At 46.8% G+C, this 103,651-nt stretch overlaps 3 protein-coding genes across 3 annotated transcripts; 1 reads left to right on the plus strand and 2 right to left on the minus strand.

The window, feature by feature from the left end:
- Window positions 1–16,415: 16,415 nt before the first annotated feature.
- On the minus strand, window positions 16,416–32,485 carry SDSL (serine dehydratase like). The gene is made up of 8 exons (XM_082202921.1): window positions 32,301–32,485; window positions 27,957–28,145; window positions 26,857–26,896; window positions 24,573–24,712; window positions 23,763–23,851; window positions 21,083–21,310; window positions 19,058–19,182; window positions 16,416–16,857 (listed from the first exon to the last, which is right to left on the minus strand). Exons 2-8 carry the CDS (start codon window positions 28,134–28,136, stop codon window positions 16,664–16,666), a joined length of 996 nt encoding a protein of 331 aa, XP_082059047.1. The 5' UTR covers window positions 28,137–28,145; window positions 32,301–32,485; the 3' UTR covers window positions 16,416–16,663.
- Window positions 32,486–37,823: 5,338 nt separating this feature from the next.
- LOC309521679 (uncharacterized protein) lies at window positions 37,824–66,758 on the plus strand. Its single transcript, XM_082204389.1, has 17 exons — window positions 37,824–37,981; window positions 40,312–40,643; window positions 43,466–43,627; window positions 46,623–46,662; window positions 48,205–48,341; window positions 48,450–48,541; window positions 50,349–50,576; window positions 51,522–51,646; window positions 52,904–53,207; window positions 54,136–54,208; window positions 60,439–60,600; window positions 61,618–61,657; window positions 63,417–63,553; window positions 63,698–63,789; window positions 64,163–64,390; window positions 64,997–65,121; window positions 66,442–66,758. The coding sequence occupies exons 3-17, from the start codon at window positions 43,475–43,477 to the stop codon at window positions 66,735–66,737; spliced, it is 2,232 nt and encodes a 743-aa protein (XP_082060515.1). The 5' UTR covers window positions 37,824–37,981; window positions 40,312–40,643; window positions 43,466–43,474; the 3' UTR covers window positions 66,738–66,758.
- A 4,228-nt stretch (window positions 66,759–70,986) lies between these two features.
- Window positions 70,987–96,726, minus strand: PLBD2 (phospholipase B domain containing 2). The gene is made up of 12 exons (XM_082202905.1): window positions 96,291–96,726; window positions 93,923–94,016; window positions 93,147–93,305; window positions 91,696–91,796; window positions 86,528–86,742; window positions 84,893–84,987; window positions 83,071–83,231; window positions 81,822–81,917; window positions 80,525–80,596; window positions 78,454–78,606; window positions 75,191–75,353; window positions 70,987–73,254 (listed from the first exon to the last, which is right to left on the minus strand). The coding sequence occupies exons 1-12, from the start codon at window positions 96,503–96,505 to the stop codon at window positions 73,087–73,089; spliced, it is 1,692 nt and encodes a 563-aa protein (XP_082059031.1). The 5' UTR covers window positions 96,506–96,726; the 3' UTR covers window positions 70,987–73,086.
- Window positions 96,727–103,651: the final 6,925 nt, after the last annotated feature.

Below are 103,651 nucleotides of genomic sequence, written 5' to 3' on the forward strand. Positions count from 1 at the left end.
AAAGTACTTGCATGGCGTCAATAGGCAGAGAGTTCCAAAGGCTCAGTGCTGCAACACCGTGGGGCGGGGGGAGATCAATTTCTTACAAACCTGAAAAGGGGTATTACAGTGCCTGTTCTGCAGATCGAAGCAATTGAGAAGACATGTATGGGGTTAGGTGATCTTGCAGGTAAACTGGTCCCGAGCTGTTAGGAGCTTTGTACAGTCATAGTAGCAAACTGGCTGCCTCTACTGCCTCTGGTCCTTCCTGGAGTTAATATACAGCCGTCATGACTAGTGGCAACCGATAGCCTTATCTTCCATGAGGTTGCCTGATCCCCATAAGACCAAAGGCACCTAGTCAAGCATTCTGTTCTCACAGCGGCCAAGCCCACAAGCATCACCTGTGTGTAACAGAACTCTCACCACTTATGATTCCCTCAGACAGGTAAGATAAGCTGGTGTCCATCACCACGTCCTCTTGCAGCACTGCATCTGTAGTTAAACTACGTGCCTTCCTGTCAACACCTGGTTGGCCGCTGTGAGAGCAGGGTGCTGGCTGAGATGCTTGGTTATCAACTAGGATGAGTGGAAGGTCCATAGCTCAGTGGCAGAACATCTGCTTTGAATGCAGAAGGTCCCAACGGAAAGGGCTTGTGGGGAGGTTGGAAGCATACGACAAAGGCACACATTTTGGAAACCTCTGTCTTAGGTCTGAGCAGGGGTTGTGGCCCCACTAGGGTTGAGCCAATGTGTTTTTCTGGCTGAGATGGAGCAACAGTTGGCTTGCAGAAAATGGCTTTAAAGGAACATTGCTATTTCAGATCAGTAGGTAAAGGAAACAGAACCCATTTCATTGTGCTGCCTGACTTCTCTTTGCACGAGGCCAGAGATATGACCTCTGCAAAACAACAACAATAACAACAACAACAACAACAACAACAATCCTGAAGTGGAGCCTGAGATGAATATTTGCTGTAAGGTATGGTACATATCAGGGGACGCGGGTGATGCTGTGGGTTAAACCACAGAGCCTAGGATTTACCGATCAGAAGGTCAGCAGTTCGAATCCCAGCGACAGGGTGAGCTCCCGTTGCTCGGTCCCTGCTCCTGCCAACCTAGCAGTTCAAAAACACCTCAAAGTGCAAGTAGATAAATAGGTACCGCTCCGGCAGGAAGGTAAACGGCGTTTCCATGCGCTGTTCTGAATCGCCAGAAGCGGCTTAGTCATGCTGGCCACATGACCCGGAAGCTGTACACTGGCTCCCTTGGCCAGTAAAGCGAGATGAGCGCCGCAACCCCAGAGTCGGCTACGACTGGACCTAACAGTCAGGGGTCCCTTTACCTTTATGGTACATATCTATTATGGAAATGGGGGATCCCAGCCCCATTGAGCTGGATCGGGCCCTTGAAACTCTCACCTGGCCACACCTTCTCTCGCCAGGCCACACCCCCTCACCAGTCCTGCTTCACAACTTCAATGAGTGTTATTTTTTGCCTGACTGGCCCAAGCCCACAGCCAGTGAGCTTCATGGCTGAGTGGAGGGATGTGAACCCTGGTCTCTCCCAGGCCTTAAATCCGTGCTCTAACCACTACACCACACAGCCTCTCCTGTTTTTAAATGTTAGAAGCTGCCTTGAATCCCAACTTGGGAGAAAGGCAGGATTTTAAATATATATATCAAATAAATGACTACATAAATCCCCAGCTAGGTGTGGCAAGGAGAAATCCAGAATCAGAAGCTGACGCAGGAGAGGAGAGAGGCCAAGAGGCAGAGTTAAGTCAGGCTGTTAAAGAAGTCAGGGTGTCTCCCCCTCCTGTTGCAACAAGCTCCTCTCTGCCCTGGTTTCCTAGGACTAGGGGAGGTATGAAGTGAGAGGAGCAAAGACAGGCATGCCGGCATAGTCTCAGATTGCTTGGGAAGGGTCTGGGAGAGAAACAGACGTAGGTAGCTATGGGAAGGTGGGGACCTTCAGCCTCATGGGGCAAGACCTACCGAGAGAGTTGCTGGGCTCAATAGGCCTGACACAACTGAGAGACCTTGTTTCTTCTAATAAAGAGTTAACTTCACATCCTCTGTGTGATTTATTGCTGGCTTGCTCCTGACACTAGGGCTGAGAGGGATGATTTCCCTTAAATTCTGGGCAGCTGCTGTCAGTCAGTGTAGGCAATACTGAGATATCAAGGATCTGGCCCTGTGTAATGCAGTTTCCTTTATTCCTGGGGCAGGGAATCTTCTAGGAATGATGTGCTGATCTTCCTCCTTTTTTCCAGAGAGAAAAATGAGACCTAGGGTGGACAGCAGCCTCCAACTCATATTGAAAATGCATGACCATTCCAGAGTGCTAACCCCTCAGTTTCCTCTCTTACAGTAAAAAGAAATAAACAGACAAAATTGCTTTTCCCTAAGTGGATTATCGGACAACCAGTCTCCTGACTGGAATGTTAACTTCCCAACCCACTCTGTGGCATTGTAAACCACTGGGTTTATGAAAACCTGGCTGCTGTTTTGAATATTAACTCTGTCCCTATGAAAAAATGCTTTTTACTGGGCCTAAGCCATCAGTCTAGCTCAGTCAGCGCTGTCCAGTTCTGTCAGGGAACTGACATCGGAGCGAGAGGCGAAGGGGAGGCTCCCAGATTATGCTGGCGAAGGACCCAGCAGCAGGGGGAGAAACAGCTCAGTAGAGGGGGGAGCCAATCAGCGCAACACCAGGGATAAAGGGAGGCAGACGGGGGGAATTGGAGAGAGGGCTCCAGGACTCTTCACTGGACATCAGTGAGGAGAGCCCAGGTCCTCCGCTACCCACGCCTTCCCTGCGCAGAAGACTCCCGCGCAGTGAGAGGAGGAGGAGACTGGGTGTCAAACAACTTTTATGTTGGAAGAGGTTCAAGAAACGCCCACTGACGGATTCTGCCAGTGACTGAGGCAGCCACCATGAGAAGGGGCTGCGCAGTCAGAAAGTTTTAACAAGGCAAATTAACCGAGAAAGGCACCAGTTTACGCACGAGTAACTCATACCCATTACAAGTTCAAATGGAAGACAGCATGGTGTAGTGGCCAGAGCAACCTTCTGCTACAGCTGTGATGGGCTGAACTGAGTTGTAGTCCAAAATATCTGGAGGATACTAGGCTATGAAAGGCTGGGTTCACCAACCTTGATTCTGCTACTCCACCCCAAGAAAGTGAGAACAGGCCAGTACACAAGCTTCACTTTTCTATGTGGTGTCTGTGTAAAAGTCAGATCCAGTAGAATTAATCAGGGTCTTGGAAAGCACATAGAGCTGAAAGAGGAAGTGGGAAAGAGCGGCACTCTTTCAACTTCCTTCTTCTGCTCAATGGACCTTTCAAAGGTTAACTATCCTGACCACCTCACCACCAAGTGGGCAGTGAGCAGGGAGGAGGACTGAAGACTTTGTGGGCACCAAGGGAAGACCTCAAGTGTGCCTTGAGAGTCACAAGTGCCATGCTGGGAAATGCCCTGAGGTAGAATCATAGAATTGTAAAGTTGGAAGAGTTCCTAAGGATCATTTAATCCAACTCCTTGCAATGCAGGAATATGCAGCCATCCCATACAAGGATCGAACATGTATGAAGGAAAAGAATACAAATTTAATTAATAATAATAATGACAATTCTGGCAAACCCTGGGTTGCAGTGTTGGTCGAAAACTGAGGAAACCAAGACTTGTTTATTGTGAAGCTGCAGATTCTGAAGACATGTAGGCTAAACATATAGTTACCCTTGAGTAGTTCCATTTCAGGTTACAGGCAGAGGACTGAGAGTCTGCAGTCCCTTCTTCCCTATGCGATAGTTTAGTGGTATGGGGTCAGTGGAGGGTGTCAAATACCTGCTACTATTTCTGCAGCAGGGTCCCTTTCTCCAGCATCTTAGAGCCACCCAATAAGCAAGGAAGCGGGGGTTTTTAGCCACTGAGAAAAAATCTTCCCACCCTTTGTGCTGACTGGTGCCAATCAGGTTGAAAGGAGATGAGCCAGCCATTGAGGATCGGCTCCTACGGTCACTCTGGAGAAGGTACACTGGAAGAACACTGAGTTGTTCTGTATGCTCCAAAGCTAAGCATTTAGGAACACTGAACAGCACAAGGCGCTTCGGTTTCAAGAGAATGGTATGCAAGTTCTGTTTTGTACAATGGAACGTCATGGAAAACACAATTTAAGTCCCTTCAATATAAGATATTGGAGCACTCTGAATAATTTGCCCATGTACGCCTTCTCGGTAGTGGCGCCTGCCATGTGGAACGCTCTCCCATCAGATGTCAAGGAAATAAACAACTATCTGAGTTTTAGAAGACACCTGAAGGCAGCCCTGTTTAAGAAAGTTTTTAATGTTTAATATTTTATCGCTATTATTATTATTATTTTATTATTATTACTATTATTCTGTTGGGAGCTGCCCAGAGTGGCTGGGGAAACCCAGCCAATGAGAGGGGTATAAATTAATTATTATTAATAATAATAATATTCCACACGTAGAAAATAGAAGATCTAGCTGAAAGGCAACACCTCAGTATCTGCGCTGAACATTGCAACGCATCCATTATTATTATTATTATTATTATTATTATTATTATTATTAAATAATTATTGTATCATCTTAGAATATTGTAATATATTAGAAGCAGATGTTTGCTGTGACTATCATGAAGGCTGCACTTCTGAAATTGCTTCTACACCACTAACCCCCACATCAAAAAGTACCCTGCCATTTGAAAGCTAGCAATTCAGGGGTTAAAGTTCCTGTGCCTAGCTGCCCTCCTGACACCCTAGTTTTCCATATACAATGAGTTTTTGACACAGGGGTGGAGGGAAGCAATCAAACCTGGAATCTCGTCCCCGTCCCCCTCCTGCATTCTGAAATGGTACAGTCCCAAAAGACTTTGTCACATGCTTTCACCCGATCATGAAGATCTGGGCTGCTCAGCCTGAGCTTTCCCCCCTTGGCAACTCTTTCCCTTTTCTAAGTCTGGTGTTGCTTTATTCTTTCGAAGGTGAAGGGGTGGCGGAAGGCAGAAAGTAATCAGTTTTGAGACTTAAGATAAAAAATGGTCCAGACTATGTTCGGCTGACTGCTCTATAATTAATGGAGTTCGAGTAATAGGGTTCAGCAGCCCCCAACACTTCTTGGGAGTGCCTTTTTCTTTTTTAGGAACTGGGGGTGGAATTGCCCAGAGTTTTGATTTATGAGATTCCATCTTCCTGAAAACATCTCCTGGGGTGGTTTGGCCACTGCAATTCATCAAGAACCAAAGAAAAAGAAAAGGAAAACCCAAAAAGGCAGGTGGAAAATGTCCCTGGATGGGATTTTGCCGTTTTTCCAAGATCACCCATAGAAAGGCTATTGTCAGCACATGGAGACTGCCACCTGTGCCTTTGGCCAGTGGCGTAGCGTGGGGGGTGCAGGCCGCACCGGGCACAACATCTGGGGGGGCGCTCGCTCGCACACACAGCTCCCTGCCCGAGTATCCACGGGTTGGGGGCACAAATTACTTGCCTTGCCCTGGGTGCTGACAACCCATGCTACGCCACTGCCTTTAGCTTTCCTGGGAGGGGATTGGCTGGCCCATCGATCCTTTCTTGGTTCACAATACAGGGTGCTAACTTCTTCCCCATTGGAGCAGACCCGTAGCTTTTAAGGGTGCTCCTGGATCCCGGGATACTTCGAAAAACAATGCTAGCTCAGAGCAGCTCCTTCTCCTTTCAGGCTGAGGCTGAGGCAATATCTCCTGCATGTTCCTTGCGGCCACTTTCATTGTCTCGGATTGACCACTACAATGCACTTCAAGTAGGGCTGCCCTTGGAGACTGCTTAGAAGCTGCCGCCACTATGGAATGAAGGAAGAACATACAGGGCAAGGTTATATTTCACCACAAAAGCAGTGGCCTGCGCTGGTTGACAGTTTGCTTCCAGGCCCAATTCAAGGTGGTGGTTTTAGTCTTTAAAGTGGGGAGGGGTTTCATTTGTGGGTAATTTGACAAGGGCCACCCATTGGCCCTAAATGGGCAGGGAACCCTCCTTTTCTCTCTCTGATACACGTTCTCCCTCCCTGCCACTTGCATGACATTAAGACAAAGGCCTGCATGCGCCCATAGGTTGCTCACACCTGCTTTATAACCTCAGAGACCACCTCTCCCTTTATTTAGCATCTTCCCCCTGGTCTGGCACATCTAACTATCAATTAGTGTTTATTATTGCCTTTATATCTCACCCTCTCCTCCAAGGACACGGCCTTCACCTGCCAGCGTTGCCATATTTCAAAAAGTGAACATCAGGACATGAAAGTTGTTGAGCATTCTTTTCTTTTTTTCTATTTTTGGGGGGCCAAAGTTGTTGAGATGTGTTTTTTTGGGTGGGGTGAGATGTGATTTTTTTTTGAGATGTGTTTTTTTGGGTGGGGTAAACCCAGACAGCATCTTAAAAAGCAGCACCATCACCTTGCCAACAAAGGTCCTTATAGTTAGAGCCATGGTTTTCCCAGTAGTGATGTATGGAAGTGAGAGCTGGACCATAAAGAAGGCTGATCCCCGAAGAATTGATGCTTTTGAATTCTGGTGCTGGAGAAGACTCTTGAGAGTCCCATGGACTGCAAGAAGATCAAACCTATCCATTCTTAACGAAATCAGCCCTGAGTGCTCACTGGAAGGACAGATCCTGAAGCTGAGGCTTCAATACTTTGGCCACCTCATGAGAAGAGAAGACTCCCTGGAAAAGACCCTGATGTTGGGAAAGATGGAGGGCACAAGGAGAAGGGGACGACAGAGGACCAGATGGTTGGACAGTGTTCTTGAAGCTACGAACATGAGTTTGAGCAAGCTGGGGGTGGCAGTGGAAGACAGGGGTGCCTGGCGTGCTCTGGTCCATGGGGTCACGAAGAGTCGGACACAACGAAACGACTAAACAACAACAACAACGTTGTTGAGCTTTTTCTAGTTTTGCCCGAAGTTGTTGAGATTTCTTTTCAAACCCCCCCCCCCCATTTTTTGCCGTTTTTGATATATTTTAGGAATATCGGGGAAAAGCAACACGGCCAACATGGCTTGCCATACATCTGGATTTTCCAGGACATTTCCCACCCATTTCTGATCAGACACTACTTCCAGGGTTGGTCAGGCTGATAGGCCATGACACACAGTGACCTCCATGACCAAGTGGTGATTTGAACCCTTCTCTCCCTGGTCCTAGTTTAACATGGTAACCATAACAGCACCTCTGATACTCACACTATCTGCAGGCCACACCTTTCCCCTAGCCACGCCCCCTCTCCCCAGGCCACTCCTCCTCCAGCCAGTCCCTGACATTCAATGAATAAGACAAAAATACTGTGCAAAGGTAACATTTACATTTGTTGCTCCACCTACTTTTGCCTCTGGCCCCACCCACTGCTGGCATGTGGTCCATGGAAGGTTGTCCTGGAAGGAATGTGACTCTTGGGCTGAAGAAGGTTCCTTACTAGCAGAAAAAAATTTAGTGGGCATTGTGGGGAGTGATATAAATAGAAAGGAATGTAAGCTTTTTTTATATGCAATAACCGCAGCAAGAATATTATTGGCCCAAAAATGGAAGCAAGAAGAGTTACCGTCGATTGAAGAATGGAGGATGAAGTTAATGGACTATGCAGAACTAGATAAACTAACAGGAAGGATTCGAAACCGGCAGGACCAGAAATTCCCGGAAGACTGGAGTAAATTTACGGACTATTTGAAAAGTATTTGTGAAGATCAGGCGACATTTGTAGGGTTGCAAGAAGTTTTGTGAGGAGTATTATTGGAAGTATTGCAAAAATGGATAAGGGGGAGGATGATTTGTTAAGAGATGTAAAGGCAATATAAAGTTAAGAAATGCATAAGAAGTGGTTAAAACGGTGGATCATCAGAGGTGCTGATGGAAGTCCAAAAAGATTGTATAAGTGATAAGTTTTTGTGGTACATTTTATAATTTATATGTTAAAATCAATAAAAATTATTATATAGAAAAAGAAGAAGGTTCCTTACCTGTGCTTTTTTATTATTATTGCGAACAGTCTTGAGCACTAGAAGAAAGGCGGACTATAATACTGTGTTTCAAACCCAATGTTTAAAATTAGCTGCCAGCCCGTCATCATACAGCTCTAAACAGGGAGTATCTTCCTGGCAAAAGGAAGATTTCTTGCTTTCCGTCGCTGTTCTAAGCAGGAGTGTGGGTTTGGAGTGCTTCCCTTACGACCCAGCGCCGAACGCAACAGCCGGCGGCGGCGGAGGACGGGCCGTAATTAAAAGTAATTATGACAATAATGCATGAAGACAGTAGCAAAGAAACAAGCCCGAGAAGGCGCGCTTGCTAATTAAAGCGCAGAGTTGCAGTCAAAACAATCTGACTGTGGATAAATATTGATGGGGATAAACAATAATAATATTCGCACCAGTGCGTGAGCCAGGGGGCTGGCAGAACCGCTGGGACAGCGCATCAATTTAAATAAATAGAAATAAATGTAAATAGAAATTTCATTAAGTAAATAGGAAGGCGGGCTCATTTGGAAAGCACTGCATGGACCACCTCCGCTACTGTTGTCTCCTGAGTTTTCTTCAACTCAGTTCCCTCAACTTATCCATCCAAATTCTCCCTGGCAGAGAATTTGGTCCTTTTGCCCCTTGATCTTTGACATCACCAAGAGCCACCCTTCTTATCTGCATCTGGTAGCAGATCCATTGTCGCTGTTTACATAATATTCACCTAGGGCTGTGTGCTGGCACTCTGGCTGAATCCCAGACCCTGAACTGAAATGGGCCAATTTGGTTTGACTTAAAGCAGGTTGAAAGGGACGTGGGTGGCACTGTGGGTTAAACCACAGAGCCTAGGACTTGCCGATCAGAAGGTCGGCGGTTCGAATCCCCGTGACGGGGTGAGCTCCCGTTGCTCGGTCCCTGCTCCTGCCAACCTAGCAGTTCGAAAGCACGTCAAAGTGCAAGTAGATAAATAGGTACCACTCCAGCGGGAAGGTAAACGGTGTTTCTGTGCACTGCTCTGGTTCACCAGAAGCAGCTTAGTCATGCTGGCCACATGACCTGGAAGCTGTACGCTGGCTCCCACAGCCAATAAAGTGAGATGAGCGCCGCAACCCCAGAGTCGGCCACACCTGGACCTAATGGTCAGGGGCCCCTTTACCTTTAAAGCAGGTTGGAGCAGACCTGATTTGCCATGAGTTGGCTTGGAGCTACCTGGGGGCAACATGGGGCTGGCAAAACAGTGGGCAGAAGAGAGCAGGGGAGAAGGAGATGCAGTCAGGAAACCTGTGTGAGTCTCCTGTTTCTCTCCACCTCCCACCCACAGGTTTTATTAGAATTTTAAACCTTAATTAAAGACTGTGCAAGGCTCCCAGTTCAGTTTGGGGCTCTGATTTAGGTCAGGGTTACCCTGGATGATCCTGGATCAGAGTGCGGTGGATCAGGGCTTGAACTGGATTGGGGGAGCAGTAGGCAAAATGAAACAACAAAATTCAAACTTCCCTGAATTTTGAAATCCAGTTCTCTAACAAAGTAATGTGTACAAAATTGCATAGACTGTAACTAGGGCAATTGTTCTCTCTCTTTTTTTTCTATCTCTCTGGGTCGCAGAAGAAAAGTTTCTTGTGCCACACCGATTTTTTTTTATTGATAAGCAATATATCAGAAAACCAAACGAAACAACAACTATCAGTGCTGGCTGATAGTGCACAGAACACAACTACTTTATAATATGCTCATGGGACTTCCGGAAAGTATACAACAACGAAGAGCATGAATCGTTCCCAAAATGTAATTATAAGCGAGCCTCTTACACATGTACCTTAAGTATCTATAAAAACTCAAAGGGAGGCGTGAATTTGCTTTTCCCAGTTAATCTCATTTATATTACGTCTAACTGGAGACAGACACACTCTCATCTCCTCATTAACACAAGAAGCCTTTCTCTTTTCTGCTCTTTCGTATTTGTCAGAGCTTAAAATCCCTTTTGACAACAATATGTCATGGAAAACTGCAGGAGAACAGCCAATGCTCTTGAAGAGAGGTGTGAATACTGTTTCTGGTTGTGTGTGTGTGTATACAAATACACACACCGTATTTTTTCGTGTATAGCACGCCCCTGTGTATAAGACGCCTCCTATTTTGGGGGACTCAGATTTAAGAAAATGGGGGGAGATTGCCCAGAGTTGTTGAGCTTTTTTGGGGGGGGGTGCCGAAAAATGCTCACATGCATGACCAATGCTGTCACTCGCACATGTCGCAAAACCAGCCTGTCATCTGTCCCCTCGCCGGCAGAAGCCACCAATCACCCGGCCACCTGACGCAGCGACAGCCAATTAACACCAGCCCTTGCCGCCACAAACAATAACATGGCCAATAGCCACTGACAATCTCCGGCTTGCAGCAGCAACCAATCCCACGTCCTCCCTATGTCCTATCCATGTATAAGACGACCCCCAATTTTTAACTTAATTTTTAAAATAAAAAATCCTCATCTAATACTATATTATACTACACTGAAATGTTTATATGTTTCTTTCACTGTCCTTGAATCTTCCAGCTACACTTGCTCTCCTCTCCTGCCACACCAGTGTAGCGCATCACACCCTTTGAGAACAAAGTGTGCACATGAACGCAAATATTAGGGAAAACAGACATTTTAGCTATTCCTGAAGACGCACCCCTTTTGACACTTGAAATGTATATTTTTGGTCCCATCTTATTTCTGTCATTGTAAGTTGCTTTAAACACACACATATAAATGCACATTGCTCTTCACCCTAACAGACCCCAACAAGTGTCCCTATTTTCCAGGGACGTCCCTGGTTTACAGAAGCCATCCCAATTTCTGATTTGATCCAGGAATGTCCCACTTTTCCTTAGGATGTTCCTATTTTCATTGGAGAAATGTTGGAGGGTATGGAGAAATCCAACCCTCAAGTCATCTGAAGGCAATCCTGTATAGGGACAGGGTTTTTTTTAATGTTTAATGTATTATTATGTTTTAATGTACAGTGATACCTTGGGTTACAAACTTAATTTGTTCCGTAGGTCTGTTCTTAACCCAAAACCGTTCTTAACCTGAGGCGCGTTTTTGCTAATGGGGCCTCCTGCTGCTGCCACACGGCCGGCACACGATTTCCATTCTCATCCTGAGGCAAAGTTTGCAACCCAGAGCAACTACTTCCGGGTTAGCGGAGTTTGTAACCCGAAGCGCTTGTAACCCGAGGTACCACTGTATGTTGGAAGCTGCCCAGAGTGGCTGGGGAAACCCAGTCAGAGGGGTGGGGTATAAACAGTAAATTATCATTATGGAATGGGACATCCCTGTTTTCATTAGAGAAATGCTGAACTCAGCACTTGAGAGGATCTGTAAGGGAAGGAAGGAGTCTTTCAGATATTAGGGACCTGAGTGGTTTGGGGCTTTAAACACTAACAATGTGAGCAGCTTGAACTAGGGCTGCATCTAGACACATCAAAGAAGCGTGTTGCAAACTTTGTATGAGAAATCAGGTTGGCAAAAATGGAACTCCACAGCGCCATCTGGTGTCACAGTGTTATAATACATATACAATGCATATAAAGTGTTTTTTCTTTGCCAATGTAGCTGAGGCCTGGGGCTGGGAACAAACTGGCAGCTGTGTTTTAATCATTTTGTAATTATTGTTGTAATTACTGGGACCTTAGGGTGAAGGGTGAGTTGCTGCTGTTGCGGCTGTTATCCTTGTTATCGTTATTTTAGGGGGCAATTGCCTTGCAAAAAGAAAAGTACATATTTGGCAACATCACACATACAAACGCAGCTTATCAGGAGAAATTTGCACTAAAAGCTTGATGTATTTCCACGAGGCCTTTTTTAAAAAATATAAATAAATAAATTTGAAACCTAAGGTGCAAATGCGGAGAACTGAATCTAAGGCTGGGGAAATAAGAGGCGGAGAGAAATCGAAAAGGACTGATTGACCCCTGGATGCGGCACGTTTTTCTCCCTTGTTGCACGCAAACACACACAGATGCACTTTGTGTGCTTTTCCCTGCTAGCCTGTGTGAAAATGACATCTGCCTGGCCAAGCGTGGCGCAACGAGGAACAACACCCGCCCGCCACCCCACGAGCTCTGCACCGAATGCAACAGGACGCAGCTGCTGCGCGGAGATCAGTTTCACACCCCTACACAATGGAGGGCTTGCAAACAGGTGAGAGTGAGCAAGCTGTGATTCATCCAGGGGAGGCAAAGATCTGGAAGGCAAGGGGGGCGGGGGAAGAGGAGCCGACGGAGCTTTCCTTGGAACAATGGGGAGCCCTGATCCTTCAACCCGAGAGGCTCTTCAGGGGTTCCTAATAAGAGGCACCTTATAGCAAAATCGTGCAGGTGTAGGGGTGAATTAAGGGGCGCGGGTGGTGCTGTGGGTTAAACCAAAGAGCCTAGGACTTGCCAATCAGAAGGTCGGCGGTTCGAATCCCTGCGACGGGGTGAGCTCCCATTGCTCGGTCCCTGCTCCTGCCAAGCTAGCAGTTCAAAAGCATGTCAAAGTGCAAGTAGATAAATAGGTACCACTCCGGCGGGAAGGTAAACGGTGTATCCATGCGCTGCTCTGGTTCGCCAGAAGCGGCTTAGTCATGCTGGCCACATGACCCAGAAGCTGTACGCCGGCTCCCTCGGCCAATAAAGCAAGATGAGCGCCACAACCCCAGAGTCAGTCACGACAGGACCTAATGGTCAGGGGTCCCTTTACCTTTAGGGGTGAATTCCCCCATGAAAGACAGGGAGGGAAAGAATTAATCAACACAGAAACCCAGGGAGATGGCTTTTCCTGAGTTGCTCCATCTGGCTCAGTGCTGTCTACACTGACTGACAGAGTCAGTTTCAGGCAGGGAGTCTTAGTTCTACCTGGAGATGCCGGGAATGGGAACTTCTGCATGCAAAGCAGAGAAGCTCTGACACTAAGCTTCCTTTGGAAGCTGCCTTATACAGAGCCAGACCACTGATTCATCTAGCTCAGTATTGTCTACTCTGACCAGCAGGAGCTCTCCAGGTTTTTCAGACAGGAGATGCTGCGGATTGAATTTGGGAATTTCTGCATGCAAAGCAGATTCTCTGCCAATGTGCCGCAGCCCGTCCCTTAAGGGAAGCCCTTGAAATAGCAAGCTAGCATAGCCAGGGAATTATTAGAATCACAGAATTGTAGAGTTGGGAGGGACCCTGTGCATCGTCTAGTCCAACCCCTTGCAACACAGGGCTATGTAGCTGCCCCATACGAGGCTCAAACATGTAACTGTGGCATTTTCAAGCAGAAAGTTAGCACATCTGCCTGGATGAAAATCCCTCTCTCTCTAATGTGTTGCAGCAGAGAAAGTAGTGCTAAGATGTTTTGCTGCCTGAGTCACACAATACAGAAATTCGCTGGACTGGAAGCTGACTCGGACTCCAGCACTGGCAATGGGAGATCATCATCCACCTCTATGCCTGAGGGCAGCAGGCTAGCTTAGGAGGTCCAAGGCACACACAATGGAAGAGAATGGGCAATGGGTTGAGGAGGAGCAGACGACTGCAGTCCCCTGCCCACCAGGATATGCTGCCTGAGGCTAATGCCTCATTTTGCCTAATAGTTGAGCCGGCCCTGATGAGGATAGTGGTAGTAGCAGTTTGGGTTATTGGGTTGTTATTTTTATTTTTATTATATATTTTGTGCTTTCTAATTTTGATTTTGTTCTGTGAACTGTTCTGAGACCTCCAGGTATAAAGGTAAAGGGACCCCTGACCATTAGGTCCAGTCATGGCCGACTCTGGGGTTGCGGCGCTCATCTCGCTTTATTGGCCGTGGGAGCCGGCGTACAGCTTCCAGGTCATGTGGCCAGCATGACTAAGCCGCTTCTGGCGAACCAAAGCAGCGCATGGAAATGCCGTTTACCTTCCCGCTGGAGCAGTACCTATTTATCTACTTGCACTTTGACGTGCTTTCGAACTGCTAGGTTGGCAGGAGCAGGGACCAAGCAACGGGAGCTCACCCCGTCACGGGGATTCGAACCGCCGACCTTCTGATCGGCAAGTCCTAGGCTCTGTGGTTTAGACCACAGCGCCACCCACGTCCCCCTCCAGGTATAGGGTGGTATATAAATTCTAACAACAACAGCAGCAGCAGCAACAACAACAACAACAATTTGCAGGGAGCTTTGCCACACTCATGGAGTCTGAAGGGATCCAGAATGCCAGTGCTTCATTTTGCTGCATGTGGAGAGTGGATCTATACCCTCTTCAAACCATGCAAAAAGAAATTGTTACACCCCCCAAAAAAAGTCACATGCAGGACAAATTAGAAGTAGCTGGTTTTTATTTGCAGCAATGGTTTCTACAACATCTGGTCACCTTCTTCATCCTCACCCCAACCCTGCGAGGTAAGTCACTGGAATCATATACTTATGAAATACAGTGGTACCTCGGGTTACAGACGCTTCAGGTTACAGACTCTGCTAACCCAGAAATAGTACCTCGGGTTAAGAACTTTGCTTCAGGATGAGAACAGAAATCGCATGGTGGCAGTGGGAGGCCCCATTAGCTAAAGTGGTGCTTCAGGTTAAGAACAGTTTCAGGTTAAGAACGGACCTCCGGAACGAATTAAGTACAGTACTTAACCTGAGGTACCATTGTAATTGTCGAGATGGAAGGGAGCCCTGCGGTGAGCTGGTCCACACACACACACCAGCCCAATGCAGGGTCTGTGACGCAAGAAGCCACAACAGCAACTCTAACAGATTGCTTCCCAGCCTCTGGAGCATGGATAGGCAAACTAAGGCCCAGGGGCCGGATCCAACCCAATCGTCGTCCAAATCTGGCCCACAGACGATCCAGGAATCAGCATGTTTTTATATGTGCAGAATGTGTCCTTTTATTTAAAATGCATCTCTAGGTTATTTGTGGGGCCTGCCTGGTGTTTTTACATGAGTAGAATATGTGCTTTTATTTAAAATGCGTCTCTGGGTTATTTGTGGGGCATAGGAATTCGTTCATATTTTTTTTCCCCTTGCTGAAAAAGTTTGCTGACCCCTGACTAAGACGATCTGAAGAAATCCCACCTCTTAAGATATTCTGAAGAATACTCTGTGGGGCAGGTTAAGGTTTGCAACGTAAATTATGAACCTCAGACTTTTGAGGAAATCCCGCAGCTGCCGCCACAACAGAAGGAGCTGTGGTTTGCTGCAGTGGAACAAGAAATGCAATCTCTGGCTGATCACAAGTTTTTCTCACTTGTTGATTTGCCTGAAGGGCAAATCCCCCCCCAAAAAAATAGTCCAGCCCCCCACAAGGTCTGAGGGACAGTGGCCCACTGCTGAAAAAGTTTGCTGACCCCTGCTCTTGAGGCAGGCTGTTATACTGCTTCACACTTCCCACTGTTAAAGAAGCCCTCTCCCAACGTTTAGCCAATATCTGCCATTTTGAGTCATTCGTGGGCATTTTCAGGAAGATTTATGGTGGGGTAGGTAGTGGGGGACTTAGAACACTGAAAGAGGGGAGCTGACTGGTTTCTCACCTACACAGAGAATTGAGAAGAATGGTGCTTGTACATTTTGCCTCTCAAGAGTCTGCACTAAAGGTAAATGTAAAAGGTAAAGGAGCCCAGGGCAGTTAAGTCCACTCAAAGGCGACTATGGGGTTGCGGCCATAGCTGTCAACTTTCAGATTTGAAAATAAGGGATCAGCAGCCTTGAAAATAAGGGATCAGCCACCCCACCTTTCCTGGGGACAGTCTACGGGATATCTAACAATCCAGGATAACAGCAGGAAGCAGCGGGAAATGGTGCTGGAATAAGGGAATTTCCCACAAAAAAAGGGAAGGTTGACAGCTATGGTTGTGGCACTCATCTCGCTTCAGGCCAAGGCAGCCGGCTTTTGTCCACAAACGGTTTTCCAGGTCATGCGGCCAGCATGACGAAACTGCTACTGGCACACAGAGGACTGTGACGAGTGCCAGAGCACACGGAAACGCCGTTTACCTTCCCGCCGCAGCGGTACCTATTTATCTACTTGCACTGGTGTGCTTTCAAGCTGCTAGGTTGGCAGGAGCTGGGACAGAGCAATGGGAGCTCACCCTGTCACAGGGATTCGAACCACCGACCTTCCTATCAGCAAGCCCAAGAGGCTTGTCTGCACTATACATATAAAAGGCAGGACCATACTGCTTTAAACAGTCAGGGCTTCCCCGCCCTTAAAGAATAATGGGAACTGTAGTTCGTTAAGGATGCCAATAATTGTGAGAAGACCTCTATTGCTTTGTGTGGTTGTACAAACAAATCCTGCTTCACAGGGAACTCTAGAGATTGTAGCTCTGGGAGAGGGAACACCACCACCCAATATACTTGGCATGGGTGGAAAATGCATTTGAGCACTAATAATGCCTTTTGCCTGCCTGGATGGATGGAGGATAGAAGTGTGTGTGTGTGTGTGTGTGTGTGTGTGTGTGTGTGTGTGTAGAAAATAGCCCCCTGTGCAAAGGGAAAGTTTGCATCCCTTGCTCTCCCCGATTTTGACTCTGCCACCACCACTGCCACGTGGCCCCTGGGAGGCTGCCCAGAAGGAAAGGTGGCCCTCAGGCTGGAAAAGCTTCCCCACTCCTGCTCTAAGCACACTAAAAAATATCCTGGCCAGTGATATGTTCATTTGCCACCATGTCATGAGCTGCCCTCCTTCACTCCATCCCCAGCTTGTTCTTCAAGGCCCGGAGCTCCTTGGCGTGGATGGCACTCCCACCGCAGACAATAACGACAATGGAGTCCAGTTGACGGCTCAGCCGCCCCTCTTCCTGCAGCTGCTGGAGGTAGCCTGAGTAGAGGAAAGCCAGGGTGGCGGCACAGGCAGGCTCCACCAACATGCGCTCGTCATCTGGAAAGGGGTGAGAAATAAGGGAGCAAGTAAAAATGATGTATTATAATAATAATTTATTATTTATACCCCGCCCATCTGGCTGGGCTTCCCCAGCCACTCTGGGCGGCTTCCAAAAGAATATTAAAATACTATAATACATCAAACATTAAAAGCTTCCCGAAACAGGGCTGCCTTCAGATGTCTTCTAAAAGCCTGGTAGTTGTTGTTCTCTTTGACATCTGGTGGGAGGGCGTTCCACAGGGCGGGCGCCACTACCGAGAAGGCCCTCTGCCTGGTTCCCTGTAACTTGGCTTCTCGCAGTGAGGGAACCGCCAGAAGGCCCTCGGTGCTGGACTTCAGTGTCCGGGTAGAACGATGGGGGTGGAGATGCTCCTTTAGGTATACAGGACCGAGGCTGTTTAGGGCTTTAAAGGTCAGCACCAACACTTTGAATTGTGCTCGGAAACGTACTGGGAGCCAATGTAGGTCTTTCAAGACCGGTGTTATGTGGTCTCTGCGGCCGCTCCCAGTCACCAGTCTAGCTGGTATTTAAGGTAAAGGTACCCCTGCCCGTACGGGCCAGTCGTGTCCGACTCTAGGGTTGTGCGCCCATCTCACTTAAGAGGCCAGGAGCCAGCGCTGTCCAGAGACACTTCCAGGTCACGTGGCCAGCGTGATGAAGCTGCTCTGGCGAGCCAGCACCAGCACAGCACACGGAAACGCCGTTTACCCTCCCGCTATAAAGCAGTACCTATTTATCTACTTGCACTTTGATGTGCTTTCGAACTGCTAGGTGAGCAGGAGCTGGGACCGAAAGACGGGAGCTCACCCCGCCGTGGGGATTCAACCGCCGACCATACGATCGGCAAGTCCTAGGCACTGAGGTTTAACCCACAGCGCCACCCGCGTCCCTTCGTTGGTATTTAACTCCCAGTAAATCAGCAAAAAAATGTATAAAACAAGGTCAAGTGTATGCTGGTAGAGTAAGGAAAAAGAAGGCACCTTTTAGCATATGTGGTGGAAATGTAAGAATTTTGGGAAATGATATACAGTGGTACCTCGGGATGCGAACGGGATCTGTTCTGGAGCTCATTTTGAGTGTCTGCGCATGCGCAAGCAGCGAAACCCGGAAGTAACGTGCTCTGTTACTTCTGGGTTGCCGCGGAGCGCAACTCAAATGCACTCAACCCGAAGCACATTCAACTCGAGTTATGACTGTATAATGAGTTGGAAAAAATGTTTAAAATAACCTTTTCTATTAAAAAAACCCCCCGAAGGAATACTAGGTGCCGAAATCCCACGGGAGCAGAAAAGACTATTTATGTATGTGACCACAGCTGCGTGGATGTTATTGGCCCAGAGATGGAAAGAAGATAAACTCCCTTCCAGAGAAGAATGGCAGATGAAGTGAATGGACTATGCCGAAATGGCTAAAATGACCGGAAGAATCAGAAACCAGGAAGACCAAAATTTTAATAAGGAATGGGGAAATTTTATTATTTATCTTAAAAACCATTGTAAACAGTTAAAATCGTTAGTAGGATTGGAATGACGCTTGCAGTTTAATGGACTTTTGGACAAAATGGAGGTAAAAGATTTGGATTATCATAAAAGATGCAGGAGGAAATGATTAACAATAGGACTCACAAAGGAGAGGAAGGAAGTCCAGGAGATTCTTTGGAATCTTGTTTTTATGTTGTATGTTGAATATGTGACTGTAAAATTTTAATCTGAAAAACCAAATAAATAGCAGCAGCAGCTCCTGACCAGCTGCCCTGATCCCAAATCCCAGAAGGATCTGTTAATTGGTTTTATTTATTGTTATATCCACTCATTCTGTTCTGAATAATGCCTTTTTGTAGGGAAAGGTTGGGGGGCACTGGGGATGAGTTTATGAAAGCAAAGGGACAGTGGCCCCAAAAGGTTTGAGAACCTATGAATTATCTCTATGATCTCTACTGACAGATTGTCTGATGCGGTATAAAATGAGAGCTCCTACAAGCCACTAGAGGGAGCTGTCTGCCTACCAGTTGCCTGCCTTCACCACAGCTCTATGCTTCCAGTGTTTCAGGGTTAACATTGTATTAAATGTGGAGCATGCAAGTGTGGTCAGTGATTTAAAAATAAAATAAAGTTAATATTAATTGTTTGGGATGGCAACTTTCATGAGAACCACAGCGGGGGGAAATCACTGTCTGTGACACCCTTGAAAACTCACCCAAGAACTGCTCGATGGCTTTCACCGCTTCCACATCATCTAGCACATGAGAGATGATGCAACACTCGCGGGCACAATCCAGAGCCCTCTGTGCCACTGTCTTGGCTCCCAGGCACATGGCCACACTGCAAAATGGACAGTAAAGAGCAAGGTAAGTTTGCACCCATGCCCAGGGAAGGCGGGAGGGTAGGAGTCATGAGTTAATCGGGGGGGGGGGAGAGACTCTATGAATTGAAAGTGGAGACACAATATGTACTTTCCTTTGTTTATTTGTTTGTACGTATTGTATCACAAAAAACCTTAAATAAAAATTTCCCAGGCCCTGAGATCGTCTTCTGAAGCCCGTCCTCGTGTGTCACCTCCATGAGTGGTCCAGAGTGTGGCAACACGAGAACGGGGCCTTTTCTGCAGTGGCTCCCCTTCTGGGGAATGCTCTCCCCAGGGAGGTCTGCCTGGCGCCTTCATTATACAACTTTAGGTGCCTGCCAGGCAAAAATGTTCCTCTTTGGTTGATTGGCATCCAACATCCTTTAAAAATGTGTTGGTGAGGGGTTATTGGGTTGTTTTTCTTTCTGTTTTGATTATGTGTTCCGTGTTTTTATGTTGTGAGTTTATGTTGTAACCACCCTGAGACCTACAGGTATGAGTGGTATACAAATCATAGCCATCATCACCATCGTCACCATCATCTGTGATGTGACAGACCAGCTCCACTGGGGCTCCAATCCCCTCAGCTGCCAGCTGAGGGCAGGCATTCCATCAGGCTGCCTCAGTGGGAGATGTGGGAAGTGGGGCTCATCCTATCAGCTTCACTAAAAGACCAGCTGCAACAGGTACCTCCTGCCCCTGAACTGCACCAGGTGCTCATTATAACAGGGGTTAGCAAACTTTTTCAGCAGGGGGCCGGTCCACTGTCCCTCAGACCATGTGGGGGGCCGGATTATATTTTGAAAAAACAATAATGAACGAATTCCTATGCCCCACAAATAACCCAGAGATGCATTTTAAATATAAAGCACACATTCTACTCATGTAAAAACACGCTGATTCCCGGACCATCCATGGGCCAGATTGAGAAGGCGATTGGGCTGGATCCGGTCCCCAGGCCTTAGTTTGCCTACCCATGCATTATAACAACTGTTGCCCAGGTTTGATTCCAGCCCCCTCTCCACACACCCTGCCCCTTCCCCCTTGTGTGATGTGGGTTGTTGTTCTTTTAATTGTAAGCTCGTGGGCAGAGAGAGCTGTCTCATTTTAACTGATTGTCACATAGCTCATTTGGTAGAGCACAAGACTCTTAAACTCAAGATCATGGGTTCAAGCCCCACATTGGACAAAAGATTCCTGCATTTCAGGGGGTTGGACTAGATGACCCATGCGGTCCCTTCCAACTTTACAGCTCTGTGATTCTACATTCTGGGAGACTTTTTGGCTGAAAAGTTGGGTATGGATGCTGGAAACAAACGAACGACCCTTTTCCAGGATGGAACTCTAGACAGTATAACAAGGGTTACCAGGAGGTCTCCATTGAGGCACTGAAGAGACCCAGGTCCTGCTTTGCTTCAGCAAGGCAGCTTATTGGAACCAGCCTACATTTTGTACCACAGCTAGAAAAATAGGAGGAGGAAGATTAGCTTAGATAGCTCAGTTGGTTAGAGCATGGTGTTGAGAATGCCAAGGTTGCAGGTTCGATCCCCGTACGGGACAGCTGCATATTCCTGCATTGCAGGGAGCTAGACTAGATGATCCTCAGGGCCCCTTCCAACTCTCACATTCTATGAAGTGAGACAGGGAAGTCCCTTTAATGGCAAACTCAGGTGGGGAGTGCTAACAGGTGAACCCAAAACAGGGACCCTGGGGGACAAGAAGGAAGCACCAGCATGCTCAGGATAACCCTGAAGTTTTCAGGAGTCCAAACTTTTTTTCTTTAAGGGAGGAGAAGAAAGAATGAGAACATTTTGTTTCGACACCAAAGCTCTTTCCTTCAAGCTGGGGTTGCTGCCATCTCCAGTGCACACAACTCACCTGGTTATGTCAGGCAGAGTGACGAGCCGCCCTGCTTTGAGGGCTGCGTTGTAGCTGTCAGCACCTCTTGTCTCCACGGCGATGACGGGCACATCCTGCCAGCCCACCTCTTGCAGACCAGACACCACCCCACAGAGCAGCCCACCTCCGCCCACAGCGAGCACAATAGCTCCTGGCTTGGAATCCAGGGAGTCCTTCAGCTCCTTGATAATAGTGCTATGGCCCTTCCTGTGTGGAGAAGAGACATCTTTGAGAGATTGACATTTGTGGGAAGGATGCTCTGATCCATGGATGGCCCAAGACATTTTGCTGCTGGAGGCAAGGAGAAGAGGGCGTCGTTCAGGCAGAAGCTGACTAGACTAGTAGCTTAATCTTACTTGGCGATGGGACAGCTAAGAACAGAAGAGGAGCCTACTGGATAAGGCCAATGACCCATCTTGTCCAGCATCCTGTTCTCAGAGTGGCCAACCAGATGTCTATGAGAATCCCACAAGACAGTTTTGAGCACAAGAATACTCTCTTCTCCTGTGGTTTCAAGCAACTGAAATTCAGAAGCATTACTTTCTCTGACAGTAGAGACAAAGCATACCACCATCACTAACACCCATTTATAGCCTTCTCCATTAACTGGTCCAATCCTCTTTTAAAGCCATCCAAGTTTATGGCAATCACTGCCTCTGTGTGACCCAGCTCCATAGCTTAACTATGCTCTACATAAAGAAGTACTGTCCTGAATTTTCCAACATTCACTTTCATTGGATGTTCAGGAGTTCTGGTGTTATGAGACAGGCAGAAAAATTCTCTGTCCACTTTCTATCTTCTAACATGTTGCATCTTACTTGCCTTTCCTTCAAAATAAAAAGTCCTAAAGGCTTCACAGGGGACATGCTGCATCCCTGAGGACAGAAACGTATTTAAGGGAGTGCAGTGGAATCCACATGGCACACATAGTTCCATCCTCTGACACATTGTCACTGCTCCCTGTCCCCCAGTATCTACCGCCCGAGGCAGGTTATAAAAATCTTCCTGGTGTTCCAGGACAGTGCTGAGACAACTTGTATCTTGTACCTCAGCTTAAGGATCGCTATCCATGGTCCTGAAACTCGCCCCAAGGTCCCTCTCCAAGGTGCTGATCACAACAAAATATAGCATTTAGGGGAAATGAAGAATGAATGAGCTCAAACAGCAAGGACATAAAGCACGACCCTTTCTACTCATTTGTTCCTCATTTGTTTTGGAACCAATGGAAATTGGACCAACTGGGCGCCAGCAGTAGGTGGAAAGGGCACAACTCTATGTCCCCAACAAGGACTCTTCAGTTAGATGGGTGTGGAGAGCCCCATCTACTTGGTAGAGAGCCCAGTACACAACAACCTCTTATGGATTCTAAGGTGGAAATTCTGCAAAACACATTATTGGTGAGGTCAGTTTCAGGTACACAAGGTACACATACAAAACGGGTAAGAACCAGTTTAGGAAGAACCTATCTGACAGAGTGAAAATCAAGTCCAAATAAGGGACAAGGAGGGCTCTTCATGCAAAGCAAAAAAACTTGGGTTGCACAAGTGTTTTTAAGGACTATGGTTGGATGAAGAGATTATGACAGGGGTCAGCAAACATTTTCAGCAGGGGGCAGGTCCACTGTCCCTCAGACCTTGTGGGGGGCCGGACTATATTTTGGGGGGGGGGACACAAACGAATTCCTATGCCCCACAAATAACCCAGAGATGCATTTTAAATAAAAACACACATTCTACTCATGTAAAAACACCACGCAGGCCCCACAAATAACCCAGAGATGCATTTTAAATAATAGGACATATTCCACTCATGTAAAAACACGCTGATTCCCAGACCGTCCGCGGGCCAGATTTAGAAGGTGATTGGGCCGGATCCGACCCATGGGCCTTAGTTTGCCTACCCATGGATTATGAGGTGCCAGGGTGGCAGGAGGGGATTGGCTAGAGAATAAACAGCCAATATGATGTATTTATTCCTATAGTAGAGTGTGTGCTAATGGCACTGCTCTCACAGACTCCTTTGGACTCTGTCCAGAAATGTGTTACAGTTGTGCCTTGGTTCTCAAACACCTTGGAACTCAAACAACTTTGAACCCAAACACTGGAAACCCAGAAGTAAGTGTTCTGGTTTGTGAACTTTCTTCGGAAGCCGAACATGCTCCTTTTTGAGTGTTACGGTTCTGTTTTGAGTGCCACACTTCCGTTTTGAGTGTTACACTGAAGTCTGTTTTTGCTATTCATTTTGCATTTGCGTTTGCGTTTTTGTGGTTCTTTTTTGTTTTGTTTTTGTGACTGTCTGGAACCCAGTTGAGCTACTGATTGATGGACTGATTGATTGTGTGACTGCAGTACATTGTTTATTGCTTTCGTTTTATGGATCAATGGTCTCATTAAATAGTAAAATTCATGTTAAATTGCTGTTTTAGGTTGTTTTTAAAAGTCTGGAACGGATTAATCCATTTTGCATTACTTTCTACAGGAAAGCGTGCTTGGTTTTGGAAAGCTTTGGTTTTGGAACGGACTTCCGGAACAGATTAAGTTTGAGAACCAAGGGACCACTGTACTGAATAAAGTCTGTCTAATAAGGAATCTGGCATGAGCCTCTTTATTGGGCCCCCAAAGGGGATTTTCTCCCAAAATTTACTTCCCAAGGACCTTACCACACCAATGGGTGGTCAAAAGGGTGGATCTTGACCCAGCCGTCAGCTTCAGCAAGCTTCTTGGCTCTTTCTTCAGTATCGTCCCACACCTGCCGGAACAATAATAATAATAATAATTTATTTTTTATACCCCGCCCATCGGCTGAGTTTCCCCAGCCACTCTGGGCGGCTTCCAATCAAGTGTTAAAAACAACTCAGCATTAAATATTAAAAACTTCCCTAAACAGGGCTGCCTTCAGATGTCTTTTAAAAAGAAGATAGCTGATTATTTCCTTCACATCTGATGGGAGGGCGTTTCCACAGGGCTGGCGCCATTGCTGAGAAGGCCCTCTGTCTGGTTCCCTGTAACCTCACTTCTCGCAATGAGGGAATCGCCAGAAGGCCCTCGGTGCTGGACCTCAGTGTCTGGGCTGAACGATGGGGGTGGAGACGCTCCTTTAGGTATACAGGACCGAGGCTGTTTAGGGCTTTAAAGGTCAGCACCAACACTTTGAATTGTGCTCGGAAACGTACTGGGAGCCAATGCAGATCTCTCAAGACCAGAGCAAGAAACAGGAAGACCTCCACTGAAATGTGAGGAGACCTTGATTGCCCAATTCAGCACCAGCTGAATGAGGGGACCCATGGCAATTGTCCTGGAGGGCTTCTTCCTTCACTGGGTCCCCCTGCCACCCAGGTTAGGCATCAGGGATGGGCCCTCCCAGTGTGCTTGGGCACTGGCAACTGCCCAAGTGTGCCCAGCGGTGGCACCAGGTCTGCTCCAACCTTACCCGTGATTCAGAAGCATTCGGCACTTGTTCCTCCACTCACCTTCCCAAAGATCTCCACCTCTGCACCAAACCTCTTTAGTTTATTCACCGTTGACAGTGGAGTACTTCCATGGACGATGATGGTGGCAGGTATGCCAAGTTTTTGGGCAGCATACGCTGCAGCAAGTCCAGCGTTGCCACCTGCAAGGAATGAGTGGCAGCAGGGAAGAGGAAAACATTTCCACCAGAGTTGAAGTACAGTTTTGGTGCAACACAGGGCACCTTCAATACTGGCCAGAGGAGAGCGGCCTATGTTGTACCTGAGGACCCCAGACTAGCTTAGGGGGCATGTGGTACACGCACTGCTGCCCACTCCTCACCCCTCATCATGCCAAGGGAGAATATGACCCCATTTTACACTAAGATACCTCTTTTTATTTTTTTATTTTTTGACAAAGTAATAATCATAAATAAATAAAAATAAAAATGTGCGCCATGCCATTGTAACTATCCAACCTCCCAAAATTTCAACACCCCTTGCGATGGTTTGACCGTTTCCATTTTAACAGTGCAAATTCTACAATCGCCTTCCATATCTCCTCAAAATCATTTCTCCTGCGTATTACCTCAACGGCACATGTTAATTTATCATTTAATAGCTATATCCCGCACCTCTTTATATCATTCTTCCATTTTATGTTCTGCTTGCCCCTATCACTTCCTAGCTATCAGAATTAGTGCAGCTGCTGTCAATAAATTTGTAAGCAAGTCCTTCATTGCCTGCGAACCTCCCACCTCAATGTAAATTGATAATAATACTACCTCTGGACTTTCAGTCAGCTTTAACCCAGTGATTTCTGTTATAAGATATCTCTTTGAATAGTGATGGCTTCCCTCAAAGAATTATGGGAACTGTAGTTTTTAAAGAATTGATGAGAGACCCCTATCCCTCGCACAGAGCTGCAATTCCCAGAGTTCTCTGGAAAGAGGGATTGGCTGTTAAACCACTTTGGGAATTGTAGCTCTGGGTGGGGAATATGGGCCTCCTAACGACTCTCAGCACACATACCATCTCGGGACTATTTAATTGCTCATCGTCTAACATTGTGTATGCCATCAAATGCCAACAGTGTCCTTCAGCTCTCTATATTGGACAAACAGGCCAAACCTTACGCCAAAGAATAAACGGACATAAATCTGACATCAAGAATCACAAAACAGAGAAACCAGTAGGAGAACACTTCAATCTCCCAGGACATTCTATACAAGATCTCAAAGTAGCTGTTTTACTACAAAGGAATTTCAGAAATAGACTGGAAAGAGAAGCTGCTGAATTGCAACTCATTACCAAACTTAAAACCATGGAGAGACCTGGTCTGAACAAAGACATTGGATTCTTATCTCATTATACATGACTAAGCCATTTCTCACCTTCTCACCCCTTGCCTTTTCCTGTAAGACCTATTACAGTCGTTAAGAGTCGTCAACAGGCTCATCTCAGCTATCTGCCAATCTCCCATTCCCACCACCCTTCTGAGTAACACCCCTCCCCACCTTCACACTATATAGAAGGGTCTGGCAACTTCTGTTTCAGTGTATCTGAAGAAGTGTGCATGCACACGAAAGCTCATACCAAGAACTAACTTAGTTGGTCTTTAAGGTGCTACTGGAAGGAATTTTTTTATATTCACACTTAACAAACTACAGTTCCAAGGATTCTTTGGGGGAAGCCATGGCTGTTTAATGTGAGGTGATACTGCCTGAAATGTATAGTGCAGATGGGTCAGGGCGATTGGGAGGAATAGCCAGGAGGCTGCCACCATCACCACCACATCTGCATCTGCCACCTGAGTTTGGAGTCATCTCGTTTTGCCTAATGGCAGGGCAGGCCCTCTGAATACACCGTACAAACTGAATCAAGGTCAAGAGGAGTAACTAAGTCACACACAGGGCGTTGTTTGGGCTTTCCTGACAATTACAAGAGAAACATTGGAAGTTGAAAGAAGGACCGTGGACTATGCAGAATTAGATAAATTAACAGGAAGAATTCGAAACGCTAGTAGGTTTGCAAGAAGTTTTGTGAGGTGAATTATTTGAATTATTGCAACAATGGATAAAGAGGATAATTGTTAGTTAAGATAATTAAAGGCAATATGAATTTAAAAAATGCAGAAGAAATGATAAGAATGGTGGATCATCAGAGGTGCTTATGGAAGTCCAAAAAGATTGTATAAGATGTGAAGTTTTGTTGTATGTATGATAATTAATATGTTAAAATTAATAAAAATTATTATAAAAAAGGAAGTTGAAAGAAGGACCGAAAAGGCACATGGATATTTACTTACCTGACGAACAAACCAGGTGTTGGCAGCCCTTTTTGGCAACCTGAAATGAACAGGAGAGGGAGTTCAGTCTGAGAGAGGGGAAGGTGTGAGAAGGCATTGATCTGGAGGAGAATGCCATATGGAAACTTGGAGAGTATTATTAGAAGCACAGGAAGCTCCCTATTTAGATGAAATGACAACAGCAATTCCTGCACTGCAGAGGGTTGGACTAGATGACCCTTGGGTCCCTTACACAGTTTCTGTGATTCTAGGGCTGAGCCCAGTTTCTCCTCCTGGGTGACTTAAACGACCTTGCCCTGGTTTCTTTTTCCCCCTTTCCCCCCTTTTTTTATTCCCCTGGTTTCTGAATGTTGCCATTTCTGAGCCAAAAATGTGTCCTTTTATTTTATTTTATTTTGGCATGTTCTATTTGTGTCGTGCAGATAGGACATTGTGTTACTGTGATAATATACATCAGGTTGGAAGATAAGCTTGCAAATGAGCACAGTGTGCCGCGTGTTATTAAGCCCTGTAACAGTGTTGCCTGAGCAGATATGGGTCAGAGTTTGTTATCCTGGACCATTACAGGGTTGGATCCCCATATTTGTGACTCTCTTACGTAGTTTATTATTTATTTCTGCACTTATTTAGTACCTTTTTATCCCCCCTTCCTGTGGCATGTGGTTCTCTACCTGCCAGCACACACTCCCCCACTTTATCCTGTTTAGGGAAACTTTTAATGTTTGATGCATTATTGTATTTTAATATTTTGTTGGAAGCCCCCCAGAGTGGCTGGGGAAGCCCAACCAGATGGGTGGGGTATAAATAAATTATTATTATTATTATTATTATTATTATTATTATTATTATTATTATTATCCTCACAACAACCCGGGAAGGATAGGTTAGGCTGAGTTGTTCACCCAAGGAGCTTCATGGCTGTGTGAGAATTTGAACCCTGGTCTCCTAGCTTGTAGCCAAACACTCTAACCACTACACCACATTGCCTTGTTGGTTGATTATTTTTTTTAAGATCAGCTGTTTTGTATTGGGGAGCTGCCCATAGTCAAAGCTGCTATTCTTCCACAAAGGAACTTCCAGGGTACTTGGCAGACACTCACCTGTTGGCAAAAGTAGCCAATGCCCCGGATTTTGAAGGAACCCGCGGGTTGGACATTCTCCATCTTCATATAGACTTTGGTGCCCGCAGCTTCGGAAAGGGCAATGCTCTCCAGGACAGGCGTCACAACGTGGAATGGTTTTCCATCCCTGCCACCAAAATGGTCCCCTGTTGCTATCATGGAGATAGCCTAAAACACAGAAGTGGAGAGATGGAGGTTAGCTGGAATGCTTGGTGCTGGAAATAAAGGAGCTAGTGCATTGGCTCCAGGTACGTTTCCAAGCACAATTCAAAATGTTGGTGCTGACCATTAAAGCCCTAAACGGCCTCAGTCCAGAATACCTGAAGGAGCATCTCCACCCCCATCGTTCAGCCCAGACACTGAGGTCCAGCTCCAAGGGCCTTCTGGCGGTTCCTTCACTGCGAGAAGCGAAGTTACAGGGAACCAGGCAGAGGGCCTTCTCAGTGGTGGCGCCTGCCCTGTGGAACGCCCTCCCATCAGATGTCAAGGAAATATACAACTATCTGACTTTTAGAAGACATCTGAAGGCAGCCCTGTTTAGGGAAGTTTGTAATGCTTTATATTTTATCATGTTTTTAATTTTACCGTGTTTTTAATAGTCTGTTGGGAGCCGCCCAGAGTAGCTGGGGAAACCCAGCCAGATGGGCGGAATATACTGTATTTTTCGCTCTATAGGATGCTCCCGACCATAGGACGCACCTAGTTTTAGAGGGGGAGAACAAGGGGAAAAAATTCTCTCCCTCTCTGCGCAGCACCCCTTCAGCGAAGCGGCAGGAGAAACGGAGCCCCTTCCCTTTCTCCTCCCGCTTCGCTGAAGGGGCACTGCACAGAGAGGGAAAGCTGCGCAGCGCCTCTCCAGCGAAGCGAAGCCAGGAGAGCAAGAGGGATCGGTGCGCACCGACAGCGGCGTAGCGTGAGTTGTCAGCACCCGGGGCAACGCAAGTAATTTGCGCCCCCTAACCCGGGGCAAGGCAAGTAATTTGCGCCCCCCAACCCCTAACCTGCGAGTTGCCGCTGGCGCTGGCGCCCAAACGACGCCGCTTGCCCGGAGGAGGAGGGGGGCAGAGAGCTGAGGAAAATGCAACAGCCCAGCACTGCAGCAGCACCGGCGGAGGCGGGGCTGTGAGGAGGGGCTGCCTGGCGCGTCCTCCGCGGCGAGCGCTGAGAGCCGCTGCCTGCCAGGCGCCTTCAGCCCGGACGCGCGCACAGCTCGTCGGTTCCGCGAGACATGCGGCTCCGCTACAGCCTGCGCCCGAGGCTCTTCGGCGACTCCGGAGGCAGCGAGCGCGCCCCCCCCAGATGTTGCGCCCGGTGCGGCCGGCACCCCTGGCACCCCCCACGCTACGCCACTGCGCACCGACCCCTCTCGCTCTCCAGGCTTCAGCAAAAGCAACGCGAAGCCTCGGGAGCGCTCCCACTGCGCTTCGGAGGCTTTGCGTTGCTTTCACTGAAACCATGGAGCCTGCATTCGCTCCATAAGATGCACACACTGTTAAGTTGTGGGTGAACATATCAGACGACACAGCGATTCTTCAAACAGCTCTTGTTTATTCACAGGCCAGGACAGAACTGAACTGAAGGGTTCAGTCAGCCTGCATATATATAGAGCTCCAGTACAATGTAACTGTAACAATTTTCTAACTATCCAATCACTGAACGTCACTTTGGATCCCTTATTTGCATAACTATCTACAGTATCCCCCTGCTGGCCCAGGGTGAGAACTTCAGTACATAACACACACATTTCCCCTTAATTTTTGGAGGAGAAAAAGTGCATCTTATAGAGCAAAAAATACGGTAAATAATAAGTTGTTGTTTGCCAAACACAGTTGACTGTGTGACGATCTCCACCAAGGGAGAGCTCACCACACCACTGGTGAATTGGACTCATTGTTGAAACTGCTCTGGCCTTCAAACGTAAGATCAAAGGAAGATCCCTCCTGGATCAGGCCAGTGCCCACCTAGTCCAGCATTCTGTTCTCACAGTGGCTACCCAGATGCCTCTTGGGAAGTCTGCAAGCAAGACCTGATCACAAGAGCTCTCTCCCCTCCTGTGGCTTCTGACAACTGATATTCAGAAGCGTTACTGCCTGCAGCTGTGAAGCCAGAGCAAAACCATAGCAGCCGGGCTAAGAACTGTGAATAGATCTGCAAGCCCTTATTAAGGTCTGGTCTTTACGCACTGAGAGAGTCACAGCTGTGTCAGCCTGTGCAACCAACAACCCAAGAAGAAATCTTGGAAAGCCAATGGCCTGGTTCAGTATAAGACACCTTCGGATTGTCCTAGCCAGAATTCCAATGCACTCCTTCCCAATATTGATTTATTTACTGTATTTTAAAAACTGAATTTAAATTAAAACAACAAAACAATGCCTGTTATTTGCAAATTCAAAAGATCTAGATTACTAAAGGCAGGAAAGTAACCTAGGTCACATCCATGCAATACATTTAAAGCACTCTTTAATAGTCATGGTTCCCCACCACCACCCAAGAATTCTGGGAACTCTAGTTTGTTACAGGTGCTGACCTCACAGACCTTACAGTTCCCAAGACCTGCAACAAACTACAGTTCCCAGGATTCTCTGTGACTGTTAAAGTAGCCTAATAGTGCTTTAAATATATGGCATAGATCAGGTCTCCTTAGATAGCGATGAAAGTAGCAGTGGCAATAAATCTTTCCCAAAAGACTTCTGGGACTCCAGAGGTATTAAATTGCCACTTTGTCTAACACTAAATGTTATAAAAGGCTCCCAGGTTGCCATAAGGTTCTCATATCCTGCACCTCCTCCAAGCACCTTGCTGCAAAAGCTTCTCAGCTGCTGCAATGAACCACTTTTGCCCACCAGCCTTCCATTGTCAACGGAGATGAAAGATCGCGATGGGAAAGTTCCCAGGTTCAATCCCAAGCATCTCCAGGAGAGACCCTCTTCCTGAAACCCTGGAGAACCACTGCCAGTCAGTGCAGGCAATACTGAGCTAGCTGGACCAACGGTCAGGATCTGCATAGGGCAGCTTCCTGTGTTCCGGCACTCTGCAAGCACACCATCCGATGCAAATTTGGAAGGGGCCACCAATTTGGACAGCTTTAAAAGAGGATGCTGGTGGCGCTGTGGTCTAAACCACAGAGCCTAAGGCTTGCCAATCAGAAGGTCGGCCATTCGAATCCCTACGACAGGGTGAGCTCCCGTTGCTCGGTCCCAGCTCCTGCCCACCTAGTAGTTCGAAAGCAGGTCAAGTGCAAGTAGATAAATACAGTGGTACCTCAGGTTAAGAACTTAATTCGTTCCGGAGGTCTGTTCTTAACCTGAAACTGTTCTTAACCCATTTAGCTAATGGTGCCTCCTGCTGCCGTGCTGCACCACCACCGAGCGATTTCTGTTCTCATCCTGAAGCAAAGTTCTTAACCTGAGGTACTATTTCTGGGTTAGCGGAGTCTGTAACCTGAAGCGTCTGTAACCTGAAGCGTCTGTAACCCGAGGTACCACTGTACATCACACCACAGAGGGGAAGTCTTGTGACCAGATAGATGCCCTGTGTGTCTGAGTGATGAGTCTGTTGCCCTGGTGGGGCTAACTATTGATGGAAGACATCAAGCTGGTCTACCCTGGCTGATCTCCCTCCTAAGGGTTCCCTACCTTTAAACCAGCCTTGGACCACAGTCCTTCTAACAAAGGACTCTTGCAAGCCGAGGACGGGCCTCTAAAAAGCCAGACAGGTCACCACCTAATGTTAGACTCATACTGCGTACAAGCCATACGTTTCAAGCACATTACTTGCCCCTCCAAAGAATCCTGGGAACCGTAGCTTGCCCCAAAGAGAGCTACAATTCCCCCAAGGCCCCAAGAAACTACAGTTCCCAAGATTCTTTGGGGGAAGTCATGGGCTTTAAAATTTACAGTTCATATGCAGCCTGGAACTCCTATCCTCACCTGGCATCCTGGACATAGCTGTCAACTTTTCCCTTTTTTAAGGGAAATTCCCTTATTCTGAATAGGATTCCTCGCAAGAAAAGGGAAAAGTTGACAGCTATGATCCTGGACCTTGGGGAACATAATTCCTTCCACAGCATTTAGTATCTGCCTGGCACTCCCTTTTCAAGCCAAACAACATTTCCCTGCAAATCTTTTGTTTTCCTACTAAGGAAATGAGTTCTCCATTTCTCTAAAATCAGCTGTTTTAAAATTCTGGCCACATCAGTGCACAAATAACAGGAAGCAGGGGCTATTCTTCCCTCACCCACTGCCCAGCTAGGAAATTCAGCCCATGAGGATCCCCTGTCCCCACATCCATCCCAAGTGGCCACGTCCACCACTGAAGAGGTACCTCACAATCTGGACTCCCCAGGAAACAATGAGCTTCTCTCTCCCGTTCCAGAGGAGTTTCTCTCTCGGAGAAAGTTCCTGCCACCCTCAGCTGTGCGAGCAAAGTTTATTTGGAGGAGGGAACCAGGAAAAGTGCCAAGGGGCAGTGCTCAAGGAACCTTAGCAACCGGCTCTCGTCAGTCCTGAGTTGCAAAGTTGCAGAGTTGCAGAGTTTCTCTTCATAAGGCTGGGAATGATGACTGTTAGGATGGGGGTGGGGAGAGCTTTATTGACACCCCCCCCCCAGCTTTCTTCAAAAAAGGGCAACATTGAACATCGCCATCTCTTGCCTGGCCTTCAAGAATTTGCACTGCTCATTTCATTTATCACACTTGCCACTGTGAGTCTTGATCCCAGCCCCTTTGGAAAGCACTTTGAGCCTTGGAATCTGAGCAGATCTGGGGCTAGTGAGAGCCTTTTTAATATTTAACATACACACACACCTACAATGTCGCAGTCCATCCACAGAAACTGCAAGTCATCCATTTGAAGTCCCAGGAATCATTAATAAGAATATTTTCTGGGGTGGGTGAGTGCTGTTTAGTTAATAAGAACATGCAGTGATACAAATATGATATATCAGTGATATAGTGATATAACCCACTGTGGTCTAAACCACTGAGCCTCTTGGACATGCCAATCGGAAGGTCAGCAGTTTGAATCCCCACGATGGGCTAAGCTCCTGTTGCTCTGTCCCAGCTCCTGCCAACCTAGCAGTTCAAAAGCATGCCAGTGCAACTAGATAAAAAGGTACCGCTGCGGCGGGAAAGTAAATGGCATTTGTGTGCTCTGGCTTCTGCCATGGCGTTCTGTTGCACCAGAAGCAGTTTAGTCAGATGGGCAGAGTAGAAATAAATTAGTTAGTTAGTTAGTTAGTTAGTTAGTTAGTTAGTTAGTTAGTCCTGTTGGTCACATGATCCAGAAAGCTGTCTGTGGACAAACACCGGCTCCCTCAGCCTGAAGCGAGATGAGCGCTGCAACTCCATAGTCGCCTTTGATTGGACTTAACCGTCCAGGGGTCTGTTACCTTTTATCTTTACCTGCTGTGATACAAGTGTTAGTTGCACCCTGCTTGGACTACTGTGATGTGCTCTGGGTGAGGCTACTTTTGAAAAATGGGACTTCAAAGTGCCATGTGGTGCTTGCAGATGCTTTAAAATGCTCAAGCTGATTTTGGAGGCGTTGAAGTTCCTGAGGTTTCAGTTTTATTGCCCATCAGTTGATAGAGCCAGCTCCTGCCAGTGCCCAACCAGGAGTGCACTTTAAGGCTCCTGGCTCTCTCCTGGCCCCACGCCTGACATCACCTATGACAAGCAGGTGGGCATGATCTGGGCCAGAAGATCTCCATCCCTGCTCTGAACAAATGCATCCATCTAGCAAATGTGCATGAAGAGAAGAAAGTGGGCTATCAGCCCAGCCTGAGACATTTGGCAAGGGACACACACACACACACACACACACATACACACACACACGGGTCAGCCAAGTGGCAGGCTGTTGTGTAATGTCACGTTCCGCTCTGATTGCCCATGTGATGCACTCTCTTAGGCAATCCATCCAAAAGCAATTATGCGGCTTTTGGACTTGTCCGTGTTGCCGTCTCATTAAGCCTTTTCAAAGGGAAAGAACCGGGAGAAATCTTTCCCGGAATCACAGGCACAGGACTCAATCATTTGCATTCTGTTTCCGGACTTAGTACAGTAGCAATATTGATTATGCGTCTCTCTCTCTCTCTCTCTCTCTCTCTCTCTCTCTCTGCTTGTCTCCCGGGTCTTAGATGAGGCAGCTATGGAGTGGAGGGAAGCAAGCTCAAAGAGGTCAGCTGAGTCATGAAAAGGGGCTCGGAAAAGGGGAGCCCAACGATCAGGGGGTGCAAAGACCCTCCACATGAGGAAAGGTAGCAGCATTTGGGACTTTCTACCTAACTTTTAGAAGACATCTGAAGGCAGCCCTGTTTAGGGAAGCTTTTAATGTTTAATAGGTTATTGTATTTTAGTGTTCTGTTGGAAGCTGCCCAGAGTGGCTGGGGAGACCCAGCCAGATGGGTGGGGTATAAATAATAAATTATTATTATTATTATTATTATTATTATTATTATAATTATTATTATTATTTAGAGAAAAGGCGGGGAAGAGGTGGCACGATGTTGTTGTTGTTTAGTCGTTTAGTCGTGTCCGACTCTTCATGACCCCATGGAGCAGAGCACGCCAGGAACTCGTGTCTTCCACTGCCTCCTGCAGTTTTGTCAAACTCATGCTGGTAGCTTTGAGAACACTGTCCAACCATCTCGTCCTCTCTCGTCCCCTTCTCCTTGTGCCCTCCATCTTTCCCAACATCAGGTTCTTTTCCAGGGAGTCTTCTCTTCTCATGAGGTGGCCAAAGTATTGGAGCCTCAGCTTCAGGATCTGTCCTTCCAGTGAGCACTCAGGGCTGATTTCCTTCAGAATGGAGAGGTTTGATCTTCTTGCAGTCCACGAGACTCTCAAGAGTCTCCTCCAGCACCATAATTCAAAAGCATTAATTCTTCGGTGATCAGCCTTCTTTATGGTCCAGCTCTCACTTCCATACATCACTACTGGGAAAACCATAGCTTTAACTATACGGACCTTTGTTGGCAAGGTGATGTCTCTGCTTTTTAAGATGCTGTCTAGGTCTGTCATTGCTTTTCTCCCAAGAAGAAGGTGTCTTTTAATTTTGTGGCTGCTGTCACCATCTGCAGTGATCATGTGGCACGATAGTAGTGCTTAAAATGAGGCATGGTGCAGAGAAATTGGATAGAGGAAGGTTGTTATCCTACAGCACTAGAACTTGTGGGTGTCCAACGAAGTCGAACGTTGGAAGAATCAGGACAGATAAAAGACAGGCCTCCGGCACATAGTTAGACTATGGAACACTTTCCCACAGGAGGCAGGAATGGCCACCAATGTGAGTGGCTTTAAAAGAGGATTGGACAAATTCATGGAGGAGGGGGCTACTGAGGGCTACAAGCTACGATGGCTGTGCTCTGCCTCCATGGTCAGAGACAGCAATGCTCATGAATAACAGACGCTGGAAACCTCAAGAGGAGGGGAGAGGGCTCTTGGACTCAAGCACTGCTCCGGTAACTTTCCCCCAGGCATTTGGTTGGCCACTGTGAGAACAGGATGCTGGACTAGATGGGCCACTGGCCTGATCCAGCAGGGTCTTATTATGTTCAAAAGAGGACCCAAAGGGCCAACAAGCCCCAGCCTTCCAACGGCAAAAGGGGACAACACAAAGGACGCTCATAATTACTTTTGGCCGCTTTTTGGCCATTGCAGGGAACTCTCTTGCATTCTGAGGACAATGTGGAGGGAATGACCCTGCTTCTAAGGGCAATGAAGTCTTTGCTCCAGTGTTGCCAAGTGGAAGAAAGGGTGCCCATTGGCAGTGGCGTAGCGTGGGTTGTCAGCACCCGGGGCAAGGCAAGTAATTTGCGTGGGTTGTCAGCACCCGTGGATCTGCGCCCCCTAACCCGTGGATTTGCCCTAACCCCAGATGTTGCGCCCGGTGCGGCCGGCCCCCCCTGCACCCCCACGCTACGCCACTGCCCATTGGCATCAGCGGTCCATTCTCTTTCTTGCGCCAGGCCCTGTTGGGACTCCTCCCACCGTGTGGCATCACGTGCCCCAGGTGCGTGATGCCACACTCACACTCCAGGCCGCCTCAGTGTTGGGCAGAACCCGGTGCTCCTGCTGGTGCTGTAGGTGTGGCCTCAGGAGAATCCTGAGAGCCACATTTCACTCTTGGGCTTGAGGTTCCCCACCGCTGACATGGGGAGGGGGACCCCCAATGTCAAGTATAAAATTTGGGTGCACTCATAGTCCTGGGCCTCACTGCTGGATGAAGAACTCAAACTCAGATCTCTGTTTCTACCAGATTCTTTAATGCATAGATCTGAGCAACACAAGGTGACTTGCACCAGTAGCTGAGATGTTGATTCAACATGCTACACACACAAACCTCTTCTTTTTGAAGAGAGGGGCAGGCACAAGCTTCCGTGCTGCGAATGGCAGGCGTTTCTGCTCTGGGCAGGAAAATGTGCACTTCTCTGGGAGTGAGCTAGGCCTGTGAGGTTTGTGGGACTGGCCTCAGGGTGGTCAGCAGTGGCCCTTTAGGAGGAACCTGTCTAGAAGTGTCCACCATCCATCCCACCATCGCAGGGGCAGGAGACCTCTCTGAACCTTCCCCAGGTTCCAGCCTGTGACTCTCCCAACCGCTGGCCACCTCTTCCAACTCTGACATTTCCTGAGGCCTCAATTCCACCCCCTCATCTTGCAGGGACCCTCCTGCAAGGTGTCTAATGCCAGCTTCCTGATCTCTTCCTCCTCCTCCCCCCCCCACACCTCAGAATGTGCCCACCCCCTCCATGACATCTCCACAGAACTCGTAATACCCATTATCCTGAGATGCTCAATTGTGTCCAGTGTTTGTGGGGGCAGGAAACCTTCATTGTATCAGTGCTCTTTGTTCCCTTGTGCTTGACCTGGAAGCTGCTGTCGGTACAGAATGCTGCAGTGTGATTGCTGATAAGAGACCCTCTCAGAGTAGAACATTTGTGCTCAGAGGTTACCAATTTGCTCCCTGGCCAAGTTCAAGGTGTTACCTTCTGCATGCATAATGCCCTAGGTTTAATCCCCAGCGACATCTCCCAGTAGGGTTCAGTAGGGTTGGGAATGTTCCCTGTCTGAATCCACGGAAAGCAGCTGCCAATCAGAATAATAATAATAATAATAATAATAATAATAATAATAATAATAGAAGGCTAACATTCTCATTTCCCTTCCTCCTCCACAACAAACACTCTGTGAGGTGAATGGGGCTGAGAGACTTCAAAGTGTGACTAGCTCAAGGTCACCCAGCAGCTGCATGTGGAGGAGTGGAGACGCAAACCCGGTTCACCAGATTATGAGTCTACTGCTCTTAACCACTACACCACACTGTAATTTATTACTTATACCCCACCCATCTGGCCAGACCTTCCCAGCCACTCTGGGCGGCTTCCAACAGGATATTAAAAACAAAATAAAACACCAAACATTATAAAGTTCCCTAAACAGGGATGCCTGCAGATGTCATCTCAAAGTCTTATAGATGTTTATTTTATTGACATCTGATGGGACGGTGTTCCACAGGGAGGACGCCACTACTGGGAAGGCCCTCTGCCTGGTTCGCTGTAACCTCACTTTTCGCAGTTAGGGAACCACCAGAAGGCCCTCAGAGCTGGACCCCAGTGTCTGAGTTAGATGATTGGGGTGGAGACAATACTGAGCAAAATGGACCAATGGTCTGATTCAGTATAGGACAGCTTCCTATATTCCTATGAAAACTGGCTTAGAGGGGTCAAGGGACTCCCTAGGTTGCTGATCTGGCTCCCCTGTGTGTGCCTGGCTCTGTTGTCTTGGTATCAGTGGATGTCACAATCCCTGGAGTTTGACCTTTCACCTCCAGCCAACCAGGAGCCAGGGGATTCTGGAATCTACTTTGCAGTAACAGACACCTGAATCCCAGAGACACTGGGAGTCTCTAGGGGCTCCTGCCTTATTCTCCTAGATGCAGTAAGAACAACCTGTGGGTGATCGTACAGTCCGTTTAGACCTCCAAGGGGACACTGCCCCGTCTCAGGTAATTCAAGTTTACAGCCTTTGCTGATCAACCTAAAGAAAGCCTCCTGGACTTTAGAAATGAATGTCCTAAATTTGGGACAACCACCACCACCGAACACCACAAGCACCCCCAAGTTTACAGCCTTGCCAACACCCAGCAGCTGGCTGTTCCATGATTCCACCAGGGCTGTGCATAGACGTGATTCCACTGGATTATGGAAACCCTATGAAAATCCAGTGTTTTCTGAGAATCTGTGCTTTTCGTTTTAGTTTTAAGGTTCCAGATCTCAAGGAGATGCACAATCATAGACTTGCAGAATTGGAAGGAGAGACCACAAGGGTCATCTAGTCCAACAACCCTCAATGCAGGAATATTTTGCTCAACGTGGGACTTGAACCCACAACACTGAGAGCTCTTTGACAGTGGGGCGGGCAACCTCAGAAGGTGGTGGAACCTCTTTCACTGGAAGCTTTTAAGCAGATGTTGTATGGCCATCTCTCGGGGATTCTTTTGCCGTGATTGGGGGTTGGACTAGATGCCTCTGGAGTCCCTTCCAACTCTACAATTATTTGATCCGATGTCTGACTAATTAAGCACCATGGTTAGCTGAACTAGAGAAGTTGTTCCATGGCCATAGAACAAATGGGTGGGCCTTCTTTCCCTCATCTCCAGCACCTAGTTGCTTGGTGGAAGTGTGAGAGAGTGGAATTGGAAGCAGGCTGGAAGCTGGAGACAAAGACCTGCTTGCTCTGTGCTGGATCCAAACTTGTAATGAACATAGACACAAGATCTGTTGGGGTATTAATGTTGTGAGCCACCTGCCCCACCCCATCCCCACCCCCCACAACATCTTATGCTCAGGTTGTATATAAGTGAAATTAGAACCATATTTCCTAAAGATACCTCGGTCTCTGCTGACCTTCATTCTAAGCAAACGTAACTCTGTATTGAGCTGGAATCTCTCACTGCTTGGAGATCTCATTGCTTGGAGATATCTCATAACAGCCAAGTGTTGTTTCATAGGGGAATCACCAAAACCAAGGAAAACAGGTGACCTAGCTAGTCAGTGGATGGAGCATGAACAGAAGAAGAGGCTTTTCGGGAGAGGGGTTCTTGCTATACCCTGTGAACGAAGAGACCATTCTCCCTGGGGACTGGAACAGATACCACACTTGGTTTATGGATGGGGATGGGGAGTCACAGAGAAAAGGCTGCAGCTCAGTGGGGAAGCATCTTCATTACATGCAGGGGGGTCCCAGGTTCAATCCTCAGCATCTTCTGTCTAAAACCACGGGGAGCTCCTGCTGGTCAGAGTAGACAATACTGAACTAGGTGGATCAGTGGCTTGGCTCCGTATAAGGCAGCTTCCAAAGGAAGGGCCATAGCTTAGTGGTGGAGCAACTGCTTTGCATGTAGCAGCTCCCACCCCCGGCATCTCCAGGTAGAACTGAGACTCCCTGCCTGAAGCCTCTGCCAGTCAGTGTAGACAGCACTGAGCCCGATGGACCAACTCAGGAAAAGCCATCTGCCTGTGTTTCTGTGTTCGTGAATTCTCTCTCTTGCTCCCTTTCATAGTTCACTCTCCCTGCAGAAGCTGCAGCCCTTCATTCTGCTGATCCTACAAAATGCCCCTTCTTAGGAGACTGGAACGTCCCCCTCCCCCGAATCCTGGGAATTGTAGTTGACCCCCTCATAGAGCTACCATCGCCAGCAGCCTTTACAAACTACAGTGGTACCTCGGGTTACAGACGCTTCAGGTTACAGACTCCGCTAACCCAGAAATAGTACCTCAGATTAAGAACTTTGCTTCAGGATGAGAACAGAAATCGTGCTCCAGCGGCACGGCAGCAGCAGGAGGCCCCATTAGCTAAAGAGTGGTGCTTCAGGTTAAGAACAGTTTCAGGTTAAGAACGGACCTCCGGAATGAATTAAGTACTTAACCCGAGGTACCACTGTACAGTGCCCAGGATTCTTTGGGTGTGAGGGAATTTGCTTTCAACGCCTGGTTTGTACACAGCTATCTGCTGGGGTCAATGTGTTTCCCTGCCCCTCACTCCTAACGCTGCCTCATCGTCATTCCAGACCCAGCTTGCCAACCTGGTTTGAGCCGGTTCTGGACCGTTTGAGTGAAGGGGCCCTTTGTCTGAAGCAGCCACCCCAGACTGTCCCCCCAGCCCCTCCTTCCTCCACCAGCTAGCCTTGTCTGTCTCTCATTTGCTCCTCTTCTTTTGGTATTGGAGTGACTGAAATGGGCTTTCCCCCTTTTGCAATGAATCACACACACCCCCTTCCCTGTTTCCCCTCTGGCTGACATCCTTTTAAGCATTGATTCTGCTCCTTTCCCTTAGGTCAGATCTCTGGTTGGAGGAGAGGAAGGGAGATGACCTCAGAGGCGAGGGCAGTGGTTGTGGGGAGTGCACCACGCCTCCCATAAGTGGCCAGCACCAAGCCAAGACCACCGGCTTATAAAGTGGGGCCAAGACAAACCAGCATTCCCCCAATGAGACCAGAGTCGTGAAGATAAGCACAGCACCCAGGCAGCCCACCCCCAGGAGAAGGAGGAGAGCCCCCCTCTGAGTCCACCAGCGGCTTCCTCCAAAACACCACCGCAAGCACACAGCTCTGCCGTCCGACCACTTTGCAAGCCAAGCTCCAAAGCCTCTTCTAAGACCCTCAACAAGTAAGTGCGTCTCATCGTCTGGCTGGAGGTCTGCTAGACAATGTGCATCATGATGTAATGCGCACCTTTAGCCTTCAGATAAGCAAGGTATAGGCCGTTTGCACTGCAAATTTGGATCCTTGGGAGACTTGGATAATTGAGGTTCAGGTAAAGACGGAAAATTCGCTTGCAGGGAGAGTCTGTCTGTTTATATACTGCCCTATACTCGGAGGTCTTAGCAGTGCTGTAGATGGGAAAGTTAAAGCACTGTCTTGGGTTGATTTGGACCACAATGGGGCGCTCGGGAAAGATGGTTATCTATTGGAGAGTCAGTGTGGCATAGTGGTTCAAGTGTCTTGGAGACCAGGGTTCAAATCCCGACTTGGCCATGAAGCTCACTGGGTGATCTGGGGCCAGCCAAATCTACCTCACAGGGTAGTTGTGGGGAAGGGATGAGGAAAGGGAGCACCATGTACACTGCATCCCTTGAGCTCCTTGGAGAATAAATGCAATAAATTAAAAAAAGGTTCCATATAGGGATGGGGGGAGGGACACAAATTCAATTCAGTTTGCATCCAAAGGCAAACATATCTAATTCATTCTTTTTGAAACAATATGCCAGCCGAAATGCAGCCGTCCATGGAAATTCATCACTTCTCTGAATATTGTGATGCGTCTCCAAATGCACATGCTAAAGTGTGCCTATTAATGCACATATTAGAGGAACAATATACAAAATGCATTAGATTAGGGGAGATTTCTCTGCTGAAAAAGATGCATGCATATGAAGTAAAATGGTATACAAATATTTAGATGGGGAAATTAGCACTAAAATGCTGATGAATTTTAAAAGGACTTTTTTAAAAAAATGCAAAGTGTGGAGAGCTGAACTTATGACTGGAAAAATAATAAACCAGGAGGGACAGATTTGCCCATCCCTAGTTCCAGGTTCAGCCTCTTATCATCTCTGGTTAAAAAGGTCAAGTGATGGGAAAGACCACCTGATGCTGCCAGTCAAAGTGGACAATACTGGGTCAAGAGGAGCAAATCCTCTGACCTGATATAAGGCAAACCCTCTGCCCAGGGCTGTCTTCTCAAGCCTAGAATAACTTCCCAGGATTTCAACCAGACGTGTTTCTCAGCCTGGCTATGTAAGTCCGTTTCTGAACTACAGAAGGCAGCTGGGAACTCCCAACGATGACTTCAAGCTATGAGAACGGAAGTACCCCTGGGCCGTGTGCTGAAGTTGCCTTGAATTCTTCTCCATCATGGTCAGGATCCTGTGGCCAAATTGCAACCCGGAAAACTGACTCGCACGGAGCACCCGGAGAGCTGCATGTGTCTGTAGCCTTTTAAATGTGAAAGACAAACAAAATCCACTGTCTGGCAGGGAAGGAAGAAAGAAAGGGGCTGATCACAGCTCCCCGCTCTCCCCAGGCCTGAACAGCTGTGAAGGGTAGAATGTCAGCTTTCTTTAAAGAGCTATGCATGTGTGCAAACCCAGCTGTTAAGATAGGAAACTTCAGGCACATCACCCATTAATATAGTATATGGGTAGGAGGTGATATGGGGAGCAGTAGAGAGCCTTCCCCTTACACCCTGCAGTTTCCCCACCACAACCACCCAAAATGAGCTAGGTAAGGACCCCAGACGGAGGGATGGGCACTGCCAAGGTGAAAGTGAGCAGAACGGGTAGGGAGAAGGGTGCGAAAAAGCAATTCATAGCAGCAGGCTGAGAGTTCAGCTGTCTATCTGCAGGATTGTACACACTTTCTTTAAATTAAAAGTAAAACACCCTATCAAAATTTCGGATGAATTCTGAGACGTATCTAAATTATGCAAATTGATGATATGCACAATGTCCCTTTTGTCATAATCTTCCTCATTCCTGCCCTTAAAAAAAAAAAGATTTTATTAAAGATTTTTCATAAGACGATAAAATAAAGGGGCAGGATTACTGTACTCAGATGTTCAAACATATGTTTTTAGCCACGAGGCCCAGGAACCTGCTTGTTTTCTTTTTTAAAAAAATAATAATGAAACTTCAGTTTCTAAATTCGCAGCACTAAGAGCCAATCACAAAGAGGGACAAGGAGTTGAGCAGTGAAGCTTCATTGCAGTCACAGGACAGCTTACACCATGGGTTGGCAAACTAAGGGCTGCGGGCTGGATCAGGCCCAATTGCCTTCTGGATCTGGCCCACGGAGGGTCCAGGAATCGCCGCATGGATCGACAGCACGTGTGTGTTCTTTCCCTCTCCCTCACACGGCGGCGCCAGCAGTGCCTCCTCCTCCCCCCTCCTCCTGGCTTCTCATCGCCCTGCCTAGAGGAGGAAGGGGGCTGGGCTTTGTTGGTGCCAGCAGCAGCAGCGCTCGAGCAGCCACCATTTTAAGCAGCCCCTTCGCGTGCCGCTTATCGTCCCCCCGCCGCTGCCAGCCACAGGTAAGCAGCCACCAGGGCTCGTGGTGCTCTTGTATCATTTTTCCCCACTCCAAAATATAGTCCAGCCCCCCACAAAGTCTGAGGGACAGTGGACCGGCCCCCTGCTGAAAAGGTTTGCTGACCCCTGGAGTCTTACCCCATCAGCAAGCTTGACTTGCCTGCACTTTTGGGGGAAAATTCTAGCATGAGGACTAGAAACTTGATTGATTTAAATAGAATGAGACTTGAGATTCTAAGATCACAGCACTCACAGCCTTGGCTGTTTGTGAGTGTATCAATGGACTTCAACTACACAGCCATGAAGAAAGAGTCAAAATGAAGTTTTGAGGAAGCAAAACAGTCTTTTCCCCCTTATTCTTCCACTGTGCTTATTCTGTACCTAATCCCCATTCTACCCTCAGCTTTCCGCAATGGCCTCCTCCAAGCCCTTCCACGTGGTCACTCCGCTGCGGGTCAGCCCCCACCTCTCCAAATTGGCTGGTACCAAGGTCTACCTGAAGCTCGAAAACTCCCAACCCACCGGCTCCTTTAAGATACGAGGCATAGGGAACTACTGCAAAGTGGTAAGGAAAGGAGAAGGCTATATGGGGAAGGCTCGTAGCTCAGTGGCAGAGCAGCTGCCTTGAGTGCAGAAGGTCCCAGGTTCAATCCCCAGCCTGTCCAGGTGGGGCTGGTGGCGACCCCTGCCTAAAACCCTAGAGAGCTGCTGCCAGCCAGTGCAGAGAAAACACTGTAGACAGTGTAGACAACAAGCCAGTTGTCTGGCTTACTAGATGGTACATTCCCATGTATGACGAAAAAGAATGGCAAAAGTTTTCACTGATTTTCTCTATTGCCCTAGGATTGGCTGTAGCTCTGGTTAAGGCATCTTTCTGTGTTCCTATGATGGGAACCTTCTGGTGGGAAGTGATATTGCACATAACGGATAGGGAACTCACTGCCACAAGCTTGAAGCCTCCTCCTCAGTCTGGCTGGTGCCATCTTTTTATTTATTTATTTTATTTATTTCTAATTTTTCATTTAGAGCAAATAAACGTTTCGGCAATAATTTAACATTTCAAACCCCATCTTTCCTCCCTCTCTTCCTGCGGTTCCATAAATTTATTTTCATCTTTACCTGCACATCCCAATTATCTTAAGTTATTCTTTTCTTCATCTATTGTCATCTATTGTCATATTGTAAAAAAACTCGATAAACCATTTCTATTCCTTAATAAAAAGTTTGTTGTCTTGATTTCTTATTCTTCCTGTAAGTTTTGCCATTTCTGCATAGTCCATTAATTTCTGTAGCCATTCTTCTCTCATCGGGACTTCTTTTTTCCATTTTTGGGCAAATATCGTTCTTGCAGCTGTTGTTGCATACATAAATAAATTTCTATATTATTTAGGTAACTCTGATTTCATAATCCCTAAAAGGAAAGATTCTGGGTTGTTGTTTTTTACAAATGTTATCTTAAACATCCTTTTCATTTCATTATATATCATTTCCCAGTAAGTTTTAACCTTATTGCATGACCACCACATATGGGAAAAGGTACCTTCTTTCTCCTTACATTTCCAACATTTATTCAATTTTGATTTATACATTTTTGCCAATCTGCTAGGTGTTAAGTACCATCTGTATAACATTTTCATATAATTTTCTCTTAAAGCATAACATACTGTAAATTTAAATCTGTGAATTTTATATCTATATTCCACAATCGTTCCCATGCCTCCATTTCTATGTTATGACCAATATCTATTGCCCAATGTATCATTGAAGATTTCACTTGTTCATCTTTTGTCTCCCATTCCAATAACATCTTATGCATTTGAGGCATCACTTTAACATTACAGTTTCTTTCTCTAACTGAGATACTTGTCCCCCAAATGCTCATTTCATATTTTTTTGAATACTTCATTCAAATGATAATATTGTATCCATGTTGTTACCATTCCTTACTTTCTTTTAATTTGAATTCTCCACCTTCCTCTCTTAACAAATTTCTATAAATTACCCAATTTTCCACCATCCCCTTCTTCTTCACTGCTATGGGTTCCAGTGGCGAAAGCCAAAGTGGTGTTTTTGGCTCAAATACATTTTTATATTTGTCCCATACTCTACACAAAATTTTCCTAATTATATGGTTTGTAAATCCTTTATATACTTTCACCTTTTCATACCACAAATACATGTGCCAGCCAAAATATATTACCATGACCTTCCAAGTTTAAAATATGTGGATTCTTCAGTGACAACCTTTCCTTCAATCAGCACAGACAGGAAGCTTCAGAATATGATCTCATACCTGGCAGGGAAAAACCTCTCTCTTTCACATCTATCAATATTTTATATTTTATTCTTGGTTTTTTCCCCTGGCAAGATATATTTAGAAATATATTTTTGCCATTTATTGAAACAACCTGTCTTGCTGATCACCAGTATTTATTGAAACAAAAAAAACCATCCTTGGTAATACATTCATTTTTATGGTTGACACTGCCCAACAATGAAAGTTTTGTTCTACCTGATATTTGAAAATTTCTTTTCATATCCTCCCAGGTGTTTTAAAATAATTATCTTTGTACAAATTTATATTTTTTGCTGTTAACCATACAACTAGATATCTAACTCCCCTCCCCCCAAATCCTTTGGCCAGATATATCGTGTAATGTGTTCTTCCTCTCATTATTCATATTTTTTACCAGGAGCTCAATTTTATCTTTGTTAATTTTAAGACCTGCTACTTCTCTATATTTTTTAATCTCTTCTAGTGCTTTTGGAATTGTCTCTATTGGTTCTCCTACAGATATCACCGCATCCTCTGCAAATGTTTTAAATTTATATTGCCTTTGTCCTACCCTTATTCCTTTAATTTCTTGGTTACCTCTTATTCTTGGCACCAAAACTTCTAAAAATAATATAAACAATAAAGGTGGCAGTGGGCAGCCTTGTCTAGTTTCTTTGTTTATTTTGCAGTTCTCCATTAACACATTATTTACTATCAATTTTGCTGACTGCTCTATATATATTGCCTTAACTCCTTTTATAAAAATGTCTCCATAGCTAATAAATTCCAACATAAAGTTCCAGGAGACATTATCAAATGCTTTCTCTGCATCTAAAAACATTAAGGCTGCTTGCTTTTCATTTCATTTCTAAATATTCAAAACATCAATTATATTCAGGCAGCTGCCATCTTTGTTTGGGGGAAAGGCTCCTTCTGGGAAGAATCAAATTGGGCACTAAACATGCATGATTCACCCTCCGTCAACTGCCTGACTTAAATGGGGGCTTTAAAAGCTAAGATCTTCATGAAGAACTAACAGAGTTATAGCATGCTTGGGGGGAATCTTAGGGACCTAGTCAGTGCTGGAAGCAGGATGTTGGACTAGATGGGCCTTTGCTCTGATCTAGCAGAGTTCTTTGGGCATTCTGCAAACGTTCATTATGAGGTCAGGAGGGCAGAATCTGGTCCAGACCTGCCTGGAAAGAACCGTGGGTGCGTGGGGTTGTTTTTGCTGTGGGGTTAAGATGGCTTCTGTTCACACATTCATCTTCTTTTGCTTTCACAGATGGCCGAAAAAGGCAGCAAGGAGTTTGTCTCCGCCTCAGGTAATGTAGTTTTCTGTAAACAATGTCAGGGTTCTGCAAGCTAGCTCCAAGTTGGAGAATGGCTAGATGAGACGAGGAATGGAGGAGACCTGATATTGAGTTTGCATATAAAGGGGAATCTCCAAAATTCACTTTCACTTTCCAAAATAATACGAGAACAAAACCAGAGCCGCCCTCTGGCATTTGCACTTTTCTGAATTTTGCTACGCAGTTCTTAAGGAATGGGCATAAAAATGCATGTCTGTGTGTGAGAGAGTGAAAATAACATAGGCAAAAATGCATTAGGCAAAAGTGCCTTGCAAAAAAAAAAAAAATATGAAGCCACAATGGCTGTACTCTAGCTCCACAGTTAGAGGCAGTAATGTGCCTGAATTCCAGTTACTGGAAACCTCAGGTGGGAAGAGGGTTCAATTGCCTGTGCCCTGCTTTTGGGTTTCCCTTTGAGGCATCTGATTGGCCACTGTGAGAACAGGATGCTGGACTGGAAGGGCTACTAGCCTGATTCAGCAGGCTCGTCTTATGTGTACATTAGGGGGGGGGGAATCACACTAAAAGGCTGGTGAATTTTTGCAAGGATTTCAAAAAATGTTTCCACAAGCCAACATGGAAATGCAAAGAACTGAACCCAAGTTTGGAAAAATGAGAGAAACCGAAAGGGACCAATTCGCCCAACTATACAGATGCCAACAACAGCCTTGGGACCAAACTACTGGCAGTCTAAATGCAAAAGTGGTACAGGGAATTATTGGGTTGTTCTTATTTTTATTATGTATTTTGTGTTTTTAGATTATGATTTTATATTGTGAACTGCCCTGAGACCTGTGGGTATAGGGCAGTATAAAAATTTAATTAACAACAACAGTAGTATGGTGGCTTAGAGGCTGAGCTGCAAATCAGAAAGTCCCCAGTTCGGATTTCACCTCTCCCACAAACTAGATGACCTTAGGCAGGACACCCTAGATTATATCCAGAAGTAGTCATACTCCATGGGACGTGGGTGGCGCTGTGGGTTAAACCACTGAGCCTAGGACTGGCTGATCAGAAGGTCGGTGGTTCGAATCCCCGCAACAGGGTGAGCTCCTGTTGCTCGGTCCCTGCTCCTGCCAACCTAGCATTTCGAAAGCACGTCAAAGTGCAAGTAGATAAATAGGTACCGCTCCGGCGGGAAGGTAAACGGTGTTTCCGTGCGCTGCTCTGGTTCACCAGAAGCAGCTTAGTCATGCTGGCCACATGACCCGGAAGCTGTACGCCGGCTCCCTCGGCCAATAAAGTGAGATGAGCGCCGCAACCCCAGAGACAGTCACGACTGGACCTAATGATCAGGGGTCCCTTTACCTTTAGTTATACTCCAAGGAAACACATTGAACTTAATGGACATGACCGACTTCATATTATTATCAATGCAGTTGCTCTGGGTCTCTTTATATTTCTGGGTTTTTTGCTCAAACACACATAAGGTGTTGTACGCCTTGGGTGGCTGAGGAATGGGAACAACCCTCATGAGGTCTAGCATCATGTGATGTCAAATGGGCTTACTTCCAGCTGGGAATGCCGGCCTCGCAACTGCCTACTGTGCCAAACTGTTGGGGATCCCAGCTACCATCTACGTGCCCCAATCCACGCCAGCTTTCACTGTGGAGCGCATGAAAGACGAGGGAGCCACGGTGTGCTTTGGGCAGGTAGGTCTGGGAGTATCACAGCAGAAAAAATGTTGGAAGCCTTAAGAAAACCCAACACCAAATCTTTCTTAGAATCCTAGTCCAATAACATGACTTCCTTTCCTCTAGACGCTGGACGAATGCAAGAACATAGCCCAGGAGATGGTAAAGAGAAACTCTGACTGGACCTTTGTGCCTCCCTTCGGTGACCCTCTCATCAGGTATGTGATGTATGAGTGAGTGAGAGCTAGGGGACATCTGTTTTGGAAGATTCGGGATGGATGAAAAAAAAAGACTTGTTCACACTGTGCTTAAATTATGGAACACCCTCCCTCAGGAAGCAGCAATGGCTGCCAGCATAGATGTCTTAAAAAGGGGATTAGACTTACATATACAGTGGTACCTCAGTTTTCAAATACCTCCATAGTCGAACGTTTCAGAACTCAAAAGCTGAAAACCCAGAAGCAAATGCCTTGGTTTTCGAACACGCCTCAGAAGTCGAACAAGAAACGCGGCTTCCGTTTTGACTTTTCCGTATTGAGGCTTCTGCTTTCAGTTTTTGGGTTTTGAATGTTTCGGAACTTGAACGGACTTCCAGAATGGATTGCGTTCTAGAGCCAAAGTACCACTGAACACTATATAGTTTTGTTACCTTAATTAAATTTTACTGTCATTTCGTTGTTATTGTTTTCCTCTGCTTTCTTTTTGGGTGGTTTTTTTTTTTAAGACCTTATTTTCTTCTCTTTTTCACTTGAATTCACTTCCAAACTATCAATAAAATATAAATATGAAACAGTAAAAAATAAAAAAGGGATCAGGCAAATCCACAGAGGAGGAGCCTATCAGTGGCTCTATGTACTATGCACTCTTCTTCTACGGCCAGAGGCATTAATGCAGGAAACCACAGGAGGGAAGAGTTGCTGCTGAGCTCATGTCCTTTTTGTGGGTTTTTCTCAAGCATCTGGTTGGCTGTTGTGAGAACAAGATGCTGGACTAAATGGGCCATTGGCTTGATCCAGCAAGCTCTTCTCATCTTATATTATTTACCCTGACATTTGACACTTGAAATGTACCGTATTGGCCTGAATATAAGCTGCACCTTTAAAATTGGAGGGGGGGGGAGAGAAAGGAAAAGTACCTGAATATAAGCCACACCCTTCCTCGCTGCTCCTGGCTGCGTACTGGGGGGGGGAGGGGGGAGGAGCCATGCTGCCTTGATGGCAACCTTTCCCCTTCCTTGCTCTCTCCCTTCCCGGCCTTTGGGGGAGAGGATGGGGGCTTATGCACGGGGCAGGCACTGATTTGCCGCGCTCCTGGTCCTTGTTTGCCCCACGTTCCTGGCTGCATACCGTAAGGTTGCAATTATAAACCACACTTTTTGCGGTTGGAATTTGGGGGGAAAGTGAGGCTTATATTCAGGCCAATATGGTATATTTTCAGAACCCACCTTAGATTTTTGTTGTTGTAATTCAAAGATTTAAACATTGTTTTTAATGTGCTTTATATTGTTGTAACCTGCCCAGGCACCTTAGGGTGAAGGGCAGGTAGTAAACTAAAATAAAAAATTTTTTAAATAAGAGAGACACACATCTTTTGTAAATAAGAGGAATATTAAGAAGGGGAAGAGAGGAGATAAGAGCTTTTAAAAACAAGAGACAGAAATCTGCCCTTTCTGCCCTCTACCACTTGGAATGGTGGAGAAATTCAGCTCCATTCAGCTTCGAAACAGTACCAAATTAGCAATTTTGAAGTTATACCTGAACCAAAGTGTGGCCATTTTGGCTACCTGGTGGCCATTTTTCCCACCCCACAATGCCCCGGAATTTCAACTGGGGCCTGGGGGGCGGGGAGCAGAGAATATGGCAGGGATTTCCTGCAACAAAGGAAAAGACCAGATTTCTCCCCCTCATCAATAAAAATGATGAGAAATTTTGAGTGCGCTCTTCTCTCAGCGCCCCCATGCCCCAGCTCTCTCTTTCCCACCCCTGACATTTGGTTTTGATGTTCTGGGTCCCCTCTGCTTTGCAGTGAAGGGCACAAGACCATGGTCGCAGAGATGAAGGAGCAGATGGAGTCCAAACCTGGAGTGATAGTTCTCTCTGTCGGAGGGGGCGGCATGCTCTGTGGGGTGATCCAGGGCCTCCGCGAGGCAGGCTGGGACGACGTACCCATCATCGCCATGGAGACCTGGGGAGCTCACAGCTTCCATGCTGCCTTGAAACAGGGGGAGCTGGTGACACTTCCCAAAATTACCAGGTGAGCACATGGCACTTTTGGTGGCGCTGTGGGTTAAACCACAGAGCCTAGGGCTTGCCGATCAGAAGGTCGGCGGTTCGAATCCCCGCAATGGGGTGAGCTCCCGTTGCTTGGTCCCTGCTCCTGCCAACCTAGCAGTGCAAGTAGATAAATAGGTACCACTCTGGCAGGAAGGTAAACGGCATTTCCATGCGCTGCTCTGGTTCGCCAGAAGTGGCTTAGTCATGCTGGCCACATGACCTGGAAGCTGTATGCCAGCTCCCTCGGCCATTAAAGCGAGATGAGCATCACAACCCCAGAGTCGTCCGTGACTGGACCTAAAGGTCAGGGGTCCCTTTACCTTTTAGGAGGGTAAAAGACTACCCCTTACCTCAGGGCAGGAGCCACTACTGGTAGTGTGACAGCTGATGTGCGCTGGTGCTCATTGGGTCTGGTAGGACGGAAGACAGGGAGCCCAACAGTAGGGGGCGCCATAGCCAATGACAGGCAGAGCCAACCTTCTCCTAGTTTTGTCCCCATCCTCTTCCCTGTGGAGTTTTATAAGCAGCAACGCTGAGACGGAGGAGGAGGCTGATACTCCCTGGGTTGGTTAAAGCAAGCAAGCGAGGGCTGACTGAGGCCAGAGCAAATGACCAATGTAATACTGGGAGCTAGTGCAGCGGTCAGACTTGGACCTGGGGCAGCAGAGTTCAAATTCCCACTTGACCATGAAGCACACTGGGTGAGGCCAGTCACTGGCTGTCAGCCTAACATGCCTCACAGAGTTGTTTGGGGGATTCAGTGATAATAGATGATGATGATGATGATGATGATGATGATAGATAGATAGATAGATAGATAAATAAAAATAATATAGCCTCATTGTCATCACACATTGTTCACCTGAGCCAAATCCAACCAACAAAATCCAGCCCACTGATCTTCCTTTTCCTGTTCTGGGTCCAGCATTGCTACCACGCTTGGGGCAGCTACTGTGGCAGAGGAAGCTTTGAAGCTGGCTCAGGAACACTGCGTCATATCACAGGTCGTCACCGACCCGGAGGCAGTGGCGGGCATTCCGAAGTTTTTGGGTATGTATTCGCAGGACATTCATCCTGTATTAATGCACAGTGAACTCGTTCTCCAAGTCTGGATAGTCAGTGCAGTTGAGTCTGTGATCTATATGAATTGTCTGCTGAATTTGTCTGTTCTGCCTTATACAACAGTGTTTTTGATATGATGGCATTTGTTGACATGTTTGCTAAGGTTTAATGCTACTGCAAAATTAACCTGGGTGTTGGGAGAAGCGGAATGCAAATAATTAAATTGAATCAAATCCATATGTATTCAGCATTATCCACTCACAAGAGGGGAGGCACCAGAAGGTTAAGACGAATCTCTAGGTTCTCAGAAATACAACATTCTTTAATGTGCGGGGCAGGGGGAGATTAGGAGTAACTCCAACAAACTGCCCACTTAGGACTGAACATGCTCAGTGGGCCTGGAATGTTGGTGGGGCACCTCACAGAACTACAATTCCCAGAATTCCCTTGGAAGAAGGGTTGTATGTTAAACCACTCTAGGAACTGGGAGGGGGAAAGTGTCTCCTAACAACCCTCAGCACCCTCAACAAACTACAGCTCCCAGGATTCTTTGGGGGAATCAAAGAATTGTAGAGTTGGAAGGGACCACGAGGATCATCTAGTCCAACCCCAATCAGTGCAGGAATCAAGCATGGGGTTCAAGCCCATGACCCTGAGAATAAGCGTCTCATACTCTATCAATGGAGCTATCCCAAGTCATGACTGTTTAAAGGGAACATAGAAATCTAAGAAGAGGCTGCTGGATCAGGCCAAAGGCCCATCTAGTCCAGCATCCTGTTCTCACAGTGGCCAACCAGATGCTCCAATGGGAAACCAGCAAGCTGATCCCAAGCCCAAGAGCAGTCTCCTCTTCTGTGGCTCCCAGCAACTGGTATTCAGAAGCATTGCTTCCTCTGACCGAGGAGGCAGAGAATAGTCATTGTGGCAAGTAGTCATTGATTTGTTCAATCCTCTTATTTGTCCAATCCTCTTTTGAGGATCAAGTGGTATATTGCACTTCAAACACATGGTGTGAATTATTTCTACTACTGATTATTCGTGCCCTAATGGTGAGAAGGAGAAATAGCTCAGTTGCTTAGAGCATGGTGCTGATAATGCCAAGGTTGCAGGTTCAATTCCCGTAAGGGACAGCTGCATATTCTTGCATTGCAGGGGGTTGGACTAGATGTTCCTCAGGGGCCCTTGCAGCTCTAGGATGCTATGATTCAACATCCAGGGAACTTAAATGACCCTTTTTGCCTGCAGATGCGGAGAAGATCCTGGTGGAGCCAGCGTCCGGGGCGACCTTGGCAGTCATCTACAGCGGGCTGATCAAAACACTGCAAAAGGAGTGCAAACTCCCCCGCAATCTGGAGTCCATGGTCATCATTGTGTGCGGTGGCAACAACATCACCCTGGAGGAACTGGATCGCCTCAAGGATGACCTGTGCATGAACCATAGAATGAAAGAATATGTGGAGTGCAAGGTTGCCCTGGCAAATTGGAACCATGCAAGCAACTCGGGGACATTCACAGCTTCACTCCAAAAATCCTTGGGGGCATGTGGTCATTAAAACTCACGGCTGCTTCACACACCCTGCTGTCCCTGAGCTTTGTGTCACCCCCAGGTGGGAGCAGAAGAGTGGGCAGATGGGAAAACTGGGTTGCGTAGGCCCTGGTGCCTCGGGATTTGGTTGGATCGCACACAAATATCTGAGAGTACTAGATCCCAGGGCTGGTGGGATTGCCAGGGGAAGGTGGGAGGGCTTTGGGTTTCTGTGCAGCTGCCCATTGTGCCAATCACTGAACTTTGAGGCCGTGTATGTTTACTTTTACACTCAAGCGGCAGATAATTTTTATGAAATAAATGTGGTAAAATAAACAAACGATCTGGAGGGGCCCAGACCCAAGGGATAGCTCAGTTGGTAGAGCATGACTCTTAACATCAGGATCCATCAGTTTGTGACCCACACTAGACAAAAAGATTCCTGCGTTACAGCTGGTTGGAGTTGATGATCCTCGTGGTCCCTTCCAACTCTATGATTCTATGATCGATGATCTAGGTTGGCAAATGGGCCATAGCTCAGGGGTATAAGTATCTGCTCTGCATGCAGAAGGTCCCAAGTTTAATCCCTAGTGCCATCTCCCAGTAGGGTTGGGAACGTTCCCTGCATGAATCCCTGGAGAGCTGCTGCCAATCAGTGTAGACAATACTGAGCAAAATGGACCAATGGTCTGATTTAGTACAAGGCAGCTTCCTATATTCCTATGAAAACTGGCTTAGAGGGGTCAAGGGGTCCCTGGGTTGCTGATCTGGCTCCCCTGTGTGTGCCTGGCTCTGTTGCCTTGGTATCAGTGGATGTCACAATCCCTGGAGTTTGACCTTTCCCCTCCAGCCAACCAGAAGCCAGGGGATTCTGGAATCTAGTTTGCAGTAACAGACACCTGAAGCCCAGAGACACTGGGAGTCTCTAGGGGCTCCTGCCTTATTCTCCTAGGTGCACTAAGAACAGCTTCTGGGTCATTGTACTGTCGGTTCAGACCTCCAAGGGAACACTGCCCCCCTCCCAGGTAATTCAAACTTACAGCTTTTGCTAATCAACCTAAAAAAAGCCTCTTGGACTTTAGAAACAAGTTTCCTAAACTTGGGACCACCACCACCGAATACCACAAAGAAGTACCACCAATTCATAAGTGCCCCGAGCCTTGGAAACAGCCAGCTGACTGTTTGATGATTTCTCCAGGACTGTGCACAGATTATGGAAACTCTAAGAAAATCCTTCTTTCTGAGAATCTGTGCTGTTTGTTTTAAGTTCCCAGACCTCAAGGAGGTGCAAAATATGCATATGTCTGGCCGACACCTTCTAAAATCCCAGCAGCTAGAACATCTTGGGCTTAGTGAACTGTTCTCAGTGAGCTGATTCACTGGGAAAGGGAGGAGGGATACAATACAAGGTTTTGTTTCAGATCCCACCTTGTGTTTGTACGCTGTTCCCCGTCCCCACCTCCCAGCATGGGACTTAAGAATGTAAGAAAAGTCCTGCTGGATCAGGCCTGTGGTGTATCTAGTCCAGCATCCTGTTCTCACACTAGCCAGCCAGATGTCCACAAGAAACCTATTGGCGTATGGCATGTACCAAAGGTGTACAGCTCCCCAAGTGTGTAGGTTCGTGGCAGTGCAGTTTTGCTCCAGAAGATATTCATTCAGACTCCCAACTCTTCAGTCAGCTCAGTCCATTACTGACAGGTCCAAAGCATTAAGGCAGTTTCACTATATACAGGCTTCCATTAGATCCCTTGTAGGAGGTGCAGGCTTCAAATGCAAAGCAAGTATGATAGCCATGTTCAAATATATAAAAGGATGTCACATAGAGGAGGGAGAAAGGTTGTTTTCTGCTGCTCCAGAGAAGCGGACACGGAGCAATGGATCCAAACTACAAGAAAGAAGATTCCACCTAAACATTAGGAAGAACTTCCTGACAGTAAGAGCTGTTCGACAGTGGAATTTGCTGCCAAGGAGTGTGGTGGAGTCTCCTTCTTTGGAGGTCTTTAAGCAGAGGCTTGACAACCATATGTCAGGAGTGCTCTGATGGTGTTTCCTGCTTGGCAGGGGGTTGGACTCGATGGCCCTTGTGGTCTCTTCCAACTCTATGATTCTATGATTCTAAGTACAACTCACAGCATACAAACAGCACAGAGTTCAGCATCAATTTGGCAAAGCTTCCTTGCAGCAAAGCAGAGGCAATGTGCAGCCTCCTCTTTATATACCCAAGAATGACCACACCCGTGGCCAGTTGCCAGGTCACAGTGACCTATTTGGCTGGTTGCCAGGTCGCAGTCACCTTCAAACACTAATCATAAGACTTGCAGGTGCAAGATAAGGGAGGCACATGCACCAGATTTTCCTTAACAGCAATTAAAGGAACCTCAACACCCCTTCTTAATTCTAAGAAAAAACATGCACCAGAGCATGTGTGAAGTGTTTATAAAGTATGCTTCACTAATCCCAACTTTTCAACTATTTGTGTCTTTCGAAGCTATTGGTTTTTGTCATTACATCAGCGATGTTCTGGCTTGACTCACAATATACCATAGCTGTCAACTGTTTCCTTTTTTTAAAGGAAATTCCCTTATTCCGAATATGATTCCTCACAAGAAAAGGGAAAAGTTGACAGCTATGCAATATACAAGTTTTGTTAGTCCTTGTTCCACATTGTCCCAACATGTCTGTATTTGATATCCACATGTTTTGTCCTAGACTTGAATTGTTCAGGCGCTGCCATGGAAAGGCAAGCCCAATTGTCCTCCATAAACTGTCACAGGTAGCTTGGATTCTACATTCATATCATTAAGAACCTGCATGAAATAGGGACGCTCATTGCTCAATTCAGACAGAGCAGCATATTCCACTTCGGATTTAGACACAGAAACCAACCCCCATTTCGTGGATTTCCAAACCACCAAAGACTATCCAAATTCTACTACTATTCCAGTAGTAGACCTTCTTGTCTGTACATCATTTCCAAAGTCACAGTAACACGTTAGCTCCTCTGCCCCAGAGGATGACAGTTTTAAACAGTCCTGTGTTACTTTTAAATAGCGAAACACTCTTGTGTGGTTGGCTTTGAAACTAACCTGCTAAGAACACCCACAGCTCTGGAGCCAAGTGAGGATTCCCACTTGACCCACTGTGAACTGTACAAAAAACTGCCAATGGCAGAGTGGCATAGCTCCTGGTGTTCAAACTCCACATTACTCTCTGTTTTTTGAAAGTCTGTCACCAAAGGAGTTTGAAGAGTTTGAACGCCTTTACAATTCTGCATACCAAAACATTCTAACAGTTGCGTAGTTTTCTTTTTCTGGCTTAGTAGAAAAACTCCCATCACTTACTTTCTGTACTTCAACTCCCAAGTAACTCTTTATAGTAGCTCCTAAATCTTTGAGCTGGAACTCTTGTCCCAAGTGCTAGGCAAACTCCTGAATTTGTTTGTTTGTTTGTACCAAATGAGAAAAAAACATGACTTTTATTAGAGGCTTGAAGAAATCCTATTTGAATATATTTAAAAAAAGATAATTTTGATGGGAGATATGGACAGTGTAGCTTCCCTGGAATGGGGTAGAACTATAAGAAGATGTGACACAAAAGCAAGGGAAGCTACCCAAGGCTTTTTTTCTGATGACAGAAAATTTCAATTTAGTTGATATATGGAGAGAAAAACACCCACTGGATAGATAAGTTCCATTTTATTCATCCACAAATAATTTGGTGAGCTGAATGGACTCTGTATGGCCCTCTAGAGATTTGTACATTGAGGTGAAGAAGGTAGAAATATAAAGGAAAGAAAAAGAATTGATAAATTCTTGTAGAAAAGAGATAGTTAAACAGGATATTAAATTATTGCAAACTCAGTTTTCAATGATAATAAATCAAGAAAAAGAGTGGAAAATTAAAGATTTAAAACATAAACAATTTGAGCAAGCTAATAAAAGCAGGGAAAGTATTAGCATGGCAAATAAAAAAAGGCAAGAGAAAGCCTGCATAAATACAATTAACATAGGAGGTAGAGTTGTGGAAAGAAATAAGAGATCAATTCGTGAGGTTTTTTAAAAATATATATAAGCCACCTCTTTTAACCCTGCATTTAAATATGCTGCTGCAATATGCTGCAAGGGTTAAAAGCATTCTCATGCTTTTGCTCCTGGCTGTCAGAGTAAATGTCTCATCTCTCATCATAATCTAAACCCCTTCACTGCATGAATCCTTTTGCAACAAGCCTTACTTTAAACTTTACTTCACCAGATGCTAGGGTTTTTTCTTTTATGGACCCAAAGGTACCCCACAGATTTCTCCCCTTCAGGCAAATCAACAAGTGAGAAAAACTTGTGACCAGCTAGAGATTGCATTTCTTGTTCCACTGCAGCAAACCACAGCTCCTTCTGTTGTGGCGGCAGCTGCGGGATTTCCTCAAAAGTCTAAGGTTCATAATTCACCTGCAAACCTTAACCTGCCCCACAGAGTATTCTTCAGAATATCTTAAGAGGTGGGATTTCCTGGGTAGCCTTTTCAGATCGTCTTAGTCAGGGGTCAGCAAACTTTTTCAGCAAGGGGCCAGTCCACTGTCCCTCAGACCTTGTGGGGGGCCAGACTATATTTTGGAAAAAAAAATATGAACGAATTCCTATGCCCCACAAATAACCCAGAGACGCATTTTAAATAAAAGCACATATTCTACTCATGTAAAAACACCAGACAGGCCCCACAAATAACCCAGAGATGCATTTAAAATAAAAGGACACATTCTGCTCATGTAAAAACATGCAGATTCCCGGACTGTCCGTGGGCCGGATTTAGAAGGTGATTGGGCCGGATCCAGCGCCCGGGCCTTAGTTTGCCTACCCATTGTCTTAGTTATGTAACTGCCTGTCCCTCTCTTCCTCCCCTTCAGCTTTGGCAGAAAGAGTCTCCTGTTTCACAGGGACTTTGCAGTTGGTTGCCGTGGTAACGGCTGGGCCTGTGGTTCTGGGACTGGCTCAATGAGAGGCAAAACTACTTCAGAATTCGCATGGATTCTGGACCAGTTATTTCGCTCTGAGAACACAGCACTGCAGCTCAGGACCACTTTTCCATTGCCAAGAGAAAACCCAGAACTTTTACAGTCTGGCCGATAACCCACAAAAATCAGTTTCACTCTTTCTCTGTGCCTTGGGGATAGCCGCCAAAAGTTCTCAAATGGGAGATGCTAGGCTTTTTACCATGGAGCAGATAGGAGTATTATTTACCACAGCCTGTTTTGACTATAGCATGCTGTCAGCATGGCCTCCCCACCCCCCACCCCCTGAATTTTTACAGGCAAACCAGCATCATGAAGCAACAAATCTTTCATTGTCTGCAAAGCCTTCCTTCAGTTCCTACTACTACAGTTCCTAGGATTCTTTGGGTGTGAGGGAATTTGCTTTCAACACCTGGTGTGTACACAGCTATCTGCTGGGCTCAATGTGTTTCCCTGCCCCTCACTCCCAGGGCCAGATTTACGTTTGATGAGACCCTAAGCTACTGAAGGCAATGGGGCCCTTTATATGTCCAGCTGCCCTTTGTCAACAACAAATTGTCGCTGTTTTTTGTGTTGAATATATGCTGTATGGTAATTTATGGACCTAATAGGTATCTAAAGCCGTTTGCACATGTTGCCATGCAACCAGTCCATGCAGAATGTAGGCACCCTATATATAGAAATGAGCAAACCAGTGACATTTTAGGGAGCAGGCTAGCAGGTGGGGCCCATGACTTACATCATAGGAGCCTATACAACACACAACACTGTTGCTGTATGTAGGTTTTATTTAATTTGTTTTTTATCTTATATTTTGGAAATGTACATCCAGGGTTTTTTCCTTTAATTTTTTGGGGGGCCCCAAGAGAGTGGGGCTCCAAGCTATAGCTTGTTTAGCTTATACGTAAATCCGGCACGACTCACTCTTAACGCTGCCTCATCGTCAGTCCAGACCCAGCCTGCCAACCTGGTTTGAGCCTGCTTTGGACCATTTGAGTGAAGGGGCCCTTTGTCTGAAGCAGCCACCCCAGACTGTCCCCCCAGCCCCTCCTTCCTCCACCAGCTAGCCTTGTCTGTCTCTCATTTGCTCCTCTTCTTTTGGTATTGGAGTGACTGAAATAGGCTTTCCCCCTTTTGCAACGAATCACACACACCCCTTCCCCGTTTCCCCTCTGGCTGACATCCTTTTAAGCATTGATTCTGCTCCTTTCCCTTAGGTCAGATCTCTGGTTGGAGGAGAGAAAGGGAGATGACCTCAGAGGCGAGGGCAGTGGTTATGGGGAGTGCACCACGCCTCCCATAAGTGGCCAGCACCAAGCCAAGACCACCGGCTTATAAAGTGGGGCCAACAGAAACCAACATTCCCCCAATGAGACCAGAGTCGTGAAGATAAGCACAGCACCCAGGCAGCCCACCCCCAGGAGGAGGAGAGCCCCCCTCTGAGTCCACCAGCGGCTTCCTCCAAAACACCATCGCAAGCACCCAGCTCTGCCATCCAACCACTTTGCAAGCCAAGCTCCAAAGCCTCTTCTAAGACCCTCAACAAGTAAGTGCGTCTCATTGTCAGGCTGGAGGTCTGCTAGACAGTGTGCATCATGATGTAATGCACAGCTTTAGCCTTCAGATAAGCAAGGTATAGGCCGTTTGCACTGCAAATTTGGATCCTTGGGAGAGTTCAATAATTGAGGTTCAGGTAAGGACAGAAAATTCGCTTGCAGGGAGAGTCTGGTTTTTAATGCAATAAAATAAAGAAACTATAAAATAAAGAAAAGGGACGGCGAATTGGGGGAGGGGGGTTAAAGGATTACAGTACTGTACTCACATTTTCAAACATACATTTTTAGCCATGAGGCCCAGGAACCTGCTTGTTTTCTTTCTTTCTTTCTTTCTTTTAAATGAAACTTCAGTTTCTAAATTCACATACTAGCAGCCAATTACAAAGAGGGACAAGGAATTAAGCAGTGAAGCATTATTGCAGTCGCAGGACAGCTTACTGCATCAGCAACCATGACCTCCTGCACTTTCAAGAATGTATATGTAGCATGAGGACTAGAAACCTGATTGATTTAAATAGAATGAGACTTGAGATTCTAAGATCGCAGCACTCACAGCCTTGGCTGTTTGTGACCATATCAACGGACTTTAACTACATAGCCATGAAGAGTCAAAACCAAGTTTTGAGGAAGCAAAACAGTCTTTTTTCTCTAATTCTTCCACTTATTCTGTACCTAATCCCCATTCTACCCTCAGCTTTCCACAATGGCCTCCTCCAAGCCCTTCCATGTGGTCACTCCGCTGCGGATCAGCCCCCACCTCTCCAAATTGGCTGGTACCAAGGTCTACCTGAAACTCGAAAATACCCAACCCACTTGCTCCTTTAAGATACGAGGCATAGGGAACTTCTGCAAAGCGGTAAGGAAAGGAGAAAGCTATATGGGGAAGGCTCATAGCTCAGTGGCAGAGCAGCTGCCTTGAGTGCAGAAGGTCCCAGGTTCAATCCCCAGCCTGTCCAGGTGGGGCTGGCAGTGACTCCTGCCTAAAACCCTAGAGAGCTGCTGCCAGTGAGTGTAGGGAACACTGAGCCTCTTGTCGGCTTACTATAAGGTACATTCCCATATAAGACAAGAAAGAATGGTGAAGGTTGCTGCTGGTTTTCTCTACTGCCCTAGGATAGGCTGCAGCTCAGGTTAAGGCAGCTTGCGGTGTTCATATGATGGGACCTTTCTGGTGGGAAGTGATATTGCACATAATGGATATTGTTTAATCAGTTTAGGGAACGACCTTGAAGCAAGCTGCTCCTCAGTCTGGCAGGTGCCATCTTTGTTTGGGGGAAAGTCTCCTTCTGGGAAGAATTGAATCAGGCAGTGAGCAGGCACGAAGTATTCAACAGAAGTATAGTGTCCAGATCAAGGGAAGCAATAGTACCACTCTAGTCTGTCTTGGTCAGACCACACCTGGAATACTGTGTCCAGTTCTGGGCGCCACAATTTAAGAAGGATGTTGACAAGCTGAAATGTGTGCAGAGGAGGGTGACTAGGATGATCAAAGGTCTAGGAGCCTTATGAGGAATGGTTGAAGGAGCTATGTATGTTTAGCCTAGAAAAGAGGAGATATGATAACCATCTTCAAATAACTAAAAGGGCTGTCACATGGAAGATGGAGCAAGATTGCTCTCTCCTGCTCTGGAAGGTAGGGCTCAAACCTCAACAGCTTCAAGTTACATGAAAGCAGATTCCAACCAAACATATGAAAAAAACTTCCTTACAGTAAGAGCTGTTCTTTGGGCATTCTGCAAAGGTTTCATTATGAGGTCAAGAGGACAGAATCTGGTCCAGACCTGCCTGGAAAGAACCATGGGTGGTGGGGTTGTTTCTGCTGTGGGGTTAAGATGACTTCTGTTCACACATTCCTATTCTTCTGTTTTCACAGTGGGCCAAAAAACACTGCCAGCAGTTTGTCTGTGCCTCAGGTAATGTGGTTTTCTGTGGACACTGTCAGGGTTCCAGGGGTGGGGAGGATCCTGCTTGTGAAAGTTTCCCTTTGAGGCATCTGATTGGCCACTGTGAGAACAGGATGCTGGGCTGGAAGGACTACTAGCCTGATTTAGCAGGCTTGTCTCATGTTCTTATCTGTACATTGGGGGGGGGGGAGAATTACACTAAAATGCTGTCCAGTAGCACCTTAAAGACCAACTAAGTTAGTTCTTGGTATGAGCTTTCGTGTGCATGCACACTTCTTCAGATACACTGAAACAGAAGTTGCCAGATCCTTCTATATAGTGAGAAGGTGGGGAGGGGTATTACTCAGAAGGGTGGTGGGAATGGGAGATTGGCAGATAGCTGAGATGAGCCTGTTGACGACTCTTAACGACTGCAATAGGTCTTACAGGAAAAGGCAAGGGGTGAGAAGGTGAAGAATGGCTTAGTCATGTATAATGAGATAAGAATCCAATGTCTTTGTTCAAACCAGGTCTCTCCATGGTTTTAAGTTTGGTAATGAGTTGCAATTCAGCAGCTTCTCTTTCCAGTCTATTTCTGAAATTCCTCTGTAGTAAAACAGCTACTTTGAGATCTTGTATAGAAAGTCCTGGGAGATTGAAGTGTTCTCCTACTGGTTTCTCTGTTTTGTGATTCTTGATGTCAGATTTATGTCCGTTTATTCTTTGGCGTAAGGTTTGGCCTGTTTGTCCAATATAGAGAGCTGAAGGACACTGTTGGCATTTGATGGCATACACAATGTTAGACGATGAGCAATTAAATAGTCCCGAGATGGTATGTGTGATGTTGTTGGGGCCAGTAATGGTGTTGTCCGGGTGTATGTGGCAGCAAAGTTGGCATCTGGGTTTATTGCAGGCTCTGGTGCCAGTGTCCGTGTTAAGTCTGGTTGTAGTATTATTGTGGGTTAGGAGTTGTTTAAGATTGGGTGGCTGTCTGTAGGCAATGAAAGGTCTTCCTCCCAGAGCTTGAGAAAGAGAACTGTCATCCAGGCCATAGTTGATCCTAATGAATTTGGTATAATTCCCCCTGCTCCATCTCCTTTGGAGCTCTATGTGTGTCTATGGACCAACATAGTGGCCAACGTTTTGGGTGAGTAGCTAAGAGGATCATCACTGTGAGCCCTTGCATTTCTGCATCTCCCACTATGCCATCGCTTGAAGCCCTGACTGCCCTGTCCCCATTCACATCTTCCCGGTGAGAAATGGCTTAGTCATGTATAATGAGATAAGGTGCTACTGGAAGGAATTTTTTTATGTTTACTATGGCAGACCAACACGGCTACCTATCTGTAACTAAAATGCTGGTGATTTTTGCTAGGATTTGGAAAATTGTTTCCACAAGCCAACATGGAAATAGAGACAGCTGAATTTAAGTTTGGAAAAATGAGAGAAACTGAAGTAGTGCAGGGAATCATTGGGTTTTTTCTTATTTTTATTATGTATTTTGTATTTTTAGATTGTGATTTTATATTGTGAACTGCCCTGAGACATGTGGGTATAGGGCAGTATACAAATTTAATTAATTAGAAGAACAACAGTATGGTGGCTTAGAGGCTGAGCTGCAAATCAGAAAGTCCCCAGTTCAGATTTCACCTCTCCCACAAACTAGATGACTTTAGGCAGGACACCTAGATTATATCCAGAAGTCTTGTATGCCTTGGGTTGGCCTGGGAGGGAAGGCAACTGTCATAAGGTCTAGCATCATAGTGGTGTCAAATGGGCTTTCTTCCAGCGGGAAATGCTGGTCTTGCCGCTGCCTACTCTGCAAAACAGTTGGGGATCCCGGCTATCATCTTTGTGCCCCAATCCACACCAGCTATAACTATGGAGCGCATGGAAGATGAGGGAGCCACGGTATGCGTGCAACAGGTAAGTTTGGAAGGAAGATCAGCCTTAACCCTTTCCCTGGCTTATCACAGAAGAACAAAAGTTGGAAGCCTTTAAAAATCACCACCATCATCAAATAAATATTTGTTAGAATCCTAGCCTAATAACAAACTTCCTTTCCTCTAGACACTGGAGGAATGCCAAAACATAGCCAAGGAAATGGCAAAGGGATGCTCTAACTTGACCTACGTGCCTCCGTTCGATGACCCTCTCATCTGGTATGTGATGTAATTTCTCTTTCGGTGGAGAAATTCAGTTCAGTTCGAAACAGTGCCAGATTAGCCATTTTGAAGCAATACCTGAACTGAAGTGCGGCCATTTTGGCCACCTGGTGGCCATTTTATTTCCCCCCACAATGCCCCGGAATTTCAGCTGGGGCCTGGTATGCAGGAAGCAGGGAATATGTCAGGGATTTCCTGCCAAAATGGACTTCTGCAAAGGAAAAAAACAGACCAGATTTCTCCCCCTCCCCACAAATAAAAATGATGAGAAGTTTTGAATGCGCTCTTCTCTCAGTGCCCCCACCCCCAACTCTCTCTTTCCCACCCCTCACATTTGGTTTTGATGTTCTGGGTCCCCTCTGCTTTGCAGGGAAGGGCACAAGACCATGGTCACAGAGATGAAGGAGCAGATGGAGTCCACACCTGGAGCAATAATTCTCTCTGTTGGAGGGGGCGGCATGCTCTGTGGGGTGATCCAGGGCCTCCGCGAGGTGGGCTGGGACAAGGTACCCATCATCGCCATGGAGACCCGCGGAGCCCACAGTCTGAATGCTTCCTTGGAAGAAAAGAAGCTGGTGACACTGCCCGAAATTACCAGGTGAGCTCACGGCACATTTGGTGGGGGACTAGGAGGGTAAAAGACTACCGCTTACCTCAGGGCAGAAGCCACTACTGGTAGTGTGACAGCTGATGTGGGCTGGTACCCATTGGGTCTGGTAGGGCGGAAGACAGGGAGCCCAACAGTAGGGGGCGCCAGAGCCAATGACAGGCAGAGCCAACCTTCTCCTAGTTTTGTCCCCATCCTCCTCCTTGTGGAGTGCTATAAGCAGCAACACTGAGACGAAGGAGGAGGTGGCAGATGGCCAGGCAAGTGAGGGCTGATGGAGGGCAGAAGAAACAATCAATACAATACAATACAATACAATACAATACAATACAATACAATACAATACTGGGAGACAGTGCAGTGGTTATAGTGTCAGACAGCAGGATTCAAATCCCCACTTGATCATGAAGCTCAGTGGCTGAGACCAGTCACTGGCTGCCAGCCTAACCTACCTCACACCTTGAGGGGAAGAATGGAGGGGTATAAATGCAACAGATAAATAAAATGGCCTCATTGTCATTACACATTGTTCGCCTGAGCCAAATCCAACAAGCAAAATCCAGCCCACTGATCTTCCTTTTCCTGTTCTGGGTCCAGCGTTGCTACCACGCTTGGGGCAGCTACTGTGGCAGAGGAAGCTTTGAAGCTGGCGCAAGAGCACCCTGTCATATCACAGGTTGTCGACGACTGTGACGCAGTGGCAGCCGTCGGGAGGTTTCTGGGTATGTATTCGCAAGACAGCCATCCTGTATTAATGCACTAATTGTGAACTCGTTCTCCATGTCTGGATAGTCAGTGCAATTATATGGTGAACTAGAGTTCCCATCTTCTCTGACCATCGGCCATACTGGCTGGGGCTGATGGGTGCTGGAGTCAAATAAACTCTACAAGGCGCCACACTGGCTCTTGCTGCTCCAAGTGCTATTATGACTTTGTGCAGAACTGTATTGCAGGGGATTGCACGAGATGAGCCTTTCTGTCCCTTCCAACTGTACAATACCAGTAGTCATTGATTTGTCCAATCCTCTTATTTGTTCAATCCTCTTTTGAGGATCAAGTGGTATATTGCACTTCAAATGCATGGCATGAATTACTTCTACTACTGATTGCGTGGGTGGCACTGTAGTCTAAACCTAGGGCTTGCCAATCGGAAGTTGGGCGGTTCGAATCCCTGCAACGGGGTGAGTTCCCATTGCTCAGTCCCTGCTCCTGCCAACCTAGCAGTTTGAAAGCACATCAAAGTGCAAGTAGATAATTACGGTAGGTACCGCTCCGATAGGAAGGCAAACAGCGTTTCCGTGCGCTGCTCTGGTTTCGCCAAAAGTGGCTTAGTCATGCTGGCCACATGACCCCACATGACCTGGAAAAACTGTCTGAGGACAAAATGTCTCCCTTGGCCAGTAAAGCAAGATGAGCGCCACAACCCCAGAATCGTTCACGACTGGACTTAACTGTCAGGGGTCCTTTACCTTTTCTTTCTTTTTTCCTACTGATTAAAAGGTAAAGGGACCCCTGACCATTAGGTCCAGTCGTGGCCGACTCTGGGGTTGCGGCGCTCATCTCGCTTTATTGGCCGAGGGAGCCGGCGTACAGCTTCCGGGTCATGTGGCCAGCATGACTAAGCCACTTCTGGCAAACCAGAGCAGCACACGGAAACGCCGTTTACCTTCCCGCCGGAGCAGTACCTATTTATCTACTTGCACTTTGACGTGCTTTCAAACTGCTAGGTTGGCAGGAGCAGGGACTGAGCAACGGGAGCTCACCCCGTCGCAGGGAATTGAACTACCGACCTTCTGATCAACAAGTCCTAGGCTCTGTGGTTTAACCCACAGATTACTCATGCCTTAATGGCAAAGAGAAACAGCACAGTTGGTTAGAGCATGGTGGTGATAACGCCAAAGTTGCAGGTTTGATCCCTGTATTGGATAGCTGCATATTCCTGCATTACAAAGGATTGGACCGAATGATCCTCAGGGTCCCTTCCAGCTCTAGGATGCTATGATTCAACATCTAGAAAACTTAAACGACCCTTTTGCCTGCAGACGAGGAGAGGATGCTGGTGGAGCCGGCGTGCGGGGCGTCCTTGGCAGCCGTCTACTGCGAGCTGACCAAAACGTTGCAAAAGGATGGTAAACTCCGCAACGAGCTGGAATCCATAGTCATCATTGTGTGTGGCGGCAACAACATCACCATGGAGGAACTGGATTGCTTGAAGGAGCAGCTGTCCTCGGATAACGGTGATCTTGTGGAGTGCGAGCTTGCCATGGCAACATGGAACAATCCATGCAACATTTTCGCGGCTTCGCTCCAAAAATCCATGGGGGCGTGTGCTCATTAAAACTCACGGCTGCTTCACCCACCCTGCTCTCCCAGAGCTCTGTGTTACCCCCCAGGTGGGAGCAGAGGAGTGGGCGGACGGGAAAACTGGGTTGCAATATACCTTGGTGCCTCAGGATTTGGTTGGATCGCCAGCAGATACCCGAGAGTACAAGATCCCAGGAGGGATCGCTAGATTGCCAGGTGGTGGTTCGGGTTTCTGTGCAGCTGCCCCTCGTGGCGAGTTGCTGAACTGAACATTTTGGCTTCTACATGGGCAGTATGGGATGCCCAGGCTGTGTGTGGGCTGGCTCCTGAATAGGAAAGAGTGGCATGGAACCATAGAACTGTAGAGTTGGAAGACCATGCAGGTAATCTAGTCAAACCACCTGCGATGCAGGAATCTTTTGCCCAATGTGGGGCTCCAAGCCACAACCCTGAGATTAAGAGTCTCATGATCTGTCAACTGAGCTAAGGGCATAGAGAAGAGGGCTTCCTTTGCAATGCGGTTTTGAGAAGTGTGGTCTTCCCCAGCTCGCTTGTTGCAGCATCTTTTGCTCCTGAATTCCACCACCCGGTTTAACCTTCAGCCCCGACTTCTGGCTTATTCCTGCCTCCCGGTTTGACCTTTGTCCTTGATGCTACCTCCTAGCTTCTTTCCACAATGACTTCTGGCTTCCTCTTGTCTTGCCCTCATGTACCTTTCAACCCTAACTTCTGGCTTGCCTTTCAGCTTGCTCTACAGTCTTTCTAGAAAGCCAGTTCAGGTGGCTTCTAGACAGGCAACGATGTTCAGCTGTGGGGATCTTTTACATCTTTTTCTTTCAACGATTTATATCTTACAGGATTTATTATTTGAACTGTTATTCTCTGGGGGTGCTGTTCTAGAACAGCTGATGTAGTTTTAACCAGTAAACCACCTTGGAGAACTTCTTATCCAGTAAGGTGGCATATAATTTTTTTTAAAAATAGTAATAACAATAAGCTTATGTGGGTGCTTTTTAAAATGGTAAACAGCTGCTTCAAAGAGGGTGATGAATTTCAGTAGAAAGGGATTAGCCCTCTTGTCCCTTACCATAGTCCTGACAAATATCACCCCACCCCCCTGACCCCCCAGCAACAGATTATCTCCATAAAGAAGGCATGTCCAAAGTCCGTTTCGGGGGCCTAATCTGGCCTACCAGTCAGTTTAATCTGGCCCCTGTGGTGGTTCATTTCCTGAGGTAAAATCCTTTTAAAAAGCTCAACAACTTCAATCCTTAGGTTAACAACTTTGGTCGGCCCTTCACTTCATCAAATCTGGCCCTCTTTGAAAAAAGTTTGGACACCAATAATCCAGAGATTGGGTGGGTGCGCATGGCTCTTGCTGACCTGGAATTCTTCGCAGCACCACTTCAGCTTTTCCAACTTCAAAACATTCTCCTAGGAAACCAGGACTGAAGTCAGTTCCCCAGTCAGTGTCAGGCTGCCGAGGAACCAACCCCCGCGGCTGGTTGTCACGAATGGACATGGAAAAGTTGTTACCAACTGCTTTTTATTCAATATTCACAGAGGCTTGGGAATGCAGTCTCTTGGAATAATGGTGTTGCCCTGAGTGAGTCTCCACCCCCTTCCTTTCTCCTCTTCATGTGTCATCACTATGCTTGCTGAAAAGTGCCCTCTGCCTCTCAGCCGTCTGCTCTCCTACTTTTAATGTCCGCCAGGTTCAGGGAGAGGTGAGGTCTGGAGTGTTTTCTAAAGACACTTGAGTCCATCAGCTGTCCCCCCCTCTGGTGCTGCTTCTTCCTACTCTCCTATTATTTCCCAGCTTTTCCTCTCATCTGCCTCTGAGCTGTGATCTCCCTCAAACCAGTTGTGATTCTAAATTGTCGTCTTCTTCTCTGGAAGGGTCAGGCTGGGGAGGCGGTCTCCACCCTTCCTCCCTGACAGTCAGGGTTGTATTGATGGGACGATGAAACAATACTACGAGATCCCAGCTCATGGAAACAAAAAACTCTGATCCTGAGAATCTTAAAATTGCACAGCCAACTTCCTCTAGATTGGTGCACCTGTTTCTGCCAGCATAACCTGAGATGACACTGGCCTTAAGGTGTGTGAGTGATGGAAACAGGTAAAATGTGTGTGCAAAAGAGGGAAGCAAGAGTGTGTGGGAGAGAGAAGTGTTGTGTGCATGTGTGTGTGATAGAGGGGATTTAACTGTTTACACCTAAGTGGTGATTTCAAACGATTCCTGCCTTGTTTCCTCTGGGAAAATATCAAAGACCTTGAAGCAGAACATGGGATGTCAAGTTAGTGTTGATATTTATTAAGACCAAAAATAAAATCAATCATAACAATAACTTTTGATCATACAAGGCAAGACCGAATTCCCTTCATATAGCTGACCAATACACTCATATACCCTGATCCACAGGGACAGAGTTTATGCTACCAACAGATGGATTCATATCCTTTTTGGCTCAAGTATAAGGGAAAAAGGAGGAAAGACGTCCCTTGCAACTCCTAAGCATTGAAGGCAAATTGCTTTTTTGGGTTTTCCTTTGCGTCTTTCATGCTTGTAATTAGAATATAAAGCCCGCATTGGCTCAAGCAGGGGGTGGGCAAGCTTTGTTTAAATAGACACCCCTCCCCCCCCTTCCTAAACCACCAACTGGAGACTAGTGCAAAAGACAGAGACTGGGGAAAAATAAATTTGAGCCCTGGAAGTTTTTTGAGAGCATCCACACAGAACTGAGCTTACAGTCCTTCCACACAAAAACTCAACTCCTGTTTGCTCCAAGCTTTCTTCAATTGAGCAATATATTTAGGGGCGGAATGAGTTGTTTGGTTGTTGCTATGGTTAAACAACTGGAGAGGTGGAGATCCCTCAGTAGTTCCAGATCCACTCTCTTCTGCTCATCCTTGAGCTGGAACAAGTAAGCTCTACGTCAGCATTTTCTGCTCCCATGCTGCACTGTGCGCTGAAAAGCATGCCCCCCCCCCGATGCCCGTGCATAGAAAATACCAACTCTATGCTTTATACATAGGGAGGTCTCTGTACCCATAGACTGCATTCACACAACGGGGGATTCTATTTTTCTGACATTCCCCTAAATGTCAATTACTGCATTATTATTCAGCTTCCACAGGACCTAAAAACCACGTCCAGGGATATAGTGGAAGGCTGCATTCACACGAGTTTATACCCTAACATTCCCATAATTGATAATTTCCATGTTATATCTTGAGCTTTCACATGGCCTAGAAACCACTTCCTAGAATATATAGCACAAGTTTCCATGTTACTTGCTTCCAGGGGAGAAAAAAGAAACTATCTGCACATGGAAACGAGCTCCAAACTTGTGCTATATTCCACTATAAAGGTTTTGACCTTTAAAAGCCCCATGCGGCCTAGAATCCACGTACCTAAGAGACCGCCTCTCCTGGTATGCCCCGCGGAGGACCTTAAGGTCCACAAATGACAACATTTTGGAGGTCCCAAGTCGCAAGATGCTTAGATTGGTCTCAACTAGGGCCAGGGCCTTTTCAGTACTGGCCCCAACTTGGCGAAACGCTCTGTCACAAGAGACTAGGGCCCTGCGAGACTGGACATCTTTCTGCAGGGCCTGCAAGACAGAGCTGTTCCGCCTGGCCTTTGGTTTGGACTCAGTTTGCCCTTATGGTCTTGATTTATTGGCTACTTTAAAACGAGGCTGTATTTTAAATTGCATTTTAACCTGTATTTTAAATTGGGTTCTCCCCCCCCCTTTCCCCCCTATTATGTTTTTACTGTGGTTTTATTGGTGTTAGCTGCCCTGAGCCTGGCTTTGGCCGGGGAGGGCAGGGTATAAATAAAATGATTTATTTATTTATTCATTCTGGAAGCTCAAATAGAATGTGGAAATTAACAGCAGAACCAAAACTGCAATGTGAATGCAACCAGTTGGAAACAGACAAGAGGCAGATTATCTATCAGACTTAGAATGCCCGTTAATCGCCTACAGATATTTGGGTTGCAGGGGGACTTTGTGGCTACTCGATGACAATAGGAAAGGCACTTTGCACATGCTCGGCAGAATTTGCTTCAATTCTGCAACAAGGTTGAGGCACATGTGCCTCTCTGGAAGTCGCTGGGAGCGCCAGCCAGCATGGACAATGGGCAGGGTTGACAGGCAGCTGCAAATCAACTAGATCTTGGAGGATCCCCGCTCTGCAATGAAGTCCAAGGATTTGATAGAGGAAGCAGAGTCAAGGCAACAGTAGCAAAACAAACAGTTAGAAAACGCTTCCTGTCATGCCAAGGGGTTGCTTTTAAGGCAGGCAGCCAAGTACCTCGCTTTCACACATGCACCTAAACACAGGAGAGAAATAGCAATACGAAGAAGGGCAGGATCTCATCATTACAACGGCCTATGCAGCCAAGATCTACAGCAAGAAGCGAGCAGCTCTTTCCGTACAAAGGGCTGTATTCCCTCCTGGGCGATCTTCCGGGGGCCAGATGCCAGTGTTGGGCAGGGACAGAGGCAAGAGTGAGCAGGGCACAGAGTGTAGATTTTGCCCCTGGACAGTGGGCTGGTTTCTACATGCACTCAGATATACCCCTCTGTATCCAGGCAAACAAAAAAGGGGTATTATCAGACACTAAGGGCACATTCTGGCCAGGCAAAAACACAAAAGGAGGGCTGGCGAGGGGTGTGTCCTGGGGACAGCTTGGGGGACATAGAGGCCCAGGGGCTATGTTCAGGGCCCCCGTGGTGGCCTGAGGTTCTCCACCCTGACTTTCAACCATGTGTATGTATACACAACGATCAGAGAGAAATGGCAATATGAAAATTGGGAAGTCGTTCAGCATGGGAGAGAGATGCTTAACCCAGGAAGAGCATCCATATAAATAGGTAACAGACTATATAAATAGGAAATGGCTTAGATTTTGCCCAGGTCTTCCCAGAACGATCCTGGGAATCCGTGCCTCTTGTGCGTGTGCCAGGGATCACAGGCTTTGTACTGTACCATTGGTCCATCTAGCTCATACTGTCTATGCTGACTGGAAGCAACTATTCGTGGGTTTAGATGGAGGCTTTTCCTAGTCCTGCTTGGGAGATGCCAGGAAGTGAACCCGAGGCCTTCTGCACACAAAGCACATGCTTCATCTGTGTCCCCTTCCTGTTGGTTTACATAGGAACACAGGAAATGGCATTACAGAGTCACACCATTGCTCCATGTAGCTCAGTATTGTCTGCACTGATTGGCAGCGGCTCCCTAGGGCTTCAGCCTGTTTTCTGCCAGCCCTACCTGGAGAGACCATTGGGGATTGAAGCTGGGTCCTTCTACATGCCAAGCATCTGCTTTACCACTAAGCTACAACACTTCCCTGCTATGTCCATCTCTGCATGGGAGATTTCAGCGTTGTCTGGGAAAGCCATGCTGGTTGGAGTGAGTTAAGTGAGCAGACCTCAGGCACCCACACCTTTGGTATACGACCCACTAAGGGAAGAAAATCCCCAGGAGTCAGGGCTGCGCATCTTCCCTCTACAAAGCTCTTTGAGCTCAAGACTCACATCTGAGCATAACAACATCAGCAGCTGCAACCAGCGAGAACAGCTCTGTAGGAGCTCAAGATTCCCTCCCTATTATCTTACCCACACACTCAAGTCCTGGGCTGCGGTGTATCTTGTGCTAAAACTATCTAAATATTCTGTAGCATGGAGAACAGAATCTTGCAACCAGCACTGGTTATGATACAAGCTGTTTCACGTTAATCCGCGCAGCTGATCTTGCAATTTTGAGTAATTTTTGGAAGTTCTTATAGAAATAGCAAGGAATTATGCATGGCGTAATTAATGGAGGGGTAGGAGATGGAAGAATGCCCCCTTTTACTTTTTGAGAAATCCCCTTAACTCTTTATTTTTAGGCTGTTCTAGGGGGAAGTGTGATTTGGCTAAAACTGGGGGGGAGGAGTACAGTTCAGCAGGTGAGGCTTGTGGATTTCACACACCATTCCCTCTTCTCCCCCCACCCCAATAATTCACTTTACTCCCGAGCACCAGCAATCTTAATTCAGCCACCATCTGGCTTAATGAGCTGGAAGCAGACATTTGGCTGGACTCTTTCAAGGCTTATTGTTGCGTCCATAAGGACTAGAAACTTTGAAAAGCAAACAAGCAAACTAACAGAAAGTTGGGATTTGCAGGCAGCCAAATCCAGCGCTCCCCCCTCCTGGTGTCTCCGTGGAATTGAATAACCCCGATTGTATCCATTCATTATCAAGCACCTTTGCCCTTTCGAGAACAGAAAGCAACACGCTCATCCACAAAGCCCCACAGCACCAGCTGGGGTCTTGTCGAGCATGATGGGAAAAGTTTGAGACACACGCACAAAGAGCCCGTGAGGCATCAGCCCCAGCGGACCTGGATGGGCGAGAATTTCCAGAGGTCAGGATGGCCCATATGTATCAGATTGCGATAGGGAGAGGTGGTCCATTGGAAAGGAGGTAGGTTGTCCCAGGTTGGCCCGCTGGTGGCAATGAAACTGTAGTTCTTGGCCATCTCAAAGGAAGTGACCTGGCAAAAGGAAGAAGGTGAGGTAGAGTCACGGACGCAATGAACTGTGCTGGCGTTTCCCAAAATTGCTGCCTCCAACCACTTGAAAACCAAATCTGGTAGGATGGTTCCTCAGATGAAGGAGCAGGATTCTGTCTACATTTCAATACAATCCATCTTGATTCATGCTTTATTCTTATTGTGTACATGAGCAGACATTATTTTTTCCTTGCTGTTACATTTGCAATGGAAATATCTATCAAAGAATAGCTGTTTAAAACTGGCTCCTCTGCAATTACCTTGGGGTGCCCCCAAACAATTTGGCCCTAATTATCACACTTTAACCTCAGTTGTCTTAGCAACCAAGCTGTCAGTGAGGGCTGTTGACATTCCTTTCCCATCTGTGTCCCTGGAACATCTCAAGGAGATGCTCGGTTTTACCCTGGTGCTAATTCAAAACATAGACACAGCAAAATATCCCGAAGGACCAGTTGTGGCAATTTCAGGGTCAGATAGGGAAGGAATGCAGCGTAGGAGTCATATAAATGCAGGCACACAAAATCAAGCCTAATATATTCTATCTGAGGGCACTTCTGACAGTTCCCTCATTGTGAGAAGCTAAGTTACAGGGAACCAGGCAGAGGGCCTTCTCGGCAGTGGCACCCATCCTGTGGAACGCCCTCCCATCAGATGGCAAGGAAATAAAGAACTACACAACTTTTAGAAGACATCTGAAGGCAGCCCTGTATTGGCAAGTTTTTAATGTTTGATGTTTTATTATGTTTATATATGTGTTGGAAGCCGCCCAGGGTATAAATAATTAAAATATTGTTTGTTTGTTTGTTTGTTTATCAATCAATATCATCATCATCATCATTATCATCATCATCAAGGTTAAATTACCAGCTGGTACGCAGGCTGTGACCCTACCTGCCCACAGACTGTCTCATCAGAGTGGTGCATGCTCTGGTTATCTCCCGCTTGGACTACTGCAATGCACTCTATGTGGGGCTAACTTTGAAGGTGACCCAGAAACTGCAACTAATCCAGAATGCGGCAGCTAGACGGGTGACTGGGAGTGGCCACCAAGACCATATAACACCGGTCCTGAAAGACCTACATTAGCTCCCAGTACGTTTCCAAGCACATTTCTAAGTGTTGGTGCTGACCTTTAAAGCCCTGAACGGCCTCGGCCCAGTATACCTGAAGGAGTGTCTCCACCCCCATCGTTTTGCCCGGACACTGAGGTCCAGCTCCGAGGGCCTTCTGGCAGTTCCCTCACTGTGAGGTTATAGGGAACCAGGCAGAGGGCCTTCTTGGCAGTGGCGCCCGCCCTGTGGATGTCAAGGAAATAAACAACTACCTGACTTTTAGAAGACATCTGAAGGCAGCCCTGTTTAGGGAAGGTTTTTAATGTTTGATGTTTTATCGTATTTTTAATATTCTGTTGTGGGCCGCCCAGAGTAGCTGGGGAAACCCAGCCAGATGGGTGGGGTATAAATAATACAGTGGTACCTTGGGTTAAGTACTTAATTCGTTCCGGAGGTCCGACCTTAACCTGAAACTGTTCTTAACCTGAAGCACCACTTTAGCTAATGGGGCCTCCTGCTGCCGCAGCGCCGCCAGAGTCCGATTTCTGTTCTTATCCTGAAGCAAAGTTCTTAACCTGAAGCACTATTTCTGGGTTAGCGGAGTATGTAACCTGAAGCGTATGTAACCTGAAGCGTATGTACCCGAGGTACCACTGTACAGTTCTTTGTTATTCTTATTCTTATTAATAATATTGTTTGTCAATCAATCAATATCATCATCATCAAGGTTAAGTGTAATTAATATTGAAACATGATTAAAATCAAAAATTTCTAGGCCGACTGTGAGAAGAGGATGCTTGACTAGATGGAACTATCGGCCTGATCCAACAGGCTCTTTTGATATTATGATAGTCATAACCCCATACCTTCATATCAGTGCCTCCGTGTGGCCTCTGACGCAGGGCCCCAAAGGGGTAGGTGCCATTAGCAGGGTTCAGATCTGAGCGGGCGGCGATGGCGTTTTCGCCATTCTGTGGCGGATCACAGCCTTGGCACCGAGACAGCGGGTCCTTCGGGAAGTTGTTGTACCTGCACGGAGAGCACAGGGAGGATGTGAATGGGGAGAGGGCAGTCAGGGCTTCAAGCGATGGCATAGTGGGAGATGCAGAAATGCAAGGGCTCACTGTGATGATCCTCTTAGCTACTCACCCAAAACGTTGGCCACTATGTTGGTCCATAGACACACATAGAGCTCCAAAGGAGATGGAGCAGGGGGAATTATACCAAATTCATTAGGATCAACTAGGGCCTGGATGACAGTTCTCTTTCTCAAGCTCTGGGAGGAAGACCTTTCATTGCCTACAGACAGCCACCCAATCTTAAACAACTCCTAACCCACAATAATACTACAACCAGACTTAACACGGACACTGGCACCAGAGCCTGCAATAAACCCAGATGCCAACTTTGCTGCCACATGCACCCGGACAACACCATTACTGGCCCCAACAACATCACACATACCATCTCGGGACTATTTAATTGTAATTGCTCATCGTCTAACATTGTGTATGCCATCAAATGCCAACAGTGTCCTTCAGCTCTCTATATTGGACAAACAGGCCAAACCTTACGCCAAAGAATAAACGGACATAAATCTGACATCAAGAATCACAAAACAGAGAAACCAGTAGGAGAACACTTCAATCTCCCAGGACATTCTATACAAGATCTCAAAGTAGCTGTTTTACTACAAAGGAATTTCAGAAATAGACTGGAAAGAGAAGCTGCTGAATTGCAACTCATTACCAAACTTAAAACCATGGAGATACCTGGTTTGAACAAAGACATTGGATTCTTATCTCATTATACATGACTAAGCCATTCTTCACCTTCTCACCCCTTGCCTTTTCCTGTAAGACCTATTGCAGTCGTTAAGAGTCGTCAACAGGCTCATCTCAGCTATCTGCCAATCTCCCATTCCCACCACCCTTCTGAGTAATACCCCTCCCCACCTTCTCACTATATAGAAGGATCTGGCAACTTCTGTTTCAGTGTATCTGAAGAAGTGTGCATGCACACGAAAGCTCATACCAAGAACTAACTTAGTTGGTCTTTAAGGTGCTACCGGAAGGAATTTTTTTATTTTGACTATGGCCTGGATGGTTTTGGAAGACACTCAACTTGCAAAACAGTGAGTTTGGACAAAAGGTCTTCGGCCCACTGAAACGCAACCTTTCGCTTTTAATTGGAAACGCAAGCCATCTTTTAAAGAAGGGTGACCATCTATATACCACTAAGCATGAAGCGGGAACCCTGTGCAAGAAAAGGAAAGAAGTACCCAGCCTCTGCTTGACTGTATTGCTCGTTCTCCTTATCATCTCCTCCAGCTGACAGAGCAAGGAGGAGTCATCAATTATCCTGGCGTTCCAGCAAAAAAAATGACAGGACTGCTCCTGCTCTGAACATTTCCTGGAGCTGCACTCTCCCACATTCTTGCTCTGCCACTGGATGAGCTGGATGAGTGAAACCCCCCGTCTTTGTGGGGGGAAAACACTTGTGTGGACTGGGAAGAGCAAACTAAGGAGCTGCTACAGCAGAGAGACCTGGCGTGAATCCGTATATGGACTAGTATAAAATTGGGAGAGCATTAACTTTTCGGCATCTGAGCCAAAGGAAGTAGGGGTGGGTGGACTGTTCAATTTCCATTCCTGTGTCAGTTTCACATGCACTCCATCACAGGCCCCTCCGCTCCCATTTTTCCCAATTTAAAAAGACAGAAAAATGCATGCGGAATTTGAATTTGAATATACTGTATGAACTTTGCCCCAAAGGCAAAGGGCTGTAGTTCAGTGATAGAGCACCTGCAATGCATGCAAAAGGTCCTGAGTTCAATCCCTAATATTGCTGGCTATAGCTGGGAATGTCCTTTGTCCAAAACCCTGGAGAGCAGACCAAAATCTAGCAGAGAATACTGAGCTAGATAGAGCAATGGTCTGACTCATACAGTGGTACCTCGGGTTAAGAACTTTGCTTCAGGATGAGAACAGAAATCGTGCTCCGGCGGCGCAGCGGCAGCAGGAGGCCCCATTAGCTAAAGTAGTGCTTCAGGTTAAGAACAGTTTCAGGTTAAGAACAGACCTCCAGAACGAATTAAGTACTTAACCCGAGGTACCACTGTATAAGGCAGTTTCCTGTGGCTCCTAAAGCATTCATTTTGAATGCATTTTAAATATACATTTCCACATGTTTTTAATGCCTTTCTCCTCTTCCAATATATACGTTTGTCTGCTTTTTCCTGATAAATGCACTTAAAAAAACAACAACCTGAAACTGCACTGCAGTAACTCGGATTGGGGCTTTTAGTGTGACTGCCCCTGTGGAGTAATATTCCTGTCATAATACTACCCCACAATCTGCACTTTAGGGAAATAGTTGGTTTCTTCTTCTTCTTCTTCTAACAGGCTTTCCCATCTGGATATATGGGCCTTTACCATGAAGGTTCAATTGTTATGGTTTTAGTCGTTTTAAATGTATTTGTTATTTTCACATGTTTTGTTTTCAATTACCGTATTTTTCGCTCTATAACACGCACCCGACCATAACACGCACGTAGTTTTTAGAGGAGGAAAATCCGTAGGCATGCCACCCGTAGGCATTTCCTCCATAACACGCACACACATTTCCCCTTACTTTCTAGGAGGAAAAAAGTGAGTGTTATGGTGCAAAAAATATGGTACTTTATATGAAAATCGTGTTGAGATGGTGGTATAGAAGGTGATTAACAAATTTAAGTGTAATAGCAACAGCAACAATAACAACAGCAATAACAGTAGCAATGGAAATAATAATGGTATAGAAGGATTTGGGCAACCCAACCAATGGCTGTGATTCGATCTGCAAATAAGCCTGGGACTGACAAATTAAATGGATTCACTATTCACTTTACAGTGCAGAGTGAGCACAGATCTTCTCCATCCCAACCAGGGACAGTGTTTCACACGAGCCGGTGAACACCCAATCCAATTTCTAAGTCAACGTTTTCTCCAGTTCATGCCTTGCTCCAAAAAACGTGCTGTCCAGCTTGCAACCCAACCCCATTTCAACAGGAAGGAGACAGCAGTGTAGTATCCATTATTTGTTCATGCAACTCCCAGCCTGCAGGGGGCAGCACGGGCTGACGTCTTACCTCATGAGCTGGATCATTGAGCCCATGTCCCGGACCAGCGTCTGGTTGCGCCGGAATATCTGGGCTCGGGGGTTCTTCTCATAGGTGAACCAGTCGCCATATTTCTGAACCAGCTGAGGAATGCCGCTGGTATTGAAGATTTCTTTAAAATACCTGGGTGTGGAGAAAAAGCCATTGAGCAATGTTAGGGGGCTGGAGGGGAGTCTATTCTTTATTTGTTGCATTTACAGCCTATCTTTCATCTAAGGAGTTCAAGGTGGCACACACAGTTCTCCTCCTCCCCATTTAATCCTCACAACAAGCCTGCGAGGTAGATTAGGCTGAGAGAGGAAGCAACTGGCCCCAGGTCACTCAGTGAGCTTCACAGCCGAGTGGGGATCTGAATTCAGGTTTCTCCAAGTCCTAGTTTGGCACTAAAACACATTGGCTGGTGTGGGACTAGATCACGGCTCAATCCAGAGGTTGTCGCTTAGCTCCTGAAGGAAGGTTTCTCAGCGGCAGGACAAATTGCAAGGCAAAGCTTTCAGCCAGCATATACCGTATTTTTCGCTCTATAAGACGCACCAGACCACAAGACGCCCCTAGTTTTTGGAGGAGGAAAACAAGAAAAAAAAAATTCTGAATCTCAGAAGCCAGAACAGCTAGAGGGATCACTGCGCAGTGAAAGCAGCAATCCCTCTTGCTGTTCTGGCTTCTGTAATAGCTGCGCAGCCTGCATTCGCTCCATAAGACACACACACATTTCCCCTTACTTTTTAGGAGGGAAAAAGTGAGTCATAGAGCAAAAAACATGGTAACCCCTTGCTCGTGGGATTTGTACTGGCTGTCAATCAGATACCGGGCCAAGTTAAAGGGACTGGCACGAATGTAAAAGCCCCCATACAGTTTAGGACCAGTTTACCTGAGAAACTGCCTTATCCCTCCTTACACACCCAGTAGATTGCTGTGGTCTGTGTGAGAGTCTCTGTTGCAATTTCGAAAGATCTCAGAAGCCCACTCTGCAGTAACTTAAAACGGCTCAGGACCGCCTCTTTCCATATGAACCTACCTGGACCCTGAGATCATCTTCTGAGGGCCTCCTTTGTGTGCCTCCTCCTCAAGAAGGGTGGCAACACGAGAAGGGGCCTTTTCTGCAGTGGCTCCCCGTCTGTGGAATGCTCTCTCCAGGGAAGTTCGCCTGGCGTCTTCATTATACATCCTTAGGCGCCTGGCAAAAACTTTCCTGTTTAACCAGGCCTTTGGCTGATTGACATCCAATGCCCTTTTAAGATGTGTTGTGGAAGTGGGGATTTATTGGGTTGTTTTGTTTTTATTATGTATTCTGTGTTTTTTATATTGTGATTTTTGTTGTGAACCTCCCTGAGATCTACAGGTATATTTAATAAATTAACAACAACAACAACAACAACATAAATAAATAAATAAACAAATCAGAGTAGGGCATTTAGTGTGGCTGCCCCTGCCTTGTGGAATAAGCCAGGCACCTACTATCTGCACTGTCTTGAAACAACTGAAGACGTTTTTTTCCAACAGGCTTTCTCAGCTTGCTGGATGTGTCTTTTCCATGAGTGCCTGCTTATTAGGGTTTTAGTCTTGTTTTAAAGGCATTTGTCGTTTTCGACACAGATGCCTTTTGCCTCCCAAGGGAGCAAGACAGAGATCAGAAAGTGGAAGGAGCCAGGATAGCGAGAGGCAAAGAGAAACATGGTTTTGCATGTATGTATGGTGGTCTTTTATGCACTGTAGCGTGCAGTTGTTTTTACCAATTGTAGTTTAGCAATTATTTATTGCTAAGAGTTAATTTCTGCTTAATTATGATCTGCTGATATTTTGAGAGTTAATTTTATTGTGTGCTATTATATTCTAACAGATTATTGAATATTACTTCATTTGATAGAAGTCGATCCATTTTAAAGTTATGTTTCATTATGACTTTTTGTATTGGATCGGATTATGACAAGGTGTGCGTTCTTTGTTGTATATTTTGCTGCTATAAACCGTGTGGTGTGTAGCAACAGAGAAAGGCAGAATACTAATTAAAAGTGAAATGAAAATGAAATAAAATCCTTACGGCACATTGTAGCTCGCCCAGTAGCCTTCTTGGTAGAGTAGTTCAGTCTTGTCATCAAAAACCACCATCCCCCTGGAGAGACCAAAATATTCTTATTTTGAGGTCAGGGGGAAAGTCAGGCACTCAAGTCTCAGTGCTGGGAATATCCAGCAAAGCTCTCATCTCCTCCCAGGTGCCGTGGGAAGCTGCCTTATACCAAATCAAATCACTGGTCCATCCAGTTCAGTATTGCCTGCAATGACAGGCAGCTGCCCTCCAGGATTTCAGGCAGGGGGTCTCGCCTATCTGGAGACCCCCCTGGGGATTGACCTAAGGCTGTCTGAGTGCAAAGCAAGTGCTGGAACCGTTGAGCTACTGCCGAATTAAATAGTTGAATTAAATAGTAAACTGTCTAATAATAGTGAATCAAACAACTGCCCTATCTAGTTCAGTATTGTCTGCCCTGAGGGACGCGGTCTAAACCACTGAGCCTCTTGGGCCTGCCAATCAGAAGGTCAGCGGTTCGAATCCCTGCAATGGGATGAGCTCCCGTCGCTGTCCCAGCTCCTGCCAACCTAGCTCAAAAGCACACCAGTGTAAGTAGATAAATAGGTAAAGTAAGGTAAACAGCGTTTATGTGCGCTCTGGCTTCCATCACGGTGTTCCATTGCCCCAGAAGTGGTTTAGTCATGCTGGCCACATGACTAGGAAAGCTGTCTGTGGACAAACACTGGCTCCCTCGGCCTGAAAGTAAGATGAGCGCCTCAACTCCATAGTCGTCTTTGACTGGACTTAACCATCCAGGAGTCCTTTACCTTTACCTGTTTGCCCTGACTGGCAACAGCTCTCCAGGGCTTCAGCCAGGGTTTTTCCCCCTAGCCATACCTGGAATTCAACTTGGGGACAAACCAGATGTTTGCCCACTGAGCTATACTAAGTCAGACCACTGATTCATCTAGTTCAGTATTGTCTATTGACAGGCAAGGTTTCAGGCAGCAGGTCTGGAGGTCCTGGGAATTGAAACCTTCTGCATTCAAAGCAGAGACTCTGCCACTGAGCTATGATTTTTCTCCTCCGCTTTGTGACGAAGTGTGGGCTATAAAACCAAAGCAAGACTAATAATAATAATAATAATAATAATAATAATAATAATAATAATATAGTTTCATGGTTCACAGCTACTTGCACTAATCCTAGTTCAGTAAGCCAGGATGCTGGGCTCAGTGTTACATGTGAATCTGGCCACTATGAAGCAGGTAGAGATGAGGCCGAAGCTGGGCATCCCTGCTTGTCCAACGAGGTAGTTTGGAGCACTTACGGGATCTGCTCCAGCACCGTGAGGACGCCCTTCTGGAAGCTGGCCTTCCCTGGGACAAAAGATTTGTAATCCACGATCATCCATTGGTTATTGTACCTGTGCAAAGAAGCAGAACAGGTGAGTGCCAACATGCACAGTGCTTTTTGAATTAAGAGTGGTGTGAAAGTTGCCTAGAAAGTTGCCTGAATCAAACTGCTCCTTCTCAGCCTAATCCACACCTTCTATCTGCAAACAGGGATAACAGCACTAGTCCACCTTGCAGGATTGTTGTAAAGATTTTAAAGATGAAACACGTGTGAGCAAGATTTGTCCATCTTACTTCATTTCCCGTAGTCTAACTGGATCTCGGACAGCAACAAGCTACGCCCACCAGCTTCTTCTCTCCTTTTCTTTTAATTTTTTAAATTAATTTTCATTTACCATCCAATAGCCTCATTACAACAATTCCAAATTATAATACAATTACTAATACCCATCATTCAAATACCGAATTATATAATTTAGATGCCCCCCCCCACATGCTAGAATTGATGGTTTCATGTTTTTATTTATTCTGCATTCCAAAATCTTATTATTTTCAATTACATTCTGGTCAAAATAATGATCCCTTACGCAACAACTGCAATATTAATACAGTGGTACCTCTGGATGCGAACGGGATCCATTGCGCAGCCCCATTCGCATCCTGAGCAGAACGCAACCCACGTCTGTGTGTGCGTGGGTCGCGATTCACCGCTTCTCCACATGCACGTGATGTCATTTTGAGCATCTGCACATGCGCGAGCGGCGAAACCCGGAAGTAACACGTTCCATTACTTCCAGGTAGCTGCGGAGCGTAACCTGGAAACGCTCAACCTAAAGCAACTTTTACTCGAGGTATGACTGTAACTTCTATTCATGTTGACACATTAAATGATTTCTATACATACAAGTGAGGTACTCAGACTATATCCTTGTTCTTCCTGTGTGTGGCAATTATTCTGTCTGTGGTGTTTCTTCCTGTAAATGTTATGTCTATCTTTCCCCCAGTTGTTGCTGTTCTCCATCACACCTTGGGCGGAGCTGATATCCCATTGTTGTTTCAGAAATATCTCCATTGCTCTGTCCCATGCTTCGTTGTTTCGCAACTTTAACAACGCCAGCTTCTACCTGATCCCGTAAAACTGGAGACGCCATTGGGGATTGAACCCAGGACCTTCTGCATGCAGGACCTGTGCTCTACCTATGGAGCTGCGGCTCCTCCACTCACGTGCCACTGTTGAACTTCTGGAAAATGGCCGCCCACTCCATCCCACTTGTTGCCAGCCGGTTGGCGACGATGTTGCGCAACCACTCTAAGACGCTCTCCTCGGGCTGGATGAATGTCCACAGGCTGCTGTTGCTGTTCCCAATGGTGGTTTCCAGAGATACCTGCAGAGGGAAAAGGCCCTGAGCAAGCCTTGCATCTGGGAACCCCAAGATGTCTGATGGGGGGTTCCCAGATGCAAAGTTCAGTGGGAGGACACTTGCTTTGCATGCAGAAGGTGCCAGGTTCAACCCTTACACCAGCCTTTCTCAACCTCCCCAGATGTTGTTGGACTACAACTCCCATCATCCCTGACCACAGGTCCTGCGAGCTAGGAATGATGGGAGTTGTAGGCCAATAACAACTTGGGACCCAAGGTTGAAAAAGGCTGCCCTATGGCGTCTCCAAATAAGGCCAAGATAAGACCCTGTCCGAAACCCTGGACAGCCACTGCCAGTCAATGTGTTGACAATACTGAGCCAAATGGACGGATGGGTCTGACCCCATACAATACACTTTCCTGTGTTCCTATGAGATTATCTGCAGGACTTCAGTGATTTCCAAAGCGCAGAAATAAAGCAATTTGCTTGATGTTTTCCCAAACAGGAGAAATGTTCAAAGGCCATCAAGGCAGCCTCTGTGTCCTTCAACAGGGCCAATGATAGCTCAGTTGGTTAAAGCATGGTGCTGATAATGCCAGGGTTGCAGGTTCGATCCCCGTATGGGACAGCTGCATATTCCTGCATTGCAGGGGGTTGGACGAAATGTTCCTCAGGGTCCCTTCCAATTCTGCAATTCTATGACTGTCCCAGCAGCACCAATTTGATTCTCGACCTGGAATCTGGAAGTGGGGATTGGGTCCCTGGTTCAATCTCTAGCATTGAAGAAGAAAAAGAGGAGTTTGGATTTGATATCCCACTTTATCACTACCCGAAGGAGTCTCAAAGCAGCTAACATTCTCCTTTTCCTTCCTCCCCCACAACAAACACTCTGTGAGGTGAGTGGGGCTTAGAGACTTCAAAGAAGTGTGACTGGCCCAAGGTCACCCAGCAGCTGCATGTGGAGGAGTGGGGAAGCGAACACAGTTCCCCAGATTACGAGTCTATCGCTCTTAACCACTACACCACACTGGCTATCTTTGGGCTGGAAAAGACTCCCTGTCTGAAATCCTGGAAAGCTGCTGCCAGTCTGTGTAGACAATACTGAGCTAGATAGACCAAAGGCCTGAATCAATAGATATTTTATATTCCTACTGAATCGTGTTTGGCCTGAGTGCAGGACCTAATAATAGTAATAACAATAATAATATTTATTTGTACCCCACCCTTCCCAGTTCAAAAACCGGGCTCAGGGCGGCTAACAACAAATTTAAAACACTTAATTGTAAAAGCAGCATAAAATACAGTATAAAAACATGAATAACAATAAAATTCAAAGTTCAGAAATCAGTTTAGGGGAAATCCATTAGATAATCACCAGGGCTAGCTGGCTGAATTAATCCTACTTGGGCCAGCGAGGAGGCCAGGGGAGAATTAGCTGTGGGGTCTCAGAGCGGGTAATCTTCATAAAAGGAGAGGGGGAGGGAAGAGAAGGGAAATAAAAGATCAGGCTGAATTCAAATTAAAGGCCAGGCGGAATAGCTCTGTCTTACAGGCCCGACGGAAGGAGGTTAAATCCTGAAGGGCCCTAGTCTCATGGGACAGAGCATCCCACCAGGTCGGAGTGCTGGACCTACTATAACAACTCTTTATCTAGGACGGCAGTGGAAGAGACAGGGGCCACTCACCAAGCCGCTACTCAAGATGTAGAAGTCATCGCCAGAGAAGATGGCGCCCGGGTAGGAGGAGAAAGACTGGACGTACCCGGGGATCAAGCTGTCACCTGGGGAGCCCAATTGCAAGCAGTCGTCAGCGCTTCCATGGCAACAGACACCGCCCCCCTCCCCACTACAGTAAAGACCTTCGATTCTTATAAGAATGAAAGAAAATCATTATAAATTAGTTTGGAGATGGTATTGTAAGAATTCTAAGGTCCCAAATATAAAATAAACGTTCATAAATGTACATGGCAAACACATACATAAGTACATAAATCACGTGTCTGAAATAGTACAGGAGAGCAATCCTGAAGCCATTTTGACTTCCCCAGTGACCTCAAATATTTCCCCTGCAGTACAGGAGGCAAATGGGGAAAACCTCCCAGTTGTCTCTTTGCTCACAAATCCTGTCTTAAGGGTGTATTTGTGTATGAACAGGGTGAGCCTGTGGCCTGGATTCAGGAACTGAGTATTTACCATCACAAAAGAATGGCCAGGCTGCCCAGGTAGAGCAATCAGTGGCCATTATCAGGTATCCTGACAAACAGGATTTTTGTTGGAGACCGCCTCCTTCTGTGATGTATGTATGATGTTTTGGGGGCTGGTCTAGAGCTATAGGGTGGGCAATTTCAAGCCTATATAAGGGCTTGCACACCACTCTTCGGGGTTCCTCTCCTCCCTACCTGCGTGGGGTGAGTGGGGGACCCTGTTGCAACAGTTTAATAAAGATCAGGTTTATTAGCTGCTTTGATTCTCAATATTCTCTGGTTGGCCTCTTGTTATTTTCTCCTACCGATAGAGAACCTACTTAAGGACTCTATATGGGCTCATGGATACCCCATAAGGGAAAAAGAACAGTTTTTTCTTATAACAGTATTTAACACCAGTCGGATTAAATCAAATAAACAAGGAATATTTGGTGTTATGTTGGAGGGGATGCCAGGAAACCGGGAATGATGTTCACATGTGGTGGGGGTGTAAATATGTACAATTTTTCTGGCAAAGGGTGTTAAAGGAGATAACAGAAATCACTGGGTTAAAGCTGGACCGAAAGTCCAGAGGTAGCATTATTATCAATTTACAATGGAGTGGGAGGTTCGCAGGCTATGAAGGACTTGCTTGCAAATTTATTGACAGCTGCATGAATTATGATAGCTAGGAAGTGATAGGGGCAAGCAGAATATAAAATGGAAGAATGGTATAAAGAGGTGCGGGATATAGCTATTAAATGATAAATTAACATGTGCCATTAAGGTAAGACGGGGAATAGGCAGGAGAAATGATTTTGAGGAGATCTGGAGGGTGTTTGTAGAATTTGTACTGTTAAAACGGAAAAGGGTCAAACCATCACAAGACGTGTTGAAATTTTGGGAGGCTGTATAGTTACAATGGAACGGTCTCGGTGGCGGGGTGCCCATTTTTATTCTTATTTATTTATGATTATTACTTTGTCAAAATAAAGAGAGAGAAAAGACCTTTGAAAAGCCTGCAGTATCATCTCTGAACATTGGCCATGCTGACTGGGGCTGATGAGCACTGTAGTCCAACAACACCTGGAGGTCAAAGGTCCCTTGCTCCACCCCACATCCTTTTCCTGCTACTCACTGTGGGCTGAAGTCCGGAACGGCAAAGTATACTTCTTGAGGATGCGTAGCATGGACTGGTACGTATTCCAGGTGTCGTGGGAGACAAGGAGGTCCTGGTTGCCAGGCAACAGCTTGATGAATGCCGAGCAGGACCCAGAGCCAAGGACCCGGTGGCTTCCAGATTTGTTGAAGGCCGATTCCAGGTCTTCCAAATCGCCCCCCAACTGGAACAAACTAGCAGAGGCGATTCACATGACGATGATTTTAGTTGTTATTAATTTCACAAAATTTACATGCTGTTTGATTGTAAAAAAAAATTAATAACCTCAGTGTTTTCCAAAAAGAATTTAAAAAATCATTTTTTTTTAAGAATTCAAGATAATTAAAATCAACGACAAGCTAAAAACCAGACTAAATCACGTGTCAAGTGCATGGTAGGTTTCTGGATGAAACATCGGCTCTGGATCCATTCCAGTCCGGCTTCCGCGCTGGTCATGGGACCGAGACGGCTCTGGTCGCCCTAACAGATGATCTTCGTAGACAGCTGGATCGAGGCGGGTCGGGGCTGCTGATTCTTCTAGATCTGTCAGCAGCTTTCGACATGGTTGATCACGAACTTCTGGACCACCGCCTCGCCGACGTGGGGATCCAGGGCACAGTCCTTCAATGGCTGCGCTTGTTTCTCTCTGGCCGGGGACAGAGGGTGGCGCTTGGGGGGGAACTGTCATCCTGCCACTCCTTGGTGTGTGGAGTGCCTCAGGGTGCGATTCTCTCCCCGATGCTTTTTAACATCTTTATGCGCCCCCTCGCCCAGCTTGTCCGGAGTTTTGGGCTGGGCTGCCATCAGTATGCTGATGACACCCAACTCTATCTGTTGATGGATGGCCATCCTGACTCGGCCCCAGACACACTGATCAGATGCTTGGAAGCTGTGGCTGGCTGGTTACGTGGGAGCCGGTTGAAGTTAAATCCTTCGAAGACAGAGGTCCTCTGGCTGGGACGGGACGATATGGGATTGAGGGGGCAACTCCCATCTCTTGCGGGGGTGCAATTAGTGCCAGCACCGTCCGTTAAGAGTTTGGGTGTAATCTTCGATACCTCCCTCTCCATGGAGGCGCAGATTGCAGCTATAACAAAGGCGGCATTTTTTCATCTCTGCCAAGCTAAGCAGTTGGCCCCTTACCTCTCTCGCCCTGACCTAGCCACTGTGATCCACGCGACGGTCACCTCCAGACTGGATTATTGTAACTCGCTCTACGTGGGGCTGCCCTTGAGACTGACCCAGAAACTCCAGCGGGTGCAGAATGCCGCAGCGAGACTCCTTACAGGGTCTTCGCTGCGGGATCACATTCATCCGGTGCTATACCAGCTGCACTGGCTCCCGGTGGAGTACAGGATCAGGTTTAAGGTGCTGATTTTAACCTTCAAAGCCCTATACGGCCTAGGACCCTCGTATCTACGGGACCGCCTCTCCTGGTATGCCCCACAGAGGAACTTACGATCCTCAAATAAAAACATCTTGAAGGTCCCAGGCCACAGAGAGGTTAGGCTGGCCTCAACTAGAGCCAGGGCTTTTTTGGCCGCGGCTCCAACCTGGTGGAACGCTCTGTCACAAGAGACAAGGGCCCTGCAGGACTTGACATCTTTCCGCAGGGCCTGCAAGACAGAGCTGTTCCACCAGGCCTTTGGTTAGGGCACAGCCTGACTCCCTCCTTTGGCAATCTTTACAATACTTTAGTTTATGGTTGCCATCAATTTTGATTTTAATTAATTCTTATGATGTTTTTATAATGTTGCACTATTTTAGTGTTGTTAGCCGCCCTGAGCTCAGCTTCGGCTGGGGAGGGCGGGATATAAATAAAATTTATTATTATTATTATTATTATTATTATTATTATTATTATTATTATAGCATGAACTAAACAGGTACCGAAAATGAACGTGCCTGTCTTATGTCAATATGCAAGGAGTTCCAAAGTATGTTGTTGATTATATATTAGATTTCTTACCTGTCCTTTACCATAAGACCTGAGGGCAGGTTAAATCCTCTTTTAAAGCCATCTAAGTTGGTTGCCACCACTGCCTCTTCCAGGAGGGATTATTATTAAGGTGGGGCATCCCACACTCAAACCGTGTACGGTATTTTTTGCTCTATAAGACTCACTTTTTCCCTCCTAAAAAGTAAGGGGAAATGTGTGTGCGTCTTATGCAGGCTGCACAGCTATCACAGAAGCCAGAACAGCAAGAGGGATTGCTGCTTTCACTGTGCAGCGTGAATATTCTTGCTGTTCTGGCTTCTGAGATTCAGAATATTTTTTCTTCTTGTTTTCCTCCTCGAAAAACTAGGTGCGTCTTGTGGTCTGGTGCGTTTTATAGAGTGAAAAATACGATATTTTAAAGCTTAGGCAGGGATCTTGGAAAGGGGAATTCGTTGCTCAACTTTGCTTGTCTCCTGGGAGCTTTACCTGACGTCCACCTCACTCTGCCTCCCAGGAGTTAAAAAAAGCTTTTGCTACACAGCTGCCCAACCCCACTCTGACCTGGCTGTTGATGCAGACTCGAGATTCCTGGAAACCTTTGCATTTGTGGGGGAAGTTGGAGGAGTTCCCCTCGGACTCTGTGGTGTCTGCAGCAAGCTTGCCTGTTTATCTTAGAAGAGATAAGCTATGAGCCCAACAGACAACCCTCAGCTCAAGAGACTGCAGCTCACAAAACTCATCTGGCTCACACCAGGGAGGCAATACTTTTCTACCTCCACTGCCAGAGCCAGTAAATGTCCCTGAATGCTGGTTGCTGGGAACCACAAGCAAGGAGATGTTGGTGTGTTCATGTCCTGCTTTTGGGCTTTCCCATTGGGGCATCTGTAAAAAACAGGGTGCTGGAGCAGATGGTCCTTTTGGCCTGATGCAGCAAGGGTTTTCTTATATTCTTTTAAGATTAAAGTACAGTATTGGGAGGGGAACAACAGCGCATCAGCCAAGGCACGAAACTCCTGTGTGCTGCAGAGGATCTTGGGAAAAGGGGCTGAAGAGACCTGGATTCTGGAATAGATGGGCCTTTGTTCTCATCCAGCAGGGTACCGTATTTTTCGCTCTACAGGGCGCACTTTTTCCCCTCCAAAAATTAAGGGGAAATGTGTGTGCGTCCTATGGAGCGAATGCAGGCTCCTTCACTTCAGCGATAGCAACGCAAAGCCTCCAAAGTGCAGAGGGAGCGCTCCCTCTGCACTCCGGAGGCTTCGCATTGCTTTCGTTGAAGCCTGGAGAGCGAGAGGGGCCAGTGCGCACAGACCCCTCTCGCTCTCCAGGCTTTAGGAATAGCCGCCTGAAGCCTCCGGAGCGCAGCGGGAGCTCCCGCTGCGCTCCGGAGGCTTTGGATTCCTTTTGCTAAAGAGCAAAACTCTCCTGGCTTCAACAGAGAGGGAGAGCTGCACACCACACCTTCAGCGAAGTGGGAGGAAAAATGGAAGGGGCTCCGTTTCTTCTGCCGCTTCGCTGAAGGGGCGCGGAGCAGAGAGGGGGAGATTTTTTTCTCTCTCTTGTTCTCCCCCTCTAAAACAAGGTACGTCCTATGGTCGGGTGCGTCCTATAGAGCGAAAAATACGGTAGTTCTTTTTTGGGAAATAGGCAGCTTCCGCCAGCATGGCCAATGGCCAGGGATGATGGGAGTTGTAGTCCAACAACATCCAAATACAGTGGTACCTTGATTTACGAATTTAATCCGTTCCGGAAGTCCGTTCTTAAACCGTGCTTTCTCATAGCAGCGGGACTCAATTTACCAATGGAACACACACAACAGGAAGAGGAACATGTTCTACTTCCAAGGCAAAGTTCACAAACCAAAACACCTACTTCCGGGTTTGCAGCGCTCTTAATCCAAGCTGTTCATAAACTAAGCTGTTCTTAAACCGGTACCACTGTACTGGGAATTGTTAAGTAGGGAAGGATGCAGTTGCACAAATCCTGCTTGCAGGCTTCCCAATGGGGCATCTGGTTGGCCACAGTGAGAACAGGAAGCCAGGTCAGATGGTCATGTTGTGCAGATGCCTTATGATCATCTTCCAAAGCAACTACTCTATTCCGAACTTAAAAATGGAAAGTGTGATGCTGGTGGTCAACAAAAGAGGTTTAAAGACTCTCTCAAGGCAAATCTTAAAAAATGTAGTATAAACACCGACAACTGGGAAACACTGGCCTGCGAGCGCTCCAGTTGGAGAACAGCCTTTATCGAAGGTGTCATGGGCTTTGAAGACACTCGAACTCAGGATGAAAGGGAGGAATGAGCTACAAGGAAGGCACACTTGGCAAACCCTCACCATTATTAACTCCCATCCAGAAACCTATGTCTCCACAGTGGAAGGACATGTGGATTCAGAATTGGCCTCCACAGTCACTTACGGACTCACTGTTAAAACCGTGTTCATGGAAGACAATCTTACGCGGCTCCGAGTGATCACCAAAGAAGAAGGAAGAGGTCAGATGGGCTACTGACCTATGTTCCTATGTCTTTTTACCTATGCCTGTATTATTATTATTATTATTATTATTATTATTATTATTATTTATTACAATTAATTTACCAACCCTTCTCAACCCTTGTCTCAAGGAGATTTACATGTCAGATAATTAGAAACAGTTAAAAACCTCAAAAGCAGCAAATACATTTAAAAACAAGACTTAAACCCTAGCAACTTATGATAAAGACCCAAACGGTTCCATTCCTTACACTCTAGCTGCTTCTTAATGAGGGATAGCGGCTTAAAATTCATCGTAGCCAATGAAACAAAAAAGAAACACGTCGCACATTACACAGGAACAAACTCAAATATTCCTCAGCTGCAGTCTCCCGGAAAATCAACTTGTCAAAAAAATTAGACTTCCCAACTGGTTGTTGTTTTTTAAAAAGCGAAAACTTTTTTTCTCAAAATGGAGTGTAGCCGATGGCTGTAGGACTGTGTGTACTTGTGTCTGTGTTGCGGGTGTGTTGCGTGCAGTTGTCGTGAGCGCATGTGTGCACACTAGTGATATGTCCACGATGCCCAGGACAGTTTAAATATGGGCCCAAAAAGGTTGATGACCCCAGGCTTAAACATCATGTGTCACTGTCAGTCCTGTGCAGAATCCAGGCACCCGTGAAATGTCCCCACTCCTTCATTTTCTCACATGTGCAAAAGAACCACAGACTTACAGAAAGCCAAAGGGTGCGATGGAGAACTTGCCGATCGGGAAGGCCACCCGGCCGTTATAACCATCCTCAAGGCCCTTCAGCTGCAGCAAGGCGAGGCGTACCTGGGCATTTTGATGGAGAACACACAGGAATCACTCACAGAGTCAAAAGTTAAAAGCAGCCCAGAAACAATCCGAGACGTAGTTTGGTCCAAGGATGGGGGGGGGGGGGAGCTAACAGCAATTACGCTGCCATATGGAAGGCAATGAACCCACCAGCTTGCAGACTGAATATTAATTCATTCAAGCAATTGCACAAGACCAAACAGACCAAAATTAGCAACCATTAATGTTCATGTTATAAGGTGTTATATCCCAGTGTCTTGGGACTTGAAGGAGGGACCCTGCAGCTGGATACCATGTGCTTTTTAGTGGCTAAGCGACTGGTTTTTCCAGCAGTGGAAGGACCAGATGAGTCCTCTCGTAGCTGGTAGGACCCTTTATTCTCTTGCAGCATACAAAAAAGGGACTTTTGCTCAGAGTTGCAGAGAGCACAATCATTCTGAGTTCTGGGGTTATTTGTGTGGTATGCATGTCACGTGAGCTCCACTAGAGCCTTCCCAAAGTCACAATTAAAATGCGCGCCTTGTACCCACCAGATGTCAAAGAGAAAAATAACTACCAAACTTTTAGAAAACATCTAAAGGCAGCCCTGTTTAGGGAAGCTTTTAATGTTTAATAGGTTATTGTATTTTAGTGTTTTGTTGGAAGCCACCCAGAGTGGCTGGGGAAACCCAGCCAGATGGGCGGGGTATAAACAAATAAATTATTATTATTATTATTATTATTATTATTATTATTATTATTATTATTATCATCATCATCATCTTTAAACCTAGTTTTAGTGGGTTGGCAACCCTAATAAAGCAGAAGCACTAGGGCCAACTTGCGCATTTGGCAACCTAGTAAGTTACTGTTTGTTAAAGAGGCATTTGTGCTTATGATATACAGTAGTCACACATAATGCTTATAAAAACACAGCACCACATCTCTTTCTATTATATCCTCATAAAAGTTACGGTAAGTTAAGTTCACTGCACAGTTCCACCCACAAAGTGGGCCTTGAAACCACCACTCAACCCCCTCTCCTCTTTCTGATTCGTGGTTTTCATCACACAGTGCCTGCTTCTGCAAAATGGTATCACAAATCGACACGCTTTTGCTGGCATGTTTTCATTTCCCTTTATTGTGGTTTAACCAGGGAATGATGGGAATTGAAGCCCAGTGAGAGGAACGGTGTGTGTGGGTGTGGGTGTGTGTGTGTGTGGATCTCCTAACAACTCTCAGCACTCTATAACAAACTACAGTTCCCAGGATGCTTTGGGGGAAGCCATGCCTGTTTATAAAGTGGAATGATACCGATATAAAGGTATGATGCAGGTGGCACCCCAGCCTCAGAACAGAATGCCGCACCTGGTACCAGTATTCAGAAGCGTCCGCTGCCTCCATCAGCTGCATCATCCAGGCGAGGTTGGCTTCAATGTACTTCTTCAGCTTCTGGCAGTAGTTGGTCTGGTACTTGAACGGCCCACAGTAGCCCACCATCGTGTTCATCCAGTGCATGTAGATGAGCTGCAAAGGCACAAACATTTAAGGCGGCTGAGCTAGATCCAGAGCAAAAGGCGGCTGTAGCTCAGTGGTAGGGCATCTGTTTTGCATGCAGAAGGTCCCCGGTTCAATCCCCAGTGGCCTCTCCAGGTAGGACAGGAAATGTCTGAAACCCTGGAGAGCTGCTGCCAGTCAGTGTAGACAATACTGAACTGGATAGATGAGTGGTATGACTCAGAGTAAGGTAGCTTCCTATGTTTAATTCACCTTCATGGCCAGGATTGGGACTTATAACTTAAGTTAGATATGTTAATTTCAATATCCTCCCGAGTAAAACTTTCTATATTCGGTGGGAGTTTAGAAGTCCTTTCTGAATCTTTCAAGTTCATTCAGAACAGGCAGGGGGTAGCTCCTTGCTGCTCCAGGTAACATGTAACAATGGCTTCTGGGTCCGGCACTCTGCCCGTGTTCAGAGACCACCGCATCTGTATTCACCCTCCATAAGTGCCATCATGGAAGGTGAATTTCTAGGTTAATGCTTGCCTCAAATGGTTTTGTCCTGAGAGAGCTGAAGTGATGGGATAAGGGTCTTCAATAAAGCTAGAAAACATGGAGGGTGGAGGCCGTACGCCAACACTTACCTGCTGAGACACAGCTGCTTCCGCCAGCCCTGCCGCGTAGGCCTGAAGGCTGTCATTATACTTCTCATTGGTGGTTAGTTCTAGGGAGGCCCATCTATAAGCGAGACAGAAAGAGAGAGAATAAAAAGTACTGAGAAGACCAGCGAAGGAATCCATCTGTCAAGTTTCCCCTCCTTGCACTACAGCACCCTTCTGTTTGAGTCCTTAAACGAGCTCCCCTGTCACACTTCAAATCAGCTTCAAGCTTCTAGTCCAGGCTTCCTCAACTTCGGCCCTCCAGATGTTTTGAGACTACACTTCCCAACATCCCTGACCACTGGTCCTGCTAGCTAGGGATCATGGGAGTTGTAGGCCAAAAACATCTGGAGGGCTGAGGTTGAGGAAGCCTGTTCTAGTCTTCAGTATGAAGGCTTCCTACCAACTCCATGACCCAGGGTCATCAGCTGTCAAGCTTGCTGAGTGTGGAAAAGTCAAATGCAAACTCAAGACCCATCACGTGAAAGAACTTCAGGCCTGGGGGAGCCAAATCCTGCCCTCCAGGAATCTTTAGAGCCAGAGCGGTAGTCTCGTAATCTGGGGAACCGGGTTCGCTTCCCCGCTCCTCCACATGCAGCTGCTTGGGCTAGTCACACTTCTCTGAAGTCTCTCAGCCCCACTCACCTCACAGAGTGTTTGTTGTGGGGGAGGAAGGGAAAGGAGAATGTTAGCCGCTTTGAGACTCCTTCGGGTAGTGATAAAGCGGGACATCAAATCCAAACTCTTCTTATTATTATTATTTAACTGGTCCTTGGGACTGTCCCCAGGTCGTACCCTCTTCACAAACACACCTTCTCTCCTCCCTCCTTCCCCTGGCTGCATCATCGCTCCCCAGATTTGCTTCATAACCTCCTGGAGTGTTTTGTTTTGCCCGCCTGGTATGTGTCCTTGAAATCTGATCATGCCTCTTGCTTGCCTGAATAGAGGGGGGGGTGCTGTGCCTGCTTTGGCCTCCAGCACACGGGTTACAGATGCTTCAGGTTGCGTTTTTTCGGTTACGGATGCACCAAAACCTGGAAGTACCAGAACGGGTACTTCCGGGTTTCGGCGGTCGCGCATGCGCAGAATGCGCTTTGCGCATAAGCAATGAATCGCAACCCGTGCATGCGCAGACGCGGCAGGTTGCGAACGTGCCTCCCGCACGGATCACGTTCGAAACCCAAGCGTCCACTGTACTGAAATTTAACCAGATGGTTTGGCACTCAATCCATCTTCCCAGGGAACTCTGGGAATTGGTAGTTCTGCGAGGGGAAGGGAGGGAGATGGTGTGTGTGACCTAACAACTCTGAGACTTTAGCAAACAACAGTTTTTAAAATAGCCAGGGATCTGGTAGAACAGTTCCAACTACATATTAAACAGTTTGGTCTTTTTAAAGGGGAAATAGGATCAACTGAAGAAGGGTGAGATGAATTAAGAAAAATGAAATGTGGATCTAGCTAATGGAGTCAGTTGTGTTGATAACAAGTTATTTTAAAAAATGAACACTGTAAAATTAGTCCATTGTTATATATTATAGGAGACTGAAGAGTATGTTGAATAGAAGATTCTTAATCCCAATTGTAACACAACTGGCCCTGTATTGAATTGGTGTGGGTGTTTATAAGTACAGTATGTAGTGTCGAATTTGAGGTAATCAATATGTGCCAGCATACCCAGTAAGAGTTTCTCAGTAGTCCTACTGGGGTCAGCAAACCGCACTCCTCCCTGCTGCGTCGTGCTTTTGAATAAATGCTGCACATAACTTACTTAAGACTCTGGACTTCATGTTAAGTCCCTTCTGAGTCTTGTGACTGTTTACTTTGAAATGTCGCAATCCGACCCTTTCGCGTTAGTGGCGCCTTCCTGCTCCTTCTACCAAACGCGGCCCTGGATTCCTGCCCCCCGAGGGCACCGCTTTTTGCAGCGCAGTGTGGCACGCACGAACTTCAACCCCACTGCCTTCATTTTGCACCTGCTCCGGGTCTGCGCGCTTTTGCAACGCGGCCCCTTTGCGCGTTTACTCGGAAGTAACCCCCTCCAATAAAACAAAAACACCCGGTGTTCATTTGAGCTTGCACCCGGTAGAAACGTGCACGAGAATCGGACGCTTGCAACGCGCGTTTATTCAGAAGCAAACCCTACTGCCTTCCTCTGGGTTTGCACATCACAACACGCGCGCCTTGCAAGGCAGTCCTAGCAGCCTGTTTACTCGCAAGTAAGCCCACCTACGCCCAACAGGGCGTGGTCCCAACAATAAAGGAAACCCGGCTAGGACAGCAGCCTTGACCCAGCGACCGATTTGACCCGCTGCAGCGGGCGGACACCCGTCTACCTGCCTGCCCGCCTACCTACCCGGTCTCCCGGATGCCCTCGGTCAGGTTAGCCCAGGCAACGGCTGCGGGGACCCAGCCAGTCACGGTCTCCAGCTGTCCGGAGACGGGGTCCAGCACCACGGAGCAGCTGCGGGTCGGTTCCGAGCCGACGGCGGGGAAGAAGGGAGGCGGCCGGGCGGGCTGCTGCGCGATACCGGGCAGGATCAGGGTCAGCAAGAGCGCAAGTCGCGCCATGGCCGGATCGAGGGACGTCCCCACCGGCCCAGGACGGAGGCGCGTCCAAGTCCCACGTGAACCGCTGATGCAGCCGGAGGAGGAGGAGCGCCGAGGAGAGACGGCCCCTCGCTGCGACCGGCGCGCTGTCCCCACGACGGCCCCAGGGGGGAGCCCCAGGCCCGCGATGGCGAAGGATCGGAGTGCGCGTCCCTTCGCCCGGCCGCCTGCCTGCCTCCCGTCCCAAGGTGAGTTGAGTGGAAACTTCGGCACTTGGTGAACTTAAGGTTGTGGCCGCTGAAGCTGGGCGTCAAGCCCGCGCAGGAAGCTGCCTTCGTTCTGAGTCAGCTTGGTATTGCCCGCACGGACCGGCAGCGGTTAGTCAAGGTTCCACACCCGGGCGTTTTCCCTAGAGCTTCCTGAAAATTGAACCCGGAGCCCTCTGCGTGCAAAGCAGGTGCTCTAACCAGGGCCGGATTTAGGTTTGATGAAGCCCAAAGCTATTGAAGGTAATGGGGAACTTTATATGTCCAGCTGTCCTTTGTCAACAACAAATTGTCGCCGTTTTTTGTGTTGAATATATGCTATATGGTAATTTATGGACCTAATAGGTATCTAAAGCCATTTGCACATAACAAAATATGTACATCATAGGAGCCTACACAGCACAAAACACTGTTGCTGTATGTAGGTTTTATTTTATTTGTTTTTTATCTTATATTTTGGAAATGTGCATCCACTGTTTTTTTACTTTAAATTTTTGGGGGGCCCCAAGGGAGTGGGACCATAAAGAAGGCTGATCACCGAAGAATTGATGCTTTTGAATTATGGTGCTGGAGGAGACTCTTGAGAGTCCCATGGACTGCAAGAAGATCAAACCTCTCTATTCTTAAGGAAATCAGCCCTGAGTGCTCACTGGAAGGACAGATCCTGAAGCTGAGGCTCCAATATTTTGGCCACCTCATGAGAAGAGAAGACTCCCTGGAAAAGACCCTGATGTTGGGAAATATTGAGGGCACAAGGAGAAGGGGACAACAGAGGACGAGATGGTTGGATAGTGTTCTCGAAGCTGCCAGCATGAGTTTGACCAAACTGTGGGAGGCAGTGGAAGACAGGAGGGCCTGGCGTGCTCTGGTCCATGGGGTCACGAAGAGTCGGATATGACTAAACAACAAATAGGTATCTAAAGCCATTTACACATTACAAAATATGTACATCATAGGAGCCTACACAACACAAAACACTGTTTCTGTATGTAGGTTTTATTTTATTTGTCTGTTATCTTATATTTTGGAAATGTACATCCAGTGTTTTTTTACTTTAATTTTTTTGTGGGGCCCAAGAGAGTGGGGCCCTAAGCTATAGCTTGTTTAGCTTATACGTAAATCCGGCACTGGCTCTAACCACTGCGCTACTGTGCTTCCCTTGTCATCATAGGATGCTTCCTTATACTGAGTCGGGCCATTGGCCCATCTAGTTCAGGGCTTCCCAAACTTGGGTTGCCAGCTAATTTTTTTGGACTACAGTTCCCATCATCCCTGAACACTGTTCCTACTAGCTAGGGATGATGGGAGTTGTAGTCCAAAATACAGCTGGCGACCCAAGTTTGGGAAACCCTGATCTAGTTCCTTATTGTCGACTCTACACTGACCGGCAGTGTCTCCAGGATTTCAGACAGGCAGAGTAGATGCTCTAACCACTGAGCTGCAGCCTTCCCCCAAATTCACTGAGACTAGATGGCTTTTTGAGAACCCTTCTGTGAAGAGAGGGCTCTGAATTTAGGTGATTAAGTCCCTGCCTGGGAAAAAGCATTCTTTCCTTGTGCCTAACATATTTTTTCCATCTCAGTTCATTTCTCCTGGATTATTTTGAGAGAATTCAGACTTTGGGGATTAGGACTGTCTGAGGGGGATCTACTGGACTCCCTGACCCAAGTTGGCTGATGACCATTGGAACTGATGAAGCAGAAGAGTGGGAGGTGCAGCAGTAGGGAGTGCCAGAGCCAGGGACAAGGGGAGCCAGCCTGTTTCTGACCCCATCGTCCTCCCTGCTGAGTTCAACAAGGCCAACAAGTGAGACTTGGGACACATTCACACCATCCACTTAAGAGCTCCCTAGGAAGATGGATTGCTTGTTGAACCACTCTGGAAATGGTAGCTCTGGGAGGGGGAAATGCGTCTTTGACAAACTACAACTCCCAGAATTCTTTGGGAGAAGCCCTAACTGCTCTGTTGTTGTTGTTTAGTCGTGTCTGACTCTTTGTGACCCCATGGACCAGAGCACGCCAGGCCCTCCTGTCTTCCACTGCCTCCCACAGTTTGGTCAAACTCATGCTGGTAGCTTCGAGAACACTGTCCAACCATCTCGTCCTCTGTCGTCCCCTTCTCCTTGTGCCCTCCATCTTTCCCAACATCAGGGTCTTTTCCAGGGAGTCTTCTCTTCTCATGAGGTGGCCAAAGTATTGGAGCCTCAGCTTCAGGATCTGTCCTTCCAGTGAGCACTCAGGGCTGATTTCCTTGAGAATGGATAGGTGTGATCTTCTTGCAGTCCATGGGACTCTCAAGAGTCTCCTCCAGCACCATAATCCACAAAGCATCAATTCTTCGGCGATCGGCCTTCTTTCTAACTGCTCATAGTGCTTTAAATTTCTAGTGCAAAGTGGGGCTGGCAGAGGGTAAGCTGGGCTTGCTTTGAGGAGAAAGCCTACACCAGAGGCATTGTGGGAAACTTAAATGGTGTCTAAGCAGCATGGAGCAGGACAGTGGTACAGTGGTACCTTGGTTCTCATACATAATCCGTTCTGGAAGTCCGTTCGACTTCAAAAACATTCGAAAACCAAGGTGCGGCTTTTGATTGGCACAGGCGCCCCAGAAAAAATAGGTGACAGCCACATCGGATGTTCGCCTTCTGAAAAACGTTCGAAAACCGGAACACTTACTTCCGGGTATTTGCCGTTCGGGAGCCGAAATGTTTGAGTACCAAGGCATTTGAGAACCAAGGTTCCACTGTAGTTCCCATTTACAAGCAAGTTTTGATTATTATTTTTATATTTATCAATCTGGAGGAAGGGAAAGAACAGCTCTCTGTGGGTACAGCCTGCTTGATCAACTCCTTTTGACTTTTTATTGTTTAACAAAGCAACTGAAATATTCCTGAATAAGAGCCTGTTGTTTTGGGAGAGTGATGCTTTTTATATAGACAGCAAATCTTTCTATGGTAATCATAGAAAAACTATATTTAAGTGTGTGTGCGTATTCCATTTGGAATTGATACGCTAGAATAAAATCTGATGTCTTCCGATATGCTAGGATATTACGGTTTCCAAAGTTGCGCCAAGTTGCTCTTGCCATTGGCTCAAGGATTTCTGCTCCCACACAGTGGCGTAGCGTGGGTTGTCAGCACCCGGGGTAAGGCAAGTAATTTGCGCCCCCTAACCTGTGGATTTGCGCCCCCTAACCCTAACCCCCAGATGTTGCGCCCAGTGCGGCCGGGCCCCCCTGCACCCCCCACGCTACGCCACTGCTCCCACAACAGAACTTTTCCTTCTCTGTGGAACTCGCTCCCCTAGGAGACAGTGGTGGCCACCAACTTAGATGGCTTTAAGGGAGGACTGAGCAAATTCATGGCTGTCTACTAGCCATGATGGCTATGCTCTGCCTCCACAGTTGGCTTCTGAATATCAGTTGCTGGAAACTGCAGGAGGGGGAGAGTGATCTTGCACATAGATCCTGCTTGCAGGCTTCCCATTTGGGAATCCCGGTGGCCACCATGAGAACAAGATGCTGGACTAGATGAGCCAATGGCCCTGATCCAGCAGGCTCTCATGTTCTTATGCATAGGCGCCGACTCCATGGGGCTTGAGGGGGCTCGAGCCCCCTCAAAAAAAATTTTGGGGGGGCTCAGCCCCCCCAATAATCTCGGGCGGGCGCTCTTCCAGCAGAGCGCCGCCGCCGTCCCCTGCCTCCTCCTCACCTGCTCCTTCGCCAGCCAGCCAGCCGCGCGCCCTAATCGGAGGCACTGCCGGAAATCCCGCGAGAACAGGGGAATCCCGACTGGCCACACCTCCCAGCCAGCCAATCGGCTGGCTGGGGGGCGTGGCTTGCCCGATTTAGGGCCGGAGCCACTTTATTTGCATATTCATGAGCTTATTTATTATTCATGAGCTTTCCCGGGCCCCCCCAATATTTTTTCTAAGTCCGCGTCCCTGTTCTTATGTGAAGGGGGCAGTTCCGCTGCAGAAGTGTAAATCCTTGCAGTAACAAGAGAGCATAGATGTCAACTTACAGAGTTGAAAAGAAGGGACCAGCAGCCTCGAAAATAAGGGATCAGCAAACAAAATAAGGGATTTTTTCGGGCACAGGTATGTTCAGCTGCTGAGCCCCTCCGAGCCAAAGGCAGAAAGCCCAGCCAGTAGCCAAATGAAGCCTCATCTGTAAGGGACAGCAGCGGGACATGGCGCTGGGATAAGGGACTTTCTCGCCAAATAAGGGACGCTTGACAGCTATGCAAGAGAGAGAGATAAAACTTTATTCACATTAGCCAATGGCCATAGCAACAGTAAAACATTACAGTATACGCAGAAAAGGAAATTTGATATAAAAGCACAATTTAAAGTCCTGAATCAGCAGTCAGTTAGTGGCCCTTATTCTGATTGCCCCTGCTATGAACCTAGCAACCTTTGCTGTTATCTGCTCATTTTGATCTGATAGAAGAAAGGACATTGTGGCAGTGGCTGAGCGCCCTGGGATGGTTAGTACGAGTGGGGTGATGATCTCATTCCTCAGGTCTTTGTAGAGAGTACAGGACAGGAGGACGTGTGCCGCTGTTTCGGTGCTACCATCTCCACAGGGGCAAAGACGTTTCTCAGGCAGGATCTTTTGCAATCGACCCTCAAGTACCGCAGATGGGAAAATATCCAGTCTTGCAAGTGTAAAAGCACGTCTATATTTTGGGATAATAAGTTTGTGCAGATATGGGGCCAGAGAATCAAAATGGAGAGGTGGAAACTGAACATACCAAGGGCAGAATTTCCTTATAGTGACCACGTTGTTCTGATGCTCAATATCTTTTGGACGTTGACCAATTAGACTGCTTGCTTTAGTGGGGCCCATAGTGAGTAGGTGTTGTGGGGATAGGCCACAAGAGTGAAGTTTTTGATAGACGGTTTTAAGCCAGGCACTTTTATGGGAGTCTTGAAGTACTAGGGATAGTAAACCGGGGGGGATTTTGAGTTTAGGCGGAGCCTGAAGTTAAGAGTTCTTTGCCAAGTCCATTCTTCTACTGAAGGGAGACTTGCCTCCAGTCTCAATGATGCGTTTGGGACGCATGGCGGTACAAAAAAAAATCTTTCAGTAACAAGGATTTGGATGCTGCCCAATGACTTCAGATTCCCACCCAATCTACGTTAACTATAAGAGAGAGAAAAATAGTTAGCAGTTTTGACTCCAAAGTTCATGCTTTCAGGAAAAGAGTGACTTTTGTTCAGGGGAGGACAGATTTGCCGTTGCAGAGAGAAACTCTGTGGCCCACCCAAGCGAACAGTACAGCTTCCAAAGGAGACCTGCACTCGGAGACCCTGGTCTTGCCAAAGTACACAGGACTCTTGAGTTTTGAAGGGGCCTTGGCTATTTCAGCAAAAAAAATAATGCAGCTTTCCTGAACTGTGATAGGGCATGGCGATGGGAACGTGGGTGGCTGAGTTCAGTGGGTCTCATGTGATCCCGGTGGGGCAGTTTCACAAGATGCCGTGTTGATCTTTTAAGCTCTTAAGGCTGTTATGTCACCAGCCCCAGGTAACAGGGCCCCTGCTCTCCCAGGAGAATTTTTGGCCTATCAGGTGGAATGCAGCGTGGGAGAGACTGGTGGAAGGATCATACAGAGCAAGGCTTCCCCCAACGTCTGAGTTTATCCACCACTTTGATGGACTTATAAAGTTGACATTGAACACCCCCCCATCTTAATTCTTAAGAATGTGAAGTAAAATTAAGAAATAAACAATGTTTATTAATCATCAATCACCATTATTAGGAATGGTAAAACATAAAAAAGGAAAATAAACAAGTGAAAATGGTTCCAAATTATTATTTTTTGTACTATGTCTTGTAAATTATTACTATTATTATTATTAGCCCACCCTTTTCCCTGATGGGACTTAAGGCAGCTTACAGATAAAACTAAAAGCCATAATTAAAAAAACATTGATAGAAATAAAACTATATACAGTGGAACCTCTGGCTGCAGACGTAATCCGTGACAGAGGAACGTCGGCAACCCGCAGCATTCATAACCTGCAGGGCCACATCTGTGCACCCACGTGATGCGATTTGGTGCTGTGCATGCGCAAGCGGCAAAACCCGGAAGTAACCCTTTCCGGTTCTTCCGGGTTTCCCTTGGTCCACAACCTGAAAATACGTAACCCGAAGCATTTGTAACCCGAGATACCACTGTGGTACAGTGGTACCTTGGTTGTTGAACTTAATCCATTCCACGGTTCGAAAACCAAGGCACGGCTTCCGATTGGCTGCAGGAGCTTCCTGCACTCAATTGGAAGCCGCAGAAGCCATGTCGGACGTTCGGCTTCCAGAAAACATTAACAAACCAGAACACTCACTTCCGGGTTTGCGGTGTTTGGGAGCCAAAACGTCCAAGTACCAAGGCGTTTGACAACCAAGGTACGACTGTACATATATAAAATCTATTAAAACTATACCAGTAATGACAATAAAAACAGCACAGCACCAGTTCCCAAAAGTGTGTTGGAACAAATTTTCACCTGTTGGACGAAAGGCAACAAAGAGGGAGCCAGTATAACTTCCTAAGAGAGGGGAGTTCCAAAATCTGGGAGCAACCACTGAGAAGGCCTTTCTCAGTCCCTTTTCAACCCCAAGGCTTTTATTTATCCCCTGTACAGTGACTCTATGGGGGCCAATATTTACCACTTTGAGAAACTGTGATATTAAAGCCATTTCTTTTACATCCACTATTTAACAGCTCCATTCCGTATGATGGATAGCCTTTATCTTCAGGGCCAGGGAGAGACTGTGTTCTGTGGGAACAGAGGTGCCTGGGCAATATAAACCGGATTAAGCTCAAGGCCTATCTAGTCCAGCCTCCTGTTCTCACAATGGTCCACCAGATGCTCTTAAAATTGTGCAAGTTGCTTGAAAT

The sequence above is a fragment of the Podarcis vaucheri genome (genome assembly GCF_965113315.1).
Source record: "Podarcis vaucheri genome assembly, chromosome: 16".
Lineage (NCBI taxonomy): Eukaryota > Metazoa > Chordata > Lepidosauria > Squamata > Lacertidae > Podarcis > Podarcis vaucheri.

Excerpts from the sequence above, each read along its gene's own strand:
- SDSL (XM_082202921.1), bottom strand. The coding sequence starts at position 28,136 with ATGATAGCAACAGGGGACCATTTTGGTGGCAGGGATGGAAAACCATTC. Across the intron at positions 26,897-27,956 it reads TTGGCTACTTTTGCCAACAG|GTTGCCAAAAAGGGCTGCCA; the intron begins GTGAGTGTCTGC and ends TGTTCATTTCAG. Across the intron at positions 23,852-24,572 it reads AGGTGGAGATCTTTGGGAAG|GTGTGGGACGATACTGAAGA; the intron begins GTGAGTGGAGGA and ends TTGTTCCGGCAG.
- LOC309521679 (XM_082204389.1), top strand. The coding sequence starts at position 43,475 with ATGGCCTCCTCCAAGCCCTTCCACGTGGTCACTCCGCTGCGGGTCAGC. Across the intron at positions 48,542-50,348 it reads TTCGGTGACCCTCTCATCAG|TGAAGGGCACAAGACCATGG; the intron begins GTATGTGATGTA and ends TCTGCTTTGCAG. Across the intron at positions 50,577-51,521 it reads ACACTTCCCAAAATTACCAG|CATTGCTACCACGCTTGGGG; the intron begins GTGAGCACATGG and ends TTCTGGGTCCAG.
- PLBD2 (XM_082202905.1), bottom strand. The coding sequence starts at position 96,505 with ATGGCGCGACTTGCGCTCTTGCTGACCCTGATCCTGCCCGGTATCGCG. Across the intron at positions 81,918-83,070 it reads CAGAAGTTCAACAGTGGCAC|GTACAATAACCAATGGATGA; the intron begins GTGAGTGGAGGA and ends TTCTTTGCACAG. Across the intron at positions 75,354-78,453 it reads TCAATGATCCAGCTCATGAG|GTACAACAACTTCCCGAAGG; the intron begins GTAAGACGTCAG and ends CTCTCCGTGCAG.